The sequence below is a fragment of the Anguilla anguilla genome, chromosome 5 (genome assembly GCF_013347855.1).
Source record: "Anguilla anguilla isolate fAngAng1 chromosome 5, fAngAng1.pri, whole genome shotgun sequence".
In the NCBI taxonomy this organism is placed as follows: domain Eukaryota; kingdom Metazoa; phylum Chordata; class Actinopteri; order Anguilliformes; family Anguillidae; genus Anguilla; species Anguilla anguilla.
The window spans coordinates 41454634-41576529 of record NC_049205.1 but is presented as its reverse complement, the minus strand read 5'-3'; the positions used below and the strand labels follow the sequence as shown (position 1 = coordinate 41576529).

Genomic DNA, 121896 nt, shown 5'->3' with positions numbered 1-121896 from the left:
ACCAAAGCAGCAATGCAGATAGGAAAGGAAAGTTTGGCCAAGTGAAAGTGATTATGGAACTAGTGGTAAGTGATACACCAACTGCTGGACCATCTACAGAAGTTAGGAAGAGTAGGAGCATGAATTATGAAAATGGATTTGTATGCAACTTAAGTGATTATAAACACATTTGAAATTCACAACTGAAGTATTGGTTAGAAATGAGTGATCATGTGGACAAACAGATAATGTATATTGTCCATTTTTAGTGATTAAAATACATGTTTTTTTTATAACTGGAAGCACTTTTCATGGTTACACAGTAGATGGCAATCTACAGCTTCCAGTACTGTCTGCATCATAGGAAACAAACAGGTCTTTGATATAATTAAATTCCATTAGAATCTCCCCCTATATCTCACTCCATCTTACGGAGAATGTGTAATCTTTTAAATGTGCCAAGCTCAGGCCGTCACATGGGTCCTTTCCCATCTGTGGCAGTACGTCAATGAGCGACAATACACAAGCTGAGCTCCCTCATAAAGAGATGCAGTTCCTCTGGCCAATTCAGTGTTGCTTCCCACAGACTGAACATGGTAGACCTCATAACAAACCAAGGGAAGCAAAGGGTTTGATTCTTAACACAAGGGCCTCTGCTGGCAATGTCAAGAGGTAAGTCAATTTGAAAACATACTTGACCTGTTGTCAAGTATGGTATGTACATAAAGCACATGCTTCAGTGAAGTCACACAAAGTTATCTGACACAAAGATGCTCAAAAGATTCACATTGCTAAAGGATATTAACACCTTATGGAAAGCCTGAATTGGTCTTTCCATATTGGCTCAATGACAGCAGTAGAGCATAGCCTTCTGGGAGACACGTCCAGCGCGCTCACCACAGTAACACAGGGATACTCACCTGTGACACATGAAGAGATGGTGGTGTGCTCCCCCGCTGCCCATTCAACGGTGGTCGCATCACGTATGTGTGTCACTGCACAACTGATAATAGAAAGGGTTCCAGATACTGTACCTCCCTTTTTTTACAGAAGGTTCACCCAGGCCCCGGCTCTGTTGCTCCAGAAAGATCTGCCTGATGAAAATGAAAAACAACTGATTAGAGAGATTTATATTTTCCACATTGCCAATCAAACATTGGATTACATGCTGTCCTAGCTCTTTGTAAACATTGACTTGTTTTTCATACAATTCTGTATGAACTATGAGAACACATGCTAAAAATATTTCAGCATCAAAATAAATTTCTTGTATGGTCTTCATAAAAACTGAATTTTAAATAATGCGGGCACATGCTAAAAATATTTCATCATCAAAATTTATTTCTTGTATGGTCTTCATAAGAACTGCATTTTAAAAAAATGAATCTTATTGGCAGCAGTACTGTCCTATTGTACATGAGCACAACTTTAATCAATGATATAAACAGTAAACATTTAGATTTGCGTGTAAATGAGCCCCCTGAAACTCAAAACAAAGGATCACTAATGTTGTGCATTCAATACCAGGCAGTAACAAGAAGCCGTCTAATTACTTGTCCTTACTGGACCCCTTAACAAACTGTATCTGCATTTTTAATGCGCTCCCTCAAACCTACACAAACCATTTAATCTCATTAGTTCTTAATTGCAACATGGATGGAGGCAATCTGTTGCTGTGGCGTGCAGGTCTCTTCCCCCGTTACCAGCGGGCAGGGGGTAACGGGTCCCTGGGGCCTGTGTGCCCGACCCCTGACCCCACTCTGTCTGTGCATGCTTCCCTGTCTCTTCCTCTCCTGCTCCCTTAATCGCTCTCTCTCTCCTCCTCTCCCTCCCCCTCTCTCTCTCTCAGTGCTGTCAGCTGGCAGAAGGCCTGCTCGGCATGGCTGTTTAACAGGGCCAGTGGAGCATGTCCAGCGGGGCAGAAGGTTTGCTGGGCCAACTTATCAACGGCCAGGACTTAGTGCCAGGCCCCGACGCGGGGGAACAGAAATCAAAACAAACCCAGTGAACAGTAACCCCCTCCCTAACTGCACCACCCGTCTTTTGTCAGTGCTTGTTTGTGCACCCTGTTAGGGGTAAGCGGGCGGGGCCGAGGCACCTCTGGAAAGGAGTCGCTGCCCACTGGCACTGTCGCTATGCGCAGGGGTCCCCTGAGATCAGAGAAGCGTTGCGTTGCGTTACTGGATCAACTGGGTTTTTTTCCCTCTGTAGTCCAGTTCGGATCCCACTGCTCCACTGATGCCCAAACAACAGGGCACCAGTCGGACCCAGACAGATGGTTCGGCCGCCCCCTCTTCTGTCCCCATTCATGGAGCTGTAGATCAGCAGGGGCAGAGAATTACAGTACAGCAGTAGGCTACACTGATTCCTCCTGCCACAGACAGACTGGCAGATGATGCTAGAAGGTGACACTGACATAGTGATACATTAATATAGCCTGTGTGCTCTTTATTCTGAGCAAAGGACTGCATACAGCTTTGTCTGTTAACACTTCTCATTTCATTCCCATTTGCAAGTGTAAGTGTAAGCCAGCTACTGTAGATGACAGAGTGACCAAAATGTTGAGCGCTGCACTCGAGAAGACAGACTCCAGAGATTACTCTGGAACAACATTTAAAAAATAAAAAAAATCTATTTTTCTTGACCTTTATATAAAGCAGCTGGTTGGGCTGTGGACTAAATGATCCAAAAAGGGTTGTACTCACAGTTATTAAAATGCTCCTTTGCCAAGGCTCATGCTACGACGGAGTGTTTATCAGTTGATTTACTGCCTCTGCTACTGTAGGTCTGTAGCCTACTCCTGCAGCCCCTGCCTTGCTAGATATGAGCCTTAAAGAAAGCCAGACTCTGGCAAGAAGGTACCAAAATGTTTCTTTCTCTGGCCCTCTCTGTTTTCATTTTCTGAAAATTGCCAGGCATGAGCCAGAGACTGTGAGCGAGCTAGAGAGACACAGAGCAAGGGCGCAACCTTGGTGTAAAGACTGGGACGAGGGGGGGGGGGTTCTTCAGCCAACAGTTTGCGAGCTGGAAGCTTAAATCAGAGCTGCCTTTGAAGACTCTAAGAAACATAGAGACTGAAGAAGAACCACAAGATTATGTTAAGCAAGATTAACAACAGCTTTCTGACAAACTGAATGAAATGCATTTTACATTGCATCGCAGTAGCGTAGCCTACGGTTTGCGAGTGAAGCCAACAGGCTATAGACCATATACAATAGCTAGCGAGTTAGCTAACTTCCTGTTACCCATCATCTTGTGAAATTGTGCTCTGGATTTTCAGTCGATTGGCGTTTCACGAACAGCTTGTGGTATGCAGGCACACATTTCCAAATTCATTCGTTTTCATTTTTAATTGTGTAAATTAAATGTTACTGTCTGCATCCAGCTTTCGAACTCACTTCTGGTGATGTTGAAAAGAAGTCACTCACAAAAGCTTGACGCTACAATACAAAGCAGGCTTACCGGCCAGAGAAGTATTTCCAGCCCACTGTACTACTGGTCTCTCAAAACCCACCCACAATTGTCGACTGGGGGTGCGACGAGTCCGACGACGAAGCAGTGGTTTTAAATGAAAACCTTTCCGGTTTTACGGAGAGGTTACATCATTTCTTTCACCGTGCACTTATGCGCCCGTTGTAGGCTGCATTTTACTTGCCCCAAAAACGGGGGCAAGTAAAACGTATCATGTCGCTTTGATTTTTTTTCAGCTGAGATTTAATTTCTATGAAGCCTACTTGGCAACACTGATGATACCAGGGGAAACCGACTGAACAGACAGGAAAACTATTGTAAATGACATGCCACTGACCAATAAATGGTCGCTATTTCGCTGGTGAAACGGTCCATAGCCACATAAAAAATATTACCTGTTGGAGGTGACAAATCAGGTTTTTCTTAATATTGCGTGGGCCATGTCCCCTGCTGAAGGTAATGCCTCTGTATGTGTGTTTGTATGTGTGTGCATGTGAAGAGATGGGATGTTTGATGATGGGGCCTGCCCAGACACAGTTGTGGTATTACCCTCTTGAGTAATGGGGTGATGCTGGATTAGAGGCTCTCTCCCAATTCCCTTGTGGGCCATCTGTATTGGGGGGTTGAGTGAGGCTTTGAAGATAAATACAGCTATCTGTTGTCAGGTGAACACTAGGCTGTGCTTATAGTCATTGTGCAGATATGAAATGGAAAAGAGGGAAGGAACTGACAGATGGAACATTTCTGGTTGTCATCTGACCTTTGATGTGACTCAAAAAATTGCAGTTAATATTTAGCCCTAAGAGGCCCTGCACCTATTATCAGATCCCTTGAGATCAACCAGAACCATTACTCAACTGCTCCTCTCCTTCCACTGCTAACCATGTTCTACCCTTCCTAACCCATCCTCTAAACACTGAATCCAGCATCTGCTTCTAAAAATTTCTCCCCATCACACTTCATTCTGTAAAGGGGGCTGGGAAAAAAATAATTCATCTGATAATTATAGACTGTGACTGCTCTGGTAGTTAAGGAGCCAGCAGCAGACTGACAGTGTCGCCCAGAAGATGAGAGGCCTGGAGCTGTCCTGACTCCCTCTCTGACTTCCAGGCTGTGTTTCCAGTGGAAAGCCCCTGACACAACAAAAGGCTTTTGAATGTCGTGATCAAGCCAGTCCTGTCAATGTACGTTTATGTATAGCAATAAGTATGAAACAAAACACAAGCAGCTTGTGCCTAAATGCCTTCTGCAATAATTTCTAGTTTGTGCAATCGATTGATGATTGTGTTTTGATGCAAGGATGTCATCGCCACAATTTCCTTCCTTCTCTGTAATCCCACGCCACAGGCGAGGTGACAAATTATGAACAGACCAGTATAACACCAGCAATCTGAGTCCAAAGTGCAGGGTTCAGTCCTTTCATTACTAGATGAATGGAGATCTGCGCATGCAGGCTTCTTCCATTCCCTTTATCTACTTTGGGACACTGTTTGATGGTGCGGTACCATAGGTGTCTTTTCCCTCATCAAGAGAGATATTCACAGAACTTCTGTCTTAACACCACCCTCATGCTATGAACCCTAGATGACATCCAGACAAGATTGTTCAAGACTTAACCTTGTTTTTGCTAACCAAATAGGTTGTTCGCTTGTCTAAAATGGCAAGAAAATACCAGAACAAAAAAATCCATTAAAACTTTTAAATTTTAAGTAAAAATGTACAATTTTACAATTATAATTCCTGGCTGTATGTCTTTGTTTATGGAGACACCATGTGCAAGGCCTGTGGACACATCAAGAGAATGACAATGGATATTTGTGTAAAGGAGTGACTGGCATCTTTCTGGAAACTGAAGACAAATTCCATGTGGCCAACTACCTTTTGTAAAAGTGAGACATACATGGCATGCCAATGGAGCTCTGCCCATCGATTACACTAGAGGGAATATCCATAATTTTCTGGTCATGGTTTGGTCGTAGTTCAACTTAAGTCACTGAAAATATTTTTGCTTCTCTCATGTTGGTTGGGCATCTTGTGACAAGAGCATATGTTCTTGTTGCACCCTTAAACATTCTCAGACTGTACTTACCCAACTGCATACTTGAGTGACATATAAGTGTATGCTACACAAGTTACCCGAGAGTAGGGCTGCTGTCAAGCAGATGATTAATGCTCAGGGGAGTGGGAGTCTACAGTGAATCCTTAAAGTCATTGATGTTCAATCCAGCTGGGAGAAATGGGTCACAGAGTTCAGCCTAGCAAGTTCAGAAGCATGTTTTATCAGTTTGCGTAAGTCAATTTGGGATGTTATTTTTGGAGCTCAAATTTAAACCATGTGCTTCCTCTGAGCAAAAATTAGGAGCAAAGCCTATTCAGTATTTTGAGTTGGGATACAAAAACTAAGGCTATGGTTATGTATAGGTTATACCTTCAAATTATTATTGTTCTATTGCCACCTGAAAGAGATCTAATTCACAAACTATATTTTAATATGCTAAATAATGGTGACTCTTTTCTTAAACAATAAATTTGGTACCCAAAGCAGCACTGAGCATATTCAATTCCCACCCCAATTTGGTATGGCCAATTATTTTCAACCACAGCTATGTACATGTGTGAACCCCACTGCCAATTCGGGAGTGTAGAAATCCACAGTCCTCCTCTGAAACATGCGGTGTTGCAGGCTACTTCTAGTCACACTGCCGACTACAGCTCATCTTCCACGGAGAGGAGTCGGAGGAAAACCATTCATATGGGGCTTTGACTGCAATCAGTGGTTCTCCTCCAAAATACATGGTGTTGCCAGATGCTTCTTTTCACACTGCAGTCTACAGCTAAGCTCACATAGAGCGGAGTTGGAGGAAGGCCTTTCATATGCAACTTTGGCTGCAATCTTCAGGTGCTCTTTCAACCAGCAGGGGTCACTAGATAGCGATGCACACGGAACCCTATCTGAGTGAACCCTCCCATTTCCATGCCAATACAGTCACCGATTGAAAGTCGTCCTATGGAGCTACCAGTCATAGTTAGCACTAGCACAGTCCATATATGATCCAAGGCATGGTGCCTTAACCGAATGAGCCACACAGTAGCCCTAAATAATGGTGACTTTAAATAAATGTAGGACACATAATGGATTGAGTCCACAAAGACTTACTTTATGTGCCAAAGTATAATTTTGCAAAGGCAGTAAACAAGCATGCATCTTTGTTTAATTAATCTGTGGCCAGACTACACAAATCATTGCATTCTGAGATCCATGGATGAAAAAGCCAAGTCTCATTATTTTTTTTTTTAGAAGCTCGGCTGGGAAAACTTCAGTATTGATCTAGAGTTTACCTTTTGTCAAGACTAGGAGCTTATTTTTCATTAGAGAAGATTAATCACAGAGTTTGTGTAATTAGCAAAGAGCCCACTCAGATTAGTGGTTAACTCTGCTGAGAAACTGCCGCCTTCAATAAAAAGCCTTGTCTGCCAGACAGAGATGGTGGAATTAGCACACAGGCTACATTATAAACAGTCTCCTCCCTCAGCCACCAGTCCTACAGTATATGACAGAGCCAGAGCCCATAAACAGAAAGCTCCTCAGTGTAGTCTCACTAAGTGCCAGATGATCCTTTCAACAAAAGCCCCCCATCATTCTCTGGGATGGATCCTCCAGGCTGCTGTTTTGTAGATTATGCAGATGTGTTTTCCCTGCTCCCTTTTGACTCTGGGCTTTAAAGTCTGGCCTGCCACTGAAAGAACCGCTCTTAGCAACACAGGCAGCCAGCGAACCTGCCTCTGGGTAGGGGGAGAGCAGCACAGGCAAGCTCTAAAACATCATAAAGGCCCTTTTATGGGTTTCATCAACCTTAGCTCTGTATAGTGGAAGTGCAATTAAGCACTTAAACGCCAGTGTAGGCCTGTATGGGCTTTTACAGCCAAACTCGAAGGCCCTCATAGGAACCAGAAATTATTATACGGTAATGCAAATACTGCTGGGACTGCGGTAACAATAGCAGCTTAGTTTGACAGAGCACACCTCCTGGGTGCTACCTGCCTGTCACTCAGCTGGTTCTCATCAGCATGCCGACGTTCGACAGCTGCCGGAGGTTATATTTGGTGGGAATGGAGCAGAATGTCATTTCACCACATTCAAAAAAAACCCCCAAAACAATAAACTAAATCATCACTGGAAAACATGCTTATTCTACACATTTATGAAGGTATACCTACATAGTGGGTGTACATTCATAAATGGGATGGCTAAGCTGACCCCTCAATTGGCCCCAATCTGCAGTGCATCACATTGTTACATTGGTGTTATGTTGATGGTGAGATTAACCCACCTTGTCTGGGGAAACAGATTCACTTTGATTTAAACAGGCAGTGCATTCACGTCCTTTCATGTTGGACCCTCAACTTCTGCCTACTTAAGAAAGGGCTCTAAGTCCAGGGAAAAAAAACTGTACCATCGGTGAAAAGGACCATTTCTATGGGTACATGATATTGAGTGATTCCTGCTAACTTGAATGTGTGAACATCAAAGGGTGCAGAATCGAATCAATGGCAGGTAAAAACATCACCACATTGTATGATATTCATCAGTTTGGGGCACTATGTATATAGCAATAGTGATTTTGTAGCAAACAGTTAAGAAAAATAATAAAATATAAGAGCGATGTTTTCTCAGTGTACACCAGACAAGCTCCGCGCGATATTGATGGGTACATATTTAATTCATCTAAAGGCTTTTGTTAGTTTCACTTTACAAGCAGTCGGTGGAATTACATATAAAATTACATATAAAACCATTTACATAGTTAATTTCCTGAGTTTGTGTTTGTGTGTGGAGTTTGCATTGTGTCCATGTGAGTTTTTTCCTGGTAGTCCGCTTTCCTCCCACAGTCCAAAGACATTTAGGTAGGCTAACTGCAGACACTAAATTGCCCATAGGTATGAGTGTGTGGAGTGAATGGTGTGTGTGCCTCGTGATAGATTGGCAACCTGTCCAGAGTGCATCCTGCCTCCTGCCTGGTGCACACTGGGATAGGCTCCAGCACCCCCATGACCCTGGCCAGGATAAGCAAGTATAGATAATGGATGGATAGTTAGTTCCAAAACATTTTTAAGGATAACACTTCCTAACTTTTGTTTTCAAACCAAACTTCTGAAAGTTTCCCATTTCAGTCTTTCTGAGTCCTTGTATTGTTTGTTGTAATAGTCTGATCTAGTAAATTTCCTTTGCTCACCCCCACCACAGCAAAATATTGCCTTCTCACATCATGGATCACCTGTACCACTACAAAAGCAATCTATTTGCTGTTATGTCCTGGATGATAGGGGTATGTAAGCAAGCCATCCAGACAATTGGAAACAATGCCTCAGTAACCACGTGCAGAAAAAAGTGTGTAGTGTGTCATGAGGATGAAAATTCCCCCTTGGCACAACATGTAGAGCTACACCACAATATCTGTAGTCCTTAAGAGTGCTAGAGATATGGGTAACACTTTACAATCCCGCACAAAAATAAGCATTCACTTATACTTGAAATAATGCGTAAATCATAATGAATTAAGGTATAAATCATGATGAATGAAGGAATAGACTAATGCTTAACGCATCAAAAAGCATCGAACAGCCTCCAGAGCCATATATGAATGGTCATTAAAAATGGGCATTGTTATGTATTGATTCCCTGTTAACATATGGTGTAAATTACTACTATGAATTAACGCATTAATGAACAGTCTCTTGTAGATGTAATCAAATGGGCTATATGGTGCAAAACTAAGGGATGGCAAATTGCATATAGAGATCACAGAGGGGGGTGGGGTTTCGTAGTAATCACAACCCAGGGGAGGGGGAGGGAGTGGTCAGTCAGTTTGTTGAAATTGCAGCAGCTACACACATGCAGTATATCAGCTGTTTTCTCATGTATGGAAACTTCCATTGGCTACACAATTTTGGTCGGATCCCCATTCGATTAAAAGGCCCAACTTTGTGTAAGGGCATGGGTAACAGTTGATAGCGACCCCCCTGAAACAGAACAAAGAACAGGTATGGCCACTGCTATGTGCAGCCCTGGTATGATGATACCTGCGAACAGCATGAGGGGGGCTAGGTGCTCCCGGTTGACCCATTTAGCATACTGGAGGACACCTGCCGAGCTACCAACCATACGTTGCAGTGTCATGTGGAGGGCAGCACACCAGACACTTCAGCCTTCTCATCAAAGGCGCATAAAGGCCAAAATTTCCATCTCCATTCACCCTCTGTGCCCTCATAAGGGCTAGGGTAGGCCTAGACCTGATGCAACCATCCTGTTATTTCGAAATACTGTAGAAAGGCCTACTTGCAGTGTCATGATGTGGGCCTGTGCAATAGACATAAGGTAATGCCAAGTGTTTACCCCTGTCACCAGCTGGACAAAGTTTTGGTTTATACCTTTTTATTTTACACCACATACCTAATTTGATTAGGACTACACTATGGTGAAGTCACCCCTCAAAAATATAAACAAATTAGTCAAATGGCGCAAAAAAACTAACTGGCATTAATGTGAAATCAAAAGGCTAGTATCCTAGCTGGACAAACTATAAACCTGTGTTTCGCTGGATATTTCACAAAGGCAAACTAAAATACTAGAAAAACATTCCCCCCCCCCCCCCCCCCCACCCCCCATGCAAAGCGACTTTGAGTACTTAGAAAAGCTCTATATAAATCTGAGGTATTATTATTTTTTATTATGAATTGGTGAAAATCAGTGAACACCATTTGTGTGTGGCGCACAAGCCAAAGTTTAATTTTGCTTCTGAATAACAAACCGACTGAATCTACTGAACCACCTGATATGCAAATTGGTGACATCAGATTTAAATGACATCAGTTTGGTGACATCTGGTTGAGATGTGCACACTTATTTCCATTGTAGAACCCATGTTTTCTGAAGGGCTTAGCAGAGTGAAATAAAATCACTGAGTTGGGAAATTCATATTGGGTTATATGTCAGCAAAAAAGATATTGACAAGACTTTAAACATCACCTTTCATCCCTGCGAAACTGGGTCTTCAGACAGTTTTAGAAGGTTGGATGTCTGGAGGAAGCAGTATACAGAGGTGGAAAAAAAAGCTGTGTAACTAAGTTGTGCTGCACTTGTTACGTTTGGAATTCCTAATACTACAATGTAGAGCAGTGGCCTCCAACCCTGGTCCTGGAGAGCTAGAGGGTCTGCTGGTTTTTGTTTTCACCTTAAAATTAGCACCCAATTGAGACCCAAGACACCAGGTGAGTTGAGTTAACTGTGTAATCATCTGCTCTAATTGATTCATGAAGTGCAGAGTCACTATGAAAACCAGCAGACCCTGTAGCTCTCCAGGACCAGGGTTAGAGACTACTGATGTAGAGTGATCCACAGCCTTATGAAGGCTTAATGCCACTGTTTAATCCTCCCTGACAATGTAGCAGATTCTTAAGCCTCAGCAGCAATCGTATATCAGCCCAGTGAAGCTGATAATAGTTTTGTTAATACTATTGAATTTAGTTGGAAACTTTTAATGATTCTTTTTAAAAAGTCTGCATTCACAAATACTGTTTGAATTGGATCACTCTGACAAAATCTTTATAATAAAACAATAATATTAATATTAAAAAAAGAGCTGTTTAGTCTGTTTATTAAATTCAGCATGGGGGGGGGGGGGGGGGGCGGCTTTACTTAGGAAGACACACATCTGAATATAACTAGAATTTATGTACAAGTAAAACTGAAAAAATTGGTCTTTTTCCCTAGTTGGAAAACCTCATTGAGGAGGTGTAACAACAATGTCTCTCCCGGGATTTGAACCCTCATGGCCCTCTGGCCGCGAGTTCAGCAAACATAAGGGCCGCTTCTCGGCAGGATTACTTTCTGTTGAGGGGGCGTTGTGCTCTCGCCCAGCCCTCCCCCTACGGCATCCCTGTTCTTTGATGCGCGAGCTTGTGCAGGAGGGGGAAATAATGTAATTTTGATTATAAGCATCTTCCAGACACTGGTGAGGTTAGGGCTCCAAGGGTCTGTTGTGGGAATTTCATATGTACATTTGACAACACCCCTCACCTCCGGGTGCAAGTTGCTGGGTTTCCATGGTGTCTAACAGACAGAGGGAAGCGTGGCTATCGCATAACCTCCCTTCAGATTGCTTCAGGGATAAAAAAAAAATTACAACAAATGTGGATTCCCATGAGAAATTAATAAAAACCACTTTACGACCCTTTAAAGAAATCAGAAAAAGGCAGGTTAAATACTCAAAAGATACAGAACTACCTCGGACTGAAAGAACAGTGCCCAGCAGACAGCTTTTCCAGAAAGATCTGTTCGCATTTGGTGTTTTGGGTGATGCGGGGCTTTTCATATCAGCTGTAGTCTAGAGATCCCTGACCCCAGCATGACCTCGAGGCCCAGTTACAGATGAGCGTCATGGAGCACGCTCTTGACAGCATGACTGCTACTGCCCAGTCAATCAAGACATAGAAGAACATGGAGCCATATGTTTAGCCTGCAATGGAAATACATTGCCCCTATGTTTATATGGTCATTCGTATTAGCTTTCTCTAGCCATTCACATGAGCGGGGAAAACCCCTTGTGCTCAGTCACACATCCTCACACAATGAGTTTATATGTTTGTAATCACTGTAAATAAATTCAATTTGAAATATAATGTTAAAATACATTTTTTGCATTAATTTTACAATCCTAAGGAAAAAGAGGGTAAGTAATAATTGGAATTGTTTATTTTTAATTATGACATATAATGATCTGATGAAAGGCACAAATTAAGCTTCAGACACATTGATTGGAAAGGTGGCATGGTTCCAGAAAGGGTGGGGAGAGGGGGTGTACTACTGTGTGAGGCATTTAAACTGAATTGCTTCAATTCCCAGCTGTGTAAATGGATGCAATTTAAAATAATCTATTTAAAAACTTGTCTTGGTTACAAATTATGTATTTTCAACTGTAAACTGTATCTCTACTTTATCTAAAGGAATAAGGGAATACAGTGTGAGCACATCAAAGCTCTGCATTATTTCTGCATATCCTATATCCTAATGAGAATAAATGTGAAAATGTACACTGCAATCAGCAATTCTAGGGTTTCAAGCACAGCTTGCACAAATAGACTGAGAAAACATTATGGACTACAGACAAGATGGACGAAGAAATACCCATAGGTTTCATGAGGATTGGACAGACGGTTGGTAAGTTATAGCTAAATCTGTGGCAGGCCATGACCATTTTAACACGTTTGTGAATCAAGGACATCAAAATTCCAGCACCTTTGACATGGGGTCATAGTGTGACAACTGAATTTCCATTTGTGGGAACATAGGCTACAACTCCTCCTGATTGCACTGACTGCATATTGTTAGTTAATGGATATCTTGGAAAAGGAAGCTTTGGAATTTTAACCAATAACACTGTTTCTGTAACCTTCAATTCCTGCAAAGACATTGTGTTTTTTTTTTTGTTTGTTTTTTTTAAACTTTCGCGTTTTAACTGTATCTGCTTACGGCGATTGTTTGGCGCGAGTACGCCGCTTTCATAAATGTAGTGCGCACCATTTGTTTTTTCTCTCAAACACATTCACTACTGTACATCTGCTCACCACCATAATATACTTCAAATCGCTTAAACATACACATCTGGTTTCAAACATTGAATTGATTTATTTTAACATACCATGTTCAATAAATGCAATTTTAGAAGTAGTTGCTACTAACCGTGGTTTATTCCGTTTGTTCCATTTTCAAACGCGAATGACGAAATCCGAATGTCACGATTCTGCGCAATTTTATTGGAAGCGCTGGACAAGAAGAATTAATTATTTTAGACGGGGGGAGACCATAAAGTACATTCGTAATATTTTCTCATACCCAATTAGATGTGTGATTATTAGATATAAAGTAGCAACGGATAATAAATGTATAATAATTATATGTAAAAATATATACTGTCATTTCTTCTGAGACAATGGAATATTGTATAGACATGGTATAGTCCGTATATAGACAATGTGTAGTGTTTATAAGCAGGTCATTTTGCCCTCAGTAGTGGTTGACAGTAGGTGGGCGTAATTGGTTTAGTATAATTGAATGAGTATAAATGATGTGCTGATTATTTTGTTTTGTATATATATATATACAGTATATGTAAATGTCTGTATAGTAGTTGGGGGCGCTTTGTAAATAAAACACCCCACTTGGGTTGCACAAGTTTGAGTCTCAGCTAGCTCCAAAGTTCATTGTAAAATCCGTCCAAACCGACGATCCTTGTGTCAGTTTCAAAGGCCTGATCATTATCCATTAGGCTACTCCCCAGTTCAGTGTGGTGGAAGGTGAAGCTATGTTGAAAGCCTCAGAAAGAGTAGTATATCTTTATTATATCTTCCCTTCCATCACACAATTTAAACATAGCTTTACAGACATCATCTGGAGAGTCCAGGAATCACAAATTATATTTAAACTTCCATTGTGAATTCATTGGACCAGTTATACCTGGACAGTTCTTTCTTGTACACTCATTATTTGATATATCACAACTTTTGGCATGTTTATGACTGAAGGTCATCAGAAATAATCTTTTTTTCAGCAATGTAGGAGGACAATGTCATAGGTTCAAGTTTGACTTTAAATTTCCATGTGTGGGATCAATTTTGTGCAACTCCATCTCTCCATTAATCAACCTCAAAGTGGTTTTACTGACATAAAAGCCATTGTGATTCCACTGACTTCTCATGATATAGCGATGGGAACTTTGGGACAAACTTGTTCTTGTGCATTATAGGCCTGATCCTAAGCCACTAGGCCACACCTCAGCTTAGAGAGGTAGGAAGTGAATGGATTGTAAGGAGTGGGAAATTCACAGACTGAATAAAAGAATATTATAACCTTATTAGGACCTTCTCCCAGTCAATTTAAAGTGCCTTTGCAGACATCAAGTCTTTAAACTGATGAAGACTGACCAAAGTACTGTATATTGAAAATTTCTAATTGTTCAATTGTTCAAGTCAGACAGTGCATCTAACTGCAGCTGGACATTTTGGTCCAATGTATGCCTGGTTTTCAACATAGCATTATGGGCCAAAATGTAAATATGTGCATCATAGCGCCACCATGTGGCCATTAGATGGGTGATTCCCTCCCAGAGAAGTGGGGGGCCCATAACAGACCACCTACCAAATATGATTACTCTACAACGTATGGTTTCTGAGCAACAGATACTTATCAGATAAAAAGAAAAAACAAAGAAATAAGGAAAGAGTTCCAGCAAAAAAAACTGAGTTCCTGCAGTACATAATTGGAACCTAATAAGTAAGTATTTTGTCATTGATGTGTTTATTTTGGGTAGCTCATATAACGGCATCCAACATTCGGTCGCAACCGCAATCTGAAATCAATGAAATAATGGGTTGTGAAGATCTATAAACAGACCAAAGAATAATGGGTTTAGAAACAAGATTTTTTTTGTTTAGTTTGTAAGTGTGTAATCTTAATGCCAGTTACAGAGTAATAATATCAATGGGAAATAATCCATAACACATGGGTGTGCTGTAAAATGAAAGGCCATACATTTATCCTGTTGCCTCAATGCCTTAATTCACGCAAATAAATGATAAATGATGATAAATTAACTCCAGATTGCAATAAGATTCAGTGAAAAACTGCGGGATTAACACTTGTAGGGAATAGTAACAGTGCACTCCTTAAGCAGTGAGTACAAACACACACGCACACACATACACACCATCATCATCATTTATACATTTCGGTTTTACCATGTAGAAATTACAGCACTTTGTATACATAGTCCCCCCCCCCCCCCCGTTTGATGGCACCATAGTGTTTAAAATTGTGGAGTACAGGGCCAAACCAAGAAAAAAAGTCTTTGTCCAAAACATGATGGAGCTCGTCGGCCCCGCATGGCGTAGGCCTGTCGCAGGACGTGTGTTGAGATTCCACAGCGTTGCCTCCACCGTTTGCTCGTGTCCTCACCTGCAGCGCAGCCGAGTGTGGCGACGGGGGTGATTTACGCCGCTCTCCGGCCCCCTGCGTGTCGCGAGGACACCTGGGGTCACGGTGGCAGCCTTCACCACCACGCACACGGCATCCATCATAGCCCTGCACAAAGGAGCGCTTGACAAATTTCCGATATCAATGGCAGCTGTCAGGACAGCATAGGGTAATAGCCATCCTTGTCAAGTAGAGCTATTAATTCTTGCCAGTGTCAGTGGCGGGATAATTAATTGACTGTGCATCCTGGCCCAGAAATAAAGGCTTGCTGTCTAACATGGCCAGTGTCACCTCCATACTTGTGTGGAGCATCAGAAAGCGAGGATGCAGACGCTGGTGCTTCGGAGAAGGGGCAGTATTGTCATTGACTTGTCTCCCTTGCTTGAGGGGACTGGGCAATTTACAGCACTTGATGAGTGAGCACAAGATGTTTAATTCTGTGCAAACACTGCTTTGAACCATTGATCATTGACATCAGTCAAAGTGTGACACTACCATATAGCGCCAAATTGTGCCTACGGCGTGCGTTCCGTGCGAGACAACCTTGTACAGGACCAATAAATATGGTTTATGACAAGTTTCCAGACTAAAGTGACTTGTATTTTATTCCTCTCCCTCGGCTGCAATATCATTGAGAATATAATTCACCTCTCAGTGGTTGGCACCTCAAACAAACAGTGGCTGTCCAATCCGAAGCACACATATTTACATCTATATATAAATGCATATAAATATTCCATTTGTTCATATTCAAGCTTCAGCCATACGGCAAGAGCAGTACTCATGGTGTTATGGCTGCTGGCTAAACGTCTTAAATGCTGTTGTTCTTGAAGGTCTGCATGTGCTCATAGTTCCATTTCCATACCAGACCAGAGTGGTGGTTAGCCCTCTCTAAATGTGCACCAGTGATAGAAAGTCATTGCAAAAATTTGTCTTTTGATGAGTTGCAAGGCAGGTTCTGTTCTGTCAGTTTATAACAGATGTGGGATGAACTCCAACAGGCTACTGAATTGACCTTGGTAAACCCAAGGGAATTACAACTGTCAAAACATCACAAAACATCATTGAGTGCAAGCTCAGAAGTCCGTATAATGAAATTATTTAAATCTGTACTTGTGAAATCACCTTTCAGTTAGTTGTAGTTCATGCTTTCACGTTTACATTTTCTCAACCATTGGCCACACTTACTATTTTGCATTTTACCCTATCCGTATGTACAAATAATTTAGTTCAAAATACAAAATTCAATGCAATACAAATTTTTATATAGAATCAGAGTAAAGGAACATATAAGCTGCAGAAACATGTATGTGTTTTGTTACAAATGAAAACATCAAATATGGCAGCACATGAAAGGGAACACATAAACACTCTACTCCCACATATAAATCATGCTTTCTTCCCACCTAAAAATGGCTTTTCACATTGATTTTTAGGGCTATGTTAATATGATTAGGGTGGATTATGCTAATGACTTCTGTGGCTCTCATGGGTCTGGGGCTATATTTTGCACTATCGTTGGGGGAAAGTTAATTGGTTTGGTCCCTTTGATGTGTGGGTGGGGAGGGGAGGGATTTGAGTGAACTGGATTCTAGCAGTTTGAATTTTTTTTGGCCATGGAGATTCACATTTGCTTTTGGTGGAGGAGACCCAGAGCCTTGACTTCAAGTCCAAATGCTGTTATCCTCTTGCTGCCATTTTTATACGAACACTTACATATGACAGCACACCAAATGGCCATACAAACTGGATTACAATCCTACAGTAGGGATGAACGCCACAGTCATTGTGCTCTAAAGAAACATTTCAAACACAACTTTTCACCAATTGTGAAGGTCATTGTGTAGATGACCACCAACACTTTCAAGATTGTTTTCAGAACCAAGAGTCTCATTGTGTCCACTCAATTATACACAGGGATGTCAAGGCATTTTTCCCTGAAGAATATTAATTATGGGAGGTTTTTATACAGTATCTGTGAGATTAAAAGACAACCAGGCCACAGCTAAGCATCATGGGACATCAATGCCAGAATGCTTGTCCTCCAGGGTAAGGACACTGATTCCCCCCCCTGGCAAATTTTTTTTTGTACTTTTTCTAATGAAAACACAATGGGAGAACAGAACCAAGAAGAACAACTTCCATACAAAGTAATTGGTTATAAGTCTTCATAAAACTATGACATCAATTTCAATTAAATAAAGCAAACATACAGTGACACCCTCAGTACCAAAATGATTCACTTCTCATTTACAGGTCAAACTTACAAGAAAAATATTCCCAATGTTATCAGTTCCAACTAGTATGTAAATGGAACTCCCTAAAATAAACAGAATGCAAAATCATATTGACATAGGATAAAACATTTTCATAAAAACACTCAGCTATTTAATAAGTAAAAATCTTGCAATTTTATTTGCATATAAAGGCAGCTAAATGTATATCACAATACATTTAAAGAAAAGAAGCCATTCTAAACTTCCATAAACAAGGAAACTAAGTCAGCAAAAGCCAAGAAGCATTTACAGTGGCGAAGTTGAAACAACTATTGGCAATGTTTTATTGTGCTAGCAAGATTGCATTTACACACAGTGCAAAATTAGAAAAAGAGACAATAAAAACACAAATACAATAATATTTAAGATTTAAAGGACAACTAAACCTTGTTCAGGCAGGTGTGTAGAAAAAAGGCTGTCGGTTTGTAAAAGTGCCCCTTTCTGATGATGAAATTCTTGCGCGCATAAGGCAAATTCGGCCATGAGACGGGCAGCATTGAAAGCACAGAGAGGGGTGAAGTACAGTTGTGTACGTGTGTTTAAAATCTGTATGCATACATACACACACACATACACAAGTAAACACATACACACACAAAACAGAATTCTTTTCATAACTTGCTATAAAAATACACACAAATTTAGTGCAGAGGTCAGATCATGTAAGTACATTTGCCACACTTCAAATTATTTGTCCAACGAGGTACGCACAGTACAGTAACCTTTTTCAATTCTTCCCTGATCTAGTAATTGATGTTCCTCTGAATGCATTTCTCCATTTCTCACTCATCGCGGAAAATAAATAAGGGACCTATTCTCTGCTACCAGAAGTGACATTCTCACAATATACTGTAAAGCTAGTTTAAGGGCAGTTTCCTTGTCTGCCAAAAGAAAGCTTAACTGTCCTCAAAAAAGGAACGTAAAAAAAAATAAAATAAAATAAAAACCTACAATGGCATTTCATATCAAAGTATCCAGAAAATGCATATATAAACAGTGAGCTCCATAATGTTTGGGACAAAGACATATACTTTTTTTTTCTTTTCTTGATTTGGCTTTGTACTCTGCAATGTTACATTTGTCATTCCAATGTGGTTAAAGTGCAGCTTTTATTAATGGGAATTTTCAGACATTTTGGTTTCACCATGAAGAAATTATGGACAAATGTGTTTGGGACAAACAGCTTCACAGGTGTTTCTGATTAGGCCAAGGTGTTCAATTGCTTCCTTAGTGCAGGTATAAGAACGTTTCCAGTATCTAGCCATGATTCTAGGCTTTTGATTGCCTTAGGTGTCTATTATTGTCGTTTGTAAATGAGGACCAGAGTTGCAAATGAAAGTCAAGGAAACCACTTTGAGGCAAAGAAATAAGAAAAAAGTAGTCAGACATAGAACTAACCTTAGGCTTACAAAATCAACTGTTTGGAACATCATTAAGAAGAGAGAGCACATGGTGAGCTCTGTAATCACAAAGGGACTGGTGGGCCAAGGAAGACCGTGGACCGACAGTTGACCAAAGAATTTTTACCGCAATGAAGAAAAGGCCCACACACCTGTCTCACAGATCAGAGACATTCTTCAGGAGGCAGGCATGGATATGACAGTACTGTCCGCAGAATACTTAACGACCAGAACTGCAAGATGCAAACCATTAGCTAGCCGCAAAAACAAAATGGCCAGATTACAGTTTGCTAAGATGTACCTAAAGGAGCCTGGAGAGCTCTGGAAAAAAATCTTGCGGACATGAGACCATGATTCACTTCTATCAGAGTTTTGGCAAGAGCAAAGCATGAAGGCCAAAAGGAAATGCACCCCCCTTAACTGTGAAAAATGGTGGTACGGTTGCTAGGGTTTGGGAATGTATGGCTGCCACAGATACTGGCTCATTTGTCTTCATTGATGATGTAACTGCTGATAGCAGAAGCAGAATGAACTCTGCACAGAAGCATCTTATCTGCTCAAGTTCAACCAAATGCCTCCAAACTCATTGAGCAGCGCTTCATCCTGCAGCAACACAATGATCCCACACATACTGCTAAAGCAACAAAAAAAGTTTCTCAATGTCAAAAATTGAAAAATTCTTGACTGGTCAAGTCCTTCACCTCATCTGAATCCAACTGAATATGCCGAAGAGAAAACTTAAGGCAAATAGTCCCTGAAACAAGCAGGAGCTACAGATGGCTGCAGTACAGGCCTGGCAGAGTATCACCAGAGAATATAGCCTAGCACCTGGTGATGGCTATGGGTCACAGACTACAAGCAGTCATTGCATGCAAAGGATATGCAACAAAATACTGAACATGACTACTTTCATTTAAATAATATTAACATGTGCCAAACATTAGTGCCCTAAAATTGGGGGTTACGTATAAAAGGTGCGGTAATTTCTACATGGTGAAACCAAAGTTCATAAAAATATCCTTAAATAAAAGCTGAGATGCACTTTTGTGCACATTACCACATTAGATTTCAATTGTTTTATTACAAATCTAAAATTGTGCAGTACAGAGCCAAATCAAGAATAAACATGCCTATGTGCCAAACACTAGCTCACTGTACATATATAAATATATATATGTATATATATGAATATATATATATATACATATATATACACACAGACCATACAAATTCACAAAGCTTCATATTATAGATCCAATCCATTTTCAACGGTTTGACACCCCCCCTCCCCATTCCCACCACAATCTTTAAAACACAATTTTATGTATTTTTGTACCAGCAGTTTACAAAAGCTTATTTTTTTTGGAAAGAACATTTAGCATGTTTGACTCATTAGAAAAGAATGGAAATTTACATCACTCCCTGTGATTTCAGGAGCTCGGGGGGTTGGGCAGGTCAAATACGATCGGGGGATTGGTGGGCTGGAAGCTGACTGTGCAGGTGGAGGCGTTGATGTATGTCGTGTACCCGTCCGTCATAATGCCATACCCTGCATGGGGAGAGAGACCACGCCCAAATTAAATACAAACTGCAAAACAACATATTAATAATGTTTAGGGGTAGCAGAAAATAATCTGAATGAAGGACAGAGTCTCTGGTGTGATTTTAATGAAGAGAAAAACACAAACTAAAAACTGTCCTATTTAACAGTGGTAAATTACTTATAAGTAAATTGATAAATTAATTTGAAATAAAACCAAAGAAAACATATAGTTTTTGGTCTTTAAATCATTCTTGGCATAGAAAATACATGCTTGTTACATGCATGTACAATTACATACTACAAAGTCTTCTGCCTCTGGTTAAGTTCTCTCCAGCTGGAGTTTTATTTGTGCATGATGCCAGTTTTTAATTAAAAACACAAAGGCATAAGCGATGATGTGCCTGGAGAACAAGGACCTTCTGGGCTTGTTTCTAGCCCAGAAGCAGATTAGGGCTCTGAAACTCAGATTAGCGGCCACAGCTCAATATGATATTCATTCTGCTGTTCGGCCGACCTCCCCGCGGTGTAATCCCGGTAATAAGGGTGGGCCAATGTGTGGCCTGGAGCGATTAAACATTCTCTTCAGATGGACTGCCTCACTGTGCCCGGCCATTTTGGGAAAACCCTCTTGTCCGCCCCTCATTCTTTGCTCCAATCCACCAGTCACAGATGAAAAGATTCTCAGTTCACACAGTTTTCCCCTCATAGTTGATCAGAAGAGCTACAGTTAATTTAAGTTATGAATTAATTAATTAATTAATTAATTAAATAACTAAATTAATTTACTTATTTTTGGTGTGTATGTTAGATTAGGTGTTGTGTTATAGGTATATGTGGGACGTTCTATAACATTGTCTGGAATATAATGCAATTATGTCCACAAAAAACCTACTACTTTTCCATTTATCTGCTATTGATTTCCACAGGTGTGAACATTATGTGCAACACCACTGGAGTGCAGAACAGAGTACACACAGTACAATTTTCAGTGTTAAATAAACTGTTAGAGTACATATGGTCCCTATTGGATCATATGTACTCTGTTAGAGTTTAATTAACATTGGGCATTTTACCGTGCAGGGCATACAACCCCCTTTTTTCTCCTATTTGTTGATTATAAAGTGGAACTGCTCTCTGGCATTCTGTGTATGTCCTAACCTGTTCCATGTTTATTAGCATTGTTGCAAATATTTAGCATTAATTACATTTTTTAAACACTGCAATAGACACTGCAATTTTGCAAATACAACCGTATTGTCCTTGCAATATTGCAAAGATTGTCTCTTTTTTGTTGTTTTGGTAAAAATGAGATAAGAAGGGCTGTGCCATTGCCATTTGCTGAACAGTAATGCCCTCAAACTGTCTGAACACCACAAGTGATGTGATGTAGGCTATATGACTTGGCTTGGACCAATACATTGCAGGAAGACCGTGGCTCTCACCCTCATGGATCCCCCCAAAGGCGTGGAGTTTGGGCCGGACTCGCCTCTGCACGGTGTTGAGAAGCTCCACACAGCCCACCCGCTGCAGCTCCTTCGGAACCCAGTCCCGAAAACCTGCACCACACACACACAGGGTGAGACTCACTGTCAATTTCAGTCCCAGAAGTCTTCGATCTCATCAACAGCATGATGATAGGTGATCGGTGTCTCTGCCTAAACACTTCCATCGGGTAGACCAAGCAACAAGCAAAAGGTTGTGTGTGTCCCATCCTTTCCACTGTTGATGTAGTTCATGCAATAATATACAGTTCCCTTCAATCCTCCAACTCTTTCAGCTAGTCAATTCTAAAGTTATAACCTTCTGTGTTGAAACGCTTTCCTCTGGTGAACAGAGGAACAATAACTCAGTTTCAATAGTCAAAGGCAGCAAACAGAGTTCCACTGAATCACACCAAGGCTACAGACCAAGCGCTAAGGCTGAGGAGGCAAAGAGGACTTCAGAAAACAAGACAAAGAACTGAGCTTAAATAAGAAAAAAGTAAAATTGCACGCAAGCAAGACAGCAGCAGAATTCACAATCAAAAAGCTGTCAGTCTCAGCACCGTAAAATGAGCCTGATTCCCTTTTACCACTTCAGATAATTCATTTGGAAGTCAATGACTGTATGCAGTATTCACATGGCCAGAAGTGAAACGCTTCCGAATGGCAGGCTAAACATTTGAAGGATAAAATTGGATATCAATTAATATATTCATGTGATAAGACTGAAACCAGAACATTTCATGGGTGTATGATTGGTGGCGTTCGGCTTACCGAGTGGAGGCCCATGGGTCATGAGGATGTCGATGCCCTCTGGTACCTGGTTCCACTTGTCCAACAGAGACTGGCCCCGGGGCAAGTTGAAGCCCCATCCATTGAACCAGGGTGTCCTGAAGGGACAGAAAGACAAAGATGTTCAATGTGACTGCCTGCAGCTGATGAAGGAACGTCATCTTGTCAGAGAATTTTTTCCCCACAAAAATAATCCTTTTTAAGTGACAGAGGGGAGTTCACTGCAGTCAAGATAACACTGCATTTGTGTTAAAGAAAAAATGGAGGTCCGATAAAAGACCCCCTTCCACTGTCTAGAGAAGAGAAGGTATTCTAATGGTTACATATCGCTGGAAGGACGTAAAAGATACATCTTTTTTAAAACCTCATTTAGTCTTTGCAAGTTACTTTGCAATCCATTCCTGTTTGAAAATATAATTTAAATAGAATTTCAAAGCGTACTAGGTAAAAGCTATCAATTTCAAAGACCACAGAACTCCTGCAGGTAGATGAGAGAGGGAAAAAAGATGAATCATACTGCTCGCACACACTGGTTCTCATGCGAGTCTTAAAAAAAAAAAGATCTCTGCATTACGTGCTGCTGTATATGCTGGAATTTTCTGGAAAGTACAACTGAATATAAGATAACAAAGGCACTCCATAGGCATTATATAAGGCCCTACTGGCCCGACACAACCCTGGACTGTTGCCACATTCGTGTGAACAGTACAATGCAGTGGTGCTGTTTTGAGCCAATACGCCAGAGCACTGTGTTATATTTGACCCGGGGAAACTGGGCCCCAACATAAATAAAATTTGTTAGAATGAGGAATCACCACCTCTGCCGTGAATGGGTATCTACTGCAAAGGAGGTGAGCTCTGGCACAAATCAAGCCTCCTTGCGGGTGAGACGAACAAACAATTAAGATAAAAGTAATAATTCAAACCTGTCGCCAGTTTCAGTTCAACTGCCCTTCTGATTTTCTCAACAGATTAATCAGGTACGAAGGCCTGTTCCCAAGTTTACGTGTGTGGATTATGTATTCTGTAGTAGTGCAAGAGCAGTGCAAAAATCACTCAGGCATTTAAAATAACCTTTAATTGAAAGCCCCATATAAAAATTCTGATTTGAATGAAAAAGTTTAGGTTTCATCTCCCTCAGCACTAACAGCATTACCACCAACCAAACCTAAGCAAGTAGCAATCACTGCAACTGTCATAGCTAAAAATGGGAACCCTTGCATTTACTTCTAAATTAGGTTGATTGAATACAGGCCTTTTTATAATGGTGATGAAATGTGGATGAAATACGTGACAGAAGTTGTATCGTAATGGTAAATGAGAAGACTTCTGCCAAGCAGGACAGATGTTTTAGCAGGCTTGATTTAAAACACTAAAATCAACCAAGCAATATTTGGTATTGATACAGTCACCATAAACATAAGTAACAACACACAAGTAAATGCAGAGAATTTTTCCTTGAACAGCAATATCCCTTCTGCCTTCAGGATCACTGTGTTAAGTTAATGACAGCCAAATGTGTCATAATTTTACAGATGCAAATGAAGACACATTTAAAGAGGCAGACACTATTTTAATTAGGCCATACGATGCTCACATTCTAGATTACAGAATAAGCAATGCTCATCTGATCAGTTTCAGGCACAAAACACTTACAACTGGATTTGGGAAAAGAAAAGTTACTCAGTCAAGTGGTCAAATGCAGAAACAACCAATCAAAACCCAGGATAGGAAGGACAGATTTCCCATCCATAAATGTATTTATGAGCTGAGGTTTGTGAAGATTGCTACAGATGCAGTTCTGTTTATAACTGCTTTCACAGACCACCACTAAGTACCCTGTCAGATACTATGTCAGCAACTGGAACAGAAAAAGCTTCCCTGTTGTAATTATAAAGCAGAAAAGTGCTATTAGGTACACACCAAGAGAAATGCTATTTGTAGTTGGTGTAATGTGACCAACAAAATTTGCACAAGCTGGTATGTCTTCTACTTGTAATTCCCGGCAGAGCTTGCAATAAGCCCCCTGCACATAATGCTGCTATAACTACTGTCAACTCCACTCTCCTGTTCTTCGACCATAACTGCCACGCGACTAACCGAAACAAGGTGAAACTCTCAGGTGTCCATTCGGTCAGCATCCACTGCTTTTGCAAATTATATAACTTCACAGAGTCTCAGATATCTGCTAACCAAGTTACATTGCCTGGAACAACCGTCCACTGTACTTAGACTCCAAACGGATGAAAAACAGCCTGGTTGCTCCCTGTTGTACTGAAGTGCCTCTCTTCTGTTGTCAGGGAATTTTATTAGTATGCTGTCTTCAAGTAACATTTACACTGTAAAATTGGCTTGAGATGGCCATCTGGGAAATATCAGGTCAGTACGCACGCACCTTAACAGGGGCAAAAAATCCCCCTGATATTCTTTGGAAACGCAGGTTTCAAATATTTGTCTCTTTCTCCGCAGAGCGAAATCCTTTTCACATGCCTTTTCCGCAACAAATGGCAATGCAGCAAAGTCTATTTATTTGCATTCTCATCAATGTGAGGGTTGAACGGTTAAGTGTTTTCCAACACTAGTGGCAATGGCCTAAGACTTGTACCTATTAATGTTCCACATGCACACAGTGGCTGGTCTCACTTTCACATCTGTAGTGCCCCTCTTCTTAAATCAACTTCAAGCACAAAAGCCACCATTTATCAAAACACTTCACTTCGGGGAGCACTCTGAATAATAATCCAAGGAGAGTGCATGGCAGAAATGTTGTACTGCATTGAACTAAAATTTTCTGAATTTATAGAGTGGAAATATGCCCCATATTTATGTTTTATTTTTCAAGCTTGAACCCATTGCTCTAGTACATTTTTCGTTTTCTATCCACCTGCCTGATTTCTCCATTTCTAAACTTGTGATAGTGTCACAATGTCCAATCCCAATCAAAGTTGACAGGTTTATAGATGCACGTAGAAGGCTATTTTATAAAGTGCTAGGCCTTTGGATATGGTTAGCATGTACCCATATATCATTTAAATTGGCAAGCCTCCTCAGAAAAGCAGAGGATGGTCTCTCTGTACGTACTCTCTATGTAGAGCCCTAATGGAAGAAGTCAGCCTTGTGTCAGAAGTCATGTGACTCATATAGCAATGAGAGCTAGAAGGCATAAGAATAAGCTGGCTTCAATGACATATAATTAGATTTAGACAGCATTTGAAAGAATTAGGCCTATACCTCTGGGCCATTTATACTTCACAGGATGTCAAACAGATATTACAGCACTCTTTCAGGGTGGTCACTGGTACAGTCCAATGCCTTGTTTGAATTCTGTATGGTGGTCGTTAATGCCAGGGGACAAGTGGATTAGCAACACTTTTCCACATATTTCAGATTCAACATTTAACATGCACCGAACTGAATGCATAGCTGGGAAACTGCATGTACACATAGAACAACGTACGGCGAAATCCTTATCTCTTTGATTACAATGAATGAAGAGTCATGACAGTGCGATATTCTTTAAAATTGCAAGTTTGTTCAGAGCTAGTAGAAAACATGTATATTGAAAAAAGGTTAAAAATATTGCTATTTTTTTAGATTAATACAAAAAAGCTTCTTCACACGGCATCAGTTATATTACCAATAAATGGACCAAACAAACCTAAATTCATATGGCCAATGCATGGATACGCAATGACAATTGGGCAGCTGATTCCACAGGAATTTACAATACTGCAGGAAAAAAAGAATGAGGAAATGCAGGCGAAGCCCTTCCTTTCTTCCACGTTTGTCACACATCACAGCATCACACATTTCTGAGTATAAACCGCCTGGTACAAACACAATGCGTTCCCCGGGCCCCGTGAAGCCTAGCACACACTCGCTTTCTCTCCTTGACACAGCTCAAGAGTTCACCAACAATATGAACGCGAGAAAATAAAAAACCCTTAGGCGGCAGCGAACGGACCATTACATGACCGAACGATTCATTTTGGCCTCACCTCCTTGTCACTGCGGCGCAGAGGTCATCTGAGGAGGAGGCTACTTGATCAAGCTGTCAGGACCAATGAGGAGGAGCATGTTAATAGGACTTTTATTTCACCCCTGGGAGAGTCCACCTGACACAGTGCACTAGATCAGTATATATAGCTGGCCCCACAGCCTTTATTAAAAGCCCAAGAGCCCGTGGTAATAGGAGGCAAGTGGCAGAACCGGCTTGATAAACTGCCGTTCACCGAAGGCTGGTGCAAAATTTAAGTAGGGAGGGGGGCGTAAACTTTACTCCGCTCGGACTTGACCTGCTGTTAATAACAGTGGCCGAATGACTGACTGAGCTTGGTACAAATTAATCTAATGCCATATATACAGCCGGCCCAGAGCTGGTGGGTTTCTGTCTTCCGCAGGGGGAGAGAGAACGCACTTAGCTGTGGAGCCGGCGACCTCTGGGACACAACAGCTCCAAGCTGCTCGCGCGGTCTGCGGCTGCTCCCATCCGATCGCTGGCACCGTCTCAAAGCCGGGCGGGTTTAATGAAATCGGCCTGACGGGCGGGAAGCACGCCGCGGGTTGGGAAAAGCCGAGCGGGGTGCGACAGGCGTTCTGACGACGAACCGTCTGCGACCCGCTGCTTTTCCGCGCGACGCACATCATTAACACCGGGTTCTGCCTCAACGCACGTCTCCGGCAGCAAAGCTCCGAGAACGGGAGGCATCAAAGGGCATCCCCTTTCTCAGTGAAATATTCACAACTCCAGGCGAGAGCCAAGCGAGTTCGCGCACGAGGACTGGAAATTAAAGGGAGTGATTATGAGGGAGTGGAATTCTGCATCTTAACCTTTTACAAAAGGTTACACAGCTTCATAAAATATTAAGTGATGTCAGTGCAATTACAACTCAGTTTTAAAGTCAAGAAAGTTCCTTAATGGAATACGTATAAAGTGAGGTTTTAGACGACTTGAGCAATATGCAATATATATTTGAGTAATATACGTTTTTTTAATTACATTTAAAAATTATTTACTCGATTACCATATAATTCCATGCACTTCACACATGTATAAATAATTTGGGTATTTTTATAATTTCTTGCAGTTAATGATTAACCTCAAAGACACCTCGAACCCAAGTCCTGAACAAGCCCAGCCCCACTTATTGTCAGGAGTAGGGTGATATGACGTTTGGAAAAATCCAAACACATTTCACAGAAAAATTATCAAGTTATTTTAATATTAGAATTATTAGGCCAATATTATAATTATTATAAGTTTAACTTTATATAGCAAAGCATGATAAACCTAGCATATATGCTAGCAGTATGGGGAGATTTGGAGGTAATGAAGCATAATGCATGCAAGTACAGACAGCTAACAATGATGAGCCAAACCTATTCTGTCTTTTAAACATATGAATGCACAATCCAGGAAAAAGAACAAGCCTAACCCACTTCTCAAAAACAACAACAACAAAACAAAAAAAACTCCAGCAAAATCCACAAACAGCAGAATCAATTTCAGAATAACAGGAAAAAACTTTACTGTGTTGTTAAAATTGTCTTCATAAGGGCTATATCGCTTTCATTTTTCTCACCAGTAAAGTCATTTGCCTTGAATGTTTTTCCACAGTTCTGCTCAAGTTTGTGTTCTGCCAATTCCATATTGCTTTCTTGTTGCTCCACGGGAAACGCATGAAATCTTTTGTGCATCCAAACAGCTTGTTTTTGTACAACCTCTGCTTCATATAGGCCTACACTGTACGGTATGGCAGCATTAAATATGTTACAGCCACAGTAGTACACAGCAATTAATGCATTATGTTTTCGTGTTACGTTGATAAAATTGGAATTTCATTTCATAACTGACAAGTCCACAATTTTCTGCATGTCAAACCCCAGCAAGCACAGATCGAAGCAGAGAATGGCAGATAACCGGCAAGTACTCATAAACACAGCTAATTTATATCGACTTGTCAGAGAGCTGAAATCATTTCATTTATACCCCCAGGACACTTTTACCCCATCTCACCCTACACGGTCCGTGGCAGATAGGCATATTTATATTAGCAAACAGTATCCTACCGCTATAGCCTACTACTTCGTATCTGAATGAATAACTGATACTGATCCACACCTTTCCACACTCAGGGACCACAACCAATGGGAAAAAGAAATAACATAGTTCGACAGCACAGGGCCCACAAAGTCAAAGAGTACAATGGGCATCTGCATTCCCCTGCGGCCTGGTTTTAATTAAAGAAGGAACCACTGTTACAGTGGGGTACCATACAATGTCATGCAGGGAGGGGGGGATGGGAATGTGGATACGCATATTTATATGTGGAACTGGAGGACTCTGAAATACCGATCTGTCAGAACGCCAGAGTAACCCAAGCTGATGAGGGGGAAAAAATGAAAAGCCCTCCTCATGATTATATCCAACTTTCTCCATTCACAGGGGTACTCCAAGTCAGAGGCCCACTCAAAAGGCAAGGAGGGTGTTGAGTTACCTGGCCAACCAAAATAACCACTTAACTCGTATCTATTAACCAGATCCACGGGAATAATAGGGTGAATACAGACGAGTGAAGGCTGTGTGTGTGTGTGTGTGTGTGAGCACAGAGAGACTGACAGGTTCATTCCCCTGGGGAATAAAATATGGCACAAATGTTTATGGAATACCCCAAAATATTCATTCAATTAGACAGTCTATTCTGTACGTCCTCCATACAGTTGGACATTGAGAGCATGACAAGACGATTCTTAAAATAAACAGCACATTTCCTTAAACATTTCTAACTACAGGGAATGATTAACCTTTCAGGATAAATAGGGAGTACATATTTTCCCCCTGCTTGGTTTTTATTGTATGTCTGAAGAAGATGATTTACATTTTTTCTTTGCCTAAAATTTATGCATGAATAATGATGAGGAAGGAAAACTTTTTCACAAGCTTCAAATGAAATGATCTACAAAAACATCACACAAACACCCAGTGCTAATTAGCACTGTAACATCTGCTGAGCTGTGTACTATCCTAATGACATTGGCCTGTCTGCTCTCCTACACCTCAGAGACTGATTTATTATCAAAAATCAAAACTTCACACTGCTGACAAAAGCTTGGAGGAAAAAAAAATCAAACATGCTGAGAAAGCTATTTAAGAGAGAGCTGAGGAAAAAACAGCATACTATGAAAGACTGTGAGTGCTATAAAAGCAGTCTGCTTTAAAAATCTCCAGTTTTGACTTGAAAAATCACCACATTGTTCATGTTCAGCCTGACAGTCAGAAAGGATGTGTGAAAGAAAATGAAATGAATTAGCCTACATTCATAGAAAATCTGCACAGACTAGCCTTTGTTTTCGGCACGGATTCTTAAAAAAAAAAAAAGCAGAATCTTATTCTTTCCTTTTCACTCACAGCTATCTGTATTTGAATTCAAGGGGTTAACAAAAAGAATCAAATGCAACTGTCATGTTTTTATGCCGAATGTCAACAGATGCAAGAGAAAAAGTTAGAACAATAAGAAAGCAAGCTACACAGTGCTGTCATAGTTTTTGAGCCCTATAATAAAAGAAGAAAATGAACAAAACAGTACAAATACATTTGACTGCTGTTACTCAGAACAGCGCTTCCAGGATAAACGCAGGCAGACTTAGGTGGCAATGCAGGAGCCTGCATGTTGGCTTCATAGTTCAAAGGTCACAATGGACATCAACAAGAGCTATGGCAAAAGACGGAACCACGATGCCCACTGTCTCCATTCCTAAAATAGCCAAGACCCAACCCCATTGGAATATCTATTTGAGTCAAACATCGATGCTTGAACTGGCAAAAGGCATACAGTGAGGCATATCCTTTTTTTAGTCTCCGTTTTGAAAAATGGTGTCCTAACTGGATATTATGCAGTGACAGATGTAATTTTTAAATAAATATTTTATATAAATATATTTTTTTAATTAAAAAATTAAAGGATGCATGTGACACGAGCTAAATCAATAGAAGCTTTATTTAATAGCCTACAGCTGGTGTTATTTGCACCTGTGTTTAATCTCTCTATCCTGGGGTTTGTAAACTGGCTGTCTTCCACACAACTCCAGCTGAAATGAGGTGTCATTAATCCTTACCATCACCAGAGAAAAGTCTAACTCCAGATTTCTCTCATCCACCACATGCTAGTTCATTAAGGGTGCTTTTCATATCTTCCTTTTTTAATTTAAGTTGGAGATTGACTGGCAGCTTAATTTGTATTATCAGGTGACACAAAAACATCAGGCAATCCCAGGGTGCTCGCCTGTGGTAGTTGTGGGTCTTGGCTAATCAGTCTGTCTGCTGTGTTCAGCAGCTAGTCATATCTTTATTGGTAAGGAAGAATAAATTCATGTTTAAGTGAGGAAATGGGGAAAATGGGTCAAAATAGGATAAAAAGATCTCTGCTGAGTATGTGACTACTGGAAAAGAAAAACAAGGATTAAAAATTAGTCTACAATCATATCCCAGTCTAGGCAATGGTGTTGAGTTGACTACACTGTTGTTCCAATCAAGTTCAAGCAAATGCCTCCAAACTCATTGGATGCCACTTCGTCCCACAGCAAGACAATGATCTCAAACATACTGCTAAAGCAACAAAGGAGTTTTTCAAATTTCTTGACTGGAAAATTCTTGACTGGCCAAATTATTCACCTGACCTGAATCTAACTGAACATGCTTCATAAGCTGAAGAGAAAACTTAAGGCAACTAGCCCCCGAAACAAGCAGGATGGCTGCAGAGAAGATGCTCAGCCCCTGGTGAATTACATGGAAAGGATATGTAACAGAATATGAAACATGACTACTTCCACTTACATAACATCAATATGCCCCAAACATTATGATGCCCTGAAATTGAGGGGCTATGTATAAAAGTGCTGTAGTTTCTACATGGTGAAACCACATTGAAGCAAAGTGCCCTTAAATAAAATCTGCACTTTAATCACATGTGAATTGTTTGATTACAAATACAAACTGTGGAGTACAGAACAAATCCAGAAAAATATGTCTTTGTCCCAAACATTATGGGGCTCTACATATATATATATATATATATATATCCACTCACCGGCCACTTCATTAGGTGGCAGGAGTGGCACCCGGTGTGGTCTTCTGCTGCTGTGGCCCATCTGCTTCAAGGTTTGACATGGTGTGCATTCAGAGATGCTCTTCTGCATACCTTGGTTGTAACAAGTGGTTGAGTTACTGTTGCTTTTCTATCAGCTCAAACCAGTCTGGCCATTCTCCTCTGACCTCTGCCATCAACAAGGCATTGTCGCCCACAGAACTGCCGCTCACTGGATATTTTCTCTTTTTCTGACCATTCTCTGTAAACCCTCGAGATGGTTGTGCGTGAAAATCCCAGTAGATCAGCAGTTTCTGAAATACTCATACCAGCCCGTCTGGCACCTGCAACCATGCCACATTCAAAGTCACTTAAATCACCTTTCTTCCCCATTCTGATGCTTGGTTTAGAACTTCAGCAGATCGTCTTGACCATGTCTAGTATGCCTTAAATGCACTGAGTTGCTGCCACGTGATTGGCTGATTAGATATTTGCATTAACGGGTGCAGTTTGCAGTTGAACAGTTGTACCTAATGAAGTGGCCGGTGAGTGTATATATATACATACATACATTTCCTGAGGTATAAAAGCTGGATAGAAATTCTGGTGAGCAGGGTTCAGGTGAAGGCTGGTAGTGTGGCTCTGACTGATGGCTGAATAAACAGGGCAGAATGCTCTCTTTTTCAGCACAGGGCAGGATATACACCAGGGTGCAATCTTTCAGCAGCGTAAGCATTTTCCATGGATCGCGCTCCGCACCTCCTTGCCCGTGCCTCTGGAGGACGCATTGTCTGTGACTGTCCTCACTTTATTATCTCCGCTCCTAGTCATCCACTTTTCATTTGGGCTGTCATTAAATACCCCGAGCTGGAAACCGCACACTTCATCAGAGGTCACCCCAACAATGGCACATCTATTCAGGGGGACAAAGAGAGAATCATAGGACGACAAAAAAAAAAGGGGTGTGGGGTTTTAGGGGGGAGCGGAATAAAACTGGATCGATCCCCTACGAAAAAGCAAGGACGGGCCAAAGAGACGTGGAAATGTTGGTTGGCCAGGCCCGAAACAACCATACAGTCACTTCTAAAAGATCTGTTCGCGTTAGGGTTGAACAGACTGCGCAGACCCTTGCTTAATGCACGCCATTAAAACCTTTTGGCAGGCCAGATGACGCCTACAATTATGTGCTAAAGATGCATTCAGGTTAAACAGCCTTTAAAACAAATAGGCCCTTTTAATTTGACGGCGGTTATAAAAGGTGCCATTAGCCTGACAAGCATACTGGTGGTTGTCTTTGGCTGAAAACCGCGAGCCATCTGCAGCGGAGCGGCCAAGGAGAGAACATGTGCTGAATGATTACACAAAGCTCATGGGTGCTCTCACGTATTCCGTCTATTAAACTGCGAGAGGGGCATCTGTGAAGGAGGCCACGGGGACCTGGCAGCGGCAGGCCAACTGGTGTACCGCGGTCAGACTTCACACCAACTGTGGCCTGACAATTTCCTTTTTTTTCCAGCGGAATCAATTAGAAAGAAAAAAACGGACATTTGACGTTTTTCAAACTTACAACTTTAAACAATGTTTAATTCATTTTGAAGCTCTTTTTAATTTCTGCGGCAACCAGAATCTTTGATCTGAATCCTGTGTTAAAAGCACGGTGAAAAATGAATTGCAGATAATATAGCTAGCTAGCGATACAGAATTACAGATTATTTAACACTAACAGGAATAATACATCAGCACAAATTACAACACTGCATCAACTTTCTCTGCACTGATAATGAACAGGTTGATTTTTTTAAAGTCTTGATTTACTTCAGGAAATACAGACAGCAGCAGATGATAAGAGATGGGAAATGGCATCAGTAGTAATTCAAAATGCCACTCCAATCACGCCATTTGCCTCAAAGTTATTTCCTTCTTTACTGGTAGTATGAAAGACTGCTGAATCCCATCCTGTTAGAATGAATAATGTATGACTGTGTCAAAAAACATCAAGGCAGACTCAAGTAGGCCCGTCCTATGCTTAGCAGTGCTGAAAGAGCCTGAGCATGTCCGTGCTCATGTTTTTGTTGAGCCTTAGCCATCCCAGCACTTTACATTTGACCTGTTCCTGAACTCTACAGAGAATAATGACATGGGCTAGATGTGTGCTGTAGTGATGCTATCCATAAATAATATGCCTTTCTGGGTTATCTACCTCAGAAGTGGATGAGGGTTTTCAACAAACAACAGGACACTGGATGATAAATGATAACATGGATGATATCATGAATGAATACTAATTCATAGGTAATTAGTATTCAGGTAATAATTACCTTTCCTTTATTTCTTTTAAAATAAAATTTGATAAATTTCAATTGCATTTAATCAGTTTGTTGAGTTTGTATCAAACTGATTAAATGCAAGGGAAGTCTCAAGTTGGTCCTTCTTCGAGGCTTCTCTGAGGAAAATGGCCAGCTGGTTTAGTTTTTAGCTCAGAATCTTCTGCCGCAAGTAGTGGAGTGAAGAGAGTTTAATTTGCCTCATTTCAAAGGCGCGTTCCAGCATAAAAAACAAACACTCTGATGATGCAGGATTCATCAACAGTGGCGAGGCCTGGCTTTGTCTCGGGCCTGGGAGTCTATTCTGATCAGGAACAGAGGACACGATACACAGCTACGGGAAGAGAAGCAAACTCTACCAGCCCTACACAACACTGTTTCCTGTGTGTTTGAACCACAGATACACCTCATCAATCAGTACTGATTGGCTCAGAATGAAGAGGAAGTCCATCTCACATTCAAAGCTGTTGGTTAGCTCTGGTGTCACAAGGAAGAGATTACCGGCTTCCTCGTTTTGGCAGCAGTTACTGGTTCCCCATCTCTCCTGCTCTGTTGTGGTATGTGATATCTGGTATTGCATTCCAGAAGGGTAATAGCACTAATCCCCCACCCCTCTCCGCTGATTGCACAGGATGGGACGGTGGCAGTTCTTCGCTTTTGAATAGGGAAAAGATAAAACGCTGCTCAACAATAAATGCGATGATTGAATGCTACAGCGGCCTTCCTTTCTCTGAACAGGCACAGACTGACTTTAAAAAAGGGTGCATCGCTAATGCATGCTCGTGCCTGCCCCCGCTATCTTGGGAAGGTTACTTGAATATTAAAATATCTGCTCATAACTCGGTGCGCAACATCAATAAAAGACAGACGGCCGGCCGGGCCTGGGGACCCGGGTCTGCCATAAAAAAGGCATAGTTTTAAAACATTAAACGGGGCTGCGGGACACAGACACAAAGGGAAATGAAGGGGCTTTAGGATCCCCCGGCCAGCCTGTCCGCGAGCGGCCCGTACGCGCACGAACGCGCCCGACTTGTACGCGCCCCGCAGAGCTTTAAGTCACGCTGGCACGGGACCAGGGTGTTATTTCGTTCCGTTTGCCCAGCCGTGCCCCCTCCCCTTCGCTCCCCGTCTCAGTTTTCCTGGACAGCTGGCTAGCTCTGGGCTCCTCTTTTTCGCGCACTCGTACCCCGCTGTGAGCATTTCACAAGCCGCTCTGATTAAACGTGCCAGTCCGCGCGGAGCGACCGCTTCAGCGCCGCGCCACATGGCCGCTTCTCAGCGAAGACGCGGAGGGAACTCCCCCGTGCGATGTCTCCTGGTTACGTTTAATAAACTGCTGGCATGACGTTCGTTCATTACCGTCGTACTGCGTGTGTTTCCAGAAAGAGAGCCAGTGTATGAACTAAAGGACCCGTGGTGAGCACATGGACCTGCGTGAGCCTGCAGTTCTTCCAGAAAAAAAAACAAAAAAACTTTCATTTATATGACACCACATATCCCTGGCTTGTATAACACACCACTTAACATTCATTTGCAATGGGAACCAATGCATTTATTTCACAGGTCATTAAATTTATGTAGTAGCCAAATGCTCATTAGGGCAGGTTAGGTTTCTCTAATCAACTGGGTGATCCTCGTTGCACAATGAGCTTGGCCGTTTCTGTCATCGTGAAGGACTACAGAAGGCTAGCTCATAGCAGCATGCTGTCTGGAGAAATAACCGAAACAACAACAGCACAACTGAAAAGCTGAAAGGTTTTTTTTTTTAATCATCCTAATTGTTTACGGTGTCTGCTTGATGTGCAAGCTAAATTTCTCCACTCAGAAAACAGAATTTTTTCACTGGCAGGCAGCCTAGTGCCCTTTTACTGGTTATGAACAGGAGCTACTATAAAACTAATGCCGGCAACAAAACAGGGAAAAAATGCTTACCTGTCAGTTTCTTCAAACCAAACACTTTCGGCTACCATGTCTGAGTGCACTGTATAATGCAAACCTTCTGTGTGCAGTGCAAAACTATTGTTTCAGTGAAATTACAGATTTTTATTTTTTTTGTTTTAATTGTAAGACTGTTTTAAATTTTTTAAAATTTGGACGCCAAACACAGTCGTTGCAAACAGGATTAAATCAGCCAAAAAGCCCTCACCGATCTGACCGTTCGGCAGAAGAAAACTGACAGCAGGCCACAGACTTTAACCTTCTCGCTGTGACACAGGTAAAATACCCATCACCCATTGCTGTCTGAGCCATTCTACAAATCCCTGTTTTTCCCTGCACCCTTTAGTCCCTGACGTGACTTCTCCGCCTGTAGCCTGGTCACTACAACCTGCCATCCGTGCTCTCCTTGTCCTGCTGTACTATATGACGGTGGGTAGGGACCTGTTTTCCTAGCGACGGGAGACCTGGAGGCCATACGAGACCGGAGCCGCTAATTAATTCCGACGTACCTCTGCTCCTTCCGGCCAAAGGTCAGGCCGCAATCACTGACATGAGCAGGTAGCGTCTGGGAAAGGCTGGGAAAGGCTGGGAAAGGCTGGGAGACCCCCCCCCCCCCCGCCCCCCCAAGCAGCTTGAGATTCAGCAGCATTGCCGCCATTTTTTTCTCCGCCTCCCCCCCCCCATTCCTATCAAGGCAACAGGATCGAGCCCCTGTATCATTCAGGGATTGGAGTAGAAAAGAAACGCTCTAAATGTCTGGTCACAAGGTGCAAGCAGTCTTTTTTTTGAGACAAAAGATAAAAATTAAAACCACTAATTTCGCTGAAACAAACACAAAAGGAACATGCGCAAAGGCAGGTGTTAAAAGGTTAAATGAAATCTCGAGTCGACACATTCTGAGCACAGCGCAGGTACAATAAAGCTACTCACGGCGAGCTTTCAAATAGGCTACCGTTGGCACGACTGATATTTTCTCTTTCCAGGAGCAATTACAGCTGACAAACAGACTGGCCAGAGCCCATAGTGCGACAACCCCAGTCGATTCTGCGGGATAACAGAATGCGATTGGAGCTAATGAAATAAATACATAGGTAAAGAAGGTACGCGATGGGATAGCAATTTCTCTTTCCTGCGCAGTGGAGAAAAAAGAGCATAATCTTTAAGGTCGGTTTAATGATGACACGGCCATCTATTCCAATCACAATCAAAAGATGACCTCTATGGCACCTCTGACGCAATGACACGGGCCAAAACCCCGGTGAGCTGCCTTGAACCTTGCCGCCTGAGCCAGCCCACCAGTCCTGTTGGTGCAGATACAGGGTCACGTCAACACGGGCACAGGGAGACGGACGGATGCTAAGGCCACTGGGTTTGTGGGAGCGCCTGTTCTCTGAGGGATTTTTCGGGGGAAAACATTTCAGATGAGATCTCATATTGCAGGGGATTTTCTCAGGCGCTGCCCGACGCTTGTAGTTCCACATAAACACAATTGCAAAGGGAGCTGAGCCAACATGAGCTGAAATTTATCCGTACTTAAAACGCCTTAAATCCAGGGTTTGGCCACGGAACACTAAAGTCAGGATTTTTTCCTGTCTACCAACAGAACCAGCTGCTAATTAAGCCTTGAGCGTAGACCTGAATAATAATCACACGCACTGTAAGTATGTCACAATCCAAACAAATGTGGAGTAAAATAAATACAAGTTTTCTCTTGTTAAAAATGTAGAAATACATAAAGAAATTTCACACAAGCTGAAAGTAATAAAATAAAAGTAATGTATCAACATAAAGGCAAATTTAAAAAAGGAAAACAAATAACATTACTACCTTTAAAAGTGTTCATACGCCATTTTATCGAATGTTACATTTCGCTATACCGGCAGTCCTGCGTTAAAAACTGATGCAGAATGCAGTAATAAAAACAGAAAGAGTGGCGTCTCAGGACAGGCCTGCATTGCTCACACTGTGACATGACTGGAATGTGACTGAGCCCTAACCTGAAGGGGGGGGCCTGGTTAACAGGGCCTCGAAGGGGGCTCGCGAGATGGGGGAGGGAGCGTGGCAGCCTGTCACACTGCACAGCGACAAATCCATCACTCACGGCCCTCTAATTCAGCTTGGGAAATGCATTCCACATCAGCCCGGCTATTTTTCTTTGTCCTTTTTTCCCCTCCTTCCCTGACTGCAGACTCCATTAAAGTCTCCATCAACCCCGGGATTTCTATGCAGGAATGAGAATGTGGAATCAGCATTTAGACCAGGCTGGCCTTGCTGTAACACCCACAATTTTTTGCCACCCTCCTCCTAAGCCAGTTGTTTGTAAGTGATCACTACCTTGAGACCTTTCATGTCTGAAAAAAAAAACAATGGCCCGTTTCTAGGTAGACCAGGCATTGTGGCTCTTTAAAATTTCCAATATGTCTCCTCAGTCGCTTAGTGTATGGTCGTGTACGGCACTCGAAACAGCACTGGGATTCACAGCCTTATTAGAAGCAAAGGTGTAGTATTTCAGAAACACAGGCCCGTATTCTCCGCACTCAATGAAAGACTGGAGGTTTTCATGCACATGAGAACTGCACCAATTTATGGCTGAACAGTCATTTTGCGATGAAAGTGTATCCGCTCACTTTTTTTTGCCAAAAGCCAGTACAATACAATTTCACCTCAAGGGATTTAAAAAAGGGCTTTGGGGGGTTTTTAAGACACAGCGGAATTTCACCAGGAGCCACAAGAGACTTGTTCTTTCATGCATTAGAAAAACACACATGGCGATGTGAATCAAACATTGAGAGAATAAATTCACAGTCTTTAAGAGACTGTAATGCCCTACTTCTCTACGGGAACAGGAACAAAACCCCTGTTCTAATGCAGCGATCTGTGGCCTGGCCTGACAGGCACTCACCCAGTATGAACTCACAGTCACATGACTGTACTGGCCTCTTAAGATTACACAGGAAGCACAAAGATTTCTAATGCAAAAGCACGGTAAAGATCAAGCTACAATCACACTTGATCCAACCACAGCTGGCCTGTCAATTAATAAATCAACTGATACACTGTTAATTGCAGTTTGCCAACAGGACAGCCCCCATCTACTTGCAGGACATGACTCGGTTCTATGTGCCTGCTCGACCACTCCGCTCTGCGGCAGCAGGGCGCCTTGTAACCCCTCCCACCCGCCCAAAGGGATCACAGAGCTTCTCCACCCGAGCTCCCCAGTGGTGGAACGAACTCCCCGTCCCTCTCCGAACCTCCCCCTCACTACCCATCTTCCGCCGTGGCCTGAAGACTCATCTCTTCAGACTATACCTAGACTAACCACCACCACGCTGTATATTTCACTCTTTAAAAAATTTTTTTTTTTTTAATTAAAAAAAAAAAAACCCTTTTCATGACACTTGTTACATGTTGCCCCATCCCAGCACCTTTTGGTAATTTGTATTTGTCCTAATACTGTAGCTTACTCTTCTACCTAGTTGGCTTTGCAGAGGTCAGGTCAGAATAGTGTTCACTGTGTGAACTGTGTTCTTGGCTAGAAATAGCTGTACAAAATAAGTATTGTACCTTACTGAACCTGTGTTTAGCAGTTGTCTATGACCATGAAATGCACTTTTTGTACGTCGCTTTGGATAAAAACGTTTGCCAAACAAATGTAATGTAATGTAATGTTTTGCGGGGACCACACACTATCTTGGCTACCCTTGATGAAACTTCTATCAGTGCAAAGTCCGCAAACTTCTCATAAGGAAGGCTTATCCGCCTGGAATATTTCTTAAGCCTACATTGGATTTGCTCTATTCTCCTACCAAATGTATTACTGATCTGGCCAATTTGGAGGTTAAAGAAAATTATTTTCTTTTTGAAAACCAATAGCCTACTACTTGCAAATCAAAGGGATTGCCATCGAGAGCACCATGCTTCCTAACTATGTAGGCTACCTCTATATCTTGAATAACAACCCATTTTTAAACCATTCGTTTTTATGGAAAAGATACATGGATGATTTGTCAAAGGGCTCACTTGTAGAATATGAAATTCTTGTTAAGTAGGCCTGTATCAACAGATTGAGAGCCTCAATTAAATTTAGTCATTGTGCAGATCCTTTCAAGGTTTACTTCTAGGAGCGCATATATGAGGAATTATCTAGTCTCTTTTCAGAAGGGACACTGAATAGAACACTCTGTTCCTCGCTCAAAGGTTCCATTCTGCCCCCTCAAACGGCAGCTACCATACAGCCAGTTCATGATGCTACGGCACATATGTTTCTATGAACCAGATTTTGAAAAGGTACTATATAATGATCTCTGCTCCTCAGGTTACTTGACTCCATGAGGCATTTAAAAAAGCTGTTCTACAACTTTAAGACACAAGCCTTTTTCTATTATCTTTAAGTTTGACCATCTTTTGCTTTTTCTAGTGGTAAAAGTTTGAGGGACACATTCACATGCCACTCGGGCATTGGCAACATCATGTTCCCCACAGCAGTAGTACTGAAGGCTCTCGTCGCCAGCACATTTCCTTCACCAATCCTAAAAAAACAAAACATATTACAGTGAAAATCAATTCATCACTTGGAAATCCATTTATGTAGTCTATTCCATAGGCTGATCCAGTGATAGGCTTCATACTGGGCTACCTACTTGCCCCCTAAACCCTCACATCATCGAGAACAAATGCCTCTTGCAGACAAGATGAAAAATCTCCAGCATTACAGCACATCAACCTGGTTCATCAAGATTTGATTTATATAGCCTACTCTCGGTACCCACAACAGGAATTCAAAATTTTTCCAAAGGGAGGTTTTTTGAATATCTGAATTATGAACATCATCTCCTAATGGCATGAATGAGGACTTCAATTTGTCCTTCTTCCTATAATCCTCATAATTAAAAGTTGCTCAATGAGCATTGTACTGATGACAATTTTAACTTCACTGTCCCAAGGGAGGCCCTCCGGAGAGATAAATTGACATTTAACCACCTTGCAGCCCAAGGCTAAATTCTATACCACAGGTACATTTTAGACACATCTTGTTTAGCCTATATAGTGTCTTTTCTACAACATTATTTTCAAGATGTGCACACTATTTATATGTATATACTTTCTTTTTTTGTTTAGCAAAATATCCATGTTATGAATTCTACAATTTCTTGCAATTTCTTGCAAACAGTTGCCAGTTGAATGCTTTGTGTTCCCTAGCATTTTCCCATGAGGCCCTTTGGCAGTGTGCGGACAGCCAATCCTTTAGTCGCTGTGCTGCAGAAAGAACTGTGAAACTGTTCCCTGCACCATAGAAACGAGAATATGTACATAATCCAAATCCCATTCCCCTGCCTCAATATGCATACAAGTGATAAGCTTGTCAATAAGCCAAATTTATTAATTATTGTTATTTAAAAAAATAATAATTTATTTATCTTTATTTATCTTCACTCAGTTTGGACAGGTGAAAGCACAGATGGTAACAGGCAGAGACAAGTGGAGAGTCGGTCATCCTACGTACTGCACCACACAATTTCTCTAATATAAAAGCATTCATTCCCAATGGCTTCAAAGACAGAAATGAGACCCTGTGCAGAGTCTTAAACAGACTCACACTTGAAGGTAGGAAAAACGAATAATATCAAATAAGTTACTGTTATTTCATGTAAGATTTGTAGTCTCATGAATATTATAAAGCCCTGTTAAAAAAACGGTTAATTTGGTATTCAAATACTGAATCAACTGATTAGTTAACTTCATTTGATTAGTTAACTTCAGTTCATTTGAATAACTGCATTTTATACAGAAACATCTATTCCCGTTCACAGCCACTGACTCTCACAGTAAATCACCAGACATTTAACATGTATTGACAAGGCTTGTCAGAAGTGTGGTTATACATTCATATACTGTACAGTATAGAGTCTGGCTATAGTAGGCTATCGACACCTGAGGCTAACCCCAATGCATCATTGTTCAGTGGAAAGATTGCTTTGGGAATAAATTAATGCTTTGATATATTGCACCTGAGCTTTGAAACAATAAAGCACTTGCCACAAGGCCAGACCTGGAATTCCTGATGGAAGGGTTGGTGCAGTGTTAGAGCCTGCATTAGCATGGTTCTGATGGACCAAGTGGTAACTCCTCTATAACCTTAGCTGAAAATCCAAATACATTAGTTTGAGCCTGTTTAGGTTTATGTTCCTTAATGCAGAGATTGCTGAACCATGAGCATGTTAAGTGGTATAAAAACTGTGGCTGAAGGTTGCAGTTTTGTTGATATTAAACAATCCAATGCTCTCTCCATTGCCAAAAGCTCCTGAGAAAAGTCAAAACTAAATATTGACTCTAACTGTTCAGGCTTCTCTATCTTTTTTCCAAGCCAACCCTTTATTTATGGCAGACTCTGGATATTTATATTTAAATTCAAAATCTAAATGTTTAATCGGAATTCCAGTCATACTATTTCAAGTACGGGACCATATTTTACAGGAGTCATTCTTTTTTTTCCTGAAATCAACAAAGGCACCATTAGTTTTGCCAGTGTGAATCAGAACAGTTGATGCATCAGTTTATAAATTAATTTTTAAGTGCACTATGATTCCCTTTGCACCCCTGGGCAGACCAACTGTAAACTTAGTAATATCATTGTTTTGTGTTAGGGATGTTAAAAATACTTCAATATTTGAACATGCTGCGTCTTGAAGGACGGAACTGAAAGAAGATTTTTAAAAACATACATTTTTAATCACACTCATTAGTTTATATAAACCTGCAGTTTTTTTCCTGTGAAAAATGATTTCTTAAAGAGAAATATGCATTTACCCACAACCTCAGCCGAGGGAAACATATCAGCGCGAAAGTTCTCCTTCCCACATTAAACGAACCTCCCAGGATTTTCCTTCACTTTTGGCTAATTAACAGGCCTTTGAATACTGATCCTATCAATTTATTACTGAAATAATGGTGGAATATTCTGTGGATGAAATCTTCACATTTTACCTCTCTCACTAATTATCTGTTGAGTTAAAAAACCAAATGTGGAAATCACTGAGAACACAAGGAATTAAATATTAGGCACTGAAATTGAAATGCTGGTTTGACTGCCTCCGGGTTTACATAAGCAGAACCTTGACCGGACCATCTGCAAAGACCTCATTACACCAGTTCAATATTAATATGCAGAATCTCACTCAATTCTATGAACGTCAAAAATGAAATTTCAAGTAGAAATGATTTAATCCATCGCCATGTTTTGTTAGTCCTATTATTAATTAAGCTGGGTCTCCCAGTTGTACCACTGAACACCTACAATACCACCAATTTAATGCCATCTCATGCTAAATCAAGCCTTCCCCCGCTGGCTTTATTCTTTGGACTAGGCTATTTGTTGTTTTTTTTCTCTCTCAGTCTCCATCCTTTCAATTACTGAGCCTTGATAAAATATGCATTCTTTCCACAAAATCTGAGGGACAGTGTTTTTTTATTATCATTTCTATCCATTGGGCATTATTATACTGCGTGGAATAGCATAATGCCTCTTTGCTTGGAGAAATAAACCAGAAATAAAACTACAACATAAAGGAATTACGCTACCGGGGAAATCGTGGCCAGTGGTTTTGTCCGATCACTAAAACAAGAGCTTCGCAAATGTAGTACTGCTATCCCTTACAGAAGAACGTCAGAGGAAAGCTGGACTGACAAAGCTGTAGCAAGTCACCACGTACGGACAAAGCCAAACGCGGCACTACCTCCAGGAGACAAAACTTCCTTTCGGTAAAAACAAACAAGCAGGGAATAAAACAAACATGCAAAACTCCGCATACAAACAAACTCCTGTTGCAGGGCTAGCTGAGGTTGCTCCGAGCCCTGCTCAATGCCCCCGTTCAGAGGAACCGGGGTGACCCACACCGACGGGCAGGAACAGAGGCCTGCTGTGTATTAGCGGCAACCGGGAGGGGCGGGGGTTTCGGGTGCACAGGGGTCAGGCCCCGGTCTCCCCCTCGCCCCCTGACAAAAGAGCCAGGATGTTTCTGAACAAAAGGCCATTTCCTGCCAGAGGGGCTGGGAAAATTGCCCCAGTCATGACAACCGAGAGCTTCAGATGAAAAACTCCCAGCTCGCCACAACCCTCCCATCATGCGTCCCCAGTTATTCAAGGATCTCCACTGGTCTGTTACAGTCTTGTTGGACTGAGCTGATGTTTCTGAACACCTGATATTGCAAAATTTTAAAGACACTTTGATTTTCAAACCGACACTATATGGTTAATACGTACAGATTAAAATGTCATTAGCCCAAGAAAGCATTTAACTTCATCAGCTACAGTTTAACTGGCTGCAGTTTAATGAGCACGCATTATTTTCTAGTTTATGTTACATTGCTTATAAGCAACAGCAGCAGCTTTCCTATCTATTCATCAGAACATTTTTCTTCCGAACCCAATAACTCAATATTTTAGAAATATTTTACTTTGCAGATGTAAAAAAAAAAAACAAAAAAACAAAAGAGCACTCTGATTTACTAGATTTCTCAGTAGTCTGGCTAGGGGAGGTCGCATCCATCTTAACTTTAAGTATGTTAATTAAATACCTTCATAATAGTTCAGATCAATAAGCCAAGGAATATGTGGTTGTTTATATTGGCTTGGTTGCTTTGTAACTGCCTTTGTGAAGGGGGGGTATACAAGGAAGATTGACAGTCTACATCGTGTTCCTATTGCTGCAGTCGTAAAGATGTTATTTTAACTTTACATATAGGCGCTATATGGGGGGGGGGGGGTTATGCTATGGAGTGGGGGTTGGGGAATGTTGGTGGTAATGTGTTACAAAATTTGTGAAAATTCTAATAAATAACTAAATAAGCAAGTGCCTGAGCTATACAGACCCCCAACCCCTACCCACATAATTACTGATCTTTTTTCCTTGTGATATATGAAATTGTAATACCGTGAGTTAAAAAAAAAAAAAAAAACAATGTAAAGAACGGTTTCACTGTAATTATTTAGCTCCTTGTTTTGTTGTAAGTAATGATGCTCTGGTGAGATGAAGTAATTGGCCTAATTAACCAGCTGGATCAAAAGCGACTCCCTTTGTCTTTGTTCAAAGTGACAGCGTCACAGAGAACAAAAGGGACACGTCTAACAAGGCAAATTTCAAGTGTTACACATCATTGGGTACATGCGGCTTGGCCCCCCCTGACCGTAATATCATGCCATCTGATGTTTTCACCGGATTGGCAGGGATGGTGCGAAAATTTGAACGTCGGCCCAACCGTGCCATCTGAAACTCGCTCGACAACGAGGAGCAACCAGTGCTATTTGCTGCAGCGACAGACCTTGGGGGGATGAAGCTGCATGAATTAGCAAACCTCCATTTTTGTGAATCCCTTCACAGAAACCAATGGGGAGTTACTGGCAGTTAAAAAAAAAAAAACCCATCACATTCACATCACATCTCTTTGTCTCCCGGAAGACAGTAAAATGCGTGAAATAGGTGAAAGTTGGGCACTTCCCAGCCGATAAACCCTCGAGAATTTTAATGAAATCCAGGCTTTAGGCAGGCTATAATTAGCCTGGCGGAGGTGAGGAGAGCTTCTAGGGGCTTGAGGAATGGACTTTGTGCCGGCAGTGACCCGCGTGACTCTGGGAATTCCTTTGTGGCTGGGTCCCGGCCACACAATGGCCTAATCCCCTGGGGGAGAGCAAGCCCGCCCGCTGGCCGTGAACTCCAGCCACTCGCTTCCTGCGCCACACAGGGGCCGCGCAAGCAGCGCGCCACTCTCGCTACTACAAAGGCCAGGGTCAGCGTGGGCGGGGACGGGTGAAGTCGCTGGAAACGAGATTTCCCAATCAGACCTAAGAGGGAAAAGTGAACAACAATGCCTCCATAAATATCCAAAGCCGCAAGGAAAACGACGCAAACACATTCCGGAATGTTAGCGGCTCCTGCAAGCACAACCTATGAAAAAACTCCCACTTGCTTGCCGCTCATTTTTCTTCACATTCTATTTTGACATCCAAATGTGCAATCCATTTACATATTTTGAAAACAGTGGTGGACTAATGCCCTTTCCTCACCGCCAATACTACACAGCTTCTCTTGCTGGTACTGTCACAACAAATTTCATCCCCCTTACAAATTTCATCACCCCTATTCACTTCCGGGGTTACGTTTCCGGTTACGTTCCCTTAATGCGTAAGTTAGCGTCAACTTGACTACCTAGCATTACGTTGTGGGGTTATGTTGTGCCGTTACATTGCGCCAATTGGTCAGATCTCTCTGTCCGAAGATTCAAATTTAAATAAGCTTTATTGGCATGACGTATATATAGCCTACACATATTGCAAAAACATGAATACAACAAACAATAAACATATGAACAGAATACAAATTTGTGTGTGTATGCGTGTGGTATTTCTGTATCTTAGCTTGCGTAATGGGGTGTGTACATTAGGTGAAACAGAGAGTACAATAATTAATATTAAAAAATATCTCTCCCTCTAGCAAGATTCATAGATCGCTAGCTAGCTAGCAAGAGAAATAAATAGATAGCCAGCGAGACAGATCACTAGCTAGCTAGCTGGAAGAGCTTCTCTTAGACTTTTATAAAAGCTTCTCTTCCTAGCTAGCCAGCTAGCTAGCGATCGCTCACTGTCGTTAGCAACCAGCAGGTAGTCAAGTTGACGCTAACTTACGCATTAAGGGAACGTAACCGGAAACGTAACCCCGGAAGTGAATAGGGGAATGAAATTTGTAGGGGGGATTAAATTTGTCGTGACAGTACTACTGAAGTTCTCTTCTTGCTGGTCGCCCTGCTTGCGCCACTAAACCCTCTGCAGCCAATACAGAGTGCAGCCGCATGGCTAGCTACAACCTTCTCAAGCGTAAGCAAGTGACACCCCTCCTCATCTCACTTCGCCGGCTACCTGTTACATGTAGCTCGCATTAAGTTCAAAACCGCACAGCTAGCCTAAAGGGCACTGAATTTAACAGCTTCACCATAACTCCAACAAATGTTCAAACCAGATCTCTCTGTTCCGCAACCTTGAGGTGACTGGCTCTTCCCACTCTCCCAATACACAATTTCTGTATTGCCCCCCCCCCCCCCCCAAATTGTGCTATGAACTCCCCAAAGTGTTCAAGACAGCTGAATCGTTGGTTATCTTTTGAAACAGGCTGAACACACCTCCTCTATAAACTGAATCTTCCTGCCCCAACACCCTTGTACTCACACCTTTTGTGCCGATTCAGGTTATGGTATTTCTATGGCTTAGCTTATATTTTTTATGGTTTTCAGTTTCTCTTCTTATGATTGTTATAGATGTACTCTTACTTTAGAATATGTACTTTGGTTCTCGATCAGCACAGTAAATGTGATTTAGTGATGTACCATTTATACTCGGTGGTCGAGGAATTCTGTCAGCCAGATCTGACACAGCTGCTCATATTAATCTGGTTAATCTTTCTGTCCATGACAAGAGAATCTGCAATATTAACGCAGGGTTATGAAACATCCAGTAGAGACTGCCCACTGCCTCACTCAGGTACAGGCAGGCTCTCTTGCACTAGCTAATGAGGGCATGCAAAATGACTCCGCTAATCAAATGATTCATTTGCTTTCTTGATTCTTGTTTCCACTAGAATGCGAGGAGAAGTTCTGGTGTATTACGCAATGCAGCAGACGTCATCGGTCTCCTGATTACTGGCTCCAGTTCTGCACACCGTCACTGCCACACTGCAGACATTCGGCTGACCGAGACTTTTCAGAACCACAAATGTTTGCATAACACAAATATTTGCAGTCCCCATGATTAGGTTCCCCTTCGGTTGCCAGCAATGGAACAGTACCTCTGCAGCAGATAGACACCCCTGCACAACCACATCCACATCCACAAATACAAATGGCGGCTCTGAAATGTAGATTCGGCATTCATATTACAAAAAAGGCAACTAAAACAGTGGTCAAAAATGAAGGGACAGGTAGTCCCCAATCGACAGCAGCTGGCACGTAAGGGGTTAACATCGGCCCGCCGCAGGTCAGGGGGCTCCGGTCACCGTTTCCCGGTCACTGGCATCTCCCCCAGAGTAGCGAGCGAGGGGGCACTAACGATGACATAATCGTGTCACGCCCGACGCTCGTCTCTGCACTGCGGCCCGGGCCTCTGACTGCAGCATCCCCGGAGAGACGGCGGGTCTGTGATAGAAGCTCAATCTCGCGCCCACAGACTCTGATAGGAGGAACAGCAGCAGCCGCGGGCCACTGCGACTGCGGCACCGGCTCAGCGGAGTGCTGCGTGGCACCGCATTCAATCACCGCAACGGCAAATTAAAAACAAATCAATAAACGTCACGGCAGAAAAACGACGTGCCGTTTTCGGGAAAATCAAACTGCAGAGGGCAATCAAATGGATATTTTGGTACTTTAAAAGTGTAAAGTAATCTGAAACTACTCAAAATGTGCTTTCATATAGGCTACAGGCTGCAGGTCTGCTAGCTCTGTAATGCTTTGCTCAAAATTTTGCTACAGCAATATATCGTGACCTACCTCCCCAATAATCCAGAAAACAGATTGTTTTTAACAGTTTATTTCCATGAAATATGCATGCTTCTATTAGCCTACCAACAATGTGCTGTTTTACGTGTAAATTTTTAGGTATGAAAACTACCTGCAGTGCAGCACAACGGTCTACTAATGCAGTTTGTTTTCAAACCTTGGTCCTGAGGACCCACTGTGTATGGTAGTTTTTGTTACATCTTGACCAATTTATGTCGTTGATACATGTGTTTATGTTCAAAATTTTATCCTTTCTTATTCCCACACCATGCAGGATTGGCCCTCTTTTTTTTTTACTGAGCTCTTCATTTTTCATAAGTTTCATTTCAGTGACCAGGTGTCCACACTTTCATTCAATTAGGACCCCACTGATTTATCTGACTATCTATAATTTAATCAATTAAAAATCGCAATCACTTTCTAAAGGAATCATTTTAGGGGCATTATTGCCAGCAGAAATTTAATTTGAACTGCATAACTTAAATCTGTATTGCAATAATATTCACTTGTAATGGTTAGACCAAATTATTGTTCTAAACATTAAATTTGAATTGCGTAACTTTAATTTGTATTCCACTACTTACCATGTAATAGACAAAAACACATTGCACGATCACATGGAAGCTGCAGGACCTTGCTGCTGAATGGCTGTCCTATTAACACCTAGGCCTAATAGATATCAGTGGTGATGTTTTTTCACGGAAGCATTTCATGTGCCCTCTGAGATTTGTACATTTACTACCAGCATAATTAAAGAAGAAAAGGTAAAAAGGAAATACATCACATGGTGGTGATGATTGCTATTGCACTCAAAAAATAATATATAATATAGATAATTATATATTGATAATTACTTTTGCGGTATATCGCCCAGCCCTCCCATATCATTTGCCATACATCACATTACAGAAAATAGAGGCATTAGATGATCTGACTGATTAAAAGTCCCTGTCATGCAAATATGGTACATTTATACTTCAGTGTGCACTCATAATGAGTGACATAGTGTGACCTTAAGAGGAAAAAACATCATTCAATAGAAATTAAGTGTCAAAATAAAAACAATTAACAGCTCTTGACAATTCAGCAGCAGTAATTATGGTAGCGATGAAAACTAGCATACATAATTGGTGCCCAAGTTTGAAAGCCTAGCATGCTGATAAATCACTGTGAGCAGCATCTCATTTTACAAATGTTTGCTCTGTTTGCACAAAACCTGGCAGTAGAAAATAGGGGGCACTCGATAAACCACCAAAGCCACAGCTCTGTTGCTTTGTGTGCTAAAAATATCTGGAAAAACAGGACCATGCACATACTGTGCCAAACGCACTGGTTGCCCGTGCGTAACTTTCAGTCCATTAGGGCCAAGCGGAGAACCGCGGGTTTTAGTCCTGGATCGATGTGCGAGTGGCCGTCGTGCCGCTGTGGGCGGGGCCACCCACGGCGTGGTCACGTAAGCGAAGCCTCGCGTTCGACACCCTGGCCAGGCCAGACTGAGAAAAGAAAACCGCCCCTCCCGTTTTCCCAGGCCAACGGTGTGTCACAACAGCCATTTAGCAGCTTTCAAAAGCGAAGGGTTCCAGGGGGTTTCCTTCCCGTTAGGAGTAAAAGGGCCTCTTGGATATTGCTTGCTTCCCGTTTCCACATCTGTTGGCTGCCCTTCTTACAGTTTCCACACATGTGAGTCTGCTTGGCTGGGCTAGAGGAAAGCTATTCCACAACCCTTTGCCCTACTACAAGGGATACTAATAATAGCAGTGAAAATAACAACAGAGCAATCATCAACATCTATATTTAAGCTGATTCTGTCATGGGATTGGACACTATGATACACGTAAGCAGCTGCTATTCCGTAGGGTGAATCTGCCACATTTTCTCATTTCTTACACTTTTTTGTAGAAATGCTATAATGGCAAGTCTCTCTACCTGCTGGCCCTTTACTTTAATTGACTACCTATCATTGTTTCCACCTAACTATACTTCCAGCTTGCTGAGGTCCATGTGCTGTTTCTGCGGAACTCTGCTGGTTTTCCGTTCCCTGGCTGTTATCTGAATATGCAGCCTGGGCCGTGGTGGGGATTTTTCGGATGGCCACATCTTTCTGCTCCTTCATCATGCCTGTCGGCATTCCTAGCGTTAACATAACTCAGCTCTCAGGTGCTGACACAATATGGACAAATAACGAGTACTGCACATAGTCCACTTCTCACAGTTTTTGGCTACCCCCACGCCTGTCTGCAACTCGTTACTTGCAGGCAGTGGTGTAACTTCTAGACCTACTGCAACAGTGCTCTGGTTCACAGTGATCAGTGATCAGCCTTTCAAATAGCCTCAAGTTATTCTGAGCTGTTACGGACACTAACATGGATGCTAACATTCTCAGTATCATTGACTGTGAGGGCACACAGTGATTAGAGCTTTAAAATCTAACATTCTCAGATACTGCCACAGACGTTCCTATTATAAGGACAGTGTGAGTTAATTTGAAGAAGTTGGAATTCAGCATATATGGTCTGTCTCGTCCACAGTGCTGATATTTTTGCATGTTGCCCACAGCTGAAAAAAAAAAAATCTATCACCAAAACCAGTAAATTACTTCACATTACTATGCAGTAACTCACACACCTCTGATTAATACTGATATACAATGTTCTCATTATACAGAGTTGATACCCACTGTTTTTGCTTAAGCTTCACCCAGATACATCCTTTAACCAAGTTCTAAGAAAACACAGGCCACACTCATTAATATACAGAATATTACAGAGTCGACCCTGAAGCTTATGAATACCATGCCCTTCACTCCAAGAATGCTCTCTCTGACTGAATCCTCATCCAGTTTTATTGTGATACTTTTAACACTGGAAAGACACTACACTGGTCTTCTCAATCAAGTTTTTACAGTAGGATATAACCTCCGGCTCACTAACTAGTCTGACCTCTACAACATATCCTCTCCCAGGTCTTTTTCCAATGCAATCGATTCCAAAGCAAACAAAAATCCATTCAAAAATAGCAGTACATGAGTCATAGTTCCCCGCTGTGGGTCAGCGTACTCATGAGATCTTCTCCTCTACTTCTCCACCTGCTACTCATTGATTCTGTTCACATGAATAAAGTAACCTATAAATCCTGTCTTCTTGATCACATTCCAGTTTCTTTAGTCAAGGGTTGTACTGCTGTGCTTCTGTTCTTCGTTGTCAAGATCTCTAACGAGTAAGCTAAAACCCTAAAGAAAAGCATGTACTAAGTCTGTATGACAATATAGGTCTTAATTCATTTCTAACATGTAGCTACACTGCAAATAACTAAGCATGGACAAAAATGTATTACCAAGCTAGCCAGTCAGATAGTAGTAACACTATGACACTAGCTAATTAGCCTGTTAATCTTAGCTGCCAATCAAGATACAAAACTAGGTTTCAAAACAAAACTTTCATAATAAAAGATGAACTGCTCAAAAAATAACTTGCATTATTTGTGTGTGTATGTGTAGCCTATATATAGGCTATATATATATATATATATATATATACTGTATATATTTCATAGTCCTTCCCACCTTACACCAGAGACTCCATAATCACTCACAGTCTCATTTCACTCCTCTCTTACCCAACGTAAATCCCATGTTTTTAAACTGGTTAATTTTGTGATTTTTGTTGTTTTTTACCTGACATTTTCTTCCTTTTTTACATTTTTATCTGTATTTTCAAGGTATTAATGCACTTTAATACCTGAAAGACATTTACTGAGAACATGGGAAGCATGACCAAATAGTCATTTGATAGGACATTTTCCTCCTGCCTACAACTGCTTACCCAGAATAGACATATAACACCTGCACCCACATATCATGCGGCCAAAATGTCCCCAGAGGCAGACTGTTACCATGAGTCAAACAATGAGCTTGTCATTTACCAGATGGAAATAAAACACCAAGTATATGGTGAACAGTACCACCACCCATTTTTTCAATGCTGTTGATTCTCTCACTTAAGTACCAACACAAAAGAAGTGTTTCTATGCAACGGACATATGCAAAGACCCTGACCTCTATGCAAAATAATTGCAATGCGCTCTGTATTGAGTTTTGAAAAATGAATATAAGCAATTTTGCTTCCCCAGTTCTCACACAATATCATCTTATTGTAATGGTCCTTATAACCAATAAGAAAATGTGCTGTCACTCTTTAAAAACATAATTTGTAACTGAACATCAAGGAACTGCAGACTGTATATGGAATTCCACCTGAGTGCAAATGTAAATTTAATTTATCCTCTAGGCTTCAAAATTGGACCTCAGGCTCACAGGTTTTCAGGTGCACAGAAAATGGCACAACAGTAAATAAAGAAAAGGCTGTGCACCTTGAGTCATTTGCAAGTCCAACATCATTGCATTACATAACACACTCGAGGCAGGTCGATGTGTGACAAAATGGAGACAGAATGGACCAACACATAAAATTATAAAAACCAAAAAAAGGATTTCAGCTGCTCTCCATCAGTAGAGTGAATAACGATATTCAGCGCTTACCAAGGTGCCCCGTATATTCGGAATCCTTTGACTGTCACGTCGGAGTCCTGCAGGTACACACAGTTCGTAAGGAGCGACTGAACATTGTCAAAGTCCTCTGGTTTCAACTTGGACACAGAGGGAAAGCGGTAGTAATCCTGCTTGACCAGCTCAGCCATGAAGTCTTTGTCAAACGTCAGTTCATGGTTCCCTGCGATAACGACTTTGAATTCATAAGGTAGACCACCTGCGGAGAAGAGAGGAAAAGAAGTTACACAGAAAAATGTTAAAAAGTGGTGAGATGGTGAATTTAGAACTGAATAATCAGGCAGTGAAACACGTGAACTTTAGTCCCATACAGTTTTCTGTAATACAATAGCCAATAATGTGCTCATAATTTTAGAGAAGGGCATGTGAATGATGGGGGGGGAAAGAAGAAAAAAAAAAAACTTTTCTGGAAGCTGTATTCAACCATTTTACAATATTCATTGAGGCTTCATTACCAAATGAATATTTTAAAGTAGTTTTCCAAGACACTTTAGGACACTTTAGGTCATCCTTTATGTTCTTTCTGAATTCAGCAAAATTCATTGTACAGAATCATGCAATCTTTAATTATCAGTACCCTTGTTGGTATTTAGTAATACTGACAGAGAATGTAAACTGTGTTAAAGTCGGTGCTTCATGATTATGTAACCTTGGTTATTGCTCTGGTACCAGTACTCTTGAATCCTTTGACAGATTATTTTGCATATTTCTGCCACTCAATTTGATAATTGAGCTACATATGCAAGATGACACTACAGAAACTATGCATGACATTTCAGAAACTATGACAAAAAGCACATTTCAGGTGAATTCGTTGTTAATGTTGTTTGGATTAGAATGCACGATTCCCCACAATATATATGCGTAGGAACATGTACATAACACAGCCTCTGCTTTATTTTGAAGATATGTGAGATTGATGATGTCATACTGCGAGAATTTAGTCTTGAATCCTATGATAACACACACACACACACACACACACATATATATATATATCTTTTTTTTTTACTTCAGTCACTGGAAATTAAAGAAGACAATATGACAGCAGCGCTTTGGGGTGTTTTGTTTAAGGCAGTGGCAACCACTGAAAATCAGGACTAGTTGCCAACAATTTTACAATAAAAATATTCATGATTTAACAGCCAAAAACAACAGCTGACTCATTAGTTCCACGTAGCTCAATAATATGCACCTTCTGTTCCAAGACACTAGAGCTAAAGACTACATTTTATAGCACACCACGGTCTTGACAGCAGTGGGGTTGGAACAGAACAGTGGGAGGGCTATCTTTGAAAATTCACCATTCCTTCAACCTTTCATCTCCATTTCCACTGGGACGCAAATTCCCATTACAGAAGCATTACTCCAGAGCAGCCCAAACTCCATCACAGATGACAGCTCAACAGCAGCAGGGGGTGATGGGTGAGCGCACGGACTCATCTTCTCACCACCGTGGGGTGGGAGGAGCACGGTGCACTGCCCTGGTCAGCTGTGCTCTGCTCCGGCGATGTGGCTGAGATATGCCACAGCGGCTGAACGCAGACCAATCTTGGACATCTCGCTCTTTACATATCTCAGAGATTTTCCACGTCTTTTCAATAAATTGGTGGTGAGACACAAAAAGAACCGAGTCTCTTGCAATGAAAAGGATTAAAATCACAGGTGAAGGCCCTGCTTGACCTCTACGGGATTCTGCGATACTTTTTTTTTCTCTTCCCCAAAGAGCAATAACTGCTGAAGTCGACCTAAATACTCAAGAACATCCATTACAGTCATCAGTCCGGCATTTTTCAATTTCTTGTTTGACCTTTCCCTTTTCTCTCAGAAAGAGGTCTTTTGTCCTACTCACCTCATATATCACCAAGGTAGGATAGGTCTTTATATAAAACAGAATGAATACCCAGTCCCCATTTCACTTTCTCGCACTTTATAGTACAATGGCATTTCAAACGGAAGACATAGCCTATAATACAAAATATAATATATAGTGCAAAATATCATAATACGTCAGGCTTCAGAAGCCAAATAGCCTTGATTCTTTATTGCTATTGTTTTTTTATCATAGTTAATGCATGCCTTTGCAATTTTAAGACATTGTAGACTTAAGACATTTATCATCAATGCTCATAAGAATGTTTTAAGGTGAATGCCATTTAGGAAAATGATTAGAAAATAATGAATCTGACACAAAAACAATGATTACTATGGAAAGTTCATGTCAAAGAATAGCCTTTGTTGACCTTTCAAAAGGTCTGTTGTGGTTATTATATTTGTTGTACCTCAAATGATGACAAGCACAAAGCAGGACTTTCCTCCTCTAGATTTTAAAGAAGAGAGTACTGAAGTGCATCATCCCCTCCTCAACTAATCTAATAAGTAGAATCCATCTCTCAATTTCAAAATCCTCTGGCCTTCCATAAGTACATCATATATCCATTTACATGGGACTATTCTAATGTGCTAAACCAAATCATGAGTATAATTGGCTTAAGATACACTGTGAATGCAGCAGTGAATGATTGCAAAAGTAATTACAGTTGGTCAACTCTATTTCCTAGACTGTAGAGAGAATTTTCTGAGCCATCAAAATTTCCTTTCAAAGGGCATACTGCAGATACAGATCCTCTCCTTATCATTTCTGTAAACATTAAGTATAAGAGTCTGTCTAATGTTACTGTACTTATTTTCTTATTTTACAATACAATATTCTTATTTTAACCATCTGTAACAACAAGAAAATGAATAAGCTACTTACTACAATATGGTACTGGAGATTAATTCAATAATTCAAGTAGCTGTTGAAATATACGCTACAATCCAGTAATGCAGGCTAATATACATTGTAACTTTCTGTGGTATTTCCCAATCAAATGTGGGTGTCTTCTTAATAAATGACTTAAACATCATCAGTATTCAATAGTAGTCAATAATGCTACATTAAACATTTAAAACCACACTACATACTGAACCGTTAATAAAGTATAAATGCATTGCACCTACATTACATCATGCCAATAAGACTAGCATTAAACTATTAGCTACTCATTCTGTTCTTAACACACTGGCAAAATAAGTTAAGTCAATTGTCATTGGATGATATTACAGCAAAAGCAATCTTACAATTTTATCCTTACATCATGTTATGTATGGTGTGCGGCCTGTTCCGTCAACAAAACTGCAAGGGGAATAAAAGCTGAACTCTTTGAAAAGAGCATTCCAGAGTTTCCTACAAATTGCCAACTAGCATAAGAAGCATGCGGCACACAACCAGTGCTGCCCGGCTGTTGAAGCATTTCAACACAACAAAAGAAAAGTACAAACAGGATGCCCTCAAAAGAAGTCCAATTATAATGTGTGGTACCAGAAGGGTTACAAAAGTGTTACTCATTCGGCTGGCTCCTGACAAAGCATTGTTCCACTATTTTAGACTTCTAAAGAGCAAAAGAATAAAAAAGAACATTATGATTTAAAATATTATTATTATTATTATTTATTGGCGGTATGAATAGACAAAAGACAAACAGAGAACCAGAGCAGTGCCATTAACGGTTTTGAAAATGTCACCAGAATGAGCTTTGTAAAACTATTAGACTAATCGACACAACCCCCCACAGATTTAACTAAATGCCCCCCAATTTTCTTGCATCATTTACCTTTCAAAGCCAGTCATTAAAAGAGAAGGATTGTGTTCACAAGTGTGGGAATTCTTCATCTGCTTGTAAAGAGATGCACCCTCCTTGATTTCTTTAAAATTATGAGGTGAGTATCTTACATGTCTCAACGCTAAATATAATTGAGATCCACTGACCAGCAATTTAGAGGAACTATTCTCTTATTTGGAGTCATACCTGAAGCACAATGCTTCAGCCCCACTCAAAGGGCCCACCAGCTGCTTAGTCTTGAATGGAGTGTGGCACAGTGGGTAAGGAACTGGACTTGTAACCGAAAGGTCGTAGGTTCAATTCCCGGGTAAGGACACTGCCGTTGTACCCTTGAGCAAGGTACTTAACCTGCATTGCTTCAGTATATATCCAGCTGTATAAATGGATACGATGTAAAATGCTATGTAAAAGTTGTGTAAGTCGGTCTGGATAAGAGCGTCTGCTAAATGCCTGTAATGTAATGTAATGTAATGAATATGGTTTGATACTCCACCTGGAGCACAAAACGCCAGAGAATCACATACATTTCAATCAATCTTTTTTTCCAATTCCTTTCAACGTTTTTTTTTCCCCCCACTTAATTCTGGAAACAGCAATGCAAGCAAACCCGTCTCGTCACCAACCTACAGATCCCAACTGCTTTGACTCCTCTCACTCCTGGAGGCCTGACGTTCACTGATGGAGACACGGGAAAAATTAAGACCTCAATGGTGAATTTGTACATACTTTCATACGAGCACTGCTGACTTTTGTACATAATTTTAGAAATGGTATGATAGCCAGTCTGAAATTATATAATTACAAAGAATGACATTTAGCCAAGAAATTTCAGAAATCTTCCACATTGGCTCTCATTGATTTGTACAGTAAATACGACTAAAGCTCCCTTCGTCGTATAACCAAGCAGACGGAGCTCCGGGATCTGAAGCATGTCCGACTGTCTGGACAAATCGCTAGTTCATTAAATTGAATGCGCACTGCTTTTGCTTGTTTTAAAAATTCTCTACACAAGAAATGCATTTTTCCTCTTGTGACAGCACACCAGACTGCTCCACATGGCGGCGTTCGGTTTCCACACAATCATTGTTGCACTGACAAAAGTTGCGCAGTTGATCTGAATATGTTTTGAACACACCCCGAAGTCAATTTCCTGGTTCTGCATGAAGAGTGCAGCCATACGCTGTTCAAGTATGGCTGCATTGCTCCGTAATCAGACTCAAGGTAAGTGTACTGCATGACAACAGTGAGGCTTTACAATTGCCTGCCCCGAAGGCCAATTACGAGAGCAAGGCTGCCAGAGTATGTTTATTGTCCTGCCAGGTGCCACAGCCGTAATCCCCGCAGAGGGTCCTCCGGCTGCTACACTTCACACTGCATCTGTAACTGCAGGGTGTGTATTCATTACTCCTTTATCAACCACACACCCCCCTACTACCGCACACACACACACACACACAAACAGGCCAACATCTCTGAGGAGCTTGCTATAATTAATATGGCTGCAGTCCACTTACAAAATGCTGTACCAGCACTTAAATCCTTTTTAAGAATTTCGGTTAAGAAATCACAAGACGCCTTTCCCTTCGACTAATCAAAGCGCCCGCTCAATTGGGTCTGGTGCATGTTACCACAGAAATGAAGTGGGGGGGGGGAAGAACAGGAGGAGGACATGTCCTTATCCTCAACCCATTGCCACAAATAACCATAAAAGTATCAGTGTTAGAATCGTATGCATTCACTAATGACAGTGGAAAGCACATCAATTCTTTCTAAACAGCTAAATTAGCTACATGTGCTCGGGTTGAGGCTTTAATCTTCGTAAAACTGCAAAACCATTACAAGGGAGATGGTCCATCTTCCTGACAAGCCCAGAGTCTTCATGTTCCCGAAGGAGGAATACAGAGGACACCCCAAAGCAGTTGTGATGCAAGATGGTGTGCGCGCCCCACAATTTATATTAATGAAAGGTGCCTGGGTGCTTTTTGCACACTGGAAGTAGGCGTTACTAAATCAAAAAAAGATCTGTCTGCGATATTGCCATGGAGACTGGAATCATTCGAGACAGACTAACACAGAAAGTAACGGGGAAAACATTCTTGGTACTGTGCTTTAAAATGGTTTCAGGCAAAGCAGCAGATGAAGATTTTGCACGTCAATAAATTCTTGGCTCAAGAATTCCATTGCCACACGGCGTCAAATTGAATTCCACTTATTGTGGGTCCTCGCGAGCGTACAGCCTTCATTCCACATAACCTGCAGCGCTTCGGTTTACTGTTGATTTTGTAGTAACATTTTTTTTTTCATTGCAAGAATATCAAAAAACAAATAAAACTAAATAAAAACCCAAGGCTACACTGGTCATGTGACCGCAAGTCAGAACCGTATCCTCTCGTTCACAACGAAATAGTAAGAACTAATATACAATGCTAATTTCAAATGGAGTGTTGTATCGACAGTGGCAATTTTCCATGATTGCAGTATTAGAAATACCTACTGTAAAAACAGTACAGCACAGGTGGAGCAAGATCACAGAGAACCAGTTAGCCATCACCTGCTGTTGGTGATTACAGTCTTACAAGTCATATAATACTGAACTTACTCTAAAACTACGGCCTAAAATACTGCCGCTGCCAATTGCTCTTCTGAAATATAAAATACATTTTATATATTTTTTTTTTACACAATTTTGTGATTTCTATCATTTTGCTATGATACTCTTTGATAAATCGTCCAAATAAGTGATAATTCCAACACATTTTTGATGCACACAAACCAGACATTCCAGGGATGAAATGTGAAATGAGTGATAACAAAAAAAAAAAAAAAAAAGAGAGATATGTCCAGCACTTCAGTTCATTCAAGACTGTGATTCAAGCAGAGGTCACTTAGTCATCAAGAACGTTTATTTTTCTGTCATGTCTATCAGAACAAAGTTCTTGAGATGTGGTGCACCTAAGCATTTTATATTAGGTACAAGATATTAGGTAAGCTAAGCACGATATATTTCAAACCAAAATTCCTTTAATTAGCACATATATTCAAATAACTGACGCATAATCATTCATGAAAATGTAGCATTTTATTATCGCGTGTGGCATATTAAAATAATATTCGTATAGAAATGATTCCATCCTACAGGTTGTTACATCCAGGTTATTCCCATAGCCAATATGGGCTAATTAACAGAACAATGGTATTCTTGATTAACAGGAGCGTTAACAAGTTGTGTCCCTCACTTGAATACAAAAATGACAGCACCCGTTGCAAGGAAGGGCCTAAATACTAGAGTTACAGTTCCTGCTTGTCAGATATAAGACCTTCTGTGTAATCTGAACAAAACCTGTGTCTGGCATTCCTTTTATCTGGAAGAACTGGCAGCCTCCTTAACAAGCAAGCCAGGGTAACGAAAACCTTCCATTTAATGAGGAAGCCCTCAATGGAATTTTGATAAGAACGGGGGGGGGGGTTAATTGGGGTGAGCGAAAAGAACGGGAAAATAACGGAATCTTTACCTAACCAGTCGTTAAACTTCTTAACCTCGGAGGGAAGGCCCAGCTCAGTGAAGTCGCCCGTGTGGAGCAGTACGTCGCCGTACGGCATCTGGATGCCATCTGTCCGGGAGTGTGTGTCAGAGACGCAGACGAAGCGTGTGTGACCCGCCGGTTTGGGAGTGTCGTATGGGATGGGGTCCACCCTGCGGGGGGGGGAGGGAGAGAACAGAGCAGAAAAGCGGTTAGGGTCACGCTGGGACGAGCCCTCGGGGGCCAGGGCCACACGCGTGAGAGAGCCACGCGAGGCTAGGCTGGGGGCCGGGGGGCCGGGGGCCCGGGTGTTGAGAGGTGGGCCGGCTGGCTCGGCGAAGCGGCTAGACCTTGATTTAAAAACAAAGCATTAAGCGAGCTCTGCGACTTGCGCAAGGTGTTTTAATCCCAGAGCAACTGCGGGGTAAATAAACGCTTATCCCCCGCTCGCCTCCGAGATTCCGTTATTATGGAGCTCCAGACCTTCCTCAAATCTCCCCTTCGCACAGCTCCTCCTGTTAATGTTGACAGTGGCTTACACGGTTAATGAAGGGGGAGGAGCCGTTCTGAACGAGGACAGATTGGACACTCACACGACAGCAAACTATTCCTTCATCTTTCTGAAATCCACAGCACTCTCTATCTCTCATGACTTCAGATGGAAAGACAAAACATTGAAAGATTTAAAATTCCTACTGGTTAACCACTCTTGTTTTGTTATTGCTGTTTGGTTATTGTTGAAAGCCTGAATACAATCCCCCCCTTGAAGTTTTCCAAAACTCAGAGAAGCACCATATGTTTCGTATCCATTTATGATTTTTGATATTTACTTCAATGATGCAGTTTTTTGGTGTGGTAAGTCACTAGGGTTAGCCTGAATGTCAAGCGTTATTTGAATTTTATGAGATAAAGGAAGAAAAAAAAAGAAAATAATTCAGAAGGAAGCCTGTCATCATACTAAAAATATTGGTCTATTCAAGCCAGAAAACCATTTTGTTCTTGTAAGTTCTGAAAGGAGAGCTTTTCCCCGCTTCTGTCCATTTGTGAGATCTGCTTATGTCTCATCAGGACATCCTTTTATTTATTTTTCCAAAGTAGGTCTGAAGAAAAAACCCTTCCTCGTCTCAAAAGGAAAAAGATGTTGACTGTAATTGAAGCCAGCGACATGCAATTCCCTGCACTTTCCCCCCTTTCACCCATTATTTCATTACTAAAGGGGATGGCAGTTCTGTACTGCTGCCAAAAGCACGCATTACCTCCCTAATTAACGCACATGTCTGAAAACTGACAAAACCCATCAAATGATGAAAAAAAGAAAAGAAAAAAGAAACATGGCAAGCCATTCTAGATTGTAGATGTAGGCCTATTTTGCCCGCAAATCTAGAGTGCTAAAAAAAAATCTGACTCTCACAATTTGAGCCCTCAACTCAAAGAGCGACTATATGCTCAGCATTACAAATCCAGGGTTTTGTCATGCAGGAGAAAGTGTTCTCTGTTTTCACATGGGCTGCAAATTTGCAATCAGAAACATGGTCCCAAATCTATTTGGGGCTGGCAGGAATTTAATAAATTGCCTCTCAAATCAAAAAGAATGAAGAGAGATGGCAGTCGCATGTCTGGAATTGACCACCAGCGCATTCAAATGAAAGTTCTGAAAACAGAATAAACTGTGAAATTGTAGCACAGAAAGCAAATGCATGTCCAAGATTGTGTAGAGTAAATAAAGATGCAAAGATCATATGTAGACATTTAACAAGTGGGGTCTTGTCTCCTGTGCCTCATGACACCGCAGTGTTTTAGAGAACTCACACAGTTAGGGTTACAGAAGTGGCGCCGGTTCGAGACCACGAGGCACTCTTTCATAGATCAGACATGCCGTGCATTAAATGTGGGGGAACCAGACAGGAGAGTGCTCCGCCATGCCATTTAGACCTGTCTTAAATGTTTCTTTCCGTTCCCCCCCCCCACCCTTCTCTCTTTTTGATTTCAATTTAAACAGTTTTAAATTAAAACATCTGGTGGCAGGCTGGCACGCGTAAATATAGCCTTTCTCCCCCATAAAGTCAATCTTCTTGTACAAAGAAACAATGTGACCAGTATCAATTAGGACATGGCATGCGAAACCTCCTGACCACTCTAATAACACTAAATTAGTCTCAGTGAACGGAGAAAGCACGTTATTCATCCACTTCCATCCTGGCTCCAGTGACGGTTCCACGCATTAACGGCATTTCCGAACCATTTAGGAATGCATGCTCAGTATTTGGAAGCTTGTATGTCAATAATCTTCATGGGTGGTTTTATAGTCAAATGTTTGTCCTGAGTGCCTCTTTACCCAAAAATAAAAAATAATGTAAGTGAGACAACATGTCCTTGGTTGTTCTAAATCATTCAAGGCATTTCCTTCTCTTTCACTTCAACGGTTAATGGGTTTTGACAGACTGAATAAATAATTTTGGTTCAACAGAGGATTATTCAGACCCAAGGATTCACAACTTTAAAATAAAATGTAGTATAAAATGTTATCACACAGTAGAGTCAGTGAAACCGACTGAAAATTTCAATACCCTTTGTAGGCTTCTGATGAACAAAAACAAAATCTCAAGACACAAACCAGACTGCTGCCCCCTTTATTGATTGCACATGGCCATGTTATAAACATAAAGATGGCATTTCAATATCCGCTGCAGGATACTTCCTGTGATAGTATTCCCTTGGCTTTTTCCCCCTGTTAAAAACATGCATGTAAATTTGTTCATAGAACATTCGCTCTTCATGCAGAAGCCATTTTAAATGCAGTCCCTCATGTCTGCGGCCCATTTCCGCATCTACACATTGCAGGCATTTCTAGATGCGATTTCCAGACACACTAGTGCAAAACATTTCCTTCTAGAATGAGCTCAAACACTCACCTTTAAACACGGAGTTACAACAACAAGTGGGTCTGCTCAATAAATAGAAAAGAAAAATATAGCCTGATGTAGAAATACAGCTTGTCTGCATCTTCAAAAAGCTATCTGGTTAGCACTCAGTTTTCCAGCTAATTAGCCTATATTTATTTTCCACAACAGAACTGTCCCATAAGCCGACATATCTAGCTTGTGGAAGGCCTTTCTATTGCTTCATCTGATGCAATGCACTTTCTCCAAGAGCATTTTTCCAATGATATCTTTAAAGTTTTGAGGCAGGCTGTGTGACAAATGGACATCATCGTTTCATTTTTGAGCAAAGGTTTTTGAACGTGGGCTGTGCACGAGCCCACGCTAGCTGAAGACGGCCCAAGCAGTTCTCTCAACCTTTGCCTGGGTAGGTCATGCCCCAGCTCTCCACCCAAACCCGTGCCTGCAACAGTAACAGGACAGGATGTCAACCCCGTCAAAGTCGAACCGCTCGATTGTTCACAGAAAATCGGGCCACTGGTCAGGAGCAGATGAAGCCAGGTCCATCCACCCTACCACGCATAGCCACCACCAACTGCGAATGGTTTTCAGTCGATAAACCGACTAATCTACAATTGAGCGGGTGACCTTGGGTTAAACTGGAGATTGTCCGATTGCTAATCTTCTGAAGGTAACCCTGCTGTCACAGAGTTAATAAATATCTAATTGCTTGTCACAATTTTTCTTACCGGTTAGCCTTTGTGTGTATGTGTCACATGGACACAGTTGCCATATTTGTGTGACAGAGCAAAATCAAAGAAACATTTAAATCAAAAGACAAGCCTTGCTTTGCTTTCAGTATGTAATGTAACTTCCTTGTTTCCTTGAGATAAACAGTGATTTCAAATATAATTGCAGACATAATTATGCAAAGTTTCAGCATAATTAGGCAAGTTATGATACGCATTATAATATTAATAAGAACTGGCCCTTCCCTGTTATATAATAAAAGAAAGTCACAAGTGTTTGATGTAGTGGTCTCGCTTCCCTTTCTAATTTCTCCCTTTTCTAATTCCTCAAAAAAAGAGAAAAAAAATCCATACTCATATTCAACACATCACCAACAGAGATTCAATTTCAGAGGAAAGTCTAACAATCCACATGAATTTCATTACTTAATTTGGTATTATTTTAGAGAATTATATTATTTTTAGTTATTCTTTGGCAAATGAATGAAACACACGTATGGCGCACAGCAAAAATAATATAAAATGATATTCAACACAGGTATCAAATGTGTACTCCTACAGTGTCTCTCCTTTTTTTATTATTTAAAGGCGAAATATCAAAACACATTTGCTTCTATTCACCCTACTCTGGGGAGCACTAAAAAAAATCACTATCAATACAAAGACCAGAACAACAACAGCCTGACTACTGAAAGGTTTTTAATCTCTGCTGATATATAGTAGCTGTCAAACCAGCAAAAATGATATTTAAATGGACATTATCATTTAGAGAGAAAACTGCAAGAACAGTTAAAAAGGGCAAAAATTACAAGTACGCAGAAACTATGCAGAGCAGTCAAAAAATATTCTGTCCCACGTAACTTTTTCACATTTTGCCCTATTATATCTTAACCCCTTCACCAACAACATTTATGATGAAAAACATTATTTTTAAAAGTAAGACTTTTATCACTTACCAAAAAAATAAATAAATTCACCTTCAAAAAGCAGCCCCATAGCATGAAGCTGCCAAAATTGTTTGAGCAATTGTATGAGTGAAAAGATATATGATGCAAGCTCTAATTGTAACCCTCCCTTGTGAAAATGTGTACCACAAATGACAAATATCTTTGAAAGTGCTCTGCCGCACTTACTCAAAAATAAATGGCTCTGTTCATTCTTTTTATTTACTTGCAACTTCAATTGTAGGCCCAGCTAAAGGTGTGCAAAAGCAAATGAACATTTCATCCAGCTCTTTGTGCATTTAAACTTGGTGACCCATGGTACAGGGATTTCCTGTGCTAAAATTGATACCGCTGGTGTAATACTAAAACTGTGTGGTGCTGTGACACACTAACCTGATAGTTTCCATCCAATTACAATGAGAACATCAACTATTCATAAACCGTCACGAGCACAATCAAACACAATACTCCGCAGTCCTGACGGTCCAGTTTAGACGGAGGATGAAGTGACATCACACCTTGACACTCAAGACTGGTAGAAGTACATCTGCCGGAATGAGGCCTTTTAGAGAGGCAAACCCCTTATATAACTTTTGCATCCTGGAACTACACAAGTGTGTTTAAATCATGCTCTGCTGATTTTCATAACTGCTGGTTCTGTTGGGGGTCAGGGGGAGAAACTGAGGTTATATATATATATATATATATATATATAGAATAAAGAAAGTACACTCTTCCCAGTACTGATCAGCAAACAACCATCAGCAGATTGAAGAATTACTGCTTTAAATGGAAAAGCAATCATGTTGTACCAGCTTAACCAGATTTGCCTCCAGTTCATGCTAGCCTTGTTACAGCCCTATAGTGGAAAGGGGTTTATTAGAGTCGAAGTATACAATAAAAACCTTCAGTATGTCAACTGACACTTAACCCCCTGCACTAACACAGGGGCCGAGGAACTTAATCAAGTGTTCTCCTGTTTCACAATCCAATTCATCTCGGGGACTGCCTGTCCAGTAAAACAAAAGCCCAAACTGGAATGCTACTCTGTCCTCTGGGAAAGCCTGCTCAAGGCCTCTTCAGCACGCAATGGTCGAAAGCGAGAGGAGCAGCTTAGATTCAAATTCGGCAGGATGTTTGCCTCAGAAGGCATGGATAAGCTCAGAATGAAAATTTGTAGAGCAATTAATGTCTTTTGAAAAGACGGTCGCATGTTCTCATTTGCCATTATTTCCATATGATTCATTGGGAATGTTTGTCTCTCTAGCTCACTCACACAAAGGAGATAAACTAGTCTTCTTTAACAGCAAATATCAAATCTTTTTTGTTTTGGGAAAAAGTCAATCCCTAAACAATTATCATAAAATATATGCAAATAAAATGATTTTTTTTTGGGTAAGAATCTATAGAAGATGCCTTTCTATTTGTTAGACAATGATTTACAATAGTTTTTATAGGCTATTCAAGAAACAAGGACAAGAAACATAACCAATAAACAGATTCAATTTTGAATTACACCAAATCCACCAGGAAACGCAACTGTTTTTGAAGCATTTTTCATAAATGAGATATTACGAACATTATTTTGGACCAAGGACAGCAACAAATTTCATCATTCAACTCAGCTTGTCATCAAAGGTCTGGTAAATTGATATTCGCAAAAAAAAGATCCAGGCCTTTTGTTTGAATGAAAGCCCGCACTCTTGTGAAGTACTGCAGAGGCAGTTTTAATTACACAGCCCAAGTAATGACAGGGCTTATCATTTTGTTTTAAATTAACATTTTAATAAAATAAAGGCGCTCTTACTGTCCACAGTGCAGGCAATGCCTGCCAACGTTGATAGCAAAATGGCCAACTATATACATATTAGGAGGTTGAACTCGTTGGGGAAGCACGTTGGCTATTTACTGTAAGTTTCTGTTAAGTGCACGACCGATTCCGAGCGGAGGGTGCGTGTCATCTGGACAAATGTTGGCCACCGATCAGCGGGAGAGCAGACAGCATGGCACTGCAACCCTGGAGGTCTGGCAGGCCTTTATTTTACATATTCATGCGTGTTCCAGTGAAATTAAACATAATGTAATTATGGTCTCAACCTGAATCATTTATTTTCTGTTTACATGTATACCCTCTGAAGGGGGGGGGAGGGAGTTGGGGGGGCATGGCTGAGTTTAGCAAATGCAGATGGATCCTAGGCTAGTCCTGTTTTGAGGGTGAGGTTCAGATGTTGTTACATGTGGTAATTCATCTGGGCGTGGGGTTGAACGTGGCCATTCTCAAGCTTGCACGAGGGTCACAGAGCTAAGTGTTTCGCTGCTCCGCGTTCTATGTCTCTACAAAAGAGGCGTTAGTGTGCCATGGAAACCATAACACCCTTTCCCGAATCTGCCAGCGCTGAGAACTACGGAGCAAGTGGGTGGGAAACATTAAGACCTATTAAGTTTCAAAGGCCATTTTTTTTTTTGGTTCAAGGAACACCAACTTTATTTATGCTTAAAGAGTCCTAACATAGACAGAAGACTTACCCCAGGCGACTCAGATCATTATCTCACAAAATCTAAACAGGCTTTACTTTCCCAGAACAGGGCATGTATTCCAAAAGAAAGACTGCACTGTGTGCACTGTGAGGTCTTCAAGAGGGCGTTAGGGCAACCAATCTTTGGAGGAAAGTCCAGAGCCAGAAAAACAGTCACTGTTGAAGTTATACAAACTGATGTTTTGCTGCCCACAATGCAATAAATGTTTTAGTAAATGCCCATGGCCATACTATGATTTATGAAATTTAGAAAAACGTACTCTAATTAATACTTTTCCATATAGTCACTCACTTTTTCTAAAGATGTAGGCTATATTTGACCAATTTTAACGCTCCACGGGATTGGATCCCAACAGAACAAACAAAGCACACTCATACACTCACATACACAGTATTTACAAAACGAGCAAGCTTGAAAAATTAGTGAGACTGCAAAACCTAGCTCCTACTTTTGATTCAGCAATTGTGGTTTGTATCTCAGAAATTACACTCACTGTAGAATGTAATCATAAATAAAACAGAATTAAATTTGAATCTGTAAATATTCTGACTTTGTTCTATTCAATGAGAATCCTTGCAATTTTCAGATGTTTTAAATGATTAGATGGTCTCTGGTAATTTGTTTTACATTAGTGTGCAAAGAAGAGCAGGAGTCTTGGCTGGAACAATTTGAAACAGACTACAACATCACACACAGCGAGTTGATTTTAAGTGTACTGATTTTGCAGAGTAATAGGGATAAATTCCTGACATATTGCACATAAATGCATCACTTTTTTCTATAACAAATTAATGACACTATTTACTGCAACTAGTCAGAAATTTCTACATCACTAGTCTGAAAATATCTAGATGACAAATTGCAAGTCATTCAAAAGCAAGTTTTACAAAGGAACTGAAAAAGGATAGAAGTATTTTAAGACTGTGTAAGAAATACATGACAAAATTATTCAGCCCAAGAAATCTTACACTGGCTGCTGATAGTACACCATTTTTTAAATCTCAGCATGAGTAATGCCATCACAGTAGAAGAAAAGCTTTTACAGGTTGCACTGTAAGTCGCTCTGGGCAAAGGAATTTTCTAAATTAATGTAACAAGTGCAAAATCATGTTCTTCAGGCAAGCAAAAACTCAAGCAAATGTACCCTTTTCAAAGACGGAAACCAAAAGAACAGCACTCACATGTGGACATGGGGCGGCTGGAAGCGGCTCTGGTTGATGTTGTAATGGGTGAAGGCCTGCGTGGGGTTGGAGCTGTACTCATCCACAGTGATGGTCACTTTGCCCTGGGAGGGAATACCATGAGCCATCCTCCCACCTTTTGGACGCTAACGGTTTACCAGGATCCAGGGCTGAGTTGTGCAGCGGGCATCCTTCAGAACCTCCTCTCAGAAGCGAAAACGACTGACCCAGCAGCAGGCCACGATCTGCGTGAAGACCAAGACCAACACAAAGAAGTAACACCCCATTAATTGTTTATCCATTTATGTAACAAGTTAAGAAAAATACAATAAAAATACAATACGGAAACGAAGGAATTCACAGACACAGCACCTACACAGTTTTATGAACCTCATCACAATTACAGGAGATTAGATTGTGATTCAGACACTGTGGGTCTTTTTAGTATTTAGGTGCACTGTCTGACTGAATTAATTCGCTGAGTGAGGTCCTAATAAAACAACATAAGGTTGTTTTTAAACATGAATAGCCTACAAGATATAAGCAAAAATAAATTAAAATAGCAAACAGCAAATTGAAACCATTTTAAATATATAAACAGAATCACACAATAACAATAACACTGCGACCATTATGCTTCTAAGTATTTTTCATAAAAGTGTTCACTTCAATTACAAAAAGGTTTATGACAGTTATCCTAACCATACCGACTATCTGGTCCAGCTCTTAATATCTTATATCCAGAAGATGAATAAGTCACTTACAATGTGTTGTGACTTACAGTATTTTCTAAAAACAATTAGGCTACACTAAATCAGCTAGTGTAGTACCAGACAGTTATGTGTGGTAAAATAAAGTAGCCTAATGTAACAGCGTTACCTTGTTTTATTTATGATAAAACCATTGAACTACTTATTCAGTGATGAATAAATTGCTGATCTAAGCGTCCAATATATTTTTAACCACAAAAAATCATTTAAGACGGCATGAAGATAAGATGTTGAATCAGGCACTGATTAATAAAACTCTCAAGATTCTCAAATGTTTCCCCACAAAATAAAGTTAGAAATATTCGTGTCCAAACAATTGCAATAAATTTAAGCCGTTTCTCTTTTTTTAATTTTTTGTTTTCACTTATAATTTGTTGTTGACGTTAAAATCAAAAAAGAAAAAATAAGATCCAGAAAATGAACTTGACACTTGTATAACTAACCGGCTACCTTTCTCACAGTAAAACGTTGACTTGCAAATCATTCAAGAGAAAAAATAAAGCATGAGGTTAGCAAAAATTCACATAAAATGCACTGCATAAAAAACTAAACCGTTTGCACTTCCCAAAAGGATCCTAGTCGTAATACAAGTTACCGGCGATGCTTGATTTTTCATGCCGTCCGGGAAGCTCCCTCTCCTGGGCTTCTGTTGTGCTTTGCTCGCCTCTAGCGTTCGCTCCCCCCGTGCGATTCCCTGATTGATTACAGTCAGTAGCCAATGGGTTTGACATCACACCCTGCTGGCTTTTATACAAGATCTTCTGCCCACCGTCATTCATGCTAAACCTTTCCAGGACAACTACTATAACGCCATCGTTAATATAAAGTCAAAACAATGCCCACCGGTCCATGAGTTCAATTGAGGATATATTTCCGCGCGTACAGTCTCCCGCTACAATGTGTAGAAATGCTGCAACACGGAGGTTGCACGGTGTTCTCAGCTCTAATGAAACACAGCTAAAACTGTTTTCCTACACACAGCAACCAAGCTAGCTAGCTTCTAAATACGCTTTATTGTATACTGTTGAGTTTCGTCCAAATTCTACCTATTCTGTTTAAAACACAATAACATTGGGCCTCAAAAATAGTAATTTTCCAGCTTTCAAAAAATGCAAGGGATTGCAAATGCACTTGAAATTGTGACCGTATTTCAATTCAAACTATCTGCCCTGAACTTTGACCAGTCAACTGTGCAGAACGCAATTTAGCTAGCTAGCCAGATAGCTAAAATAAAATGACATCGTGCAACGTTAGCTAACAATATAAAATATTATTGCCTAAATTCTGCAATAGCTAGCTACCGAGATACCTAGATTGTAAGAGTGAGCCAGTGAGCGAACCGTAAAACATTCTCGTTGCATTTACGCGCACTGTTTGGCTTCAGTTCTTACGTTTTCGAGTTACATAAGGAACTCTGGCCTCTCTTGTTGATTTAGCATTGTAAAAACGAAAGAGTAACAAGCCAAGTTTTATTTTATGTATGCATATTTTCTACAAAGCATTTACAAACAAATCACTTATCGGGAGAAATGGGGGAAAACCCGACCAAATTGAACCTCTGACACCGCAGAGGATCACCGCGTCGCTTCCACAACATTCCTGTAATAAAGCGCAATAGCATAATAAAGCCATAACTACGGTGTATATTTGGGTTTAAAAATAGCCTACATTCATCGTTATACTGAAAAGAACACTGATGGTTGGTTGAACAGCTGGTTATCTACTGCGTTTAGGCACTGCACTAACCTCCTGGTTCTTTTTCCCCCGAAAATGACAGGGCACCTCTAACCCACGGCTTTGTGTCGTGTTATTTTTTTCCCTGCGATTTTCTCACAAATCGGGAAGCGAATACCTTACCGTTGGCCAAGATGTGTCCAGGGGTTGCCCTCTATGTTGTTAGAGACGCCGATCCATAGAGAATGAATGCAGATTAGAGAGGCTGAAAGGTTGAGACTGGAGCAGGCAGGGCAGAACCTTCGACCCTGAGAGACCCCCGGCTGTCTCTTGTGGAACTGAGATAGACAGAAGCCGAGAGAGAGGAGAGAGCAGCCTCGATCTGGGAAAAAGGGAGCCTGAGGAGTGCAGTGCAGTGAGAAGGGACTGCCACTGGGGTCAGAGAGCATAGCACTAGCTCACACAGACTTGCACGGGCAAAGCAGGCACACACTCCATTTACTGTACAGAGCAACAGCCATTATAGGTCGCGCCCACGTGGAGATTTATATGTAGGCAATGTGTTTCGGTAGCAATGGTTATGCCCGAATATGCACGTTTTTGGTGCGACACTATGAGTTATTGGATGATGAAGCTAAGGAGGACGATGTGAACCTACCTCTCTTTTTTTGCTAATTTAACAAAACCATTGTTTTAAGTCTGTCTTTTTGCGTCACGATTTCTGGTTGTGTAATCCTATTATATGTTTAAACGATCACTATTCGAAACACAAGAAAACATATATGATAGAGCCATTATCTGGAACGTATTCACCGGAATAATTTGTCAACTACATCGGTAATAAGGCCTACTACTTTATTTAGATTTATTATGCACTTTGCGGTAGAGCGAGTGCTCCGTTGTATTAAAAACATTACCTGTATGTTTTTGACTGATTACCAAGGAAATGTCATAACCTGCTAGAAATAACCAACAGAGCCATTAGCGCACTGAATCAGAAAAATCTATCTATTTCAAACGATTAATATATGCATAATTGTTTTATTATTTTATTTTATATATAGCCTACTATTTTATTTTATTTTATTTATTTATTTATTTTACCAGGTTGCCCGGCGTCACCCAAGCACAAACGGTCGATTTGCTCTTGACACTTCATTATAGGTGCAGTTTAATTTGGGGTCGCTCACAATTGCTTTCAGCACTAAATTGATAATTGTGTCTGAGAAAACAGGCACAAATTGGATGCGGAGTTAAAAGAGGAACTGAGTGAAGCCTGTTTTGTGCAAGGTCAAAGGCCTGCAGAACTCTTTGTGGAATAGGAAATTCATGGGAGAAGATGGCAACGCTTCTCAGCATGAAAGGGGGGAAGGGAGGGATTTGGGCTGGGGTGTTGAATATGACTGTGTTAAGAGGTCCCTGGAGGGTACATGTCACCAAGCCCAGTTGGGCTTCCAGAGTGTAATGGATCCAGTTTCACACATGATGGGTGTGTTAACGCAGCAGCAATGTTTGGGAGTGGTGGGGGCGGCAGCCTTATGGCTCCCCCTGACCAATGCGGCACATAGCTCCAATACACAGAGGAAGGCTGGTGTCCCTGGGTTCACTCATCCTGTCAGAGGTGGGGAGGGCGTCTCTATTCACACAGCCTTGTTCAGTCAGTCTGCCTGGGGAGCCGTCCTGGTGGGTTGCGTTACAAATGTACAGGGTTCCTCTCTGCGTGACAACACTGGTGCGAATGCAGGAGTCACAGTGACAGCACATGTTTGTGTAGTCCTCAGAGTGGGAACTATATGGGGCCACTGGAGTACTTTCCACACTATTACCATTGCAATTGCCCAGCCAGTTAAGAGTGGTGTATATATTATTGTAAAATGCGTATTATTGTGAGTGATTTGGTGTATTTCATTAGAATTTAGGCTTAGATCAATACGAGGACTCAGGCTTTTAGAGTAATTGTCCCTCAAACTCAAAAGGTTATGGATTGATACAATATGCTTTGATGAATAAAAAAGAAGACAACTGATCTCTGTGATGATTATGCAAATTTGACTCAGGAGAATTTTTCTGCATCTTCTAAAATTTCATCTGACCAGTCACGTGTTTACATCCCTGGCAGCTGCAAGTCAAGGTAGATTTTCCAATGTTCTCTAATGTCTAATACCTAATGTCCAATTTCTTATATATGCTTCAGTTTACATAGGCCATCAAAGCATTTCCCTGCTGTTTAGCTGAGAGAGTAATTTACATCTGACTTTCTCTTATCTCGAGAAATACACTTCCATCTGCTAGCCACTGGGTGCTAATGTGTGGCGTTTGAATGCCATTCATAGAGGTCAGCTTTAAACATTATACCACCATTTGTGCATTTAGTTGCATAAATAATGAAACTGGCAGTAAAGGACCCAAATGTCAGATGAAAAGTGGTTTTGGTTATGAATTTTAAAGTTCAGTTAAAGTCAATCAAGGTCACTTATCCAATAGAAAGATTTGTACAATATAAAATGCATATGCACTGCTAAAACAGATTGTATACAGTATGTTATTACCAAAGTATAAACAATGTATACAATATTTAGGTATGAAAGAAATAAAACTAGTTATTTTTAGGGCTGATAGAATTCAGTTCAGAATGATTTCTTTGAAGAAAAATAGTAATCTAAACAATGCCTTGCTTAACATACAGTGGCATTTGTCAAGCTGTGAAATTTCAGGTATTATACAAAATACACGTGCATACATACAACTGACAAAAGAATGGCTAAACTCATAATGACTTGAAATAATGGATTTGATAAATGCATTTAACAATATGATATTGCTATTTTTGCTCATTTCAGATCCAAGCACTAGAAGATAATTTAAATATATAGGCTAAACTACCTCAAAAATGACAGCAAACATGTACCAAATTAAACCCAAAGTTGGATATAGCGGAAACCATCAACTGGACTAGAAATAAACAAAATGCTATTAATTGCAACAATGTGGCTACATTTGGTTGCAGTTCAGATAATATATTATAAAGCACTACTGTGAAACTCATAACATTAAAAGTGTGTTGCAGGTGACATCATCATTCAAGTGCACTTAATTCTACAAATTACTCAGGTTGCACAATTCAGTGCTAGAATACTTGTACCAATCCAACTATCATTTCACAATGGCTGTATGTATTTAGAAAGAGTGCATATAGGGCTGTAGTACATATTGCAAAAAACCTAATGTCTGAAATCAGGACATAGTAATCCTGTGCATAAATCCCATATCAAGCTCAAGTTGCAACAGACACCCTGAGGATCAGGTTCTGAGGATGTGTACTAGCCTGATTTATAGCACAATTATCTAAGTTCTCCAAAGGTTTACAGTTATCATAGATGTATTCCTTCTGAGAGAGAATACTGTATGTGAACATAGCTTTTTCACGCAGGATATAAAACTATTTGTTCCTTTGTGTAAGGACATAAAACAATTCAAAGACTCTAAAACTTTGTCCCAGTAATCTGCTTATTTTTTCTGTTTTATTTTCTGTTTCTCAGAAGAAAGTCTCAGATTGTTCAGTGATTATAAACATAAATCCTTTCATACTCCTTCCAAACTTGTCAAAAGTTAAGATTTATATTTCTAATGCTATGAGTTCCACAGTCCACTTCAGAGACAAATAAATACAAATAAAAAATCAAATATTTTTTCCTTTCGTTCGGAGAGACAAAAAAGGTAAAACTGAAAAACATTGTTCTTGCCAGGACTCAGGAGGATGAGGCCAAATCTTCAACACATGAGACTGTATAAATCTCATGCTGTGTACATTTTGCAGTTTACAGGCTGATATTTTCAAGATGGGTCTTCTGGGTTTGCTCCTGGGAGTGCGTGTTCCAGGAAAACCAGGATGTTGAGACATGGAGTTATAGACATGGCCTGTAAATATGGATTCACACACTATTATCTAACAGAGAAAGCCCATACACCTCAATGACGAATGCTTTGGCTCCAAGCTGCAGGTGAGACACTGATTCCTGCCCTCTTTGCTCTAGTGAAGGTCTGAGCATTGTCAATACAGAAAAAAGCACAGCAGTACTAAACTCCTGCTCTACCTATGCTCAGACAAAGGAAAACTCTCCCAGAGGCAACACTGGAGTTCAGCCTGGCTAACTCACAAAAAGACGGTAAGAAATCATTCTCCGAATGTTTACATTGAAGAAAGGAAGCAACGTATTACCCCTGTGTGCCTAGTACCAAACCCCTGGCCTGAAGAGCACAGTGTAAGAATATACAGTAGACAAATATAATGAGCAAACACCTGTAAACATATATACAACAAAGGTTATTTGAAAGCACATTCATTATTTCTGTGAACAATGCTTTACTAGTAACACAACAGCATAAGGAACAGTTTGAACGACAAAAGGCTGACAAAAATACATAGAAAAAAGTGTTGGTAGAATAAATGCTATGATGTGAACAGCACCTTTGGCCATGTACACAAAGTAGCAAAACTAGCACTATACAACTTATTTAGGCTTGCCATTGCTAATGTGACTTATATTTAATTAATAAGAGTCATCGTTAATTAATCGTGAGGCATCTACCAACCTTGCCCGCGGTCATCCACTGTCTCTCTTGCATCTTTATCCTGGTCCTGAAGTCAAAGGGACAATAACTGCTTTGATTAAGAAGAGAGTTTCCCTGGCATTGGTATCAAACTGGCAGGGATGCAGGCTTCATGAGAGACAGGATACGCACACATCGGGTAGAGATACTCGAGAGGTCAGCGGGCAGGCGGCAGGAGGAATTTGAAATGATTGTGTAAATGCATTTATGCTGTGTGTTAACAGGGTGGTGGGGGTCAAGGGAGCTGGGAATTCTGAAAACAGGGTGAAAACAGTGGACTAAAGGAGGAGATAAAATGACTCGTACTGGAGAGCAGTCAACCTGACTGAAAAAATACCCGGGAAAAGGCAGAATGAGCGACAGGGCTGATACATATCTGATGGATGCCCCGCGCGCGGGTGTCAGTGCTCTCTGGCCTGCTGGGAGATTTGATGCCGTTTCCTTGGAGAAGTGACAAAAGGGGACGAGCTGCGTCGTGCAGCCTGTTTTGGGGACTGCATGATAAGGGTGCGAACGAACCACAGACAGGCTGGAAACGGATCGCGCCATTGAAGTGTTCTCCACTCGTCTCCCGCTCTATTTCACAGATGTCTAAAACGCCATTTGATTTGGAGAAGGATGTCAATTTCAATGACAAATTTGATGCTCCTTCTCTTATTCGCCATAGCTATTGACAGAATGGTGCCGTTGGTGCAGACACAATGAACCTGCTGACAAAGTAGTTGCTATGAAATAAATATTTACTGGCATCCTTGCGGATACTTTCTTATTTGATTATATTTTCCGAAATGGCATGAAAATAAAATATTTATTTATGCTGCTGTAAATGGCCTGTTTTCCTGTTATTTGGATGCAAGAAAATTACATTGGATTCTGTCAACATATTTGTATGCTTCTAGGGATAATGAAGATGAACAAATGTTCATTTTCTGATTTAAAATGTATGGAAGGAAAAATGGAATGTGAATACACAAATTGATGTACAGGGGTAAAATTGGTCTCAGATTAAGAGTAATGCATTTGAGTATGTTCTGCATGGGAATCAGTCTGATATACATCAGGCATTCCTATTTAAATTGAATACAAATTATATACTGCACCCAAATCAGACACCCCCTCACTAGTACCCACAACAGTAACAAATAGCAAATAACTGTATGACTTACAAAATAATTTTGCCCTTTCTGACCAAACAAGCTTCTCCTCTCTGCAACAAGGTTTGACCATATCATCATGTTACTTTCAATTCCCATTACTCAGGAATAGATGGTCTTCCTCTCACTGTTTGTAATGGCAACAGATACTGTGGCCTGACAGGTAAGAATTCAATAAACTTTTCATTATGCAAAACGACGAAACAATCCTACAAACCACGTCCAGGGTTTTATGTTCTGTCACAAGCCATTTACAGCATACGGCAGAATATCAATGATTTACAGTCTTTTAGCAAAGCACAGATGAAAGATGCATGCAGCTGGCCAGATACTATCTTTATAATTTTGGATATAGAGGTTGTTTTTAGCCATAATGCTTCTCTGTGTCCTGATGAATCAGATTGGCAGTGCTGCCCTCTGAAAGAGATTACACAAATGTATGCAAAGCCTGTAAATGATTTATACTGTGGTGTGCAACAAAGGCCTGTTATTGTTCTACCGACAAGGAGAAGAATGGACAACATAAACCACAAGAGAGAATAAGACAGAGGATGAGAAAAGCCTATTCAGATGGGGATGACACTAGAGATTACACACCAACAGCGTGATGTGGTTACAAAGAAATTGTAAACAAAATTTGCGATTGTAAAATTGCGATAGTAAATAAAAATAGTTATATTCTATATATAAGGGGCAGCTACTCAATCAAGCTCAAAAGCAGGAATTAAATCAGAAAAGAGCATCTATCCCAAGAGTCATATTTCTGTGTGTGTCATTTAATGATCAATGTTCATTACTGTTGTTAAATGTCATTCTAAGTGCACCAGCAACGAGAGTGAATTAGATCGGTTATTGCTTTGAGTAGAAGACAGCTCAATAAAAGGAAAGAAGCACCAACTCTAGAAATGCTCAAAATAATTGTAGTCAGATATGAAATATATGAGTACCTAGTGTTTATGACCATGTAAGCTTGCAAGTGTTGTTGTGATAGTGCATTATTTTACGTTGCACATAGGCTGGACCAGTTTTTCCATTCAGTTTTTCCATTCTTTTATGAACTTGAATTTTCCCTTGCATTTAAAATGAAATGAATCAACCAGAGATGCTAGAAAATACACAGTACTCAAGAAGTGGTCTGGACATTTCTACACATAATTTTTTAATCACAGTTGCAGTTGCACCTTTATTATTATCATCAAGTGTACTGAGGCCCATTTACTGTGCTTAAGGAGTGACTTTTTTCCAGCATGCTACCCAAGGTAAATGGTACAGCCACCTATGAAATGTCCTTGGATTATATGGTTGCGTATTTTTCTCCTGCTTCCAAAGAGACGGGAACACAAAGGGGGAGGGTTATGAATGCACAAACCAGACGTTTACAGAAAGAAAAGAAATTGCTACCGGATCGGCAAGCCTTGATGCGGCATTAGGTTTATACACTATTCATGGGCTGTAAGGCATGCTTTATGGGAAAAACGGGGCCGTTAGTTTCAGCCGCTAAAGGGACTGATTTGTTTGCAGCCCACACGAATATTAACACACCACAGAGCCGAGCACCTTTGTAACGTACGCCGCGGTTGGCGACATAGCTGCACTCACAGGGGACTCTGGGGCTTAAGAAGTGGGGGTGCGCTGATGGTTGGCGGTGGGGGTGGGGGAGTTGTTGGGTGAGGGTAATTGTTTCTCTCAAACAGAGAGATAGTGGCAGCTGGACCCGAACGTCTTCCCCTCCCCGCCCCAGACGCTCACTTGGAACTGTCACTCCGGCACATCGTCCTTGAAGGCCAGGGTGACACGCGTAAGGGCTTCTCTCCTCATCACCGCCACCGCCGACTCTGGTGACTGGCGGCACCGGCGGAGCGGCACAGGGAATCACGCCGCCGTCATTCAAAGAGACGCAGGGAGGGATTCATCTGGGCATTTACATACCACCGAATCGCAGCTCCCAGATCTGAAAGTCCAGAGTCTTTACATCTAATTTGCTGCCGTGCTTTGTCGTGTGTATTATTCAATCTCGCCAACGCAACCAGGGACAGATAGATCTGGTCAGTTTCCCCAAGGAATGGATGGAAGATGTGCAGGTGCATTATACAGCATTGAGCCTATCACATCTGTTCTGTTGCTTCAACACTGTGCTGAGGCCTATGAAATCTCATGGGCAAGTGCTTATTAATTAGCCCCAACTTCCCCCCCCCCCATTGCCCATTCAAATAGTGCAGCTTCCTTTAACAGGCACATGTACTATGCACGTTGTCACCCCCTGCTGGCTTCCCCTGTGGAGGCATTGGCTTGATAAGAGTGGAAATAACTTCGGCAACACTGATCATTGGCTGGTCTGGGAAGATGCAGAAGTGGCCTAGCACTGTGTATTTCAAAGTGGGTGCCGTGAGATCCCTCCAGGGGTGCCTCAAAACTTATGTTAAAAATTAGGCTAAAAAAGATGATCAAACTAATAAATCATATTACAAATTTAAAAAAACAGATTTCAGTTCACAAATGATTTCAATTTATAATGGTAAGCTCATACTGCACATTCATTTCATTGGACAGTAGCAAGGTGAAAACTACTGCTAACTAAGAGAAACATCAATACTTGTCCCACATTTACATGTCCCCAAACCTTTTTGAGAATGTTCTATGGACAGATGAGTAAAAAGTGGAACCTTTTGGATGACACAGGTTCCATTATGTCAGGCATAAAGCATTTCACAGTGAGAACAGTAAAACATGGTGGTGGTGGTGGTATGATGATCTGGGGATGCTTTGCTGCCTCAGGACCTAGATGAGTCATTATTGAAGGAACCACAAATTCTGCTCTTTATCAGAAAATTCTTAAGGAAAATGTCTGGTCATTTGTTTGTGAGCTGAAGCTGAGGCATAATTGGGACTATACAGTAAGACAATGATCCAAAATACAAAAGCAAGTCCACATCCAAATGGCTGGAAAGAAACACAATTCAAGTTTTGGAGTGACCTACTCAAAGTCTTGACTTGAACCCAATAGACATACTGTGACAGGATCTGAAATGAAAAAACCTACCACTTTTGTCTGAATTAAAGCAGTTTTGCAAAGAAGAGTGGGCTAAAATTACTCCACGGTGGTGTGAAAGACTGATATCAAATTACAGGAAGCATTTTGTAGCAGTTATTGCTGCTAAAGGTGGTGCAATGAGTTGTTAAGTTTAAGGGGCCAATTACTTTTTCACATGGGTGATATGGGTGTTTGTTACCTTTTTTCATTAAATAAATGAAATAATAAATTTTAAAAATGTGTTTACTCAGGTTCCCTTTGTCTAATATTACATTTCAGTGTGACAAATATGCAATAAGTGGATGGGGAAAATGCTTTTTCATGGCACTGTAGCTTGTTGTACTTAGGCCAAGCAGCTTGCAGCATTATTGCATAAAATTGACAAAATAACTGAAACAACGTGTATGAGCAGGGATCTGGCAAGTTTCGAATCCTGACATTGGATTCGATAGGCTGTCGCGCTTATTGCATGAACTTAACGGAGTTGTTAAGTCATTAGCTATTTCAAGTGATAGGCTCACTGGCTAGTGGGAATTACCTATATATGCTATTTCTAAAAATATCATTTTTTTTAACGAAACAGATTTAATATTTTGACAATATTTTGTTCAACTACTTCTGTCTGTAATACAGATTTCCATGATTTACAAACATTTCATAGTGTCAGCAGTTTATGTCATCTAAATTGTGTACTGTGTATGATGTTGCAAACTCCTAATGTCATTTTGGGGTGACATGGAAAGGGAAATTATTTACAGGGCAGCCTTGGCTCTGAAAAATTTGGGAACCACTGGCCCAGCAATTCTCCAAAATCAAGTTCACCAATGAGTGAAAAACTAGTTTAGTTTAATATTGGCAGAAGATTGGAACATTGCGTGTCCACACCAGAACTGTGCATTGAAAGTGGTTTTGTGTTGGGCCTGTGGGTTGGTGCAATAAGACAAGCTCATGTGCCCATAACAATTTCACTGTGAGACACACAGTTATAGTGCTGCTAAAGGTGTGCTGTGCAATATAACAGTGACTTTAATGGAATGCAATGTTTATAAAACCTGATGAAAATCAATGATTACTGTGTTCAAGTTTAATATTTTAAAATATTAAATGATACTGTCTCCAGTATGTCTCCAGTGTTGCAATGATGTTGTCAGCAAGGGTTCAAATAATCCATGCATCTCCTCAAAAAAGTAAAAACATTGAGGTAAGGAACTGTTGTTAGGGGCAATCATACTTCTCCACTATAGGCTGTTCCATTGTATCCATTCACATGCACCTACAGATCATGAATTTTGTTGGCATAGCAGGGTAGCTGTGTAGAATGTAGTGGAATAAGGTAAGACTCATTTCATACAAGCTAACAAAAGATTGAGGTTTATTAATTGGTTAATTAATGTATTAAGCAGTCAGGGAAGTATATCTATGCTAAATTCCCTTTATATCCCGGTGCCATAAACAAAGAAGTAAAACAAATAAATCTTGAAATACATATATTTATCCTTCCTCATTATAATATGGACTTCTTGAACATTAATGTGGCCTGAATATGTCTAAAAGAGCTATGGATATACAGGTACTGCGTATGATTACACAGGAAGGTTCTGAATATTGCTTGGCCTTTAACTGTACCCATAACAATATCAATAACTGATAACCCTCCATATTTACGCAATACTACACCCAATCATGCCCCACCATGTGGGCATGGTGGGCCCAGTAGGCACAAGCAGCAGGCAAGTTTATTCCTGACCACTGTGCATATCACTACACTGAAAACTAGTATATTAGTAGGGCACAGCATGCCACTAAACATCCCCAAATACCTCTGATGACGGGAGAGAAAAATGTTCTTTTATAAAATTTAGTAAATAAATAGTAATTAAAAGTTCTCTCTTTTTTGTAGGCTTACTGGGAAATACTAAAAAGCAGACTATTTCTGTGAATGTCCATTTGTATAATACAATTATAAGAGGAATGGATTTACTCTTAGAAATGTACTTTTGATCTTATTTGATCCTGTTTTTCCATATTCTTTTATTAAGTCGGGAAAGGTTCAGAGAGGCAACATTTCACATCAAGCAGCAGATTCAGCCACAAACAAAATGAAAGCACCTTTCTTAAATGATTTGTACTTCCAGCTTTGATGAAAACTTTTAGATCTCAGGGTTAAGTGGGCAGCAGCCAAGCTTTTCAACAGAGATCAGAGTGAATGCCATGCTTTTGATTCCTTACCCCGATAGTATAAAATGCATGTTTACCCTTTGACTTCTAAAAAAAGAACCTACATCATTCCTTCATCAATTACCACTTCACCTTTATCCATACATCTCTAGCTCACACAAAACCACATAAATAGTCCACATAATTACAGATAATGCATGGAATATGTGAACAATATTGTACACTAATTGCACACATTTGAGAGTAGCATCCCTCCTTTTTGTCCTTTCATTATTTGGACCTTGCTGTGATCAGACTAACCTCCCCATACTCAAAGGGCAGCCCTTCCTATACCAGGCAGCTGCCACCATTGCACAATATCAAATCTCACAATGTAGGCCCAGTATTCTCATGACTGTAAACAGCAGTGTACTGCTGTACAAGGGAACCAAACTCACTGTTGTTCACATGGTTCCACTAAAACTTAAAATACAACAGTCTTTTCCCCTTTACCTCTCATAGTGCCCAGCAAAAATAGTCACACCCTTACACAGTTTTAAGATTTAGTTCCTTTCCAGGTGTAATTTGAAAGCTTGTGGAAATGGAGATGTGTTTATAACACAAGTATTCAAAAAATGTGCCCTGGTAGGTCTAAATTAATGCAGGAAAAGTGATTGTGATTTCAGGGGGAAAAAATCTGTTTTTAACAAAGATCAAAATTCAGTTAGTGAAATTAAAGAAAAGAAAAAAAAATGAAGATGAAGGGGCTCTGTCCTCAAGTCAGAGATGAAGCAGGCACCGATTAGAAATGAGAAAATCTAAATGTTGGGTATACCAATGAGCACGGTTAGCACAATAATCTGGAAGTAGCCTATGATTTCAACAATTTTCATCCTACAAATAAAACACATATTTTGTTCTTATGTTCACCAGTCTTTTGACCTGAGATATCAAAGTCAATTTCAAATATTTGTCAAATGGCATACATGCACCCACTCATGCTATTGTAAAGCCCCCCTATTGTATTGTTCTGCCTGCTGGTCCAGCTTGTGCTGTTTACACCAGCAACGTCTGCTTTACATCTCATCACAGATCATACAAGTGTAATCTGACTTTGACAGGGTAGGGGTTTGTCCAAATATGAATACCATGAACAGATAATATGTAGTATACAGAAGCTTTTTTCATCCCAAAAGTGAGAATGATATTACCATTCTGAATATCTTTGGAATGTAATTTTTGTGCTCGATAAAACATGCATGTACTACAGATATTTCTCATAGTTTGGGCTCTACTGAATTGCTTGCTTTTTCTAGGTGGATGTTGCCTGAAGAAATTCTAAGCAATTGGGCAGGCTTCCCCACAGCCTATTAGAGACTGTTATGCTGAAATGGTTATTAGATTTAACGCCCACATACCAGATCAAGTGAACTGAACTGCACTGTCCCAAACTGAACTTTTGAACTATTATCTGTACACTACATCAACAAATCAATTGAATCACTTGAAATTACTATTATGCCACTCTCTTTAATGCACTGACAATAAAACGCAGGGCCCCAATTCCTTACTTGCTAACTTTGAATACAAATCTTAGAAATTAAGCTGTCGTTCCCGACATGGTAGCTTGCAGTTACATTTGAATATTGTGGGCATTAAAAGACGTTTTAGTATTTTTTCCTTATCGCCTCACGGGTTCCGGGCGAAAACAATAAACTAAAACAAGACAAGAAAACAACTTGCCCACTCCTCCAATTTTTCAGCGGCGGTTTTAACTTTTGATGGAACAAAAAAAAAAAAAAAAAAAACTAACTAAACAAACGAAAATGAAAACACGGTATCTCGTCTTAAGCTCTTGGTCTCGGCCCCGAACCATTGAGATGAACACACCTTTAAGCCCCTGGGCTAATTATTTAACGCAACCCAGGTCCTCTTTCCACCAGCCGGCTTGACCGAGACCCATCTCCGGCGGACCGAATGCCACACAGCTCTAACCTCAGAATCCAGCCGAAGACTAATTCGACGCCTATGCCGAGATCGCTCCCTCCCAGGTTTCGGCACCAAATTGTCGCACGTTGCGACGCACCCCTTTGGTGGACAGAAGAGTTGGACACAGTTGTGGGAAAGATCCGGATTTCACCGGCGTTTATTGTGGGCTGAGCGAGACAGACTGTTCGCAAAAGTAATTAAAGCAAACAAAGTTATTTTCCCATTTCCCTCACGGGTTTCAGGTAAAAAATAAAGTAAAATAACAAACTTAAGTAACCAGAAAATAGCACAGCAGGGAAGCTTTTCAGCTGTTTTTGTAGCAAAGTGACTTTCTGCCGCTGCTTTCACGTTCTCTCTCTCTCGTCGGTCAATCCCCGCTCTCAGACACGTAATGCGAAGTGAACACTTTAAATACCTGGACTAATTAGTGATGCACACCAGGCGTGGTCCACCGATTGCTCTAAACCGGATTGATTGACCTGATGATTCAGTCAGCTAAGCGAGTTCAAATGCTCATCAATAACTGATACCCTTCATCCTGACACAATACTACCCTCAATCAGACCCCACCACGTGGGGTTGCTGGCCGTAATAGGCATAAGCACCTAGGGATTTGACTCCTGGCCCCTGGGCATATAACTACACTGACAACTAGTATATTAGTAGGGCACATTATCAACAGCCCCAAATACTTCCAATTACAGGAAAGAAAAAATTCTCCTTTCTAACACTTAATAATGAAACAGTAATTAAAAGTTATCTCTTTTTTGTACGCTTGCATTAAGATGGAAAACACTAAAAAGCAGACAAATTTGAATGTCCATTTGTATAATACAATTCTAAAGAGTGGAATGAATTTGCTCTTAGAAATGCTCTTCAAAAAGTTATTTGATCCTGTTTTTCATATTCTTTTTATTAATTTAGGAGAGGTTCAAAGATGCAACATTTCACATCAAGCAGCAAATTCAGCTACAATCATAAAATGAAAGCACCTCCCTTAAGTAATTTGTACTTCCAGCTTTGATTAAAACTTAATTTAGATCTCAGGGTTAAGTGGGCAGGCAGCCAAGATTTTCAACAGAGATCAGAGTGAATGCCATGCTTTTGATTCTTTACCCTGATAGTCTAAAATGCATGTTTACCCTTTGACTTCTAAAAAAGAACCTACATCATTCCTTTATCAATTACCACTTCACCTTTATCTGTGTACCTCTAGCTCACAGAACAGGAACAATACATGAAATATGTGAAAAATAATTGTACACTAATTGCACACATTTGAGAGCAGCATCCCTCCTTTTTGTACTACCCTTATTTTGACCTTGCTGTGATCTGACCTCAACTTCCTTATACTCAAAACGCAGCCCCTCCTGTACTGCCACCATTGCACAATATCAAATCTCACAATGTAGGCTCCGCCCAGAATTCTCATGACCGTAAACAGCAGTGTACTGCTGTACAAGAGAACCAGACTCACTGTTGTTCACATGGTCCCACTAAAACTTAAAAAACAGTTTTTTCCCCTTTACCTTTACCTTCCCCTTTGCATAGTGCCTTGCAAAATCAGTCACTCCCTTGCACAAATTTTGTTCCTTTCCAGCTTCAATTTATGAAAACTTGTGAAAATGAAGAAGTCTTCATAACATAAGTATTTAGCCCCTGTGCCCAATTTAATTCACAAATTAAACAATTCAATTCACGATGAAAGTGATTATCATGATTTAAAAAAAAAAACAAACACCTGTTTTAGGGATGGTCTAAGTTAGTGAATTTGACAGAGCAAAAAAATGATGACCAAGCTGCCCTCTTGTCAAGTCAGGAATAAAGCATTGAAAGTACAGATTAAAAGAGGGAAACAAACAAGCAAAAAAAATCCAAATGTTTGGGCATCCCAGTGGGCACTGCTGACTCAATAATCGGGAAGTGGACACTGCACACTACCCAGACCCTGCCTAGAAAAGGCTGCCCCTCCACAGCATGATGGAAACTAGCGAGAGAAGCCAGTGTGAGGCCAACAATTACTTCAAAAGAACTACAGAGTTGAATGGCTGAGAATGGAGAAAAATGCATATCATTGTTCATAAAGGACAGACATAATAAAAGTTTCATATAACAAGAATATAATTAAGGATTGTACAGTTCTATACTGGCGATAGATATGCTAGCTTCCAAATATTACAAGCGAATGCAATTGTACCAACAATGGTACTTTACCGGCCTGTCTAAAGTGTGTAGATGAATTCCATACAGGAATCACAGGGATTTACACACCAGGGTGACAGTAAATCTCTAGGCTAATGAGTGTTTATAGTATACAAACACAAACTTTATCAGATTCCATTCTCAGACTTGCACACTCACATGTACACACTCACATACACACACCGACGCATAATGTACCGAAACATTTTGAGGGGAGCACTGATGTTGCCTTAACTTTGAATATTGTCATAGCACATGTTATAGCACTATCAGTGTCCTTACAAGGAATTAACCAAAACAAGCCTTGTGCTCTCTGGGTACACCAACACACACACACACACAACAATGTATTGCTATACTTGTGAGGACTACCCACTGACTACATTCATTCCATAACCTCTAACCCTAACCCTAACCCCAACCACAACAAGCCTAACCTTAACCCTAACCTTAACCTAATTGTAACCCTCTTGAACAGCCTCTTGGACTTGTGGGGACCAGCAAAAGGTGCCCACCTTATGTAATTTTCCTAATATTTCTATCTTTGTGGGGACATTTGGTTCTCACAAAGATAGTAATACGTGTCCACACACTCACTCACACACACACACACACACACACACACCTGGGGTGGTGATGCATCACGAGCCATGCAATACTTATATTCTCAAATTCTAGAATATATTCTCACTCAAATTCTAAATTGTAAAACATTGGCAAAGTGAATAAGTAATAAAATTAAGTAAACTATCTGCAGAAAAGAATGGCCTGATAACAAAAACTAATTTTAATTGCTCTCATTGCCTCACAGATCTTTCTTTTTGCACTTTTTCTGCTGTCACCGGGCTCACCGGCACAACAGACTTGACATCACCAATTGGCTTCGGCTCAACAAGGTCACTGATCACAACTGACTGCTGATTGGCTACCACGGCTTAGCTTGTCATTAGTGTCCAGTTAGCTCAGTGACTGAAGGTGGTCTACAGACAGACAGAGACAATGTCCTATGGAAGGTAATTAAGTGCTGTCAGAGACAATTACCAGCTCCGGGGGCCATGACTCAGCTGCTGAATGCAGATGACGGGCAACCCTTGCCTGTCTATTGAGGGGCCAGGAGACATGGCTAGCATGCTCAGTGCTAGAGGTGGCTAGTCAGACTTCTTTTTATCAAAACAGCAGTTCAAACAAGCTGATCAAACACACACACGTACACACACACACAATTGCCATAATCATGCTCATTGTTGCACTTCCAAACAAAACCTGTACCATGTTATTGTAGATTGTAAATGAGGCATGCATATAATATCTAAGAAAGATAGGAATTTAAGTCCTTCTTTTTATGTCTCATTAAAGGTGTCAGTCACGTATTGTGATGATGCAGCACAAGTTTCACTGACTGCTAACATACATTTACCCCTCAGGTGTCCTGTTACCATGGTAGGCTATTAGCATTAAGGCTAAGTCTCCATGCTGTATTTCACTTAATGCCACTGTCAAGCCGTACCGTAACCATCCACCATTACCATATCTCTTTGTGTCCAATGTTGACAATGTTGTCACTTAGCAGAAGAGTGTCACCAACAAAATAAAGGCGCTCAGCCCACCAAATATTGTGAATTGCCCCCCTAAGGAAATGGGTGAGTGTGAGGATCTGGACACATGCAAGGGATTGAGTGGGTTGCCATTACCACTCCAACCACCCTCAACCACCACGGCCACAAACATGGCCCAACCGACATCTGTGCCAGTGATAGAGTACTTCACTTCCATGGCAACCAGACTCCTCAACATGATAGGCTGTCTGCACATCCACTCATCCTTCCAGCCCAGTAATTCAGTCATCTCTCCCACTGTCCTGTTTGAACAGGTAACCAGCATTGCATGTATGTATTGGCAACACTGATTGATCAATTTTTTTAAAAAGACCTCCATGTGATCATATCATCAGCTATTAAGGGGAAATGAAGGCCACTTTCTTCCACCTGTTCCTGTAAGCTGGAACTACCTATAATTTTCTCTCATTAGATGCCATATTTACAGTGGAAGTGTCAATGTAGGCTCCACATTTGCAATTCTATAGGGTTTGTACCTGTGCATCTTCCCTGTGCATGTGGCTAGAAGGCTGAATATAGACTGAGACACCAGCCTGTATTCAATCAACATTTGTCATTAAATTTGACTTACAAATAAATACAAGCGCTATACCTTTTCTTCACAAAATAATTTTCGTGACAGCAGGGTTCGCTAAACTGTTCATGAAGAAAAAAAATTATTTTTCAAATTGTTAGTTAAAGGCAAGGACAAACATTCATTCAATCCCAGCCACTATCTTACAACTGTCTCATTTTATGAGAAAATCTCTATGTCTTGTGTTTTATATGGGTAAGCTTACATGTAAACAAATCAGATTTGATCCCTTCAATTTGTCCCGTCATATGAAGCACAATTCATAGACATTTGAGTTATAATTAGTGCCAAGAGACAAACACAAACAATACCGAAAATATCCAGAATGCAATCAACATGTCTAATTCTGGGAATTCTCCTCTACGACAGAATTCATTTGTTTAATAATCTATTATAGAAGCGCCTGTCTGGACCAGGCAACCTTTCAATGACCTCAGAAATAATAATTAAATGAATAAATCCATCAGCCGGGTGGATAGATGAATCAATAAACGCAGTTGAAAAAAGGGATTTGCCTTCTCTTTGCTTTGGTGCCCGGTATGTTTCGGCAAACCCCTGTTGGGAGGCAACAGATGCAGCCGCATGTCTGGAGACCTCCCACTGGAGTGTTATTGACTGAAATGAAGAACTCATGCAGTGGGGTGAAGCTCCTTTGCCTTCCGCAACCGCCCTCCATGTCTGGTACTCCCTCTCCCTTCTCCTGTCAGCCCTTCAAGCTTCAGGTGGAGGGCATATAAGACTTTCTTATGTGGTCTTATTTTTTCCTGAATGTAAATGGAAACTTGATACTATACAAACTACGCAATATTTGTGAGTTGGTTCAGCTCTAACACTCGTTCCACTTCCCTGCCCTCCCCCAAATTCACACACTCTGAGGGTCTCTGATAACAGGCCATAAAAGGATCCGCCCCACACACAACTACAGTGTGCAGTTTCTGAACCTTGATATAAAGCTATAATATGTTTTCTACATGTGTGATGGCCTTGCAAATTGTTTTTAATTTATTCATAAAGAACAAAATTGGCCTTTCTGAGCTAAAAAACATCCCTGACCCCTGGTTTACATCAAAAGAACAATATTGAAATTTCTATATTCATTAGGCTAAGGCATTTCATAAAACTCTTAAAGAGGATCACGTTATTGAAAATAATCCCAGCAGCCAACTGTAGCCTGGCTAACCTGGAAGCAATTTCATTTCCACGGAGAGCATCCATCATTTGCTGTAAGTGCACAGATTACTGCAAAAACTGTAAATTGACTTGCTTTTACTTTCTGTGCAGGTCAACCTTTGTAAACATGAAGGGATTTGCCATGCATAAGGAATTCTATGAATTAGGCTTGTAGTCAGTGAGTCCAAAGCCCAACTGCACATAATTCCCAACTGCAGTGTTTGTGACTGTTCATATACACTGTGTTATGTTTTCTACAAGTATGATGGCCTTGCAAATTATTTCATTCATTTATTATTAATTCATTTATTTATTTACTTATTTGTTGAAAAAATAAATCAATTGACCCTTGTATAACACCAAAAGAGATGGTTAACTTTGAAACAATTTCATTTCCATGGAATATACATCATATGCTGTAAAAATGCTGTAATAAAATGCATGCACGATTCAGCACTAGAGATTGTTACTGTATGCACATTAAATGATGTGCATGGAGTGACAAACTTCCACTGAACCAAGGTTATACATCAGTTATAATCCATAGTCTATATTTTAAATATAGGAGTAGCATGCTTTACTTACATTTCACATTACACGAACACTTGTGTGTAAGAACAGAACAGGGAGAAAAAAGGATAGGCAGCAGCAGGCAGTGGGATAAAAAAATCCACAACGTAAAGAGGCACTTTTGCTTCAGAAGGGCAAATGGACTGGTGCTCTTGCACCATTAGGACCTTATGTGTGCATGTGCCAGGTTTGGAGGTACAAAGAACTGGAGCTTGCACACTTTGCTGTATCACTCACACACTACACCATGCAGAGCACCTGAGCAACACAACTGAGATATGAAGGCAACTAAATTGTGATCAAATTTTGTTTATATTTTTTGGCTCTATGCTCTTCGGCTCACCCTTGCCGCTTGGACCCCAATGTTGCTGGGGCCAATATAATAAGCAACTAAATTAGGTAGCTAGTTAACTTAGATGTCAAACTGTTCTGGTAGCTAAATAAACTGCATAGTTACCTTGCTAGCAAGCTAGCTAGCCAACATTTCCTTTGTTTGATGAACAATGACTTGGCCCAAACACTGCAATTAAAAATGGGAATTTTGAGGACGTAAATGTCATTCTGTGTTTGCTACAGATTTATCATGGTATTTTTGCTATATCTGATTGAAAAAAGTTGTTTCAATTAGATTTGGGTGGCCTGTACCTCCCTTCCATTGTTGAACGAGAAGTTCTGAGAAAATCAAAATAATTTACACCAAAAATATCAGTACACATCTCTGTGCTGTATGGTCAGTGCAACTGTATTCATTTAACTGGTGTGGCCCAACTGTCATTAGAAGCAAAAAATTAGGCCTTGTCATAGCTATCCAATGCTTCTTCTGCTGAAGCCACGCTGATATGCTCCACTGAGTTAACAATAGGAGCCTATTGGTGCTAGGCAGTCTTATTGTGAAAAAAAAAAACAACAACAGCAAACTCGGTTACTGCTGAATTAATGCAGGGGTGGGAAAATGAAAGGCATTCAGCCTCTTCGGGAACAGCAAGTCTGGTCCTCGTCAGCCTGCCCATCCAAACTTGGCATGGAGATGGGCAAGGAAACAAAGAGCAGGAGCCTGTGCAGACACCTAACCACCACCCCCCAGAAGGCCGCTGGAAGAAAGGGGACATTGTGCGGCCGATTCTCCCAGAGTGTCTTCATTCATCGGCGAGCGGCGCGAAGGCCAGAGCGGGGAGAGCCTCTGTTTGTGCACACAAACCATTCAGCGGATGCTGTCTGAGTGGCAGGGGTATAATCACGCTTTGTCACTGTAAGCGGCCCTCACAAGCCTGTCAGGGGCCACCGCGAAGGCATGTGACCGGGATGGAGCAGAAAACGACGAACACGATGCACCGAAACACACCGCTGAGCCGTAATTTGCTTGACATTTTTCATTGTATATAATTACTATTACTTACTAATGGGGGGGAGGGACGTTATATTTAATTACGGAAAATGTCAAGTATGTTTTTTTTGTGAGTGAAGTTTATGGCAATTACTTTCTTTGTAAAGAAAATATAAAATTCTTTCTTTCACCAGCAAAGCATAAAAGCAAGGTACTGAGGCAATTACTCTGGCACCTACATAGTGCTCAATACGTGCTTCAATGTACAAAGTCAAGTTCAAATAGACAATTAATTCCACAGTCCAATTTAAAGGTGAATAACTGCACCATTTCAGCTCAAAGTAAAATGTCATTTGTAAGTGCTATGTGAGTTAATCCTCTTTCATTGTCTTTTTATCATAATAGCCACATCCAATAATTTTCTAAATAACTATTAAACAAGACTACAGAAATGTTTTAATGCAACCTCAAAAAAGAAAAACCACAAAGGACGTCTCCAAACTAAAGCTTAAATTGAACCGAATAATGAGTGGCAGAAATGGAGGTTACTTTTCCCTCATAACCTTGAAAAAAGATACTGTTGTTGGTTCAACTACAAATTTTATTGTGTGATTTTCAAATCTAGATTTTCCCTCTCTATTTTTGACTGATGAGTCATATCGAAGCATGCCCACAGCAACAAGGGACAAAAGCATTTGAAGGCTACATGTCCTTTTTAAAAGAATACTAACATTTTTTGAAAGGTTACAGAGACATTCATGAAATACTTACACAAACTGTAGAATGATAACTTTAAATCCACAGTGAACAAAAGTTGCTCCCAGACACGCTGAAAAGGAGTGTACCCAATGCAGACCTCAGATACAAGAGTGGGGGGGGGGGGGGGGGGGGGTCGCAGTTTCCTTGTCTGCTGCAACATTGTCTTGGAAATAAGGTGGAGGTGCTACGCGCTAGAAACTCCGGCACAGAAATCGATAAGGTACAATTAAACACAAAGCACATTCCCTGGAGCTGGGAGAAATTTGCTATGTATTAAATTCAACCCCTCGTTCTCGGGCGAAGCCAGTTCCCGTGGTTCTATTTTCCTCAACCCCTCTCCAACTAATCCGACTCAAGCACGCACGCGGCCGCAGAAACCCATTGTACAGCCAGCTCAGGGAATTCAGGAGTGCTCCCTATTGATCTACTCCGGGGTCCATCGACACTAAGCTATTTAAGAATCATAGGTAGAGGAAAGAGGGGGATGCTTTCTTTGGGAAAACAGAGCTATATAGCCTGCTTGCCATACAAAGGTCTCTGTTTTTTTTTGTCATAACACTACATGGGTGATATCCTTTCATTAATAAATACATCTTTCATGAGTTGTCATCCATTGCTTTTCAAAAGGTGGGCATTCTCACTGTTCCCCCTGATAATCCAAACTGCATTCAGAATCCAAGAGGAGAATATGTGCTTGGCCCTTTCCATTTCTTGTTAAATTTATAGACAGCTGTGGTCTGTGAGTCCACTTCCACATTGTCATCCAGATCATCCATTGTGTAGTGGTATGCTTAATGTAAATCATCTCTCTATTTGTTTTAATACTGAGTAACAAAATTTGGTCTGAAATAAAGTTTTGTTGCGGGAGAACTGGTTGAGGCTGTAAAATTAAAATGGTACTATATTGCAATGACTGATAATAAATGTGATTATAACTTTATGGTAAACTATATGTTTCATATATATATTTGAGTACTTCGATTTGTGACTAAGTATTCTGTGCTATATATGTGTATATATTTTCATTCAGAGTGAAGACTAACACAACAATACAACAAAGTACTGCATTCAAAGCTGCCTCTAATCAGATGACATATATTCCTTTTGGCCATCCTGGCCTTGATCATATGATCTGATAAAGGCCAAAGCAGCTGATATTCCATTTAAAAAATAATAATAAGGCAAAGTCAGCTCACATTTAATCTCTATGCAGTATTATTTCTTAAGATGGCTCCTCTGCTTTGTTGCTGGAGCACAAATCTTCCCAAGTATACAAAACTGTGATGAATCCAGCTTGTGTCAATGACAGGAAGGACTGGGTTTAAGGGTTAGTACATGACGGTACATTGTGCATTAAAAGAAAGGTTCCCATAGTAGGCTAGACCAACAATACTGTCTAATAAAATTTAATTGAAGCTTCATTTTAAAATTGACACAAACATATTTTGATTATTCATAGGTTGGAGCATTTGAAACCTATTATTGAGTAAGACAAACGTATACAGACTCCCTTTCATAGCTTGTAATGGGGATATTTTTTTGATTTTGTGTAAATTTCACATCTTCCCTGCCTCCACCATTTTCTTATCTGTTTCAACTGATTTCTTTTTTTCCTTCAGTTTTTTTTGTGCTTTGTTGCAGCGGTTTATCATCCTTAGCTTGTTATGTAGTTATGTATGTTATGTAGCCTGCACGTCCTTACAAATTGCCCTGTTTAAACACTTTTGTCTTTGCCACATAGCAAGATTAATGAGAGCTCCTCTGTGCCAGCTCTCTGCTGTCACCCTTTATATCTCCAGTTCAAAAGTGAATCAGACAAACAATCACAAATGCATGAATCAAAGCAATCCCACTGGTTTGTTAGGCATGACCCTATGCTTTCATGCTGACTCTGAGGCTTATGTTCTGTCTGTAAACCTCAATCTACCAGCAAAATACAAATCCACATATCCAAAATAAAAGGCCATTTTGTCTTCTTTATTCTGTCACGCTCATTTGTGAAGCCCTGCATATAAGAGCCGAAAACAAGCGTTTATTTATTCTGCCGCACGTGTGCACGTTGACAGTCATGACACAAACAGCATAATGGGTGTGATTTAATTGAGAAGATATTTCTCATGAGGGCTGATACTGAATGTCTGTGTTCAAATATATTCATTGGCTCCAATTATTTGTTATTCACAAGACCAACAAAAACAGTAATACACTTCAACTACCCAATAAGTTTAAGATTATTATGTGCTCACCAATATACATTATATTATTAAGGGAGCATACTAATTGATCTCGTTTTGCATCCATACAAAAGGATTATTTGAGGGAGGGACAGAGCAGAAAACGTAATGAATATTCAGAATGTCCGCAAACCATTTGGGAGGAGATGTAAGGAAAATGTCTAGCTATATGTTGCCAGCCAGTCACAATGATCTGTAGGCATTGTACCATCTGGACTGATACACCTGCTACTAGCAGAGTATGTTTCCTTTTCAACCATATATATGGTTGTGAGATACTATTACATTGACATCATATTACAATACAGTAAATAGTCTTTGAACATGTTTTATGTTTACTGTTCCAGAACATTTCCTTCAAGGTAACAAGCTAATGTGCTATGCACGTGACTTATATAAGTATGTAATGGTACCAGTACATACAGGTAATATCCTGTGATGTTAAACAATTGTTCATTAATATACATCATGAAAATTATGCATAAATACCATTTTCAAAATAGCATTTTTACTGAACAGGTATTGCTTCATTCCTCATTCATTTATACAGCTATGACTTATGATATCAGTCTTCATTCACTTGTCAACAAAGTCAATGCAGTTCTAATTATTGCAATAATTCAATTACAGTATGTTTACAATTAATTGTATGACTTGCAGTCAGTTCTTGTCAAATTTAAACAGTTGTCCAACAAACAAACAATGTGCAATGATTTCTTATGATGTGTGCAGCAAGTAGAAAACTCTCTTCTTTGATCTTATGGCACAAATTAAATTAACTATATCAAATATGAATTTCCATATTAAATTCATTCCAAACTTAATATTCCAAAACAAATCTGAATCAGAATGCATTTGTCAAGATCATTATTTTTGTTTTCTATCATCACTAGCTTGGTATCATACAAATATTGAATTTTTGCAATGCATTTTTACATTTTTATAGCTGTTACCAACAATGTGGGTATCCGGTAAGAAAGATGTCTCTATATATATATACATATATATATATATATATATATATATACATATATATATATATATATATATATATATATATATATATATATATATATATATATATAATCATCTCATTCTTGTGCTTCAAATGTGAGCCCACCATCTTCCTGGAATATCAGTGGATTGGTGCCACAGAACAACATATTTTCCATACCAACATATCAACCTTTTAACATAGCATTCTTCATAATTGCCAAAATAACAAATCTGACAGCGAAGCAATATGATGATATTTTACAAGCTTTCAGGGTTATAACAAAACACTGAAATAATGTAAACAATTTTTATGAACTGAACAATAGCACATGAAGGCAGTACCTCAGTCTCATCATCAAAAAACCTTTGTTATTTTCATTACTTGACTCATACTAATTTGTGTCCACAAAAAAGCAACTGCAAGATATTCTGCGTCTCTGAATGAAATTTAGATAGAACAGTATAAAGAATGAGCCACAATGTAATAAAATGAAGCAATCCATTAATTCCATGATCAAAATAAATGCTAATACTCATGAAAGATGAAAGCAGTCATTGAGCAGTCATATAGTTGAGCATAGTTCATTGCCTTGGTGGGGTGCAAAGCTAATTAATGTTCCCTCTCTTGCAGTCCCAGTATATTTTGCATTCAGTGCCAAGGTCCAGCCTTTTGAATTTACTGGTGGTTAATATTTATCTGTGCTTGAACTATTTCCTCTAATAAACAAATTGATTCAAGAAATGGGTTATTACACAGCACTGGGGAATAGGCCAATATGACCCCCGAGCATGAAGCCTGTGTGCTCCATTGAATTAACCGCAGATTGAACCGGACTCAATTAAAGCAACAATATGAATAAGTGCTTTATATATATTTTTTTAACTTTTTGCTGTCCATCATCCACTTGAAAGGTGAATGAGGAAGGCCTCCCACCTGTTTGTATGCTTCATTTGCATAACAATAACAACAACGTAAAATACACTCTCTTATCAATCTCTCCCCACCGCCTTATAATTTTCCCCTGACATCTGTAAGAGCAGGGATGTATTTTTCTGTGGAGAGCATGACTGATGTCAGTCCAGTGATTGAACCCTAATGGAGGTTTGTTTCCCTTTTTTCTGATAGGGCGCTGTAATGAGTGACCTTGAGTACATATCTCAAAGGGCCCTGCCTCCTATCTTGCACTCCGAAGGAAATTAAAGGCCTTGCGTCGTATTTTTCCGCGAACCTTGTTTCTTTCCATTTTTTCCCCTGCTATCTGCCATTCCGTGGTTTGTTGTGAAGAATTTGATACAGGGATGGAAGCTAAACCTGAGAGAGTAAATGAAATATTGATCCATGCCTGCCTGGCCTTGCCTTCACCTTGTCCCTATGCTGTGAGTTACTGACTTTTCCGTTTTGCTTGTAATAGGAATTATTACAGAAGGCCTTTGCAAGTAATTACTTGGCACGGCAAAAAGGAGGGACCCCATCATACATTTCTGTAAAGACGTTATTTACCACACAACCCCCAGTCGCCTGCCTTTTTTTTGGCCCTGTCTTTCTTAGCCTCGATTCAATTCTTTTGACTGTCATTAATCATCTATGCTGTAGGAGGAAGTTTTTCAAAAGCGTCGGGTGCAAGGAGCGGTACGTTCTGAAAGTACGGAGGAAGGGAGAGAGGAAAAAATTAAATGTCTGCTACACTGAGAAGAAAAAAAATGACTAAGGCATTGTAAATATCAAATTATGATAGGCGGCTGTTGATGTATATGGGCGTCGGGTTGTGTGGAAATGGCCGTTTGTTTGGTTGATAGATTTTGTGCTGCAGGGCCGGAAATGGCTTCCTCACTGTGTGCTTGCGTGTCTGTGTGTGTGTGTGTGTGTGCGTGTGTGCTTATGTGTAGATGTGCCTTTTTATGTGTGTCTTTGTGTTTGTGTAGGTGCCTGTACATGTGTGTTAAAGTGAGTGTATGTATGTGAATGTTTATGTGTTTACACATGTTGTTTGAGTGTGTGGGCCTGCATGTGTTAATCTGTGTGTGTGTGCGATTATGTGTGTGTGTGTGTGTGTGATTATGTGTACGTGTTCATGCTTGAATGTCTGTGTGTGTGTGTGTGTGTGTGTGTGTGTTTGTGCATCTGCACATCTGTGTGTATTTGTACTGCACAGAGGGGGTCTGCAGTGAAGGTCACAGCTGATAGCCGAATGGGAACAGTAGTGATTCATTAAGAGATCGCGGCCCTGGCTGCCTTCACATGCAGCTGGGGGTGCATCAATAACCGGACAGCGGTCTGGCTGATTAGGGGGAAACAAAGTGTCCCTTTCTTTGGCTTACTGGGGGCTAGGATCGATCTCCGCGCCATGTCTAACATCTTGGCCCCTCCTGGGGAGTGAACTTTCCCCTTTGCTCAGGGTAGGTTTAGTAGGGAAATACAAATTGGGGTATCCAGTTCTGTTGAACAAATCAAATCTTCTGCAATGTCAACGTTGTCATCTCTGTGGTTCACCTATTTGGACAAGAGCCCTGTACGGTATTGTATGCCTTTTTTTCTACTCTTATCAATCACATCACTGTGAAGCTCTCTGGGGAAGCTTTTTTTTGTGCTAAATGGCGAATCTAAATGAAGCAGTGGTCAATCGATTGGTCCAATTAATTTATTCTGCCATTGCTCAGCATTGGTTTGGCATGACTGTAGCCTTAAAATGGCTTCTCAAATGTGGAATGGCTGAGAAGGAAGAGGGTCATTTAAATAATGTAAGCTGGTTCTAAGCAATTCAGCAATTCCTGGCACCACAGAGAGATGGAAAGAGGCTGCAACAGAAGAACACTGTCAACCTCTGGTCTCTTTGGTAATTCCTTTACAAAGTTTCTCCGCCCTGGCAACCCCTCTCACTTACAGTGTGATTGCCCTATGCACTGACTCACAGTGATACCCATTCAGTCCTTTCCACAAAGTGGGACAGTGCAGGCCTCTCCTTTTATCTCTCCTTCTCAGCGCAAGCTGAAATACGACTCGAATACGAGTCAGATTCGTTGTATGTTTTACTTCAGCAGGCGGGAGAGAGAAGCAGCCGCACGCCCCCACCCCCCAGCACCGCAAAACATCTACCGTGATTTTCCGGGACGAGCTGGAGCCCTTCCAGGGTTTACCTTGTAACAAGATCAAGTACACTCTTTGTAGATTATATTACTCCCCCCGCCCAATTAAATTACATCTACATTTGTAGAGTTTAAGGACCACGGGACACCGCCGAGGCTTTGACCTTGCTGGGAGAAGGAGCCCGAATGTGTGCTCCAAAGCAGGGGCCGGGGGAAAAAGAGGGAAATGGAAAATCAATAGTGCAGGAAGGCAGGGATGAACGGCGAATGGCAAGCTTTGGAGGGAATTAAAATCGAGGAGAGGCGGGACAAATCTAGGATCACCACTGGGAAAGCACCAAAGGAGGGAGAGCCGCATTTCCTGGGGGGTGAGCTGCCCTTGTGTTTCGTTCTTCTGGGAGAGGAAGAGGTAGTCTTGTAAGTCGACCAGCTCCAGGCTCGTCCGTCAAGCAACTCGCTTCATGTTGAGAGCTCAACTTCCTTTCATGAGCCTTGTTTATACCAATGAATTGACTCCATTGCTCTAGCAATTAACTAGCACTCAGTGTGTTTCATGACAACAGAGTGACCAAGAGTGACCAATCATTACTTTTTGATTCTTCGCATTCTTCACGTGTTTGACCTTGTTTCATATACTGTGATGGCCAGTGCTGGAAGAAATTTGTGAAAATTAATTCTTAACATTGCTCTCAAGGATTTCTCGAAGAATGATCTTTTTTCAACTGGAGTGTAACAAACATCACTAATGTTTGTTACGCTCCAAGTAGAGACATCAGATCCTAAACATGGAAAATTAAATAGAACACATGAAAAAAGACACAACAGAGACAAAAACAGAAGTTTAATTAGCGGATCTGTTTTTAGAAAGCTCTGGACAGACTTTCATCTTTTAGAAGAAGTGAGAGACATCTCTAAAGATGCCAGGCAGTGCAGATTGTTTTTTCCCATAGCAAACTAACAAGCGAATGTTCCTTACAGACTTGAACATTCAGAGGAGCTCTTGAGCTAAATCCCTGGAATAATGCTACTTTTCTTCGCACCATAGCAGAAGATTTTCGTAAATATTACTAGGCCCTGCCCCAGCAAATTGGAGGAACGTCTTACACGGAAAATCAGCTCCTGCTCCTGTTCACACATGACGATGACATGGAAAATTGCTGGAACATGCACCGGTTAAATTGTATGTGTGAAAGAGCCTTTTGAGGCAGCAATGCCTGGCCAATATTATGAGGAGGCTAATATTGGTCTGTGATCTCCCAATCGATGGCCTTGCAATTAGCCATTTAAAATTTGAATATAAAGGGAACAATTTGATTAGATGTCATCATATAAGTGTTTAAAGCCTTGCAAATGTGATTTTAAATTTTTTGCAACTTACCTAGTATACGCTTATATTTTTTCCGGTCTCTGAAAATTAATCCCATTTGAGGCATATTTTATTCATAGAAAGCACACGATTAGATGGTTCACTGAATAATAAATGCAGGACGCTCCAAGACATTCCTACATTTTTTTCCCCCAGAAAAAGCCCAGCGCTAATGCAGATGCCCTTGAAATGGTACTAAAGACCATTATGGCAAAAAAAAAAATAAATCAATGAATAAATTAAGAAAATTACAAACCTGTACTTATCAGGAATTACTTTACCGTCAATAGCTTTCAGTTTTTATTGACTGGATCTGAACATTGTCGTTGACATTTTATTTATATGAGTTTACACGAGGAGTCTGCCCACTACGGTATGCCAAGGAAGCCAACATTTAATGCACATGCAACACATTCACACATTCATGGCATGTCCCTACAGAGAAGGGAGAGTGATATTGATGTGTTGGGGCCAAGGCCAAAAGCTACTCTTTTCTCTAAATCGGCACATCGGCAAGTGTTTTTCAAAGCCTGTCCAACTGTGTCCTTATTCACACCCAGATAAGTGCTGTGAAACTGTGAACTGTTCAATAGAAAATAAAAAATACATATATAAATAAATACAGAACAGGACTAAATAAATACATAGTACACATTTCAGTATGAGCCACTTTCCTTTGTAAATAATTTGAGAGCACAAGATTTACTTTACTTACATTACAAAATAGTCAGATGGGGACAATAGCCTCCAGTGAACATTTTTGTGTGATAAAAAGTGAGTGAAACTCCATCTAGGCATTCAGGTGAAAATCCGGCCACATTTGGTGGCGAAGTGAAAGTTTTCATGTTGATTGGGACATAGCCAGAGTAGATCCAGATAAAACTTGATCTACATTGGGGTTAAACTACTCCATTTATGTCCAAATGTCTCTCAACCTAGATTTCCACCTTTGCTCATTGGGTCTCAAGGTTGATGCTATTGTTTGATGGCATGTAAATCAAATTTCTCCCCATGATATCACCACAAATAATATCATTGATATGACATTGACATATATCATTGTAAAATTACATTGTGCCCACCGAAACATGAACAGTCAGCAAATTGAAGACGCCATGAAGAAATAAAAATAGTGACATTTCAAACAGATGCAGTTGGCAGATCAAGATAAAATTACGCTGTGGAAATACTTCATTTTGGAAGTCAGATTTTTTCATTATGTTGTCAGAGCACTGGAAACAGCTAATAATGAAAACTGCAACTAAATTATTTCTCATATTCTCTCATGTTTTTTAAGTTTGTAGCCTTAAAATTTCCCTAATGCCTTAAAGATCTTGGTTTAGACACGGTTGATTTGCGCATTGTCTAGAGGCTAAGAAATAGATGGACTGGCACGGCCTCATTTTTCATGAGCTAACTGACTAGTTCTCAGTGGAGGTCTAATGAATATTTCTCTTTGAGCGAGACTCGAAACAGGCAGCACGGGATCATCTTCAGGTGGACGGCAGGCGGGAGGAAGCTGCCACGGAGAGCCGGCAAGCGGACGCCCGGGCGCACGCCCGGTTTCCAGCCTACTGCGGTTTGATCGGGTCGCTGTCGTCAAGATGGCACTTCTTGGCGGTTACGGGGACTGAACCTGCCCAGTTCACGCCGCTCTGAAAAAAAAGCCCTCGGGGGCCCCTTCAGGACTCCGCTGGACGGCTGTACCTCGGCGCACGCTTTCCGCCCGGAGCTTGGCACGATTTATCAGCAGGATCAAAGGCTGGGATAATGAGATTACCCGGTGATGGGGGCCCCTCCGATCCGGGTGCCAGTTAGGTGCAGATGATAATGGAACATATGGAAGCTGGAGCCCTGGGCGCCTCCTGAGCCCCGTGGAGCTGGCGCTGGGGAATCGGATGGGCACACACCGCACTGGTCTCCTCGGGCGATGCCTAGGTGGTGCCTGTTACAGATTGGCATCTTCCCCCCACAAACTTGAGAGAGCAAAATCTATGATACAGCCTCCCAGCTTCTCTTTCTTTATTGGTTGGGCAGACGGATTGGAGTGGAGCTGGATGGTGGGGGAAGGGAGAAATTACACTTTCTCGTCACGTCTCTGAAGAGTCTCCCCAGAGATAGCCTCTGATCCAGGGGGGAAGAGCCATGCACCTGCAAGTCAACAGACAATACCCTTAACGAAAAAGCTCCGACTTGCCGCTGGTTGTGCACTGATCAGCCACATGTTTGAGGATCTACTACGTTCTCTGGCTGAGGGATCGGGTTTCCATACTCAAAGAGGACCAACTGCTGCTGGTTGCACAGTGGTCAGCCACATTTGAGGATCCCCAGCTGAAGAATGAGACAATCTGCAGTCTGTCTCTCAGTGGGAACTGCCTCACATAGTAATTTAATATTGTTACATAATTACTACTTGTGGGCAACACGGTGGTGCACTGTTGCCTCACAGTAAGACGGTTTGAATCCCGGCATTTCTGTGTGAAGTTTGCATGTTCTCCCCGTGTCCGTGAGGGTTTCCTCTGGGTACTCTGGTTCCCTCCCACATTCCAGAGACATGCTGTTTAGGCTAACTGAAGAGTCTGAATTTCCTGAAGGTATGAGTGCGTGCCCTGTGATGGATTGGGTCTATATCCTCTTACCCGATGCATGCTCACCGCAACCCTGAACAGGAATATGCGAGCCAGATAATAGATGGATGGATGGATGGATGAATTACTAAGTCAATGTGGAGTGTTAGTGTGTCCACCTGCAACATGCAAAGCAATACAAACATATATACAGGCAAGGTAAGAAACCCAAATCAGAGTTTATAAGGAACCTCACTAGATTTCTTAATTTCAGAGATACATTTATTTAAAACATACCGTCATGCCACATCCTAGTATTTTCTGAGCTACCAATATGCACAACACTTCATCAATTGTTCTGTAGCTGCATTAGAATGAGGCAAATGTGCAGAACTTATTTGCTAAAATTGATATTACAACGACAGCAATCCCCTCTGTAAATCACCAAGCTCCCACTCCTGGTTTCAGCTCAGTGGTATTTTGAATTTGATTTCACACCTTATAGACTGCAATCAATCCCTGATCTGTGATGTAATCAAAAACACTAACACATGGAAATGAAACTAACAGGACTCTGATTGCAGATAGTTCAACTAACCATTAACATTTCCCAAACTCCTCTTTCAACTCACATTCAATAGGATATTAAATGTATGTTCTTCCTACTTTTGAAAAGGCAGACAAATTAATGTTTTAAATTTGAAATGTTATTATGATTTTAAAATGTGGAATATCCCTAATGTAATTGTCAAACATTTCCCCCTTTTTGTAACCATTTCCCACATTTCTCTTCTTCTCATTCTTTCATCCTCCAGATATACCTTCTTTATGAAAAGAGTCCACATACGATGCCTTCCTTGCTGAACAGAATTATTGAGCAGTGCGCAATGCAGGCGATGCAGGCAGCCGCTCTTCATTGTTTTCTATGGTTTACTGGTACCGCAGACGTGCCTGAAGGCTGAATGGCAGCACAGAGTGTATTTGCTGCATGCATCAGTCTCCACATTGATCCCACTCCCCGTCTGGCGCATTCTTCTATTTGCATTCCAAAACACAATTTAGCCGCGGCGTGATGTATCGACTGTGTCAGAAACGCACATAAAAGATGCTGGCGCGCAACGTATACAATTGAGCTGAATGCGCGTCGGGTTCCATTTGCCATACTTGCTGCGCTATCAAAGCTTATTTTTTTATGGGGGCTGTTTGAGATATGATTCCTGTGTTAGCCTAACACATTTTCATATCAGTATCGTGTACAGTAATGCTCTGTATGCTAGCAGTAATGGGCCTTCAGATGCTTCTATGATACAGGCTACACACATACACACCGGCCTAGCCGCATATATTGTGTGCAGTCGGTAAATAAGCCATGAAATAATTTTCATAATCTGAATCAATTTTTCACCCTGGGCTGATGGTTTTATTTTTTCCTTTGATGATGAAAGTGTGTTTGAATTATTTCTTTCCGGTTTCAGAAAGAGCTTCATCCTCCCCTATCATTTGCCCTTTCCTATCTTTTCTCCAGATTTCTGACTCATTATTTGTTTTGGTCCTGAATGGTGCGAATCTACAATAGCATTATTGTAGCAGGTCCCTGATAGGCACATTGCTTCACGTTTATTCAGGAGACTTGGTTCATTAAAGAGTCTTGCTGGATTGACAGCATTGGCACTGAGAAATTAATTGGCTATTCTGCAAAGAAACTAATAATGACCTGATGAAATATTCAAGCATGCATGATGAGAATAAAGTCCTAATACCCCCGGTGGGGTTCACAATACTGGGCTGGCAGATTCTACCTGGAACTTGAACTAATCAGTCAGTGTTTTACCACCGATCTTATGTTAAATTTTCCATGCTGCTATGACTGCATGTTCTATAAATACAACACCCCATTAGTAGCACAGGTTTCTTATGCCAAACATTGCACCAATGGATGAGAATTTGCAAATACAGAACGGGAGACAGTGAAAATCTGAAAACATTGCCACACCGACAAGGGAATAAACGCGGACAAAAACCTGACACCTAATAGTTTTCACCTAACATTTTTAAAACTCTGGGGACCATATGATTTCCATTTGATTGTGAGCTAATTTTGACTAGAACATTGGCAAGCAATATTATAAAACTAATTCCAAGTTAAAGAAAAATGTTTCCTTTATAGTAATTTAGTCATGAAAAATAACACAGATACTGTATGTTTCAGTACCATTTTAAGAACATTGAAAATATAAGTAAGGTCAGATTTGTTTTAGTTATGTTTCACCTGACATTAAAGGAATATTATGGGAACCAAAAAAACAAACAGAAAAAACAAAACAAAAAACTAACTCAAAATAAAACTGTTTGCTGGAATATAACTTGTTGGCATCTTCTTACTTTGAATTTAACTATTACCTGTACAATATTTCTAGAATAATGTACAATGCAAAACTTTTAAAAAGGACTTAATTGAATAATAATACGAAAAAGTCAAATTGTGGTCTGTTCAAAAAATTGTCAGTACATGTGACCTACTTTTGGGACAGATCTTATTTCGGCTAAACCCGATGTAGTGTACAAAGTTGTTATTTGAACAACATTGGAAGTTCTTATCTATTTCCAAATTTTCTATTTAATTGTTTATTTTCAGTACTATGTAGGTAATATATGGAGGAATATAATTGTGCAACACTTCAGGTTTTTCTTGGGAAAATGATATTGAAGAAACTGACATTTACACTAATACTGCATATCATATTCTATGTTCAGTACTGCTAAGTGTACATTGCACAGACCAAGGTCTGGAATTACATTAACTTTTACGCAAGTGAAATGCTGAATTAACTTTGACCAAGTATTGCCTTCAAGTGGTATGAACTTCTATTGTTGGCATTGCTTCTATTAAAAGGGTAAATTCTCTGTAATCAATCACTTGCTCTCTGAAATCAATCACCAGTGAAAGGATCCAAGAATTTGGCCCAAGTTTAATCCTTATTACAGTAAGCTATGTCTCATTGTTTCCAAATGCATTTTACATTACATTATTGCATCCAGGGTTTACTTGCATTGATGGTTGTGAATTAATTGAAGTCTATCACCAAATTTCATATATTTATGTAAAGAATGCACATTTTTATAACACTTGTTTTCTAATGCAGTACTGTGCATCTTTTATTATGTATTATGCCATAGAAGGAAGCACTGAATAGAGCTGACAACTGTGAAAGCCATTACCATACTGTGTAGGAAGAGACACAGAAGGGGTGAAGGAGGATCATATCACCCTCTCCCAGACAAGATGTCGCATGAGGTACTCCAACATTCCATGATAGATCTTTAACACATTGCACCCTGGAATATTGTGTAAAGCTATTATGACATGGCCTTCCTTCTCATTTAATCCAATGTGGTTGTTGAAATATGACCTATGGGTGGTTATGGATCAGCGAAGTGGATCGATTCAATGGGCTCAATTCATAGGTCTTACTGTGGACCAAATGTAGAAGTGAAGCAGATGGGTATAACAGCATTGCTGCAGAAGGTGACTCTGCTTTGCTTTCCAGTTGGCTGACATCGGCAGTTATAATGCATCATATCTTCATGCGATATGTAAGCCCAGAGAGCAGTGTAGCTGGTAACATATATATTGTGGCATATCAGTGATAGGTGTTACGTACCTGTTAATGATTCTTTGCAGTTAATTTCTCATCTTAAGGAAAGCATTAAATAATTTACTGTTTGATAGCCTGAAATAGAAATATATGGGCAGTAACCATAGATGTAGAACCCTCAATAGAAGCATCTTGTATTGGGTGGTATTGTTAGTGCCCCCCCCACCTAAAGAAAAAACCAAAATCCAAAAGAAAATTTCCCATTTGTTGTCCCCCACAAAGTTGAAATGACAACTATGTCCTTGCCTATGACTTTTGTAATACATAGCACGTAATTAGGCTACTATAAAATAAAGCACAGCAGAGAGCGCCTTGTTTTTGTTCCTTTTCAACCATACATGAATGAAATGTAGCCTTGTTTTATTGTACATGTTCTCCTCAAAATAATTACATTTCATACATTGTGCTGAGTGTACACCTGACAAAAAGTCCTCTTGCGTTTTTACTGAGATTCCTAACTATAGAGACAGGAATTATATTGTTCTAAAGGTCATTTCATTACTTTTGCAAAAATAGAGAACAGTGGTGATGCCTTGATGCTTTTAACAATCAGTAGACGATGCACACAGAATTAAAAGGATATAACTTTGCTTTTTGTGGAAGATTTGACACTTCAGGTTGAAATCCTCTTGAGTCAAGGTTGCTTTCCCATTATGGCCAACAAAACAGTCATGTTTCATTACAGTCCATATTAACAGTACCCAAGTAGTCCAGAGTTATTCACTGAAGAGTTGTAAAAAACATTCAAAGAAAGTTATTTTTTCAAAAAAAGTTTATACCAAGTTTTACTAAAATATTCTGTAGATGCTTCAAATGCAGGAGGCAGATACACGCACACACATGCACGCACGCATGCACACATGCACACAGGAGCACACATGCACACACACAGCAAGTAAATAAAAAAATTGTATACACAGTGAAGGATTCTTGTGTTTCTTTAATGGTGTGATTCCATTGTGCTGGAATGGATCGAATGTACTCACAATTTTAGAAGGCAAGGTTAATGTAAATTTTTATTTGCTGGAATGTACAGTATGCAGTCATCATCTTCACCCCATGTTAAATATGACAATCCTCCTATCCACAAAGCACAAGTAGTCATAGGTCTGAGGAGCATGACATACCCTTATCCATACTGTATGTCACTGGCTGCCTCAATCAAGCTCATGGAATATTCTGGAATGTTGTCTGAGACTTGCAGAATTATAAATGCTGGTAGACTATATGGTATGTACTGTACATACCATCCTGGCCGTGTGGGGTGGGCCAAAAATGCATGGTGTTTTTCGGTGTATTTTTCTTCGCCCACTGTGCATGCGTACATATTCTCATTATATATAATCTCTGCTGCCCTGAATTGCGGCAAAATCAACCCGCGGAACTAATCAATTTCATGTTCTAACACCTTGAAGCCACTTACAAGCCAAAAAAAAAAAAGCACAGGTTAGCACTTTAAATCATGGTGGTGAAATCTACAGAATTAGTGCAGTTCATTAAAATCATTAATAGTCATGAAATGAAAACCACAAGAGTCCAAAAGGCTTAATGCTCTATCCATATTAATTAGACAGCAGGAAATCTGAAGAGAGAAGCGGGCGCTCCGACCGCACATGCGCTTCGCCGAATTAGCATCTGCTCTCCGCAGACCTCCTCCGCTCCCAATTAAAATGCGCTTTAATTAAAATTGATCACATTAAGAAACTGATGTGGTTAATTAACTGGAGTCCAGGAGTCCCCTCTTCGACATCCCACAGATGTATTGTAGATCACATCCGCGGGCCAAGGGAGCGCACCCCAGAGAAAGCAAACATTCGCAAAATAGGCTATTCTGCCATTAACGCTTCGTGCACCAAGAACTGCGTTTTTCGATGTTCGCGTCAAGCGTGAACTCTAGCCAGAGGGCAGCATTTTCGGCCGGCTGTGCTGAGAAGGAATGATATTGTATTGTGAGAGGGGGAGCTCATTAGAGAAAACGCAATCGTGGTGCTTTGGATAGATACCAGGGCAAGGCCTACTGGGCAAATACTGAATTCCTTGCAACACTAGACCAGGCTGTAGCAAGAGCGTCTCATTTACCTGACAATCAGTATTCTACCTAACACCCTGTTCCACCTTGCTTGGTTGAGGAAGATGCTCCTTTCTAGATAAAATTTATTTTTGTCCCTGAGTGTAAAAGTGTAGATGAACATGCAGCCTAAATCCTCCAAGTTGAGCTTTTCTTAAGTGTGCATACTCTCAAATATGCACTGTCTTGCTTTGCTTTTCTAAAGAAAAGAAACTGAAATTATAAACAGACTAATGCCTCCTCTCAATTTACTCTGTAGCAGGTTTATAACTTATGTGCTGCTATGAGGTTTATGCCCCCTGCTGGTAGGTAGCTTGAACTACATATGCAAAAATAGCCCTTGCATGTAATACCTTTAGGCTTAAGGTGGATGCATTCACAAAGCTATATAATTTAACCATCTGCCTGGTAGACTTTATAACCCACAAACAGTTTCCTTTATTTCTCTTGTTACAATGACACATTCCATTAATCCTTCTAGAATGATGAAAATGTAAAAAATTCCTGTTTTGAGTACTTTCTATTTATACACATCACGTGTTCCTAAATAACGTGTTCCGTGAGAAACTAAGATTTAAAATAAAGTCATTGGGCAATGAAAGAATATGAGGTAGTCTTAAATGAATCTATAACGCTATAATTCTAATTTATAATATAAGTAATAAATTTACAGTCTTATACACAACATTAAGACTCAAGGCCAGATCTTAAAGAGATAAAGAGATGATTTTAAATATGGAAAACAAACAAGATTATGATAATGACATGGGGTTGAAGGAAATTATTATAAGCTGCCATACAAAAGCAACATCAGGTGCAAGAAATAGTTAATCTCTAAAAAAACCAATTCAGTTATTTCCATACATATTGTCCACTCTCAAAGCTTCCAATAGATATCAAACTTCTGTCCTCCCTGCAAAATCTAATATTCCCATTAACACCACTAAATCCATAAACGAGGGCCATAATTACCCATAATTCTATAAGCAGCTGGTGGGGCTCACTCCCGGCACTATTCTGCCTAATTAAAAGGAGAAGATTATGATGATTAACATTCATAAATTAATATCTCACATGACAGAGGTACAAGTAATCAGCAATACATCTTCAGGTGAAGCCATGGCAGTCAGCCAGCAATGTCTGTCTGTGGGACACATTGGACTCTCTCTCTCTCTCTCTCTCTCTCTCTCATCCTCCCTCCCACCCCCCCTCTCTCCCTCCACCCTCTCTCTTTCTGGCCTTGTATAAAACTTATAGTTTCTGGCTGGGAAGATGACAGTGGTACAAACAGTCGATAGATGAAGTGATGACCCCTGGCTCCCTCTCCGGCCCGGCCACAGAAGAGATGAATACATAGCACAAATGTGACGGGGGCGGGGTCAGCATGCTGATGGTGCGAGAGCCCTCTCGGCTAAATCTATTGAACCTGTTAACAGCAGGGAGGGGCTTCGCCACTCCTCAATTCCTCATAAATGTCTGTAATTGGACATCCTCCCGAAAAAGGCAGCGCCCCCGTCCAAGGACTCACTCCATCATTTGGTGGGTCAGGGTGCTTGCGTGTGCCAGGCAGAGCATCTATTTTCCATCCTGTAAGAAGACAGGGCATCTGTGAACCGCTGCCAATACTGATGGGGCCTATTCCAGCGCCTGTGTGGATTGAGGCTTGGAGGTCATGACTCGCAAGTAAATGGACACTCTACGCTGTCAGTTAAATGGTCAATAGTCTGAAACAAAGGTGAGAGTGGGAGGGGACCTACGTTCCATCACTGCAATGAGCTGGATGCCAATAACCGGATTAATTGCATTTTACTAGGCAACTGAGAGCTTATATCCTTTTAAATGTTCTGTGATCCCCAGTTTGTGCATCCAGGTTCCAGCTAAAGCAAAAATCAAGCCGTTTTAGCCTCAGATGTCCTCAAAAGCATGACAGCAGTGATGAAGTTATATTGTTACTCCCATAATAAACACCATCCAACATGGGGGACCATGGGATTTTGTTTAACGTGGTCCCTTAAAGTCTTGATTTCTTCCTAGATGGGCTGTGTGACCAAAACGGCTGGTACTTTCTGTTGGTGCAGTGACGAGACCCTTGAAAGCAATTCATTTCAACAGGATGATTGTGGCTTGTAACCTACATTTCACGTCCTGAAATGAAAGCCCTTGCATAAAATGTTGCAATATTATTGTTCCTTGCAGTGCAAGATGGATTATTTTTCATGCAACAGAAGCGGTCTGACATTAATGAGAGGTGGCTGATGGGACAGGTCCCAAAACCTGTACCGGCAGCTCCAGGGAGAGAGGGGCACCTCATCATCACCCCCCGTCTTACCCACTGCACCCTGGGGCTAGAGGAAATGCTTGCGGAAGTTTAAAAAATCACTGCTTCGCAACCACCTGACCAGTCCTATGGTTGAAATTGCATTGAGACGGAGTTGATTAAAGTTAATGAAACTTTTTGAGCGCATTCATAATTTTGTGCGCATTCATAGTTTGTCCCTGTGTCCGCAGTTGCATAAGCTCAGTACTGAGTGCAGCCTGCTGCACAGCACGGATGAAACAAGCTTGCTTTTTAAAATAACCAGATAGAATTCAAGTACCCTTCACAGCAGTGCAATAACACCCAGAGTCTATGCATAACAATTAATTTGGAGGTGTAAATTAAGCTAAGCAATCGTCAAAGTCCAAGCCATTTTCAGTATAATAGGATTCATTTCAAAGGCCTTAATTACAACGGCTTTGTACAAAATGTAATTTAAGAAATATCTTGGTCCCCAACCGTTGTTAGTACTGCTGTTCTTATTTAAGTACTGTCACCAAGATATTCATCACGCATCACTTATTGTATCTTTTTGTAGTTAGTTAGTTAGTTAGTTAGTTAGATTTATTTGACAAGCTGATAACAGACAAAATCTTGCATTGTCAAGGATAACACAAGAAGGTTAAAAACTTATTTCCATTGTTGTTCTTGATGGTAAGCAGTAGCTGTGGAGGCAAGATGACTTCACAACAGTATACAGTCAAAGTTGGATGGCTACACAACAAACTTATTACACAACAATATTAACACAATCTAATTTACAGTCTAAAAACTGCAAAATAATATCAACAATAACATCCCTTTCATGTTTCCCAACCAATTACACTTGAACTTTTTACTAGCAACCAGGCATTTCCTTTTCTCCTAAAGCTTCCTGCATGGGTATGTTGTATTACGGGTCGCTAACGCCAACCTTGACAGCCTACCAAAAAAAAAGGCAGATTTATGCAGCCAACATTTGTTTCCTGAGCTGATGCGTCAGTATGAAGGCGCAGAACATGGTTACACACGTGCGTGACAGGCCGGTGGCACATGGGCGAGAGATTAGAGCAGAACAGGTGCCTCCGCGCCTCCAGTGGACCATCTTATTAGCTGACCTCATCTTCAGCCTCTCCCCCCTAACGCTTGTCAGTCCACCCCAGGGGGAAGCAGACAGCCAATCAATCACCCCGTAGAGAGCAGGACTCCTACAGCGTGTCCCTGAAACATGGTTTATAGCATAGCGCCTGGTTGTTAGCAATGGTGAAAAAGAGATACATGGAGTTCATTCAGTATTGACTGGTCTCACGTGCCCCGAGAATCACAAATCCCAGGCCACCACTGTCAACACACAGCTCTCGTATAGGGCCTATGGTGACATTAGAACACTGCTATTGCTACACTGCTGAGCACATTATGCAGTACTCTGCCTGGGATTTAGGTTCACCAGCCCAGGCTCAAGAAAGCCAGAGGGAAAATCTCAGCCCATAACATTGCCCGTTCAGTTGGATTTATTTAACCTTTACGTTACCAGGCAGGTCAATTAAATTCGGAATTATTTACAATGACGGCCTGGTTTGAGTATTTCTATGTATATTCATATATACATGTCGAGAGCTAGAGAGCTATTTTTAACCTGAAGATTTTGCCAAAAGAATAATTATATGAATTATCATATGGACATGGTTTCTTAGATCACCCAACAGCACTGTGGGTAAGTCTAGACATAAATGAGCATTATTATATAAAAACCAGCACTGGTCAAAGACAGGGATGCAAATGGACATAAACAAAAAAAATATGCCACTGAGTCAGTCTGTTCTGAGCAGAATCTGCACATATGTGGTCAATACCCCAAATACTGAGCATTTTTAATAGCCAGACACTTATGTAATGATTTAAATTGGAAGGATCTCTTTTTTAAATGAGAAGAAACAGCCAATACCCCGAAAATGAGAGATAATATATTTTCTAGAACAACCTAGAATCTTGTATGGGGTGGTTGGTACAATTCAAAGGTGAATGGCTTAATTTGCTTTAATTTAATGAGGAAATGTTATGAATATATTTAGCACCTATTTACTCATGAAGAGCGCTTGAAGTGAAAAAAAGTGCCGGTACTCTGAACAAAACCTTGAAGTCCTGGTATGTATTCCTGCTATCGGTTCGTTCTGGCCTATTTCAAGCACTAGTTTGAACAGGCTTTTACTGGGGAGAGGATATGTTTGGACGAGGGCAGAAAAGAGTACTCGGAGCTTAAAATAAGTAATAAATATGTCACGCTACTCCAAAGAGCAAAAGGTAGACGTGCCGGCCCACTTCAAGAACTGCTTATGCAGTGTAACATATTTGAAACAATACATTTTGTTTGGAAATATGACAAAACAACATTGTTGTTCATACAATATACTGTCAATTTTTTCACTACCTGTATGCACGAGTGTGTGTGTGTGTGTGTGTGTGTGTGTGTGTGTGTGTGTGTGTGTGCGTGCGTGTGTGTGTATGTACAGCATATAGACTGCAATTATAGCGTAGCAAATAGTATTATACATGACAGAATTTATTATGACTGAGTTATAATTGAGTTTACCAAGAAAGACTGATGTTGTTGCTAAGGCTGACCAGCTGGTGTGGAGAAAAAGCAAGCTTATTGGGTTTTAATATTGTTTGACACAAAGGTTTCTCACAGCACAAAAAAAAGCATTTATAAATTCAATTTCTTGAAAAATATACGCCATTTCCGCATGTGTGCAGCACAAAGCGTGCGTTTAAATGGAGGCATAAACACACTCGGGATGGGAACAATGTGTTCTGTTATTTGCAGTACTGCCATCAATATGGTGCAAAGAAGCACCGCAGTATTGATTGCAGCAGGTCGGAAGCACTCTGCCACCCCCTGCTGGTCATATTATCATTGCATGTGTTTGCCCAAAGCAGGCAATGACAATATTTTCCCAACACGGCTTCATTTTCTCTGTTGTTTGGCCCATCCAGGCCCAAATAGTGGAAGCCTGTGGTTCTTACTATTTTATTTTTTTTAAAATGTGGACTTCTATTTTTCAGCTGATATGAAACTTAGTTCACTTCTGGATTTTATGAAGTTGTCCATGAAAGGTTTTCGGATCAACCATCCCTCAGCCAAAGCCAATGTAGCAAAAGTAAATAAGTACATTAAAAGTAAGTAAGTAAATAAGCAAGCAAGCAAGCAAGCAAACAAACACAAACAAATAAATAAACTCAAAATAAATAAAATTTTTGAAAAAACAAAAAACAAAAAATGGTCTGAATTGTGAGTTTTCTAAGGCATAATATGCAGGGTTTAAAAAATATATATATATATCTTTGTGCTTATCAAATGCATGCAGGACTACTTGTGTACCATTAGCTTGTATCTCATTCTGCCTCTCCACACCATCCCTTGTCATAAACTATTCTGCCTATGACATACACCAAACCATGTTTTTGGTCTTTTTTGAAAATTGTAAGCGTGATGTTCTTTTAAATTGCGATGCCAGACATGCAGGCACTTTCTCCAATGTTCTAGATTTTTATTTATTCACAAAGGCTTAAAAACCTCCAAATATAGTTTGATTTATTTCTGAATTACTATTCAAGTTAACCCTGATACCAATATCAAAAGTACAGCACATTTACACTCATTAAAATTAGGAAATGTTGCATCAAAAACCGCAACCCTTAATGTTCATAATTTGCATTAATCTTTGACTGTGGGGTGCATCATTGCAATAGTGCTTTAGATTGATTCACTGGCCCAGATAACTTCCAGTACATATTAATTAGCTTCTTTTCGGCTGTCTGAAGGGTGCTTCTTTGAGATAATCATTTAACAGGACAAAGAAAACATTTATAAGCCTACTTTCTAAGGTCCATTCATGTGGTACATTTGAATGCTGGCAAGCTACACACTGTCCTTGCGCACCAGTTTTAAAAGCTCAACCAGCCTTGGGCAAAGCAGTTATATTTGAAATTTAATTTGTGAATACTGGCTCATCTAAATTTCTGATGCACTCAAATTAATATTTTTAACTGATGCAACTATTCATACAACTATTAATATTCAAATTCTCACAAAACAAATGCTATTTAAAATGTAAACATATAGATGTAAAACAATATTTTATAATAATAATCATATTTTTTAAAATAGCCATTTTCAGTGGTTATCAAAAACTATTACTGTTGCAACATGTCTGCAAAGAATTTTGAAAAAATAGTTACTTTCTTGGATCAGTATTCAAATATTTTCAATTACTTATGAATGTTATTCCATGTTTTTTTTTTTAAATTTTTTAAACAACTTACTTTCTAATATCTGCATTCAAATATTTTAATTATTACATTATTTCATGAATTTCATTTTAAAATCATAGTACATAATAAATAATAATTTTACTTCCCAAAAGAATATTTAAATCTATTTACTTCCTAGCAATATTTCAGAATATTAAATTCAAGTTGCAATGAGCAAATAAAATACATATTATGTTATTAACATTAAATTAAACACTAACAAAAGACTGATCATGATTCCAGGGAAGGTCCAAATGAATCTGAGGCAAAATGTGGCTCACATTCTCTCTAGTCATTACTATTTACTAATCAAAAATAATATCTTGATGATTGGGATATATAAATAACGGTGTGAATACGTGTTCAACACTTCTTTTTGAGAGTTCATCTGAACACAGTTCTTTTCTTGTTCAAGCCTGTCACTGCAAAGTACCACATGTGTCTGAGGTCCATATGCCCTATGACAGCCACAGTTGGTGTGCTTTTGCATGCATGGCAAGTCACAGTACGCACACTTTTCTGGATACCCACTCAGCAGCCCAGAACCACAAGCTGCATGCCATGTACTTTTTTTTATTTGTATTTGGGGGTTTGGGGGGTGGGGGGGGGGGGGTGGGGGGGCAGAAAATCACATCTTTTGAAGAGGCTGCTTTGGTGACAGCGCAGGCATGATGTTGGCAGCCGAACAGAGGGATAAAGCAGAGTCCATTTCCTGGTCAGTGAACATTCGGTCCCCCGTTGCTCGACCGGGCCCTTCCCCTCTGGCTCTCCCCTCAAACAGCTGCACTGACAGCGCATGGGTCAGTGAGCCCCAGAATGACTGCGCGCCGGTGGGGAACCCCTTCAGCGCCCCGCTAATGGCTGCACGGGCGCCCCGCTCCTTTGACCGTCTGACAGCAACCTGGAAAACACGACCGTATCAAACCGCTTCTGAGCCACATGGAACCCGTCTAAAAGCCTCTCGGTGAATGACTGGGAGTTCATTTTGTTGGTGATGATGATCCCCCACGTACACAGCATTACTGTGCGCTCACAAACAGGTGCAGACACGCCGTGTGTTTATTATCCCACACAGCATTCTATACCAGCAAATAAGACATGTACTTATAATGTCCGACACTGTCATCGTAGTTATTATGCAGGCAAATGGATGATTTGGGTCATTTACTGCGATGCATCCCATTAGCTATGATGGTGACTTCCATCTGGCCAGGAGTGTCTGTGACCAAATGTGCGCTCTTGTGCGTGTGCTTTTAAGGGGGGGCATTCTGTCATACACTCAATGTCCTTTCCCTGAATGGTCTGGAGAGATGCCCTTAATATGAGCCGGGACTCTTCCAGCCAATTGCTACTTCATGTAATGTCAACCAGCAGAGAACTTTCGGTTTTCAGAAGTTTCTCCAAAGTCAGGAGGAAGGTGAAGTTTAAAAAAACATTCCATGAGGGAAAGGGGGGCAGATGGGAATGAGAGCCAATGACTAGTTGAAATGGACACTGGCACTGCTACTTATACGTGTGAACTTCATGAACCTCACTGCCAGCCCTTGTGTGTGATTTTTGCGATAGGCTATAGGTCACCCTCCACACGATACCCTCTGCAGATCTGAAGGGAATTATCAAATTACCCCCAACCGACAGTCATGCATGTTCAAGGCTACACCCAATTAACACTGTTTGGTGTACAGTGTTCAAGCAATGACACATCTAATGAATACAGGATGTAGAGGCTCTATAGGATGAGCATGAAGTCAAATCAATGCAAAATACAGCGCTGAAATCACACCTAGACGAAATGCATCGACTCATCCTGTGCTGTTCCATAACAAGGGGACCGGTCAGGGCACTGATGAGAAGTGCCGTGGTGATGTACTGCATATCTCTTTGGTTCTGGTAAGCGCAAACGGAAAGTGTGAAGGCTGACTGTGGCTTTATGATCACTGTCGCACGCTACAGAGAAAAAACACTCACGTCTCACTGGGTTACATTCCTACCGGGACTGTACTACCAGCTGTTATCTCCACAGCTCCATGAAAAAACATTTGTGTACATCCACCTTGTCTGGTTAGAGACACTCAGAAAACAATTAGTACCTTGACATATCTCATCAAAAGGAGAAGAAAAATAACACATTGAAGACCAAAATATTGTCAATCAAATAATTCAGAGATTACAAGCAAAGCCATTCTTCTGGGTAATGCTGATTATATACATAGGAGCTATTGATTTTTTAAAATTGTGTCTTGAGAGGTTTAATGCCCTGTGATATACTCACTGATTGATATACTGTGCTCTTTTAGGTAATGCCAGGACTTTTACCTGATGGTAATGTTCCTATATATGAATATGTTTCCAGAGAAACAATGCCTCACAGGATATGTTTTCATTAATGGAGTTAAAAAGTATCTAGACACCTGGTCAGGGGCTGGTTTTGGCTAGTCCCCTTAGTTCCAGTGAAAGAAAATCTTAATGCTACAGCAAAATATTATGTTCTAGACAATTCTGTGCTTTCCAAACAGTTTGGGGAAGGCCCTGTTTCAGCATGACAATGGCCACTCAACGAGGTCCATATAGAAATTTTTTGTCAAGTACAGTGTTGAAAAACTTAAATGGCCTGACCTCAACCCCACTCAACACCTTTGGGATCAATTGGAAAGCCAACTGCGAACCAGGCCTAATCACCCAATCAGTGCCCAACCTAATTAATGCTCTTCTGGCTGAATGGAAAGAAATCCCTGTAGCATTACTCCAACATCTAGTATAAAGCCTTCCTAGAAGAGTCGAGGTTGTTATAGCAGCAATGAGTGGACCAACACCATATTAATGCCCATAATTTTCAATGAGATGTTGAATGTTACGTGCCCACTTACTTTTGGCCATGTAGTTTATAAACAGAAAAGCATCAGAGAACCACATCAATAACATATGCTGTGAAAGTTAAGCAGCTCTGCTATGATGCTTCACATTAAATAAGGCTTCAAAATATTGTGCTTCCTGTCAAGGGCTAAATTAGTATTTAAGAAATGTATAAAGAAAAAAGCAATAACTAAGGCAAAGTGGAATCTCAACAGCAATGACTAATGGATTAATAATGACTGAACGTGCTTTTAGCATACACACAGACACACACACACACACACATACACACGCACACACATGCATTCTAGGTCTGAAAAGCGTTTATTGCATTAATATTAAATTGAGTTAACAGGTAAGTAGAACTTTATTTATGAAGCACCTTTAGAGAACAAGTTCACAAAGTGCTTCACCGAGGCATAATATATATATATATATATATATATATATATATATATATATATATATTATTACTAGTAAAATAGGTAAATATAAAATAAAAATAGAAATATTAAAAGACATAAAAAACTGAACCACATACTAAAGACCAAGCAGACACATGCACACACACTCAAATGTATAATCGGTAATGAATAAAAAATCATGTGAAATGTCTGACATCGCATTAGGCAGAGTCCCAAGACCTTTCCATAAATTAATTTATGCAAATATGCTGATGAACCACAACTGTGCCAACACTGGTAGCAGAGCAAATAACACATATTGAAATGTTATAAAGACACAAGTGCTGAATTAACTTGAATGCAAATTGCAAAGCAGATCTGCTTTATTTGCTTTGGTTCAAATGAACACAAATGAACTCACACGTTGAGCAAATTTGAGGGCATAAATTAAATATATGGATCTCACATTGCAGTGATTTTACCTGAAAGACTTAGTGGAGAACTACAAACTATGCAATGCATTATGATAAGGTATAGGTGTGTCTGCTGGTGAACTAAACTTACTGAAATAGCTTCATCACAATGAACGAGCTGAAAAAATAGGGCCTTGGAAATAAGAGAGAAAATATTAACAAACATTTCCTGTCAGAGTGATTGAGAGCATCATCATACCGGACTATTTCAAACTGTCAACCAAGTTTTCAGGAGATTAATAATAAATCAACAATCATAAAGCATTAAGAAAATATTCAGTTCTATCCATTCTTCAAACAACATTAGATGTAGCTGTTGGATTTCTGCATCAGTGACATCAAGAAGAGTGGTAGGAAATGACTTAGTACTGAAACTATTGATTGGTTTAGGGTGGAGAGTACCACATTGCCCTCTTGAGGCCATGACAGGTTGTACAGGTCAGTGAGAAAAATGAATCGTCATCTCATTACCCAAAATGCTGTCTCATTGCTCAGAAAACTGTATTATAAAGAGATTCCCCATTTATTGAATGTCATTGGCCCGTGCATGTTTTTTTTTTGAGAAACAGATATTACAATTCAATTCACGCCAAAAAATACTTTATTAACAGGACTGACTTTTAAGTCATGGGAAGTGGAGAGACTGCAATGACCTGTAGTCTGACAAATCAAACCATTGGTGTTGTGCTTTTTCCAGTTTAGCAGCAAATAACAGCATATTTCATGTCAGGATGGATATAAACTTCTATTTGTTGTTAATCCTAGTCATACATTTTAAATTAAAAATTGTTGGCGCATAATATACATTTAATCATTTTACCCCATGAAAGCGATTTTAATTTTTGCATTTGAAATATAATGCTTACTGTTAAAAAGAGTCCCAACAGTGTTAGAATGCAAATATGTATAATATGCTAATATTCTTGCCTGATGTACTAGACATGACAGGGCCGTGTGAAATAGACAAGCAGATGACTCAGATCAAAACGAGACTTTTTTTTTGACAACTGTAATAATGTTTAGCACCTGCTCTGGCATTCTTCATTTGAGAGGTTGATTAACTTGCATCGTCTTGTAAACAGCGATTGCTATCGTCGAAAGGCTGACTCTCCTCATTAACTTGTCATAGCTCAGTCTGTCACCATGTCCGTTTTACAGTGGCGGTGGTGGCGCTGTGCATGCTAATGACGCGGACTGCTTCTGGCAATATACACGTGATTTCCTTTCAAACAGCATTCGTAACCGAGATGGAAGCGTTTTCTTACTGTTTGTACATGTCATCGACCTGGTCGCCGAAGAACACAGGCATCTAACACGACTGCTCTGTTTTCTATTTGAATTCCAAATTACAACATTGTTTGATTTTCAGGGTGGCACTCTCACATTATGCCAGTGTTAGTGTCTAACTATGCTAGTCACATGCCAATGTGTACAGACTAGCATGTATGGTCTCCATAAATATGATATGAGCGGCCTTCTTTCTGTAATCCAGTCTCTCTTGCAAGTCAGAGGGAATTGCTCACCATGTCCATGTTTTCCTTGAAGCTCCCGTAGTCTGTGGCAGGTATGCAAATGCATTCATCACAAACTGAAGAAAACAGCCTAGAGAGTGCAATAGAGTGTGAACTTGCAAGAGTGGCAGTATAATGGTTCTTCCTGTCATGAATTGCCCCATAGTGCCACAGAGGTGTTTGGCCTGCATGGACTTAGCGAGGTCTGCAGATGGGGACTGCAGCTGACCTCAGGGCTGGAGTACTGTGAGGCGAAAGACAGTGGGCCACCTCCCCCCGTGCCCCCCCCCCATGGCCCCTCGCACCCTCCCCAGAGAGACCCCCGGACCATGTCACGGACTGCTCACTTGACTTGAGCTAGAAGGCGTTGCCCCCCCCCCCCCACGAACGGGGGAGGGGCTGCCGTCACCGCACATGGCACAATTGAGAGTGACCGGCTCCTCGGAGGCCTTTTTAAACACAATTTAAAAAAAAGCCCCGTTCTTCTGCTCCACGGTCTGCCAATCACTCAGTCCCTCGCTTGGCGGGAACGAAGCGGGGTGAGTGACAGGGCGATCGCTCGGTAACAGATGCCGTCTCCGTGCAGGTCAGCCGTCGACCATGTCAGGCTGCGCCGATGTAGATATCGTCCACTAGGTGGAGACCACACTCTACAGAAATTAAGCTGTCACTGTAATTTTCGCTGCCTCCCTTTGATTGAACGCCCGACTGACATTGACAGACAATCCCCGGCAGCATCCCCGGTTTTCTTGCAGACATCCACTAAGCCCCCGTGTGCTGCAAGGCACGCAGCTGCGTGCAGTGTGTGTGTGGGATCATCCAAAACACTGGATTAATGGTGCTTAACAAGAGTGCTCCTAAACCATATGACAAAATCATTGTCATTGCTATTCACTAGGACCGAACAATTATGGCTATTGAAGGTTCTTTATGGGGGTGTCAGGAAATTCCCCTTTACTTACCAATGTTGTCTTTGAAAGGGAAAATTAATCTTTTAAAGAGAAATTTTGTCACCAGATTGTCAGTCTATGCTCTAGTATGTAGGTCTGCTGGTCAGAGTAATCATGGACTTCTCTCTCCACCAGGGGGCTCTACTCTGACAGCTGTGAATCCCACATCCCCAGGACACGCTTTGTCCCAGTGTCAGGGTATCTCTGGTAACCCTGGACTAGTAACCCTAACCCCATCCGCCCTCGCCATCAGCAACACAAGCTCTGAAGGCCCAGTGCAGCTGAGGGCATTGATGTGGGCAGTAGACTGGGTTGCCAGGCCACACCGTTGGGGGATGTACGGATGACTGTGACTGATGACTTACCCAGCGTCCCACTGCCCTTTCACCTCTGGAGCTGTTCCATCACAGTAAACCCCTCTCTCCCAGCTCTGATCTGGTCTCTGAATTTGGGAAAAATGAATGGTGACAAATTCTGGTGACAAACAAATTTCGGTGACTAACAGTAGCTGGCTGAAGACTTATTTCCTGGCAGTTCACCATCTGGATTCTGTGACCTACGGGAGAAGATGGAATGAAAGATTCAGGAGGGGGCATATGAATAATTGAATAAATAAAAAAGGAGGGACTCAGG

General features: G+C 40.6%; 1 protein-coding gene across 2 annotated transcripts; it reads right to left on the bottom strand.

The window, feature by feature from the left end:
• Positions 1–19835: 19835 nt before the first annotated feature.
• On the bottom strand, positions 19836–71801 carry LOC118226823 (metallophosphoesterase MPPED2). Of its 2 annotated transcripts, none has more exons than XM_035416748.1 (7): positions 71521–71801; positions 68894–69138; positions 60594–60775; positions 53390–53615; positions 22953–23068; positions 22140–22253; positions 19836–20703 (listed from the first exon to the last, which is right to left on the bottom strand). In XM_035416748.1, the coding sequence occupies exons 2-7, from the start codon at positions 69019–69021 to the stop codon at positions 20585–20587; spliced, it is 885 nt and encodes a 294-aa protein (XP_035272639.1). In that variant the 5' UTR covers positions 69022–69138; positions 71521–71801; the 3' UTR covers positions 19836–20584. The 2 variants fall into 2 exon arrangements, with proteins under 2 accessions (XP_035272639.1, XP_035272640.1); XM_035416749.1 differs by lacking the exon at positions 71521–71801 and adding an exon at positions 70259–71010.
• Between the last annotated feature and the right edge of the window lie 50095 nt (positions 71802–121896).

What these genes read in the sequence shown, in the direction of transcription:
- LOC118226823 (XM_035416748.1), bottom strand. Translation starts at nt 69,021, where the DNA reads ATGGCTCATGGTATTCCCTCCCAGGGCAAAGTGACCATCACTGTGGAT. An exon ending in GAAGTTTAACGACTGGTTAG is followed by an intron (nt 53,616 to 60,593) that starts GTAAAGATTCCG and finishes TCTTCTCCGCAG; the next exon opens with GTGGTCTACCTTATGAATTC. An exon ending in CTTTGGGGGGATCCATGAGG is followed by an intron (nt 20,704 to 22,139) that starts GTGAGAGCCACG and finishes CTCCCCATGCAG; the next exon opens with GGTATGGCATTATGACGGAC.